The sequence below is a fragment of the Hakea prostrata genome, chromosome 7 (genome assembly GCF_041222555.1).
Source record: "Hakea prostrata isolate BN-2017 chromosome 7, UWA_Hpros_2, whole genome shotgun sequence".
Classification (NCBI taxonomy): Eukaryota; Viridiplantae; Streptophyta; class Magnoliopsida; order Proteales; family Proteaceae; genus Hakea; species Hakea prostrata.
In genome coordinates, this window is record NC_142606.1 from 21,397,562 (window position 1) to 21,540,469 (window position 142,908).

Sequence of the window (142,908 nt, forward strand, 5' to 3'; positions counted from 1 at the left end):
CTGTGGCTATGGAAACAGAGAGAAATAGAGATCAAAGAAGATGAAGGGTCCAAGATGAAGAAGACGTAGGAATTGGGATTTTAAATCGTTAAATTTTTATATTCAAAGATTTAATAATTCATAAATTTATAAGATGCAAATAACTCATTCTTTTTTTTAATTATGAAAACATGACGCAAATTAATATGAGGGTATTTTGGTCATAAAAATCACAATTTGTCATTAATTGACCTTATTGGATACCTCAAGAGAGGCAGATGCAAAGTATCCATTTATTTGGACTAAAAATGACATAGGTCAAACCTCAGGGGGTCTATATGAAAATTACCCTTAAATTAATTCAAATAATTTCGAGACTTTTAATTGACCATTGTAGACATTATTTATTACTAATACAAATGTTTGATTGATTAAATATAAAGGGGTATTGGAGAAAAACGAAATATGCCATCTCTCTTGAGTTCATACTTTTATAATAGTAGTATGATATGATATATCTTTAAAAAAAAAAAAAAAGGTTATATGTTAATGTCAAAAAATGACAAGAATGCCTCTTCTCATTTGCAAAAGAAACGTAAAGTGAACTCAAAACTGTGCCAAAACGTCCATGAGTTTCAAAATAAAGAAAAAAGACACGAAACAAAATGGATTATACACGCATGTTTGAGGTGGCTACTCATGGTTGACTGGTTCGAGTCACTAAAAAATATAATTTTTTTAATTATGATTAATAAATGTTCTTATTCATCTTTTGATTCATCCTTAGTATAATCTAATTAGAATTACCTTCGTTAAAAGGGAAAAATAATAAATAAAAAAAATAAATGTTTAAGCAATTGTGTTTTTTTTTTGGGTGAAAGCAATTGGGTTTACAGAGGAGGAGACTTGAGAGTCTTGGTTAGAGATTTTTTTTTTTTGGTAAAATGGTTTGAGAATTTAAGATCGCAAAATTACGAAGGTTTATAGCTTGAATTAGCGTAAGATCGCAAGATTACGAAGGTTTAATAACCGCGCAGGATAGCAACAACGTCATATTCAGCAGCAGTGTTGAAAATCAAGAAAGCGTGAAGTAAAATAGTATTGTAGTAACGTTGTTGTACTATCAACCTACAGCTCTTATTTTTTTTGTTCCTTCTCAAATCATTGCCACTCCTACGTATCTCTCGAATTTAAACGTTAATAAGCATTAGAGAGAAGCCTGCGGACGATTTCTTCTACTTCTGCTTGGAAATCCAGAACTAGGGAGTCAGTCTCGTTTTTTCTTGGTCTATTCCCTGTTAAACATCAAGGTGAGTTCTGTTTGTCTTAAAATTTTTGTGTTTGTTCAGTGTTTTTCCCCGTTGTTTTGGGGAGAGAGGTCTTACTCTCTTTTTCCTTGTAATGATGACTATAACTGTTAATATATAGAGTTTTGATATTTTTGGTTTCCCTTAGCAAGTTCTAGGGTTTCTGTTTTATGGGTTTTGAGGATTTAAGATTTTAGTTTTATCGGGTGCTGGAGAGAGCCTTTTGTGTATTCTGCCATTTGAATTTTTCTGTAAAACCCACTACACAAGTTCAAGTTTGTTATTTTGGTTAACGAAGGTTATTTGGTGGGAAGACCACTATTGGGGAACTATTCTTGGTTCTGTCTGAATGTGGCGCTTGCAGTCACGAAACTAATCTCCCTTTCAAGTGTCGGGTCAACACCCATTAGATTGTTGGTACGGTATTTTGTATGTCTGTTTAGGTTTGAAACATGCAAGGACTGAACTGTGTGGTTGTCCAAAATCAAATGGCAAAACTGCATTTTGGATCTCCAAATGCTAAGGCATGCTTTTGGTTGGCTCGTTACTGTCACTTAAATAAGTCACGGACTACCAGCTGGGAGGAGAATGATTTGCCGAACATACTATCTAGTAGCAAAAATCTGATTGAATGGCATGGTTGGTTTTGGCATTGGGGTTGTACAATGAGAATGATGACCAAGGCCTGGTGTCGTAAACATAGTAGTCATTATCTTTTATCCTCCCTCCTGTCTCTTAAAGCTTTTCTTTCTAATATGATATTTTATTTCCCCTCTTTCATCTTATGTCAAACTCTTGCTGTACAAAGATTTCAATAGTAGTGTGATATAAGATGAGGCTGCACTTCTGAGTTATTGGTGGGTGGAGCTTTAATGCAAGTTCGTAAAGAGCTGTGCTTTCTATAATGCATAGGTTGTTCCAGACTTGTCACTGGACCATTACCTGTCAATTAGAAGATGCAGAATGGTTTAGGTCTTCTGTTCTTACCCTTGGTATTCCTTAAATTGTTTAAGTAAAGAGTCAACTGTTTCTAATGCACAGATTGTGGTCATATTTAGACGTTTATATGTTATGCTCAAGTCTAATAAAATGAAGATTTCTGTGCTCTACAATTTTGTTTCTTTTAATGGCATTCTAAATTTTTTATCTACATCCTTAGATTCCCAAAGATGAGGCATGTAAAGGATGAGTCAGTATGCATCATTGAACAAGTGAGTATTTCCAAGTGGTTGCCTCTTCGAACCTTCCCTATATTGTCTAGTTGGATGCTGCTAATATTGTAGTACTAGCATTACGGTGTTTCTTAGAGTTCATTATTTGTGAAGATGCATATTGGATCCATGGTAATAACTGAAAAACTTTCTAGTGATATTGTTAGGGGAATTAATAAACATCGACAAGTGCTCAAAATTAAATAAAATTTGAAAAGTGTCAGTGAAATCTCTTTATTTTGTATGATTGAAACCTAAAAAAGGGAGGGATTTCCTCCTATGCTGGTAGGAATTTGATAGTAAAATACCATTGATTTCTCACTGTAAGTTTTCGTTAGAATGTTATCTTGGTTGGTGTTCCCTAATAAATGCATATAAAATTCAATATTATGAAATGATAATACAAAGATGGGGCTAGGTTCTCCTGATTTGTGTAGAGCATTTAGCATGCACAAGTTTATTGCATACTGCTGATGGAAGGAAGCTGAAATTCAGTGGACAGGTATACCTTAGGTCCAATTACCACTTGTCTAAGTGTCAACTCAAAGTCTCAAACACAGTTCAATAAAATGGAAAATAGATTTTTATGACAGTTCTGGACTACCAAATAGCAGAATTACCTGAAGGGGGAGGAATATTTTTAAATTACTTGAAGTTTTTTTAACAATGACTGATGATCATTTGGTTATTGGCATTATAGCAAACAACAGTGGGAAACCAGAGATACCAACAGAATGCTGTTTTGGGACCTGAAGTTGAAGTCAGTGACTGAAAATGAAGATTTAATAGAAAAGGGTAATAGTAGGATTCCAAAGACTTAACAGCAAAATCTGATGTTGAATGCAAATCTAGAATCAGCAATTGCAGTAGATTTCAAACTGAAAACCTGCTTACTGAACAGATTCAGTGAGAATTTTAAGATCCTAGATGTCATAGGATCTCAATAATTGATTGAAAAGATTAAATGTTTGAGGTCAGAGTTGCAATTAGAGCTAAAAACCAGTAGTTAAGATATTAATGGAAGCGTAACAACAGAATAATAAAGCAGAACAGGATAGGAAGAAGTTGAGATGCATAAGATAAATGTAACCTATATGATGGAGTGATGTGGAACCTAGACCAAGATGAACAGGGTTTTAACCTTGTTCTGTGTTGTGATTCTTAGAATAAAGGGTAATCTCTAGGATTCTATTATGTAATAATCCCAAATCTGCAATTTCTTTTCTCTGTGTACTCATTATTAAAAATAAAGCCTAACTGTGTCTTCCTGACATAAGTCAGAATTCTCATACCATTCAACATGGTTTCAGAGCCAAAATTCTGCCTTACCTCAAGAACTTTTTACTATTTAATAGTAGCTCCACCATCACCTTTAGCCTCACCAACATCGCCGCTACATTCCGCCTCATCTCTAGCCCACTGCCTACCTTCCGCTTGGCCAACTAGGCCTCCAATTCCTTCTGCCTAGTCCCACTACGACTCCACCGCTGCTCTCCTGAGTCCTCTGCCACCCTTGCCAGCCTTCTCCACCTTGTTATTGACCTCCTCTAGCGACCCCTATAGGGCCTCATAACTGTCTGCTAGGCTTCCGCAACTCCTCTAAATCCTTGTTCTACCTTCTGCCTACCTCATTTGATCTCCCCAAATCTATGCCTTTCCTCTCCATGTTTGTTCCCTTGGTTGTGAGTATTTTTCCCCCCTCCCACCGAGGGTTCCCTATGCCCAAATGATGGTGTGATTCACTCTATGAAGGATATTTGATCTATTTTTGGAACTTTATTGTTCTGGATCAGCAATATGTCTACCGAATGTACCACTACCACCTCTACTGGTTCGTTTGGTAGAGATGAAGCTCCAGTTATTCATGAGCGTGACTTTCCTTCCTTCTAGACGCACTCTGTTAAACTCAAAGGGACAAATATCTAAGATGATCTTGTACTATTGCTCTTGTAGTGGGTGCTCGTGGTCTTACTTATCATCTTAATGGTGCAACGGTTAAGCCTACAACATCTACTTCTGCTCAGGACAGGTTGTAAACTGATGAATGTCTTGGCATTGGTTTTCTACTCAATTCTATTGAACTTGCTATTGTTGAGAGATACCTTCTTCTTGTTGACACTGCTGCTGTTTGGAAAGTTGCCAAGGATACCTACTCTTAAGTTTGGTAATGATGCATAGTGCTTTGAGATCAAGAGAAAAATTTATCAGTTACAGCAGAAAGATCTCACTCTCTCTCAGTGTCACAACATCTTATGAGGATACCTTTAGCATTAGACCTTATGGGCAATTTACTCCTCCATGTGCGACGGATGTTGCAGCCTATCAAACATGCAAAGATAAGCCCCGTATGATTTTCTGGCAGGTTCCAATGTGGAATATGATCAAACTTGTACTCAGATTCTTTCTTGTGAGCCTTTTCCTTTCTTGGATAGGCATATGTGAGGGTTGAATCTGAAGAAAGCCAAAGGAATGCCATGGTTCACAATATCGTAGTGGAAAGGCTAGTTTTGGTTACTGGTTTTTGAGGTTCTTCTCATGGTATATGTACTCTTATCTCTCAGAATCATGGCATTGACTCTGGTGGCTCTTCTTGTGCTCCTGTCAAGTGTGATTACCTTGGGTGTGAACTTCACACTTGGGAGAAATGCTGGAAACTCCACGAACAACCACCCACTTATCACGGAGGAGGCCATGCCACTAGCTGTGGTGGAAATTCATAGGTAGCACCCAATAAGGCCAATTTGGAGGACTCTAGTGCACCGAGACTTTTCTCTTCAGATGAATTCCAGCATCACGGTCAATTGATGACTAGGCTTGAGTTGGTCTTCTTCTATGCAGATGTCTAGTGCTATTGTTGCTTCTACCATGGTTACTTCTTTTGAGCCTTCTTCCACCTCAAGTATTTTTTTCAGTTGCCGTAGTATGTACTTGAGTCCATCCTTGTGGATTCTTGACTCTAGTGCAACTGAACACATGACTGGTTCACAATCTTTATTTCATTCCTATTGTATTGGTTCCCTTAATTATAGTGTTTGCATTGCTGATTGTTCCCTTTCTCCACTTTTTGGAGAAGGAACCATTAATTGTTAACCTGATCTGGGAAAGCACGATGTAGATTGACAGTATATGTTAGGACCCTAGGATGAGGCCAGGTGGAATGAAGATTAGTTAGGGTTAGTTGAGATAATGAGGCCAGGTGGAATGAAGGTTAGTTAGGGTTTGAGATAATAAATAGAGGGAGAAGAGTGAGAGAATGAGGGTTAGTTAGGAATAATTGAGAGTTATAAATAGAGGGACAAGTGAGTGGAGAGGTTATTGAATGTTTTATGAGAGTTCTTGGGACACCACTGTGAGGTGTGTGGGTGACTGGCACCATAGAAACCAGAGTCTATCTTGTTAATTCTTGTATTGATTTTGGGAAGTATTAGTAGAGTTTTATCAATTGGCATCAGAGCATTCACGATCACAGGGAGGTAATGGCACTGCCTTCATTTTCTGGCAAAGGAGAAAGTCAGAGATGGATTCTAGAAATTATGTTGTTGTGCTGGGAGAACCAAATCAAGGAAGAACAGTGGCTAGGAGTGGCGATCCAACATTTGGAAGGAGAGGCACTCGACTGGATCTATGGCAAGGACTTCATGGAATTTACCTGGATGAACTTCAAGAAGGCGTTGGTTAATGATTTTGGTAACGGGAAGGTTGCAACGAGTCCTCCTATCGAATCTATATTGATTCTTGGAGAGGAAGAATTGCAAAACCTCTTTGTAAAATCAATAGATAAAGCGGTGGAAGTTGCAGCCGGTTGGGATGTGTCTCGCCAAGCATGGAGAAGAGAGAAGAGAGAGAGAGAAGTTCAGGTATCGATGCCTACCAGCCCAAAGTTGAGAAGGAGAGAGATCATGCCGATGATTCGAAGAAGAATAAGGATCGAAGGACTCCAGCAAAACTCGCTGGAAAGCTGCAAATGGCGGATGAAGTTTCTTTTTGTAGAAATTGGGAAAGACGATGGTGGAGTTGGAGGGTTTTTAGGGTTGGTTTGGTTCACCCCAAACCGGGTTTTGGGTTGTTTTCACCCCTTAAGAGCCTAGGTTCTTCTAAATTGGGCTCAACTCAAGTACACTTATCCTCCCGCATAGGGCCCAAATGAACCAAATATAAAGATTAGGCCGCTTGGTTCCCAAAGAAACCTCCTTGGGCCCAACCTATCTCTGTAACCCCAAGCCCATCACATTTTATTAACCCATAATCTTAATCCATTTCATTTTCAAGACCCAAAGCCCAATCTAGCCCATCAAACCAACGTCCCACCCATTTATCATAAGCCACAGTTTGTATTTGGACCCCACCCATTTAACACATCTATCATGGGTTGGGCCCGTTTCGTTACCCCAAAGTCCACTTCTTCTGATTTTTAATTTGGGCCCAATTAACTCAAACAGACCAAGGCTCAACCCAAGGCTCAGTTCAAACAAAACGATTCATCAAACCAGCGGTCCGATCGAGCCAAGAAGAGGAAAATCCATTGTCTTCAACCTCTGGACTGCAAAATGGAAAGGGAGGTGGCAACGATGGGGCTGCAGCGACTGAAGGGGAGATGCAATGCTCCATTACGGCGAAAAAAAGAAAATAAAAAATTCCAGACCAAACGCTTCGCTCCAAGTCTGATTTTGGGCAGTGGGTGTGTTATTCAGCCTGGGAGGATGATGTTGAATTACTACGGTTATGCGGCACCATCACACGAATAAACTTCAACAATTCCATCACCTTGAGGACAAGGTGATTTTCGAGGGGCCGGTAGTGTTAGGATCCTAGGATGAGGCCAGGTGGAATGAAGATTAGTTAGGGTTAGTTGAGATAATGAGGCCAGGTGGAATGAAGGTTAGTTAGGGTTAGTTGAGATAATAAATAGAGGGAGAAGAGTGAGAGAATGAGGGTTAGTTAGGGATAATTGAGGGTTATAAATAGAGGGACAAGTGAGTGGAGAGGATATCGAATGTTTTATGAGAGTTCTTGGGACGCCACTGTGAGGTGTGGGGGTGACTGGCACCATAGAAACCAGAGTCTATCTTGTTAATTCTTGCAATTCTTGTATTGATTTTGGGAAGTATTAGTAGGGTTTTATCAGTATAGGTGAGAGGAATCAACAAGAACCTGGCCAGGTAGACATTTCCATTATCTTGTGAGGCTCATTCTGGTCTAGGATGGAGATAATTCAGGGTATATTTGCAACCTTGCATTAATGTTAGTACAAAGAAGATTGATAGATTTCATCTTTCTTAGTCATATGTTGCTTGGAGAGATTTTTGGGTGGTTATGTCCTTTCTTGGAGATAATTTTGGAACATCTTGATGGCCTAAGGAGCCAGCTTTCATGGGAAGAAGAACTGAAGTTGTTTAACGTCTTCATTTGCTTGCTATTTTGATTACTTTCCTTTATTTTATAGGGAGTTTGGGTTAGTTTTGGTATGATTTTTGTTTCAATTTCAGATTAATTTCATGAAATATTCATTAAATATATTTTTGTCAAGAAATCAAATTCGTTCTGGTTGCACCAATTTGAAATATTTCAAGAATAAGAAATCCTTTTGGTATTTCAATTCCTTAGAATAAATTTTCTATATTTCATTGGGAGAGAGTGCTGCTAGCAATGGTGGAGGTGTGGTGATGGTAGCGGTGAATGAAGTGGTAGTAGCAATGTTGGTGGATGGTGGTGAGACCATATGGAGAGAAGTGGTGTCTTGTATTTAATGTGAATTAACCATGTGCTCGTTTAAGAGCAAGAGGAAAATGAATTTCAATTTCCATTTCAAAATTGAGACATCTCCTCACCTATTTAAGCATTTCTGATCCATTTGATTGTGGTTAACTCAAATAAGTTGGAAAAATCAAACCAATAAATTTCCTGAAGAATCTATCGTGTGAAATTGAAAAAGAAATCATGCCGAATCCAGCTCTAGTTCCTATTTTAGTTTTCCTTTTTTTTTTTTGGGAAAGTTAATTTCTTATTAATGTACTAGCAATATAAGGAATTTCTTTTATTGTCCGTCCCTCCCATGTATGCATCGATTGCTGATTGGTCGCCTGGGCTATACACAAGTGACGGGGTCAGTGGGGGGGGGGCATGCCTGCTTGTCCACCCAGGGGGCAAGGATGTCATTTCGTGGTACCCTATTAGATGCATGGGGGAGCACAACCAAGCATGGATCTTTTTCCCGAAATGGGTGAGAGATTGCTATTTCACGATCTCTGCTTGAATGGTCGATATGGACAATTAAAAGACAACGCCGGCAGATTTGAAGAATAGAAGAAGGTTTATTGTTGCTGTGAGATTCAATTTGCGGAGAGTCATTGCTCGGAGAGAGAGCTCTGGTGGGAGGCCATGACTCTTCAGTGAGAGTGAGAGACTTTTCTATCTTCCTATTCCCTTTCTTTTTCCCAACCAATACCTATTATCTGGTTACCCATTCTGAGTTTTTTCCCTGCAAGTCTTAATTCAACTGGGGTCGATATTGGAACCGAAGACCCTACAAATCGGTGAGATAATCCTCATTAGCGCTGAGATCGAGGCTGATTGGACAAACCCACCAACTGCGATTCTGGTTTTTGACAGTTCTTTTGTAGATCCTTGAAGACCTGTGTTCTCTTAAGTCACTTACCTGTTGCTGCCCTTCTTTTGGGGGATCAAACCTCCATCCAAGGAGCCTCACTCGACTGGACTTTGGTGGTGTCTGAGATCTGGTTTATGACATACCAGAAATCTTTTGATGAAGCCCTAATTTCATAATCTATGCAAACTCTGGATTCAGCCACTAGTTTGTGCTGATATCTGAGGACTCTTGTCCACACACCAAGACAATTGTTCAATGGTAATTCCCCAACCCCCCCCACCCCTAACGCCTCTCTTCTTTTGTTATTCATCATTGTTTTGCTTCTTCAAACAGTAAATTCTTAAACTTTTGGGAGTCTAGTGCAGTCATGTGATAGGTGTTATTAGCTGCTGTGATTAAGTTTGTTGGCAGGTTTATTCACTTTTATTTTGTTACCGGTGGGAGTTCTAAAGATTGTTGTACCCTGCTGGTATCAACAGCTGGTTTCATATACATTACTGCTATTGTGTCTGATACCAGTGTTTGATTGGGGTTGTGATCTTCTCTGGAGTTAGGTTTTTCTGTAAACTGGCTTTACATTTAGATAAGGGTGTGCTAGCAGGAAAGCTGGAGAGTCCTGGGGTGAGGGCCTTTATACACCCTAAAATGATTTGCTAAATTTTATTAGAGGCGCCTCAAAATGCTAGTAATACATTCCCTAGGAAGGCAGTTTAACCAGACTCCCTAGTGAGAGGTACATCCCATATTTGTGCATTTTCTAGAAACAGAAAAATGTTTCATAATTATGGTCCCTTTCCCCACACCTAATTTATTTTTTATTGTTATAATGCTGTAGACCAGCTTTAATTTTCTTTTAATTAGTTCATTTTCAGTTAACTTTGTTCCTTTGGGAGAATCATATAAATATGTTTTATTGCCTTTTTTATGTAGGCTATTGACTTAAATTCAGCCGTAGAGGAGTTACATCGACTAAGCTCCAAAGAGATCAACAAGCTATTAAAGGAGTCTGAAAATTGTATTATACAACACCACACTGAAAAAGGTTCATTAATTCAGGTAGTGTCTTTCCTGTTTTCTGTTCCATGTTTCTGTTGGTCTTCCCTAAAGTATTCTTAATTTCTTACATAAAATATTTTTTTCCTCCTTAGATTGATGTGGAAAAACTTGCATTATGTCTTCCTTTGCACCTTATTGCGGTGCTTATATCCCCTGACAGAGGTGACTCTCAGTTGATATACTTGCTACATGGTTTTCGGCTTTTGCATTCACTGTGTGAACTTGCACCTCGGCAAGCTAGGATTGAGCAGGTGAGTTCTATAACTTCGGTCACAGGTCATCTCTTCTTGGGAACCATATGTTGTTGAAAACCATTCTTCTCTGGTAATCATTCATTTAGCTTGCGAATATCTGAAAATTACTGCAACTAAAATTAATCACTGAATTCAGCATGCCAGCTCATAAATCAGCAGCTTGTTCAGAAACCATGGAAAACTAGAATCTGGATGGAGAAATTAATGAAAAAGCTTTACATAACCTCTCTAACAAGTTTCGTAGTCATTTGAGTTCCTTGGAACTTGGAAGGCCAAGTTATTTAAAGCTTATAACCATGTAGATAGTCAGATGAGAAGGAAAAGAAAACAGAAACAAAACTCCTAATGTTCTTGGAAAAAAACAACTCTGGGGTTTAACCAAGATACTGAAAAATTATTTAAACATTACATATTCCAAGATTAATCTCAGTTCTACCCCTGTAGGGTTGTCCCCAATCCTCAAGTGGTTCCATGCAAGCAACATTACAAAAACTACAAGCCTTGCTCCAACTAAATGTGTTGGTTACATGGATTCTTGCCTTCCAATCAGCTTTGTTTGCGGCCATACTAGATACAAGGTGACGTGAACCAAAGATCTCACCTTGGCCAAAACCCTAAGTTGGCCGAAAACCCACACCTAGGGAGAAACCTCCCTATGCTGGCCGAACCATAGTTGGGGGGGGGGCAATTTTGTCCTTATTCTCCCCTTAGACTAATTAATACTCTAATTCAGCATGTGTCTTTAGTTGGGTTTTAATTCCAGCATGTGAATCTTTAGTTTTTAATTCCAACATGTGTAAATTGGGGCGCGTTTGATAATGTTCTTATAGAATGTTTTTTTTTGGCATTCTTCGGTTCCTTGGGAACAAAAGAACGGGTTGGAGGCGTTTGTTGAAACGGTTCGTTCTTTTGTTATTTAAGAATGGACTGGTCAGAAAAGTGGTTTGAATAACGCCTTTTACAGAACATAAAAAAGATGTTTTTACCAAAGAACATAAACGGTAATGATAAAATTGGTCCCGATTGAAACCTTGGAATGAGTTTATCAAACACCAACTTCTTCTACTAGTGTTCTGGAAATATTTTCAGAACGGATGTATCAAACGCCCATTTGCAAGTAAAGATCGGTCTTTTTGCACAGCAACATTAAAAAATGGTTTGCATAAAAACTGGTCTCTCAAAACGAAAATGTTACCAAACGCATACTTAGAGTCTTTAGTTAATTTGGAATTCAGTTTCAACATGTGTCAATTAGAGCCCATTAGATCTTTTATTATTTGGTTGATTGTGTTGTGATTAAATGTAATGGGATCCTATTCTATAAAGGAGTCCCACTTAGGTTTAGAGTATTTTAGTATGCTATATATAGCCTATTCTTTCTTTGCAATTCCTCAAGTTTGATTATTTGAATAAGAATATTTAGTTTGAGGACCGTGGTTCCTATTTGAGGAGGCCACGGTGGAGTTTGAGTCGAGTTTTCTTCTTCAAAGATCAGCAACTCTGTCTAGCACTCTTCTTCAGAAAATTCCAGCAAGTGTTCAATAATTCTCCATGTAAGTGGAGCATCCTGGCCCCTTTCCTCTTCTCTCCTACCATCGCAATGCTCCCCCACCCCTTTCCCTTCACTCGCAGCCTCCCCCAGCCCCACCACTGTCCCTGCACAGTCCTAATTCCTCTTCCCCCTTGCTGCCATACTCTGGCAGAAATATTCCCCAAGCCGCACGACACCCCAGCCCCTTCTCCCACCCCCTATGATCTCCCCTAGGCCCTCCCCTGCTTCCCTACGGCACCCGTTCCCCTCTCCAACCCTTTCGGCTCTCTCTTTGTCTCTCCTTTCCCTACGGCGGCAGCAGTAGCAGCACCTGTCTCCTATTAGGTCCCTAATCCTTACCCCCGTACCTCCCCTTTCCCTCCTGGTTGGCTCGCATATCACCCCTAATCCCACCCTTACCCTTAATTCCCTCCAAGGCCTAAAATCCCAACACTTCTGAAAATCCTGCACTTCATCTTCTTCATTAAAATTCTGCAATTCTAGTTCAACACAAACCCTCAACCACTTTCCAAACTCATATAGGATTAGCATCTTCTCATCCTAATCTACTTCCCCTCCCAAATCCTAACCCTACTTGACTTCCCTAAGAGTCCCACTCCAAGTAGAAAACCCTGACTATACCTAAAACCATTAGGATTAAAACCTAAAATTGCAAAATAGCAACAACAGCCCCATTCCTAAGTCCTAACCTAACTGAAACCCTAAGGCCCTAGTTTCTGTACCTGTTAATCCAGATCTGAATCACCATTTACAGCAAGGTTTAGAGTTTCAGATCTTCGGCCCCTTAACCCTAAGCCTGCCTGAATGCTCCTTGGCATTTACCTATCCCTCCTATCCTTTTTGAACCCTAGAACCTTCCTAAGCATCCCATAATATTAGACCTATTTGCTGGAAGATTCTGGGCAACTGTTAATTTTAGGGAAATCATCTTAAGACCCTCACCCTAAAATTGGGTTTCACATCACAAGGCCAAAGCTATGTATATTCTTTCTCACCACTTCTCTTAAGGTTATCTTAGGTCTGCCTTGCTCTTCTAATTCCTTCAAGCTGGATTAAATTACTTTTCTGTACTAGGGCATTCATAGGTCTCTGTTGAAGGTGGCTGTGCCACCTCAAATGACTTTCTTGTAGTTTATCACTTATCGGAGCTACTCCCAGACCAGCTCTTAAATGATCCTTCCTAGTTTTGCCACTCATCCATGCAAACCGCATTCTGTCTTGAAAATGACAGGACGGGATAGAGATCTGATCAATGTGGAATATACTGGGCACATTCGATGGTTCATGGTGAATTTTGCTCAATAGTTTGCACGTATATATGTTTAGCTTGCCCAGTGAAGGGAAAATTTTGTTGTAATTCTGTTTCATGTGGATAAGTGGAAGGATAGATGATGGGTCTATTTGATATGAGTGCCTTGTTACATCACCCTACCTGCTTTGGTCATTGTTACCCAATCCATTCTTCAATGTTCACTTTTCATTTTTCTTTTCACGGTTCTTCATTTTCATTTTGCATTTGGTACTTCTCTTTTCCCTTTTGAGGACCTCAATTTCCCCCCATTTGGTTTCAAAGGATCCATGTAGCAGACCCATTTAGTCGGGATAAGGCTGTATGTTGTTATTATGAGCAGGGCATAGCTCACTGAGTCATTAGCTAAAGAGTTTCCAAAAGATTCATGAAGAACATCATTAGGGAAATTTGGTGAGATCTTCTGTGAAAGAAGTGATAACTGAGGGGACAGCTCCTCATGTATCGTCAGTAAATGCTAAATTTTAATAGAAATAGCTGGGAAACCTAGAATTGGCAGGTATTGGGTGTATGTCTACATATCGTGTCGGCAACATCCTGTCTCAGGTCATGAAGAGCAGATTCTAACTAGGGTGAGAGCATTTATCTGGGTATTTGAATTCTAACTAGGGTGAGAGCAGTTATCTTGGTATTTGAATTCTAACTAGGGTGAGAGCAGTTATCTGGGTATTTGAGATTCTCCTACCATCTGTGGATTTATGTGGTGATCAATGGAGATTCCGTACTAGTGTTCGAAATTCAAATGGTTCTATGGATAAATAGAAAATATGTGGAGGCAGATCTGCCTCGTTAGGAGGGCTAGGGACATCTTATAACCAGAGGAACATGTCATTCTTTTGGAAACAAAGGTATGTCAATTCCTTTGCAGATTCACTAGCCAAGAATGGGGGTGAATAGATAGCATATGTATGTAGGGCCATGTTCAAGTGGATGAAGTGATCACACTTAATAGTTTTTGCTTTGTGTTGTAGTGAGCCCCATCCTAAGCGATTGAATAGGGCAGAGAAAGAGAAGTGGCTTTTCATGTTGAGTTGTAGACAGTACGCCTTTGTATTTTTTTCGGCTAACGCCTAAACGTTTTATATTGCACATGACAGTTTTCTTTTTCATGGACTTTCTTATGATTTTATAAATAGGTGGTACAGGACTGGGTAGAATAATTCTCTTCCCCTTATCCATGATGGATATTTCCTGCTCTGAATTCTGGCCTTCTCTCTCTCTCTCTCTCTTTTTTTTTTTTTTTTTTGGGGGCTGCAGGGAGGTGTTAGAGATGGAGTTGGGAGGACTCTACTTTGATGGATCCACCATCCACCAAGAATATGTGGATATTGAGTATGTCCTTGAATGACATTGTATTAGAAATCTGGTTCATTAGATCTTTTTATTTATTTTTTTCTTCTTTAGGTAGACTATAATTGTCACAATACCCTTTTATTTTCGCAATTGTCACAAGAAATGTATTCTGCCATATGGGCAAATGACTGTTAGAGGTAGAGAGAACATGTTCTGCCACAGGGACAAATGACTTGTGCATTCTGACTGTTAGAGAGGACATTTCTAGATTACTCAGCTGTCAAACTTCAGAGTCTAATACAGTCAATTATACTCCTTATATGTGTCCTTCGTATGATCATTTTGTATGCATATGTATGGGTCTGCCAGTACTCCAGTCTAAACAATATTTTGCACCCTCCCACCTCTTGTATGGAGATACATGTTCATGTTAAAAACATAGACATAAATGGGTTCTATTTATTTGGTGATTTTTGGCTATGTTTCATTCTTTTTAAAAATAAATTATCTGCATGCAGCATGACTTCTCCGGTAACCTAATCTCCATGTAACTGAATTTAGATTTGGAGCTTTTATAACCAGTTTTATTATATTTGATTGATGAGGGAGATAAGAGTGTGTGTGTGTGTGTGTGTAAGAATATGCGCTTTTGAACTGGATTTAGTCTAAACTACTGTACTATTTGGCATTCTCTAGTGATGAACTGAATGCTATTATGCTCTTCTGTCACCATGCTTTTCACTAGGCTTATGACTTGTGAATTGTAATGGCTCCTGAAATTCATTTTTGTATTAGAAATCAATGATCCAGGGGTTGATGGAAGGGACTGGGTCAAATCCTAACTGACCAATTTCATACTGTGAGACAGCCAAAACTTTCTAATCTTTTTGTCAAAATTTACCGTTAACTGGTTTAATTCATGTTGAAAGTGTGGCCAGTCTCAATGTGGATCAGGTGATTGAGAAAAGGATTAGTTGAGCCTCTTGTATATCTTGTAATTTTCATACTTCATAGTAGGCCGTAACTGAATAAATAACTTTACTGATGTCTACTTCAACCATTGCTTTCCTTGAAATGGTTCATTACATGTTACACTCTTATGTTGATGTAAATTCCTTCTCTTTTCTTTATAAGTTGATCAGTGAATGCGTTAATGTCATGGTGTTTGGTATTGTGTGTGTGTGTTCTTTTCTTTTGGGGAGATTCAAGGATTTTCTGAAACCATAGTTGTCATGTCGCCTAGGCAGTCCAAAAACACTGGAGAGGGTCAAAAACCAAGGCTATACCAAATTGAAGGCATTTAAGATGACTGCCTGGGCAATTAAGGAGCCTAAGTTGGCCAAGGCACTTGCATCACCTTGGCAACCATTTTAAAACTCAAAATACCATTTTGAGTTTGGCATTTTTATGATACTACTTCATAGTTCATACACCTGAGAGCAACATGTGGATATTGTTTTTTTGGTGTGTTGGCAGAGTGAATGAACATGGATCCAACCTGATTGATTTTAAATATTTTTTTCTTCAGATTTTGCTTGAAGAGGTGAAAGTGACAGAGCAGATACTGGATCTGGTATTTTATATGCTTGTTGTCCTAGCACGTTATAAACAGGTTATCCTTTTTTCTTCTCCTATATGCTCCTCTTCCTTCTGATTTGTTTTTGAGTTCTTATTTCTTCCTGGGCTTTTGATAGGAACATCTAACAACAGATTCCTTAGCTCTTCTGCATTCAGCACTGGTGGCTTGCAGTCTTCATCTATTAACAGGATGTGTTTCTTCACAGTGGCATGATCTTGTTCAAATTTTAGTTGCACATCCTCAGGTTCCTTTTTGCCCATTGCTTTCCAAAGCTTTAGTTCACTAACTAATAGGTGTTGACCAGACAAATTTGGGAGTCTAAGTTGAAAGCTACTTGTTGCAGGATCTGTGGATTTCTTACACAAAGCTTGTATATCTTTTGTTCTTGTTCCCTAACCCATTCACTTTTATGCTTGTTCCTCACTTCCTTGAATGCTTGTATATTTGCTTGACAAATATGTACATCTGATGATTTTTTTGGGGCACCATTTTATTTATATTTACTAGACAAACAGGTAGTTCTGTTTATGTTTATTACCTTTCTGTCATTTTGTGGAGCAGGTGGATGTATTTATGGATGTAGCTTTCGATGCTGTTCGTATGGATGTTGGGCTCCTTCATATCAAGCTCTCAGTACTGAAGCCTGATATTTTGTCCAAGAAATCCATTCCTACAGATACTGAACAAACATTGAACAATATCTGCCATCAGTGCGAGGCTTCATTACAGTTTCTCCAGTTGTTGTGTCAACAAAAACTATTTCGAGAGCGCCTACTTAGGAATAAGGTTTTCATTTAGGATCTCATACTTTTGGGAAGAAGTTTATAATGAGGAAAGATCTGAATTAGCTTGTTTATGTGATTGTTTCCATATTCTAATTGTGAAGGTGTAGAAAATTCATGTCACTATTAGGATTACTAGTCTGGCTGGTGGATATTTGGGGGCTTGGTAGCCTCCAGTTGTCCAGTATTTCATGGCACTTAGGGTACATAATTTGCTAAAAGTTGATGTTGCTGAATGCTCTGAAATGTAAAGGCACCGTAGTCCTATGAGTTCAGTTAATATTTTGAGATGGTTTGATTGGACAGACCAGTTGTTGTCACTTGTCAGGTACCCAAGGAAAAGTTTTCAGATATCTTGAGCTATCTTATTGGATGGGTTCCTGTCCAGAATAAGTTGAAGAACCACCCTCGTTGAGAAGTCCCACTTGCTAATGCTGAATATGTTGAGTTTAGATGTTTTCTTGTGTAGTTTTCTGTGTTAGATTTCTCCGTTGCTAATGTTTCTGAGCTTTTTGCTGTCTGTTCTGCTCAAATATCCAGCTTTGTTGCTTTTCCAGGAACTATGTAAAAATGGTGGCATTCTATTGCTGGCCCAAACTATCTTGAAGTTAGACATCCCACATTTGGAGTCTTCTCCTGCTGTTGCTTCCATATCCAGGCTCAAGTCTAAGATGCTTTCAATTGTAGGTTGAATATGTTAATATGGGTTTCCCAGCTGCTCTTTTAGTTTAGCCCTAACATCTAGCCACACATTAATCACATACCATTTTGGATATGATGGAACCTCCATTAAAAAACTCTACTGAATTAACCAACTACTGATTCCATTCATGCAGCTATTGCAGCTCTGCGAAACAGAAACCATTTCCTACCTGGACGAGGTTGCTAGTTCTCCAAGTAGCATGCAGTTGGCAAAGACTGTTGCATATGAGGTTAGTTCTGATGTAGTTGGCATACATCAGGTTTAAGAAAATATACCATCTTAATATACAAATACAATATGGAGATTCTACTACGGTATGCTTGTGTCAAGTACTGGACGTGCAAATTTGTGATAGTTCACTAACTTCACTGGGTCTCACATGGAAGATCTGCTGCTGCCGCTTAGGTTGTAAAATTATTGTTACCCAAAGTGATTAGCTTCCGACGAAAGAAAGTGGTCAGCTTTTATATGGGGATATTCTTGGTGGTACTACCAATAGTGGGATCAAATTGTATTTTCACTTCCAGAGCTGAGTGTTGGCCATTTTCTTAATCTACCTAATGGGTTACCCATTTTTTTTTTAATTAAAATTATCCCTTCCAGGACCCAGCATAGACTGGACCAGCACTTGGCAATGGCCCTTCAGTCAAATAAAGTAAAGAGATTACCCATTTTTTTTTAATTAAAATTATCCCTTCCAGGACCCAGCATAGACTGGACCAGCACTTGGCAATGGCCCTTCAGTCAAATAAAAAAAAAATCTCTTTACTTTCAACTACTTACCGTTCATTCAATGTTATGGTGCAGATTCTTGATTTATTGAAGACTGCATTTGATGGAGTACCCAAACAGCTGGATAGCATTTGTGGCAGCTTACCCGGGGGTTTTGTGCTTCTAAATTCTATGCGCCTGATTGATATATTTTCTGATGATTCAAATTTTAGGTCTTTTATCATGGTTAATATTGTAAGTTACTCTATCTTACCACTCCTGCATTTGCTTCTTGTGTGTATTTTTTGATGTTTTGGCCATTATAGATTAAATGAAAATGATATTTGTTGATTCATCCAGAACAAAAAGGAGAATGATATCATTTCAGTATAAACCTTCTATGCAGCCCATCCCCCAGGAAAAACTAAAAATAAGGTTTTGGTGTTACTTGCAACAATGCAACTTGTGATTTTTTTCTGTTTCTCATTTCAGACTCAAGTGCTGGCTGAAATCTTTTCACTGCCTCAAGAAAAGTTCTTATCTAGTTGGTGCTCTGCTGATCTGCCAGTCAAGGAGGAAGATGCTACGCTTGAATATGATCCATCCGTTGCAGCTGGTCTGGTCTCAGTTTTTGTTTCTACCGGTTTTGGGACCCCTCTTCCTACATCAGACCAAAATGTGGCGAAGGGATCTCCTTTCATTCTCAATAACATACGCCAGACTTCTTACGCACAACAGAGAACGTCACTTTTAGTCAAAATAATTGCGAATCTTCATTGTTTTGTTCCTAATATCTGTGAAGGTTACACATCTTGTTGGTGGCCTCAAGATCATTATATTGATCTTTGCTGGATGTTTCATGGTCATTTTAATTGAAGTATTTTTATTTATCCACAGAGCAAGAGAGAAATCTATTTTTTAACAAATTTCTGGAGAGCTTACAAATTGAGCTACGCAAATCATCACCTGAGTTTTCTTTCGCCTTTGATAAAAGAAAAGCTGCCAGAGTTTGCAAAAACCTTGGTAACTATCTTCGTTTTAAGTTTGTGAATAGTAAATTGTTTATTAATTAGTCCTTCAATATACATTTTTGTACGTTTTTCAAATGATTAACTTGCTTGTGTGTTTAAAGTCTGTGAACTTCTATATGCAGGTTCATTGGTAGATCATGCTGGGTCTTTAATTCCCAATTTCTTAAATGAGGAGGATGTTCAACTATTAAGGTGATTGAAACTTCTTAGATTTCACTATGTTCCTTTTCCCTTTTTGGGGATGGGGCAGGGCTGATGAAATTGATATTTTTATGCTGATTTTGTGGCTGTGGCGGGATATTTGATTGTCCTGCCGCCACGTTTCTATTGTTGTTGATAAAATGGGCTTCGGAAGTGATAACTAATATCTTATAGCACTATGTTAAGCTTAAGTTTTGATATTGTTAATGCCTTCTCATTGTGTAATTAAGGATTGAGGTTTTGGTTTTGAGGCTGGTTTCGACCTGGCCAAAAACTGAAATCTTGAGGTTTCAATTGAGGTACTTTTCGAGCAAGATTTCGATCTTAGGTTTCGGGGCTTATATGGCCTTCCATTTCATCTGATTTCTTGCCTCCTACGTATTTAAAGCATGATAAACAAAAGGGAACTGGTAGTTCCCCCCCCCCCCCCAAAAAAAAAAACCAGAAAAGTTATCATTTGAGTATACTAACAAATGACTGGTTTCGAGAAGTACAAACTATATTGCATACATGTATAAAATCATCAACATACATGAATTGTTTCATAGAATGGTTACATATACAACAAGTCAACAAAATACAATGACTAACTAGATCAAATGATGGTTCATATAATGAACAAAACAAAAATAAAAAAAGGGAAGTTTGGAACTGTTGGGTGTGGCTCATGCTTCACATTCTGTGCCTGTAGAGGCCTTATATCACTTTGGGCCTGGGAGTTTCCTTTGTAGTTCGGGTTTGGCCCATGAATAATTGCCGTGGCTTAAGGCGTTTGAAGGCAAAGGAGGAGCAAAAGAGCTGTTTGAAGGCAAAGGAGTTTTTGACATAGGGTGAAAATGGGGTAGAAATCACAAAATACATGAGAAACCAGAAAATATAGGTCGAAACCTAAGCTGCGAAGCCAGGGCAGAAAAGTTGAAACCTGCGTTTCGCAGTTTTCGACGGAGATAGAGGATTTTACGAGGAATATTCGACAGAAACGTAGAAACTTCGGACCGTTTCGCAAGAAATGTGTGACGAAACGAAATCAATTTTGAAAAATGCAGATATTTCGGTTGAAATTTCGACCATTTTGGTGGCAATATGTTCCATGTTTGTAATCTAATCCACTCTGCATTTAATTTTCGTTACTAATTTTCTCCCCTGCATGTACCATGCACGGAAGTCAGTTAGGGACCAATTGGAGCCTGTGCTTGCAAACTACAACAGTATCTAAGCCTAGTGGCAAATGAACTGGGTTAGCTACACAGATCCAACTAAGCTTTCTCTGAGCATGCAAAGCAATATGGAACTAATCAACCAGTTGCTTAGTTGATTGATGCAATGTATGGGAGAAAAAACATTGTTTGTTCATATTTTTGTAAATCCTGCTGTTAGTAAAACCTGTGCCAAGAATCTCAGAAAGTGCAAGTATATTCTAGATCATTGATGTAACTAAGAGTAGAACGACTACATAAGATTACCATGGTGTATGAATTCCTCAAAATGAGGGTACTGGGTCTCCAATGATGCATGTGGGCCTTATAGTGAATTATTCCATGGTCTAGCCTTCTCTGTCCCAGGGATCTACTCAGAAGTGGAAGTTTTAAGGAGTAGAAGTTTTAATTCCCTTGTACCACACCGTAATTATGTTTAAGGTGACTGAAGAAAATCATTGATCTTTACCTGAACTTGTATTCCCTTATCAAATTTCCTTACTTTGTAATATTTTTAGCTCGTATTAGGATTGATACCAGGAAGCACTATTTGGTTTTTTAGATGCTGGGTAAAGAATACAGAAGTTAGTGGGTAAAAGGACATAGCGATTAGGAAGTTTTACTTGATTTCTGGTTGTAGTAGTTAATTGTGACCAGATGAAAAGAAAGAAATCTGACAGTATGGATTTGCATTATTAAGCATAGTTTTGACCCTAGTAACTTGTATATTAGACTCGCCTCTTTCTCTACAAAATCATTGCGAATAAATTCGATATTGTTTATGAGTATATGTTGCTTATGACAGCTCAATCTTGTTCAAACTATAAGGGTTTGGCTATACATTGCTTTGATTACCAGTTTTGTGGAATGGAATATGCAATGTGATATTGATGGAAATGCTTATGCCTAAATTCATGTTGGTTGATAATAGCATGTAGGTCCATGTAATTGCTTCCAGATGATGAGTATCAACTAATGGATTGAAGAGTTGAAGAGTAATGCTGATCTAGGTGAGGGTGTGCACTGAGTCAGGGTGGCCAGAACTTTGTCACTAGCTGCACAATATTCAGCTGGGCCTGAGCTGTTTTATGAAGTTTGAAGTTTGGGCTGGGTTGAGAGGTTGCACACTGAGGCAGGGGGGCCAGAACTTTGGCACTAGCAGCACAATGTTTCAGCGGGCAGGTTGGACCTGAACTATCTAATGAGGCTTGAAGAGTAATGCTTATGTGGATGGTAGAGAGTGTGCGCTTAACTAGGGTGGCCAGAACTTTGGCTCTAGCAGCACAATGTTTCAGCAGGGTGGGTTGGACCTGAACTATATAATGAGGCTTGAAGAGTAATGCTTATGTAGCTGAGAGAGGGTGTGCACTGAGCCAGGGTGGCCAGAACATTGGCACTAGCAGCACAATGCTTCTGCAGGGCAGGCTGGATCTGAGCTATTTAATGAGGCTTGAAGTTTGGGCTGGGTTGAACATGCCCATAGCACAAATAATATTCATACATGAGCAGCCTACATGTTGCACTTTAATGTGTATATTATATATTATTGGGTATTAAGTTCAGATTCCAGTTACGTCCTAGTTTCTCTCTTAAAGCATTGTTAATTTACCATTACTATTTTCTATACAAAACTCTACTTCTGAACTGGGTCTATGCTAATGCTGGGCTGACCTTTGGGCTCAGTTCAGTGGTTGGGATGAACTTGTCTAGGTCTCCGACATTGCCTGGCTTTTCATGTTAAAAGTGCAACATAGCCTCAGATAAAGGATTCAAATTGTGTTAAAGCAGCACTGAGAGACAAACTGACATACTTGGTGTTCTCTTTTGGATGAATTACATACATGGTGTTTGTTTTCCTTAGTAAATGATTGTTTTCTTGTTGAGGGCATACTTTATGATGGTTGCTTTTCCAAACTAATCATGATTAGAGTATCAGTATAGTGAAAGATGAGTTTAGAAAATGGCCATAAATCATGTTATTTAATGTGACAAAATATTGGTTGAGTTTATAGAACACTAGTATTATTTGTCTTTCCTCTTTTTAAGCCCTCGATATGAACTAGAGGAACAAGCTACAGAACAACCAGAAATTAAGAAGTATACCAAAATTGCATGACTTAACCGGTGGTGGTAAGGTGGTAAAAAAAATCCTCCTGCTGTACCAGATGCTAGACTAATCAAGAATTTTGCTTCTTGTGTGTTTGGATAGAGATTTTGATGATAGAGAGACCTTTTGTTTGTTTGCCTCATCAAGTCATCAGATGTGGCAAGTCCAACACACTAGACATTGATGCATGTCAAACGAAAGTCATATTTTCTACGTTGCTTTTAGTTGAAAATTTGAAGCAATATATGTAGTAATTCTAATTTCTATGACTTGATGATTAAAAGTCAATTTTAGTGGCACTTAATATTTGACCATGTTAGAAACCTAGAACTTACAACAGATGATTTGACCGAAGACATTCAAGATGAGGTTCCTTGGTATATGCTCTTTGTTGGTGATATTATATTGGTAGATGAGACACAAGCAGGGATTAATACCAAGTTAGAGTTATGGGGAGCAACTTTGGGATCAAAATGGTTTAAACTGTGTAAAGCAAAGACGGAATATTTAGTGTGTATCTTTGGTCGTGATAGGATAGATAATGAGGTGGTGAATCTTGGATGAGAATGAGATTCCATGAGGTGATTCTTTTAAGTACCTTGGCTTAATCGTAAATAAAGTAGGTGATATAGAGGATAAAACTTCCTAGAGAATTAAAATAGGGTGGATGAAGTGGAGAGGTGCATCTAGGGTTTTGTGTGATTGATGTATTCCTTAAAGTTCAGTGGAAAATAGGCCTGTTGTGTGACCAGCTATGACGTATAGTGAAAAGTGTTGGGCTGTTAAGAAACATCACATAAATAAACTTAGAGTAGCAGAAATGAGGATGCTAAGATGGATGAGTGGCAAAATTAGGAAGGATGAAGTAAGAAATGATTATATTAGAGCGGGAGTAGCTCAGATAAATGATAAGCTATGAGAAGATTGTTTGAGATGGCATAGGGATTTATCGTTAGCTTATGATTTATTGGAGCTTCTCTAATGATCTTCTCATAGCTTATCATTTTCCTATATGAAGAAGCGATTTAATCCCGATTGAAGGAATTAAGAGTAAAGGGTCTAAGAGATGTGATGAAAAAAGGATATGTATGGCTTAGGCCTTGTATCTTGTATGGCCTCAACTGGAAAATAAAGCTGATTGGAAGGCAAGGATCCATGTATCTAACCCCATTTAGTTGGGATAAGGCTTGTTGTTGTTGTACTATGGCTAATTACCCTTCCTGAAATCCTCTGCCCCCAAAAAATATTACATGCTTCACATAAGGAAATAACAAATAATTAGGAGTCTGCTTTTGCCCAGAAAATTTAGTGACATCATTTTACAACTAGAATGTATATCTGATTGGAGGACAAGGATCCATGTAGCCGACCCCATTTAGTTTGCGCAAGGCTTATGTTGTTGTAGTGTTATGTGATTATTTAGTTCTATATAAATGTATGTGGATTTCATTTTCTCTGCTCTTTTATTCTTTCAGATTAAAAATTGTAGGCCAGTACAATCATTAGCTAGTTCAGTTTGGGAGAGAGTTATACATATAATCCAATTCATCAAAATAAGGAATTTTTACAGTTGGGGATCTTTGATTTAGAAAAAAGAATGAAGAAGTAACACTTAACGTGTATTTAGCCTTGGAAAGGACTAAATAGTCTAGTTACGGAAAATTGAGAGTACGTGAATCTCTCTGATCCCCTAAGCAATTATGCTAATCGCCTCGTCAGCTCCTGTATGTGTTTGGATGACACTAGAGCAGGAATGTGCATGTAGGTAGGTATGCATATGTATGTATGATGTCTGGAAGAATGGAAAATTACATATAATGTTATTACAAGGTTCCTCTGAGACTTGTCTGATCTCAGAAAATATTAAGTTGCCACTAGAAAAATCTTGATGCATTTCCCGATTTTCTGGTACAGTGTATTTGCTAAGCAGTTAGAGTCACTGGTTACATCTGTGAAAGCTGAAGTCAATCCATTGCAGGTAGAGTTCCATGCCCTTGACTTACTGAAATGTCAAAAATGATGTTGGTTCTCAATTTTCATTTATTAAAACCTCTGGATTGGAGCCAGTGCTAACCCAATATCTTCATACTACTGGCAGGAGCAAGTTCATGAGAATAAATTTGAGGCTTCTGTGTGCTGGGAAAAGCCTTCTAACCATGGGACCACTGAACAGCAGCAGGTAAGTGCTCGATGTTCATTCCATGGTCTTTACAATCAATCAAGTTATGATGATCAATTTCCTGCCAAAACACTGATTTTATTTGGTTCTAATAGGGGCTATTTAATGTTTAAACCAAGGCTTGGAAACCTGTAGTATGAGATCAGCTTGTTGATTTAAGTCTTAGGCAAGTTGAGTTGGTGACTCAGATAAATCATGTACTTCTCAGAATTTCTTGTATAATTTTTCTGAACAGATATGAAATGTTTAAAAATTTCAAAATTTAATACTTCTTTTAGTAAATGTATTGCTTCAAAATGGTAACTGCTCTTAAAAAGTAAGAAATTTGCTCATTTGGAGGAATATTACTTGCTGAGTCACTGCTTGACCTAGTGTTTACCAGCTTTGGTAGTGGTCCAACTTTTGTGTTTTTAACACGGTATTCTGAAAACGGCTGATTACCATTAGGAAGCTCAAAGTACAGCGAGATGTGCATCACCTTTAGCAACGAAACGAGATCCCAAGGCTCCAGAGGTAGCTTCAGACTTCAATGACACAAAATGCAGCCTCAGAGAGGGATTGTCTGGTAATCTGACTTGCAAAGGGGTGGAGCAGTTCAATACTGCACATAGGGGCTTGGAACTTCCCGATGATGTCATGAACCTAGACGGAAGTAGGAGGACTAATAAAGATGGAACTAGTGGGAGTGCATTGGAACCTTTTAGGGAGATTGACAAAGATGTTCAAAATGTTGAAACAGGTGGTACAGAGTTAAGGTCTACAAGGGGAAGGAACTCATTTGTTAGCCATATGTCGGAGAATGGTGACTGTTCAAAATCAGTTAGGCATGCTAGAGAAAGTAGTTTAGCAGGACTACAAGAAGATTATTCTGAAACCATGCAGTGTGAAGACAGGCAACGGAGGAAACGGAAGCGAAACATCATGAATCAGAGACAGATCACCTTAATTGAGCATGCCCTCTTGGATGAGCCTGAAATGCAGCGAAATGCATCTTTGTTGCAGACTTGGGCTGATAAATTAAGTGCTCATGTATGTGAAACAGTTAAAAAATGTACATATTTTTCAGCCTTTTTTTTTTGAAAGCATTAATTTTAGTTTTATTTTCTTTCCTGATAAGTTCGGCTTTGTTTTTCAGGGGTCGGAGCTTACACCTTCACAACTAAAGAACTGGTAGGTAGCTGGTCCTCTTGTGTTCTTATTTTCTTCCCCTTTTCTGTTTCATTTGGTTACCAATTATTATTTGGAAGAAGAAAATATTTTGTGTGAAGAATGACTTTTGTAGACTTGTAGTTTGTTTTCTTTTTGTTATATCACTGTGTGCGGTGGATAGTTAGGTGAAAGTAGCATATTTGAATTTGAATCTGGAGTACCAAGATAAGTTCACTACTTTGCAGGTATTGACCGGACACCATGTTCATTACAATTTCTCCTTTTTTTTTTCTTCTATAGAGAACATCATCCACCTACGTCATTTCCTGATTTTGGATTCTTATTTCATTTGATGGCTCAATTGGCGCTTCTTGAGTAATACATGTGGAAATGCAGATGGGAGAATGATCTTTTCATTTCTTCTGGTTCTAATCAGACATTTTTGTTGGTGATTTTCATCCCATTTTCCAAGTAGTTACCTTTAAGTTCATTTGGCGTTTTGGTCGATGATCCCTTATTTTCTCCCTGGTTGATCAGACATTTTTGTTGATGATTTATGCTCTTCTTTTGGTAACTAATAAATTCTGACCCAACTTCTATCTGTATTGTTCCCTCTTGAGACCAATCTCAAAGTTAGAAGTTATATCTTGTAAAGTGAACATATGTGGAGCTTGTACACAAATATCGTCACCCTGCACGCTTGGAGTATTGCTACTGTGATTTTTTTTTTGGGGGGGGGGGGGGGGGGGGGGTGACCTTGTCCATTGTATATGCTGGATTGCTCAGGATGGCTCCATTCATTTCCTTTGTGTTTCTATATGTTGGTAGTTCTAGCTACAAGTAATCATTTTAATTTTTCTTCCCACCCTATTGAACTGTAGATGGCACATAGAGGTTCGGATGCATGAAATTAGTTGTTGGTTTTAATGCTTTGGTTTGAATTTTATGCCTTTGAAGCATCACGGGGTTTCAGGAAATGAAAGTATCTGTGTTACCATGATAGCTTATTAGCTCACTCTGGCATTTTCTCACATATATTCAACAGGGTTGCCTTTTGATAAAACATAGATAATCCTGTGAGTTGCATTATCAACAGGCTGAACAACCGAAAGGCAAAGCTGGCTCGGGCTGCAAGGGAAGTTCGCACACCATCAGAAGGGGAAACTGCTTTACCAGACAAATCAGGAGGAATGGGAGTGGTCCACTATTATGATTCATCTGAGAGCCCTAGCGAGGACTTGTATGTCCCATCAACTGGTCGAGGGGGAAGTAGCGCAAGCACACCTGGAGCCGGCACCTTGAGAACATGTGGCAGTGAGACATCTGAGATCGCGTCAACAGATTTTGTTGATTTTGCTGCCCAACAAAACATGTTAACGGATCCATCTTCGAGATATATTAGACTTGAACCGGGGCGGGATGTAACACTGATGGATGAAGGGGAAGAAATTGGTGTGGGGAAGGTATATCAGGTGGAAGGTAAGTGGCATGGAAAGAGTTTGGAGGAAGCAGGAACCTGTGTTGTGGATATCCGTAACCTGAAGGTGGATAGATGGATGAGGCTTCAACACCCATCTGAAGCTGCAGGAATGACATATGCTGATGCTGAAGCCAAGAATGGGGTGATGAGAGTGGCATGGGATTCAGACAAGATCGTCCTGTTGCCCCAGTAAGTTTGCCATTTTTGTTTCTTTTCTTTTGGTTCCTTTTTCTTTGTGCCACGACGGGTAAGCCCCAGTGAGAGTTTTTTAACTTGTGACCTCTTAATTGTGAGGCATTGGTCTTGCCAACTGAGCAGCCCCTTGGGTCTTTTCCCTGTAAAGTGGGTCATTGTCAATGCAAGAATCCCAGATGTAAGTCTTGGACGGAGCATTGATTGGAATCCCTGCTTCTTTCACAATCCATTGTATTCGTGCTCACTTGCATTGTTTTTCAATTCTCCTTAGTAAGCGCAACCTCTCTCTATATCTCACACACATCAAACACCCTCCCCCTTCTCTCTCGTCTCTCTCGCACGCACGCTTTCCCCTCTGTCGCGCGCTTCCTTCCTCAATTTTGTTGGGTAGGTAGATCTGAACCATCTTTAGGGTGTGCATCAACTATTCATATGGATACAGGTGGAGATAGATCTAACCCACATCTGAAGTTTGGGATCCACACTACACCCTAAAGATGGTTCAGATCTATCCCCGGCACTGCATTCATGTTAGTAGCAAATCTGAACTCGTTTGGTCACCTCGAAAATATTCTCTTCTTTATCTGGCATCAAAAATTTATAGTTCAAATCCTTTGTTCAACAGGGTAGAGGTCTGTGCTTCCCTCACATCTCTCCACTGTATTTTATGAGGGAGTCTACGTGGGTCTTCTAAGGATCCCATTTCTTGAGGCAGAGGTAAGTCTCACTCTTAATGTGTGGTAGAGAAATGTGAGGGACATTCAGACTCGAAATCTAAACCCTCTTACTCTTCCCCTGGTCCTTGCCAAATAGAGTTATCCACCAATAGTTTCACGTAAACGATGGTGATAAAAATGGAATCCCTCTCTATTCACTTACTGGGTTGGAGATCACTATTCGTTACTCAAGTGCATTTAGTGGGCATTAGTAATATGTAAATTACTCTTCTCTCAAACTTGATCTCACGAGGGTAGGATCATAGAATGATACTTTGTACATTCACTGCGTCTGAATGTAGGAACCATGCACAAGCAAGGTCAGTTTTTTCCAATCGTTTAATCTAAAGCTTCCCCGGCCCTTGTAAAGAAAAAAAATTAATTCCAAAGAGACTTAATTTCTGAAGAAAGCAATCTTTAGAGCTGAAAAATCCATACAAAGTTCACTCTTTAGAATTGAAAGTTCTCCAAGGAGGTATACCCACATTTGCAATAATCTTCTTCTGGTTATTGAGAATTTTATTACCAAATCTTCCTTCAAATCTAAGGGTACATCTCTCATACTTGACATTGCCTCCACTACAATATAGCTCCCAATTCCCATGACTCTCTAGGAACTGTTGAATCTTTGATGAACCCACACCCAACTTCTAACTTAATGGGTTAAGAACCTCTTGCCCTAACTGATCTCCCTGTTGAATCAGTGATATCTTTCTTTACGTGAGCATATCTGAGTGCAATTGGGGCATCTAGATGGAATTCACTATCCAATGGTTGCCACCTTCAATAAAAAAAACTTTAATTTTTTAAATTATAAATTATTGTCGTATAGGTTGACAAAACGAAGACGAAGCGTGAGGAATCCAAGGAGGAAACGATACAGCACTCTCGGTGTGATTGCAGAGTAGAATGCCATCAATGGGAGGAGGGACTAGGTGGACAAGCCTAATGGCTTCCACAACATAGGTATACCTTGGCATGGGAAATCTCCAAATTGACATAAAAAAGTTTCAGGTTTTCATTAGAGAGGATTTAAACAAAAAAAATTTATGTTTTTCAAAATTTAAAATTTGGTGGTAAACAATGATATTCATCTTTGAGTAACAACTAGTATTGCTGGTTTTTATTTTATTTAGCTTGTTTTCTTGTGAAATATTGGTGATTTGGATTTTGATCCTTTCTGTCCAAGCCTCTCATCCATATTGTCCGTTTGACCATCGGATAGAAAGGTATGAATGTAATCAGTCCGTTTATAGAGGAATCATACTTTTTGAAAACGGATTGATTCTGTTTCAGCCTTTGAATTCAAAGATTGCCATTCTATCCAGAAAAAAAATGATCGAACGTACCAGATGGACGAGAGGATCTCAATTCCTAGTGATCCATGTCATTTGTGGTCTAGGGCTTTCAATGGAGCCAGAATGCATAGCCCATTAATGACCCATTGCACTAAAACTGTTGGATTGGAATATGCTTCTGTTCTATGAATTGCATGATACATACTTTTCAGATTTTTTTTTGGGGTCTAAATACTTTTTCAGAATTTACCCAAAAAAATTTGCTTTTTCAAGTGTTGTTTTGAAACTATAACGTAGCTTGCAAGAATGCAAGAGATGATTTTACTTGAACAGTCCATGCTGTCTTGAAAATGATAATGTTTGCCACTTCTTTTGACTGGAAAGATGAGCATGCTGTTTGGACTCTGGGCTTTTGTTTTCTTTTTTGATAAAGAAAAGTATCATTTTGCAGTGCAGGAATAGCTTATGAAATCAGACTTAGAAAGATTCAATAACCCAGAATATGACTAGTGAATCCTTTTTAAAGCCTTCTGGGTAAAAGAATCAATCACCTGCAAAGAGTTAGAGTTAGGGTTTAGAACAAAATTTTTTATTACTCAAGTACAAAGAACACTGGCTTCATTATGTAAATTTAATGTTTTTTAAGATGGGTTTTTATTAAAAAAAGTATATTTTTTGAGTGTGTTAATTGTAATTTAAGAAACATTATGAACTTCAAAATGTAATTCTTGGATTTTATAACAAACACGTGTCATAATAAGTTGATGCTGCACAAATAGACATTTTTTTTTAATGATTTTTAACACATTGGTGATAGCCTCTTATGTATACACAGCAAGATGTCTTAAATTTAAACTTTTCTTCTCCTGCACTTTTAAAATTCCCTCAAATTTCTTAAGCCTATAGTGTCACCATTCTTGTGGCTCATTTTTTATCAAGAAAAAGGGAAAAAAGAAAAATTTTCTCTCGAATCATCTGGAAATCCCTGATTTCTGATTCTTGAACGCAAGAAATACAAACAGAAAAAATGTAAGGTTCGACAGAGACGAAGTCAAAGAAGTATCTCCTTTTCATGAATCATCTAGAAGTCTACGTTTTTGAATTTGTGGAAAATTTTCAACCAAAAAAACGTGTGAAAGCCTAAACTTAAACTAATTGACCTTTCAAATCACTCTTACCAAAAAGGAAAATGGAATTTTATAAATCAAACGAGTCAAAAAAAGATGGCAAATATTAGTGGTGGATCTTATTCGTTGGTAGTTTATCAACTTTAATGACTGCCTGCCATTTATCTTCTATTTTAATACATATAATAAACGATTTATTGTTAATTACCCATTTTTTTTCAGTTTGTTTTCTGTATATTATGTAGAAATTAATGCATGTAATGATGTAAGGAAGATATAAATCAATACAACATTTTGGTGAAGATCCTCTTCTCAAATAAGATCAACGGTCAGCTAAATAATTGTTGATATTATAGAGCTACAATCCCATTTTATTGACTATAATTTTTTTTTTAAGATTTTTTTTTTAGTATCTGAGGTTTATTCGGGTCAGCTTGTACGCACCTTGATTACATCCTCAAGAGGAGCTTTGTCATCTGCAAGCAGGGGCGGACCCAGGATGGAATATTGGGGGGAGGCGAAGAATGAAAGCTAGATAACCTTCCGGTTGAAGAAGCACTAATATTTTTTCCACATATATTTTGTGGGACTCACATATATTTGAAAAAATGGTAAATTATTGATAATGATATTTTTTTTTGATAAAATATAGATAAAATTAAAACAACAATATAAAAAATATATATACACGTGACTTCAATCCTAAAAAGCTAGATGCAAGCTAAAATTTTCTTTGGTAAGAGATGTAAACTAAATTTTTAATTTTTTTTAGGTAAGAGATGCAAACCAATGATAGTTAGTTAATAAATATTTTATTCACAATACAAAATCAAATAACAAAAACTGCAGAAGAAATAAGAAACATATAATAAATAATCAAATAAAAAAATAACAAAAAAAAAAAAGAAAAGAAAAGAAAAGAAAAGAAGAAACGATAAATAAATTGAGAAATAGAAAGAGTATTTAATTATAGAATATATCTTTTTTCAAATTTTCTTAACCCACGCTTAAAGAAAGGGAAGAGAATAAATAGGAAGAAAAGAGGAGAGATGAGAGAGGAGAGAAGAGAGAGGAGAATAAATAGGGATTGAAGAGTTAGTTTCTAATTAAAAATGACATTTTGATTTTTGAAAACTTAATAAGTTTTTTTTTAAAAAAAATTCCTTTAACCCACGTTTATAGAAACAGAAGAGAATAAATAGGAAGAAAAAATGAGAGAAAAGAGAGGGGAAAATAAATAGGGATTGAGGAATTAGATTTTAATCAAGAATGACATTTATATCCATCATTTTACCTTTAAAAATTGTTCTCGATATTGGGGGGGGCAAACAGCGACATTTCACATGTCGAAAGAGAAAAAACTGGCAAAATTAAGGGAATTAAGGGAATTTATATAAAATTTTAAAAAATCAATCTGGAGGGGGGGCCATGGCCCCCCTCGGCCCCTTCATAGGTCCACCCCTGTCTACAAGGGTCGAATCCATGATATTTCCATTGAGAAATATGGATTTTTAGGACTGGTAAAACTGTGATTGACCACCTGCTAGTCTTGAAGGCATGCTTCGTTGTGAGAAGAACGATTTGGTCAAATTCCATTATTATTATTATTATTATTATTATTATTTTGGTTTGCCAACCCCGGTTTATAACCGGTGGTTTGACCCGCGTCGCACACTTGGCTGTGGTGGGTGAGTCTCCCAGCGGAGATTTTTTACACCCACAAGGATTGGATACCAGAACCTTGCTTAAGCGAACCAAGCTACTTACCACTTGAATCAACCCCGGTTATTTGGTTATTAGACATTTGTGAGTCTGATGTTTTATTTAATAAAATTCTTATTTACCAAAAAAAAAAATCAATACAACACACCTAGTAATTAAACTCAATTTTCTATTAAAAATAAAAGATAAAAATTTAATTGCAAAACATAAGTGAATTTATTTCATTTCGTTTATTGCCATCTGGGTATAGCAAAATTTTCTCTAAACTTATAATCTATGCATTGATCTACCTGAACTACTCCAACAACATTGAATACTCATATCAGTTTGCTGATCTAAATCACCTAATTCAATTTGATTCATGCATCAAGAAAATACATGTAGACCCTCAATTTAATTAAATTTATCTAAAAAGTTTATCAATTGTTGAATATTATTTACATATTAAACAATAACAAAAAGGAAAAAAGGAAAAGAAAAAGGTAAAGATTCATCCAACAAGCATCTCCATGTTTGATCTAACTCCCACACCAATATTTTTTTTCCCCCTTACTCAACATGTGAAAAAGATGTGATGAGAATCTATAGGCTTTAGAAGTCAAAAAGAATGAAAAGATGTCTATTATCCTCACACTGAATCATAAGTGTTAATGACTAAAATAGTCATTATACCCTGACCAGTCCAACCAACGGATTCAATACATTTGTCTCGACCATAGTGTTAATGGACAGTCCAACTATCATGTTAAGGGAGCCCGATCAAGGTAAACTTTTATCACTTGTCAACTACCTAGAAGGATAAGTCAGATAAATAACTCTTCCTAGAGTTGCTTTCCTAACACAACTTTTCTTAGAGTTATGTTTGGAGTCTAACTCATATATCTAAAGCTATATAAGCAACTCAGGCAAGTTTTATGTAGTAAATATTCATATTTTGTGTGATCAATTACTTAAATTCTCTATTGAATAGTTATGATCATATCTCATTGGTACTGACTTGCTCGTCAGAGACGTATCTCGACCCCCTATGGTCAAGCACATGTTTTGCAGGAACTTGACAGGGAATGACGAGCAGGATTCGGTATCAACAATATGATTCCTCTGAAAATATTAATTTATTTTGAAAAAAAAATTAATTGATCAAGTGTGACATACAATTAAATATGAAGATCATGCAGGAAAAGAAAAAGAAAAATCTATTTCAGATCGATGAAAATAACAGTTCATATGATCAGAAAAGTGGATTCGGACATTAAAGTATGAAGATTTGATCGAATTAAATGTACCAAGTACCAACTACCCAGAATCGAAAAATGGGTAGCATATAATTTATTCATGTGCTTGTGATCGAAGAAAGAGAGATCTTGAAAAGAGAGAAAACAGAGTTATGGATATAAAGTGCAGGTGGATATGGTGGGTGAGGAACCTTCTAGCATTGACAGCCTTAAGCCACTTGGAAATTTGTCGAATATATATATATTGTAGTTGCCCACAAGCAAACGGTTTCTCTTTTATCAGAAAAACAGGTTCTTGCTAACATCATTTGCTGATTTTCCCACCAATCGAATCAAACAATTTAGATTTTAGAATCTTGCAAAAAAACAGTAAATTTTTTCCTATCTCACCTCAAAATTTTCAAATAAATGGTACCTTGTGACTCACAATCAACCTGCCAGGATAAGTATGAGGCCTTAATTTTAATCTAATCTAGTTTTAGTTTTAGAATTAAGGTTTGTTTGGATAAACTTATGTGAGAAATTTACGCGCACCTTAACTACATCTGCAAGGAATAATTTTTTACTAATATTAGATAGGGCCTTGAACTTACAGTTACGAGGCACCTAACTCCATTTTTATCCAAAAGTACAATGAAAACCAGATAAGCCTGAGGCTTGATGATATCAAATGATTGACCTGTGACGTCTCTGCACTCTTGACTGCTTTACGACTACAAATATATGGAACCCATAAGTAAAAAATAATAAAATATTATTTAAAAAATCATTCATCACCTTAATCCTGTGCCCCCCCCGTAATTTGTGATCAATAGTCGTTCGTCTGTGCTCTCTGGAGGGATGATCCGGACTCCAAATGATTTTATCCCTATTTTTCAGTATGAAAAAAAAAACAGAGAGGAAAGAATTCCAGCCATTTTACCCATTAGAGCTGACACAGCTGATCCCAAACCTGGTTTTGAAGGCGTGGTGAATATGGCAAAACAGGTCAACCAATCAATCTTCTATTCCCCCAAAACAGAAAATGTTTAACTACCACTCACCCACTGTGGTGCTGACACAGTGATTATCCATCCCCCAAGGGCTTCTTTAGGATTATTGGATATCTAACATCGACGAAGAACACGGGATCAGTTACCCATTAAGGCGTGAAGGATCCTTCTAGATAGATCACGCGAAAATGGTAGATGTGGTTTGCTATACGACACATGGCATCAACGCAACCACTGTTTTCTTCATTTCCAACAAAGCCAAGCGAGTGACAGCGTGCACCAGAAGGGTTGGAGTTAGCACAAGGATTAGATTGGGTTTTCCAATTGGGTGATTCACACTGTGAATTTGATTCGATTGGTTCAGCGCCCAAGGAATGAGAAAAATGTGGAAATTGGGAAAATGACTTTTAACACAAAGATAATTGAAGACCGAAATAGAAACGGTTCCAAATAAGAAACGGTAAGTTGGGAGCTGAGAAGGTGATAGAAAACGAACAAGAAAGAAAACCAGAAACTGCCCCTCTTTCTCCCTTCAAAAATTCCTTTATTGGGGAGAGAAGGGAGAAGAAATGGAGAGATTTTCTTTTCATGTCTGAGGAACAGGGTCTGTGTGTTGTTGTACAAGAAGAGAAAGAGAGATAAGAGAGCTGTTTCTTCGATAATATAACTTCTCCTTCCTGGGTTTATTTACTTCTTTGGGAATTGGATTACAGAAGGAAAAAGAAGAGAGGAAAAACGGAATTGGGACTTGGGTCTTTTCTGGGGTTTAAGATGCTGCGATTGGGGATTGCAGTGCTTCAACTGGCGGAGCTCTTCGTGAGCTTTGTGGTCCATTCGTTATATGGGGTTTACATTTTCAGCACGGCTGTAGCATCGGATCTTTCACAGGCAATGAACGAATGTTTGAAACCCAATGTGAACTTTAATACAGATACGGATGGCTTCAAAGGCTTGGACTCTAGATCATCAACTAACCTTGATGACACGCCGCCTATTGTGTTAATTCACGGCATCTTCGGATTTGGCAAAGGGGTATGTCATGTTCTATGCATTCTCATTTCGTTGAAATGGGTTCTGCTCCTCCATTTCGTCTGCCTTCGATTGGGTTTTCAGTTCTGATTCTCCATTTTCTCCATTTTTGATTGCAGAGGTTAGGGGGTTTGTCTTATTTCGCCGGAGCAGAGAAGAAGGATGAGCGGGTGCTTGTTCCCGATTTGGGTTCCTTGACGAGCGTATATGATAGGTGCGTGATTGAATCTACGAAAGCTCTTTAAATTATAATGAGCCCGCTTGCTTTACCATTTTCCTTCTCCTCCTCCTGTTCCTTGGTCACTTGTTTTCATTCCTTGCAAGCATTCAGGGCTCGCGAATTGTTTTATTATCTGAAAGGGGGGCAAGTGGATTATGGAGAAGAACACAGTAAAGCTTGTGGGCATTCCCAGTTTGGAAGGATTTATGAGCAAGGTTCGGCATTAAACTTCTTTCCCTGATGTTCCCGCAACAACCCACCGGTAACCCTTGGTTCTCTCTCTTCAATGGAATGCAGGTCATTACCCTGAATGGGATGAAGACCATTCTATCCACTTTGTCGGTCATTCTGCAGGAGCCCAGGTGGTTCGATTGTTGCAGCAAATGTTAGCTGACAAGGTCAGCTAAATTCCCAATCTCTGATGGATTTTTTTTTCTTTTTTTTGATTAGAGAACTGAGGAGAAAGTAATGCTACTGATGGGTAGTTTTGTTACTAATTATCCAAAATTTGCTAATTTTAGGCTTTTAAGGGTTATGAGAACACTTCTGAGAACTGGGTATTAAGCGTAACTTCGTTATCTGGGGCGTTGAATGGGACGACTAGAACCTACTTGGATGGGATGAGGTGAGTGGAAAATTTCTCCCCTTTTTTTTTTTTTAATTTAAATTCAAAACATGGACTTCTTGCTTTAAAATCTCTCATTTTTATTTTTGTTTCTAACTTATATATTTTTGGCTTTCTCAGAACAGAGGATGGAAGATCTTTGAAGCCTGTCTGTCTGCTTCAGGCGTGTCGTATGGGTGTCATTATTTATGAATGGCTTGACATTCCCTGGCTGAAGAACTACTACGATTTTGGGTTCGGCCACTATAACATGTCATGGAAGAAAATCGGAATTTCTGGTCTTGTGGATTGCCTCTTGGGAAACACAGGTCCTTTTGCTCATGGAGATTGGATCCTTCCAGACCTTACTATTCAAGGATCCATGCGGCTCAACGCTCATCTCGCCACTTTCCCTAACACATTCTACTTCAGCTATGCAACCAAGAGGACTAGGAAGTTCATGTGGATCACTGTCCCTTCTAGCCTACTGCGGATACACCCACTGCTCTTCATCAGAGTTTTCCAGATGAGCCAATGGAGACATCCTCCAGATGTTTTGCCTCCTTACAAAGGATATCGGTGAGTGATTAGTGGCTGTGTGCTGAAAATTCAAATAACCAAATTGATCTTATTTACTGTGTAGCTAATGAGTTTTGTGCCTGCAGGGACGAGGATTGGCAGGACAATGATGGAGCACTTAATACCATATCCATGACACACCCACGTTTACCAGTTGAGCATCCACACCAATTCATTGTAGATGACTCTGAATGCCAACCTTTGCAACCAGGAATCTGGTTAGTTCTCTTTCCTAGTATGTTTAATGCTCTATGAATTTGCATATATGAAATTTCATGACTCAAAAGTTTAGATGCCAAACTATTAAAATTATCAACGCTGATAATACCTTGATCAATCCACTCCTGCCTACTGAAATGTTTACTGCCCATCCTTATGGTCATTGCTCATCATTGATGTTGTGATTCATCGTTGTGATATTCTTAGTGGTAGTTCAGTGTTTCCCAGTCACTCATATCTGCTACTGCTATCAACACTATTAGTTTCAGATGTAGGTAGTGGATGATAGATTCTGCTTAATGAGTGCTGGATTTTATGTATAGTTTTCTTTCTATGTCAGTAGGGCCAAAAAGCATTTTCTCCATACCTTCATTTGCTTAAGTTGGATTTAATTTTGTTAAACCAAAATTTGCCATATGTATCTACAATATTTTTTAGCAACTTAATTTTCTACCTCCCCTCTTCCATTGTTTTCTTGTTCCAGATTTGCATATGTTAGTCAAGGTCGACCTAGTCCATGGTTAATCGTTTTACATCTAGGGTTCTTAAAGTCTTTGAAACTTACTTCACCTGCATTAATCATTGATTTAACAATCATAGACTTCAATTCCCATTTGTGTTTTTGACCACATCATCCTTGGAGGACATCATATTTGATGTTTTGAGCAAGGCGTAGTGCATGCAATCAGATGGTAGATGATGTTATTCAACAGAAGCATTTGATGATTTCTAGTCTTATGACTCCATTTAACTTTGTAATTTGCCACTGCTACTGCACATCCCATGTTCAAACAACCTGTTAAGAATTTTCCAGCTTGTGGATTCTGTTGCACTTTCTTCCTCTTGGGTCATTAGATACTTCAGTTTAAATAACACTAATGAGGAACATTTGACACAGGTATTACAAGCTTGTGGAAGCTGATCACATAACTTTTGTTGTGAATCGGGAGAGAGCCGGAGTACAATTTGATTTGATATATGACAGTATCTTCGAGCGTTGCAGAAAGCATGTATTTAGGAAGAGGCCGCAGACACTACCGAATCAAACAATCCAGGAGTGAAAAATAGACTCTGAATGACCCCTGGACAAATGAGTATGAAAAAATGCTACCACATCAACCCCAACATTTCTTTTCTCGAAACCTCTCTGATGTAATTAGCTTTCTTTTCTTCATTTTTTGTTCTGGTGCCAAGCCAGTTTGTGGTATTGAGGCAGTTTTGGTGTCTCACCCTCTTCATTGTGAGAAATTCAGATTCAGTTGCAAGCGTCATATACAGGTTTCAATGAAATTTAAAATTCTATCATCCAACATGACTCATGTGCAATGACCTTACTTTTCTTTTCATTGATATCAAAATAGAATCTCATATCCACCAGACGAAGCAGTAAGAAAAAAATGAGAAAACAACGAAGGGCCTCCAGGTTTTTCGTGAGAATAGTACCATAAATTACAACACTTAATAGAGATGGTTACTGGGGTAGACGTGTGCAATGGTTTGACGCATGAATTTGTTCCAAGTAAGTTAATATAATTACATGCACAGGAGTTCATCCACCCTATAGTTCTGTGACTGGAAAGAGACCTGAATTTGATGGGTAACAAGCTATAGTTCCTCTGCTCTACAACTCTATTACAATGAATTGATCAACCTAGCCAAAATTCCGAACCAAAAAATGAACACATTAATCAATATAACATAAAGGCCAACTATAATATACATTCCAGTGCACTCTAAACCTACGTTTGTCAAATTTCTCTATGGTACATCCGCAACGATCCTTCGTTGGTTAGCTGAAATGCTACACCATCTCTGGTACTTGCTTGGTTGTACAAACATTACACGAGCAATGAAGAAATAATTAATCCCATCTTGCCGAATAGCTGGCTTGAATATTCCGAATTCTCTGTGCACTTGACTAAGCCTCCTTGACACACTTAAGCTTCAAGAAAGGAACATGATGGGTCCTGCTTGCTGATATTGCGTCATTATCACAGGGAACTATGATTCTGGCACTAAATTGAAGCACCGTTTAAAGAAATCTTCGAGGGAAATTTCAGATATAGGCCAATGAGCTTCTGTCATGGTCCTGTGGCCGACCCCGAGTTGGAGTTGGGGGTCTCTGAATGTTGAGCTCCTGCAGCAATTCAAAAGGAACAATCTAAGTCCTGACAGGCTGTCTTACAATTCATGAACTGTGTACTCCTATCCAATATTTACCTGCATCCATGTATCATCCAATACACGTTCCGGAGATGTCTCAGGTGACTGAAGGGGAGGTGGCAATGGATGAATCAATTTTGGAACCACGACCAATCCCCTACCAACTACTAGTATTGCCCCAGCATTATTTGCCGTCCCTGATGCAGTTTAAAACTAAGCATGAAAATTGCAGAGAGAAAACATAAGTGAGAATCTATCTTCTGTAGCTTACCACAGTAGTTAGTAGCAGAAAACAGAGTGATGAGATGTCCCTGAGCAAACCGCTCAAATCCATCCATGACACACTCATGTGCTCTTATAATAAGTTGCAATTTGTTTTTCTTGCAAAAATCCATCACCCTGTCAGGCTGCCATCAATTATAAATAATATCAGTATGGAATGTAATCAATTTTAGAACTAATCAGAATTATGAATGTTATATAAGCAAAAAAAAAAAAAAAAAAAAAAAAAAAAAAGAGAGACCCAAACACAAGGAGGCACACGTCAGCAATTTTACTGGGAGTTGAAGCTCCTAATGAAGGGTCTGGAAAAAAGAATAGGAAGCCCAAAAAGGATTTGGAAAATCTCTATTAATAACTCAAGAAATATCCTGAATATGTCAATAAAAGCAATGCCTGAAAAGTGAGGCAACCCAGTTAAATGACTAAATATGTATTAGATAAGCATGAACACTATGTTACTTCAAACCGTTGTTGGTCTAAGTTTGTTAAAACATGTGAATATCTTCATGCAGTTCTAATGTTTAGGGCTTTTAGGCTATTCACTTCTGAATCAATGATAATAAATTCACAAGAACCAATAAGGAAGACTGCAAGTGAACTTAAGAAAGCAACTAGAAGAAATCTGGCAATGCATGTAACATGAATAGATAGAACAGAAAGGAAAAAATTATTGGATAGACGAGCCCCTAATGCTATTAATACCTACCCCAAAAGTAACAAGACCAGGGCCCCTAGCATTTGGTCTCAAACCCTCTATGCTATCATTCTCTGTAGGGTCAGACCTGCAAGTAATACCAAACAGCAGGACTAAGACAATTATAAATCAGACGAACATTATTGTCAATACATAGTGAACTAAATTATTTCACAAGTATACCATAGAAGGTCCATAAGAATAATTGATCCAGCATCCATTGTAATGGGCCTTTCAAGCTTCTCTATTTGTTCCACGGAGTGTATTGATCTCCCAATGCCACCATGCATGCAAATAATTTTCTTCTCAATGAGTGCAGCAAGTGGGAGAAAGTTGAAAAGCTGATTGAACCGAGTCCATGCCCATATTCCATCATTTTCTCCCTACAAGTGCAACTGTTATAAGTAACACCAGATTCTGTCTCAACTAAGAAAGACACGAGTAATAATTAATACCATCCTCTCAATGCATTCAATTCGAAAACCAAAGAGGGCATTGATGTCAGCAGCTTCATGGTTTCCTCGGATCAAATGTACATTGTCAGGATATTCAATCTGGATAATAAAAAAAGAGAGCCAATATAGTCAATGAAAGTACTGATGGAGTATTCACCCCAACCCCCCCCCCCCCAAAAAAAAAAAAAAGAAAAGAATAAAGTACTGATGGAGCAAAGGTAACATTTGCAGTTGGTTAATTTTGAAGCAGAAACGTACCTTGAGAGCTAGAAGCAAGGTTATTGTTTCAAGGCTGTGCTGTCCACGATCAACATAGTCCCCCAGGAATAAATAGTCAATGTAACTGACAAAATCGAAGTTCCAATGGTTAGACAACAATTGGAAGGGCAAAGACGAAAATTGACACAATTAATTGGGAAAGACACCCAAACACATTCTGTTATACTTATACCAGCCTAAAATAATAATTGCTTTTACTACAACTAGTCATGAATGTGCATTATTTACCATAGTAAGAAGTACAAACGACACTAAAAATGACTGCAGGGTTGGACAATATAGGGTAGACCTTAACTTATAAAGGTAGAGTAAGCTGAGTACAATCTTTTTTTTTTTTTTTTTTGGTAAACAGCTGAGTACAATCTGTAGCATGCCAATTCAGGAGACGGAATTCAACTTTTTCAGTAATTTGCAAGCTATCTTAAATGGATGGGGTTGCATGTCGAACAAGAACACGCATATTAGGTGACACACTAGGCAAATCCAGGAAGACAGATGACTATTAAGGGGGCACAATTCTTTATCATTTTAAAGGAAAATATTGTAGACACTGCCAGTCCTAGATCCCTCACAAATGCTCTCTTGTTTGCTCTCTTATCCTCCTATTGTATGAACCATACTCTCCCCTGCTAGTGTGGGCTGCACTTGGGGAATGCAGCCTAAACTAGTAGCAAGCAAACCCCATTCATTAAAATAATTCTTATTTTAACTATTTCAATATGTTTGTCAAAACAAAATGCATATAAGGGTGGAATTTTTTTACCTGATCTGCAAAAAGGCAAGCCCATCCAAACCCTGCGCTGTTGATAATCAGGCTGTAATTCGTTCATCTACATCCCAATTAAGTCCTGGTATAGCCTACCAACCCATCAAGTTATTGCAAGTTTGCAACATTATTCAACAACCCAAAACCAACCTAACAGCGACGGGCTTGGTTATTGACCCTACTTTTGACTGGGTTTGATAACAAACAGATCCGTTCCCACTTTTTATATATATGAGAGCCTTTTTAGTTTTTAGTCTTCTGGATAAGGCCAAGCCAAGCTCAATGTGTGGGGTAATGCAAACCAGCCTGGTCATAAATGATCTGGTTACCGTTAGGTGATTGAATTTTCTACCTGAATCTTATATGTTGTGTTACTGTAACCCACCTGACGCCAGAGGAAAGGGTAAGAATCCTTAGATGTCTTGACTCTGGAGGGTGGAAGGCCATTACCTGACCCAAATGATGCAGTTTACATTTTATTGGATCAGCACAAACCTGTTCGGAAGACCTGAGACAAACCATTTTTGAGTCTGGTTTTGGTTCAGTAGGATATTTAGGCAATAATTGATTTATACTATACATTTTGGTGCGAGTTGCATAAATAGAAGATTCCAGTTCTCTAGTTTCATTGTTTCAGAGAAATTTAATTTTATAAATATGTATGTGAGTGACCCAATGTATTGGACAGATTCAGAACAAATATTCAGGTTTTGCTTGGGTGTGCCTATATGACCTGAAAGCAGCCTATTGGTTGGTTTTATTCCCTCCCTCTCATCCTCATCCCTCTTCTCCTCCTCCTTTCCTCATTAATTGATCCTACTCCTTGCAATACCCTAACACTAGAACAAGGACATACACAAGGAAGAGGAAGAAGAAACAGAGGAGCAAGTCAGCAGGATAAGATATCCAAAAGGAGCCTTCCAACACTCACTCGGCTTGTTGATTTTGTTAGACACCATGCCTACCCCAAGTCTCTCGCTCCAATGTTGTCTAGTCTCCAGGTCATATTCCCCGCAATATCCTGTAGTTTGGAATCTTGTGGTGGAACGAGTATTGAAGACACTGAGTGTTTTCATCACTTGCCCACTTTCACTCACCATTTGGAGAACAGCTTTAAGTTTTGTTTGGCACTGAAGTGGAAGACCTTACCTTCGGTGGGGGTGGCTTCATGTCAGTCAGGCTTTTTCAGGCAGTTCTCTTTATATCATTGTAGGCAATATGTTCAGGGATTTCTCACATTAGGGTAAAGCTGAATCTCCACAAATGGACCTCCAAATATCACACCTCAGCTTTGACTTGGAAAGCTATATTTTGATGTTAGCACCAAACTATATTTATCCCTAAACTGATTGCTGCCACCCCACGGGACATGCACGTTGTTTCCTTAGATTTAGATCTCTGCTCCTTTGCCCACAACACTGGACTATGGGAGTTTATTTATCAACCCTCTTCAGTCTTCACTACCCTTCCTTATTTACTAATATATATATGAAAAAAGGTGAACCTGGTGCTGAAGGCTTCTGCACACCAGTGTCTTTGTTTTTTCTTTTTTTTTTGGGGCCTGGGGGGGGGGTGTTGTTGGCGAGGGGGAGAATTTTCCTACGGAGGTATCAAGGTTTACGTTGAAGGCATCCCATCCAAAAAATCTGCAAGGTCAATCACCTAACAAGAACTGCACATCACCTCACCCAATCAACCAGCTGGAACTTGAAAGTAAAAAAGACTTTAAACTCTAGAATGTTCTGCCAGGTTGTGGAACCTATCTTACCACCTTGCAAAAAAATGATATGATTTCCCTTCAAGAGCTTGGCTTTGAAGAAAGAACACCAAAAAGCCCTAAATATCACCTTCATGAAATGGCCTACATATCTTTTTGCCAGGTCATACAGAGATACCAAAATCCAAAAGAAATCTGAACAAATCAATCTAAACTTTTCCTATAACTGATGTAGGAACTTCCAACAGGCTAAAATATAAATTGACATTGAAGCAAATAACATGCTTGAGCAAGATAAGTAACCCCTCCCCCAATTGATAGCAGCTCCTTCCCCCCTGCTACCTCATATCTAATCTTTACAAGAATATCCTCCCCGCCACCCCCCCACCACCCAATTGATAGCGTTTTTGACAGTTACCATATCTAGTAATAAATCTTGTGGATTATTTCAGGGGAGATTTAAGACCTTGAGAAATTACATGATGTACGTCCCAAGACCTGCCCCAAGTGGAAGACCAAGACCCAGGGAAAACCCTATGTTTGCTGCCCAGCTGCAAAGCACAAGAAAGAGACACTTGCTGCGGAGGCAGGGGTAATATGGTAACTCTGTTCAGATTACCCTACACCACAATGGAATCTTTCAGGAACGTAATGGTCCAGATGATTATTTTATATAATCAGTCCTAGTTGATTCTAAAACCAGTCCTAACTAGTTTCTAATTCTAGTACAAGTTAGTTTGTCATTCAGTAACTTGTTAGAGTCCAATTAGGATTTCTAACCAAGCATAATTTCTAATTCAGTTTCAGACTCACGTCACTCACCAAGGATTCAGCATTTGTAAAGCTATAAAAGGCACCCCACACACGTAATAAGTTACACCATTTTCAGATATTGATAAGTCAGTTTTGGCAGCGAGTTTGTTATGTTATTCTTTGAGAATAATATGCCGCAGCAGAGGTTATGGTATCCCCAGGTGCTTGAGTGGAACAGTCTCCAGTGAGATCAAGCTAAGATTCCTCATGGCTGTGGATTCAGCCAACCTTCAGAACAGTGCATCATCTTCTCAACACAGAACAAGGCCTCTTCATCTTCTAACTAATTGGCAGCCAAGCACACACCTACCCCCTCTTCTTATCTCTTTCATTTTCCATTTTGATTCCTAACCCCATTCAAGCCTTCCTCCATATCCGTAAACCCATCCATTCATAACTGAACCTTCCACCATCAGGATTCCCTTAAGTTGCAGATCCACTACCCTAAGATAAATACCAGCACTCCATCAAAACCCTAATCCCTTGATACCCTAATTACCCAAAACTCAAACCCTAAGTCCAAGGTTTGAAGGGATTTAACCAAGCAGCCATCTATCAATGGTTTCCCAAACCTAGAGGGTCTATTCTAAGTCATTGACCTTAACCTTCCATTTTCTGTTTTAACCCAAACAAAAAAACCTAACAGCATGTAAATCTCCAGTCTAGGATAATTGGCCCTCATTCAAGTGAGGCTACAATTATAATGGTGCCATTCACAAAGACGCTATGGGAAATGACCAGGCACCCCTTAAGAAGTTGGAAATAGGAAGCATGACCACCTACAAACAAAGATTTCAACCCTCTTGCATCCTTCAGGCATTCTCTACAATCTCTTGGGCCCCCGCCAGAGCTCGTATCCCGAAATTCACCTTGCTTTCATCTTTGACAACTATTGAGCGCCCCCACCCCCCTTCCTCTGGGTCTCACTCAAGTCTGGTCCAATCTCCACCTTTGCTCCCCATCCCTCAAGATCACACCATATGGCACCCATCCCCAAGTAGCACCTTCTCCTCCTCCTTTGCTTGGAGCCTTGCCTGAAAACCTAGTCAACCATTTGCTTGGCACTCTCTAGTTTGGTTCAAAGGCCACATTCCCCGCAATGCCTTCATTGTCTCAAGAGCATTCAACCTATGTCTTCCTACTCAAAAATTCCTCATCCATAGACACCACACATCAACCCCAATTGTAACCTTCATTTGGATGACCCTAAAGATGTTAACCATCTCTTATTCTCTGGCCCCTACTTCCACTTTATGGGGGAAAGCCATCACCTCCATGCCCTGCTCCAGACGCTCCTTTGGGTTCTCTAGAGAATTGGATATGGCTGTTGAGATCCTTTTCCGACACATTTATTTGCGATTTGGTTGGCAAGCTGGTGTTTGATGCTATAATCTCTCAATTAGGTGGGCACAAAACCTTAGGAGATCGACCTACAACTCTAGATCTCCTAAGGTTTTGTACCCTCCTAGTCATCTCCTCTGATGTCTCTACTAGGCTTCAGGCACTTCCCCCAAGCCCCAGTTTTGGATACCCCAAGGAACAGGCTGATTTTTGTTACCTGGGTTCTAGGCTCTCCTTACTAATGCCTAATTGGTTGTAGCCCACACCTCCCCCCCTTTTTTCCCCTTTACTCGTACATTCCCCTCGTTTCTCCCCCCCCCCCCTTGCAGCTTTTGGTAATGATATTCTTCATTCATCCAAAAAAAAGTTCCTATGCTAAAATAAAAAGACTAGGGGATAAAGGGTCACCTTGTTGACGATAGAAATCCTACTTTGGGATAACTTCTCAAATCTAAGCCCATTCTGATGGTTGGAAAAAGAAATGTCAAGGGAACTAATAATTAGAAAGTATGAATCAAACTAAAAACTCACAGTAACAGATACATCCAGCCTCTCGATCAGGGCTTATCCAACCCTTGAAGGAAGGCGCATGGGAGTGTACCACAATGTTCAAAGATGGGCTGAAACTGTGGGCTTGATCTGGGCATTCTTGGACTTGAAGTCTGATGTAGAGAAAAGCACAGAATAGTTGAGCCACAGGGTTGAGGTTGACTATTCCAGGTCTGCTTTAATTGGTACAGATATCACTCTTCTAAGTGTCAAACAACAACTCCAACAGTAGCAACGGCATTTTGACCACCTCACAGATGCTTGACAATGGGTGACAAACAAAATAGTAACAAGCACTTGATGGTAAGGATGCATGGGCAAGAGATGACTAAGGCCTCTCACCTACAGCCTCATTCTGTTCTGTTTCTGACCAAAGACTGTCTAACATAGCAAGCATAAGCCATTTTATCTACTACTCCAAATTGTGACAACTGAAAATGACCTCTCCTTTTTTATTTATGAGCAAAACTGAAAATAGTGACTCTCTGAAGACACTGGAATACCAAATAAAGGCACATTACAAATTAGAAGCACTATTAGACCTACCACTTGCCAGCAGTGTAAAATTGAAATAAACTAGAACGAGCAACATTATCAAGGAAACAGAGACTAACATATAAAAGACTAGAAACTAGCAGAAGCATGACATTGTCAGGGTCAAAGTAACTAGGGAAGCAGAAACTAGAAGATAAGAAAGGCTAAAGCATATTGGCAGCATCTCTTATCCATGCTATCTATCCCACTTTGGACCCACAAAAGGTTCTCATGAAGAGTATCACATGAACACTGCTGCATGAATAGTGGGTTGCGACAAGTATTATCCTAAAATTTGTTTTGGTCCTCTCCTTTGTGCTTCAATGTTCAATGTATATCAAGGTAAAGCTGTCCTCAGACTTTGGTCAGCCAGCCCCATCCCTTGGCAGTAATTCCAACCGTGCAGGCTTTGATGGTGATCCAAAAATGACATACTTACTTTCTTCTTCATAAAATTCAGGAAGTATATCAGAGCTAAGTTTTTTTTAATAAGATTTCAGGCCCCCATCAGAAAGATGACAGGTATTTCAACTATCCTCGGTTTGGGTTCTGTTCCTACCCCGTATTAATCACTACAATTCTGTCCCTGTGATTTAGTTCCCAATTTCTCCTAACATATTTGTGAAACACAACACCTACATAATATTGCAAGGATAGCTACAGCCATCATAATTATCTATGTGAATCTCCATTTTGGCTTTGCTTGTATGCATGCAAAATCGTGAAAATAGCATGTACCGAAACCTGCTACTTACGTTATGTCTCCAGCAGTTGAAGGAAACCCATATTCATCAAATAAGCGCATCAAGTCACCAAACTGTCCATGAAGATCCCCAAATACTTTTATTGGAGCCTTCAACTGCAAAACTGTTGGCTCCTGCATGAATATTTGCTCAGCAGCATAACAAAGCTCACCCACTTCATAGGAATCTAGAAAAAAATTTCTGTTAGCAGGAGCTTTCCAGTTTCGTGGCCTGAGCAATGTAGAGATAATCTGCAGAAGAAAAACCATAATGCTTGCCTTCAACAAATATTGTCACATGGCACAATATAAAATTTTTCTATGGAATAAAAGAAACATAAAGGTAGAAATCTGATAACGCTTACCTTCTTATGCAAACCTTGGGGTGACTTCTGTCTAGTGAAGAACTTTTTCGTAGGATATGATGAGTCACTATTGATGGGTATCATTCGTCTGCTTTCATTTTCAAACATATCCAAGGATAGCTGCCTTACCAATCCCCCCAAACTCCCAACAGCCTCTTTGGCAACTACAACCTGTAACATCAGAATCATTACGGATATGAAATTTCAACTTGAAAGGAATCCACCTACATGCAAGGAAAGCAATGACACATACAGCTCTAGAGTGAAGACGAACATCTCCCTCGCTATCACTACCATCTGAGGAGGTTTCTGGGAGATGGACACTATGCTCTGACATGGATGCTTCTTCTACAGGGGCAGTAGAGGCTGCCTTCATAGCTTCCCAGACAGCACTAACTGCTTCAGCTTCAGCTGCTGAAGCCTCCACCAGCTTCTCCATAGATTTCTTGTCCGTGCTGGCAAAGACAAGAACTTTCACTCAGCTTTTGCAAGATTGAACTTTGGACTGAGTAATGCAACACCTAACCAGCATAGAGTTACAGATTATTAACCTTGAACCACCAGGTGAAGGGATCTCTAGCCTTCCATCTGAAGTTGGTAGCACATAAGAGGTTCCACTTGACTGATGTGTTTTAGGACTAGTCATAGTTGGCACTCTCTCAGAATTTAACGTAGGAGATCTAAGGTCAGATTGAAATGGTGAATTTTCAGCAACAACAAGGTCATCGAGCAGCACATCTGCAGAACAAAACCCAAATAGTTGAGGCCAAAAAATGAGAAGTAGGAGTAGAAAAGTATGAAAAAAACTGTGAAAACACCATGTACTCTTGAATGAATTACCAAAGAACGTACTCAAAATGTCCAATCTTGATGTCAACATGAATCCTTTTTTCCAGATAAGGGTATGGGAGTTTGTCTACAGATATTGTTTAAACATTCCCAGGCATTACCTTCCGAATGTAACCAAAAAAAATCCTAGAATTTGTAGCATTGTCATGTCCACGAGGACCACGACCACGGATCAGTGTTGATGGACTCAGTTTTCTATCAGTTAAAGAAAGGGTGTACACAGTGCATGAGGCTCCCTCCATTGATGGGAGTGATGTGGCCTCAATTGAAAGAGGACCAGTCTTCCAAGATCTTTAATTAAGTCAGCCCAAAACCAGATTTTTTTTAACTAGGCTGTTGAGAGGTATGTGGTATTTCCTAGTGTTGGATTTAAATAAACTTTAAGGGATCAGTATGCAGGTCCCAAGGAGGATATGCTGTGAAAATTAGCTAAATCCGAGATCAGTATGCAGGTCCTAAGGAGGATATGGTGTGAAAAATAGCTAAATCTGATGGAAAAAGTGTCCTAAATTTGGTAGGAGTTTGAATCGCAGCTTGGTAGGACTCCGATAGTTAATGGGTCTAGAGGACTTGGATGGAACTATGACATGTGGGAAATGTATACTTAATAAAGTCAATTCCAATGATCAGATTGGCGCATATCTGACTTGGAATTGGTGTCTAAGGGAATAAAGAAAAGGTGAAATGAGTAGGGAATGGCGTGTAGGCCGCCATATATCTAGATGGGGGCCTTGTAGATCCTAGGATCAAAGGGAGACAGAGTCGTAAACATGATGGGAGATCTCGCGAGATATCTCATTTTTTCAAGTAGGCGAGACGAGATGGAGGTCGAGAGCAGAGAGTTGGGAGATCTTGCTATATCTCGCCATATCTCGCCATGAATCTCGCTGGAACTCTCAATTTTTGCCTTTTTTGTGTGGATTTCAGCTGGATTTTCACTTGCAACTACTCTTAGCACATCTACAACATCAAAGGAAGATCAATCATTCTCTACTTGTCTTATGAACTTATGATTTAATGACTTATATAGAACTTCTAATGGTTGTATAATTTTATTATTCTATTCTTGAAAATTGAGATTGTGATATTCTTATGTATGGAATTATGATAACATTTAGGTTATTTGATGCATTTAATACATTTGCTTATCATTTATATGCCTTAAAGGTTCTATATTACATGTTGTATAACTTTGCATTCCCTAATCCTACAACATTTCGGTTTCACACTGTGGGTAGACTTATAAATCATACTTAGGGTTGTTTTCTGACAAATCCAAGGCTACCAATGTATTCAAAAGGCCTTACATATGCTATATACCAAGTTTCAACACAATTGGAATCCTAAAACCCACCGAGATGGGCCACTGAGTTGATGCAAAAAAATTGTATATCTCGACCGGGATCTCACCGAGATGGTCGAGATCTCGGTTTTTCAAGGTGGCAAGATTTCACTCTACCATGGTTGTAAAACACCATCCCCTTTAAGCCACAGTAAGGAACCAGCCTTGACTTCAACTTGGGTCTGTGTTTATTCAGTCTTGGATCTACCAAATTGAAAACAAATCATTGGGCAGCAGCACTCACTCACAAAGAGAACTCAATTTTGAAACTTTATATATAATCTGAGAAGGGTAGCCTTCCATCGGATGGGAGAGGCTATTTATAACAGAACTCTTACAGTTCTAATGGGAATAGAACTCCTAACTAATTTAGACTAGGGCACTTGAAACTAAAAATAATAAAAAGTAACAAAAGACTTATTCTGTTCTTATTACTTAAGTTGAGCAGATGCCTACTTAAACCAAGTAAACCTATTTTCGTACTTGACCTAGTCACTTAATTTTTAGGTCCACAAAATAGACCCATGACCACATAAACCAATGGAACAAAGCCCTAACACCCAGGCTGATTTCAAAGGAAAATAGTCCAATTCAGTGCTGGATTACAGAGGGTCATAATGAATACTTCCTAACATTAGTGTTGCCAACAGGCTGTTTCCTGACTCAGACTTGGAGCAACCTTACCACTGCACTCCATATATACCCTATGTATAGAATCTTGCACTACAGGGTCTGGTAAGGGTCATAATTATAAATCAAGAACTTGAGAGATATCTCCCTTTTTCAGAATGAAAAGACAAGATTACTGTCAAATCAAGCAAGTCAAATAACTCGGTTGAAATATTCCAAACTACAGTACGAAAAGACGCCATCTCAATTTAGTCAAGATATCTTGACTTGATCTAGCCAAGATCTGCACAATTTGCCTAGCTTTCTGCTAGAAGCTCCACTCTTCAGCTTTATTCAATTTTTTGAGAGATTCTTAGTTCAAGACTCCATTGTACTACTTTGTTGTAATTTGAACATTTGTATTGTTTCCATAAAGTTGTTTGAATATGAAATGTATAAGTTGATTACTTTGTAGTTTGTACAAGTATCTTATTGTATAGAATAGGGCATTTCAGCCTTTTACTTCATGCAGCGGTTACAACTTGTGGCCTGAAATGGAAATCTCATTTAAACTTGTTTTTTCATAAATCTAAGGGAACCATCATGTTCAAACTGCCTAATTTTGGCTATATAACAGGTTTCAGCCCCAACAACCATATATACCCCTTGACAAGGACGTTCAAGTTGGAAAAGTCTTCCAATAACTAACCAAGATCTCGAGCCAACTCGGTTTTTTGAGGGATTGAGTCGGCCCTCAAATTCAAGTTGTTGATCTATGGTTGTGTATGTGTATAAACAGAGACAGAGAGATACAAATTTACTGCTTTTTGATAAAGAGCAAAAGAGCCACAAGTGTGCCTGCAAGCCCCCGCGGGTGGGGGGGGGGGTAATTAGTCAAACTCAACTCTACATGTGTGAAGAGTGTTTATTTTCATTTTATTGAGGGCTGAGTTTTCATTCTCCACCTCCCACTTCTTTTATCCAATTTCAAATTTTTTGCTCTTTATTGTGTGTGTGGATCTCAGCTTTCTCTAATGTCTTATGTCTAAAACAAATATATCAAATATTGAGTTTCTATTGGGCATATGCATATGTAGTCTGATCATATGACCCACAGTTTGACTGGGATTTGGCTATCCCAGATTCACTAAGATTGTCCATACAGCAGCTCTGGCTGGCATTTTCAGCTTGGCTTCTACCCTCTAAAACAGAGACCTGGCCAGACTTACAGTTTGATCTGTTATGAGGATTTGATTTTGCACAAGTTCTTTCAAATCCAGAAAATTTGTACTGATTTTAGCTTCTAAATCCAGAAGAAAATTAGGAGAGTTATCATCAGTATAAGGTTTGTTAAATTTCAATTTCTGAGTGTAACTACTAAGACCTAAGAAGTGAATGATCAGAAACAGAGAGAGTGATAGCCTTGGTTATTCTGCTTACTATCTTTTTATTTCCCTGTTTGCTCTCTATTAGTTCAATGGCAGTATTTGGGTGTCGTCATTCTTAGCAATGAAGCTAAGATACCTATCAGCTGGGTAGCAAAGAGTATTATTGGCAGGTTTACAGGGTTGAAATTCTCTCTCATTTTTTATTGAAATCTTGCTCTGTTCTTTAAAGATTGGTTGGAGGAATATTATGATGTATAAAATTTTCTTTTTGGTCAAGACTACCCCTTGCTCAAAATAGCAGGGGAAAACATCAGAGAAGAGAGAAGAACGACCATCACCACTCCAACAAATTATCAGAGGCTTACGAGAGATGGGAATTAATAGTAGTGTGTTCATGGTTATGGGCTCAAGTGTTTGATTACACTCTGTCAAACTCGAAGAACTATCTCTTAGGAGGAAGCTAAGTTTGCAAGTCTTTGTGGGTTCCATGATATCATATATGTTTTCTATGCTACCATTTATGTTCTTGTCAATATTTAGGAAAGACTAGAGTAAACTGGGTTGTCAGGGCCTATTGCAAATGGGGATTGAACTCCTAGCCTCGCTGAGGTGTAAACTGAAGTTGGGTAAGGGATATCTTGGACGAGAGGCGACATATGGTATTAACTATTAAGAAGAGTATTGAGCATATACAAAACCAAGGAGTATACTCCCTGGAGTAGCCTTCACATACAGGAAGTGAACAATGTATACTGTGTCAATGTTTGATTTCTTTAGTGATGTCTATGCAAAGTGGATCTTAAATCTTGGTAGACCAGGCCACATTCTACTGGCAAGAGGTGAGATTGCAAACAAATTTGTAGTACGTTTTCTTCTTCTTCTTTTTTTTACCTGGTAAAGAGTGAGGAACTAATTCAAACCCCACCACCAAAAAAAAAAAAAAAAAAAATGAAAAAGTTAAATCCAACATCAACACTCGTTATTAATCTTTGTTATTGTCAAAGTATTTTCTACTTTCCTGGTACATTTTTGATTCTCCACTGTTCTTGTGCAAAATGATGAGATCTTAATTTCTTGTAAACCCTAGTTTTGAATATCTCAAATTTAATCCAATGTACTTGCTTCAACTCCAAAACAGAACCTTGAAGTCATTTTACAAGCATTCATGCACATGCTGCATGAACAAGCACACACCCATCTGGAGACAAGGATTTGCTGTTAAAGGAACAGTCCAGAAGAAATGATTATATATTCCTCACTGTTCAACCAGATAGTCAGACAACTGTATCTTAAAGAATAAAGTTTGGTCCCCAATTAGAAAATGGATAAACATGCTCAACAATGCGATATGATTTTTTTTTCTATTCAGGACTTAACAGATAGCTATTAATACCCCAGGCACTCAGCTCTCATTATGTACATAACTAATCAAAAGTCATTTCTTAATACTGAACCCCAACTGAGCTGGCATAATGTACACAAGTCATTCCTTCAAATTAATAAATAGAAAACCTCAACTTCAATTGGCTCACCATGAGGACCATGGGAACAAGATAGTTGGATTGCCATAAGGCCAGAATGGTCCAAAATCTGGTCAGGTATATCATAAGATATATTTGATTCATACAAATAAGTAATTTCCACATTCACTTGTAATTTTAGATATTCAGCTCATCGGGTTATTCAAACACGACGGGAAGTGCTAAAATATGTGGCTACAGAATCATCACCTCCTTTAAGACCACCATAAACATATATTTGAACTCCTACAGATGCAGCTGCATGGCGGCAACGACGCATAAGCTCAAGCGAAGCATCAGACTCAATTGGGCCCTTGCTATTACGAGAATTAGTTACAATCCCATTCCTATCCAACCATGCTCCAGCAGCAGTATCCAAGACTTTAAAAGGGCCAAAGGGAGATGGAAGATGATTAGATATATGTCTCAAACAACCATATCAGCATTTAAAACCAAAACATACATAATGTACCTGCAATGGCTGCTTCACTTTCTACTGATCGTCCACCCCTAAGAGTACCTCCAATAACATGCAATCGAGCACCAACAAAGACCTATTGACAAGATATTTAAAAATCGTTGGTACAGAAACTAGAAGGAAATAAACTAACAACTAAAATGCAGAGATTTTTCTGAAGGTAAAAATAAAGATAAAAATAAATAAAAAGTACAATCTTATACACTGAATATTCCTACATGCACAAATTTTCTGACGGAGTATGGAATTCCCAAATGTTTAGGAGAATTCTCCCCACAAATTACATCACTAATACTGCGTAAGGAACAGATTTCCTTTTTTTTTTTTTTTTTTTTTGGGGGGGGGGGATGAGTAAGGAACAGATCTACTCAAAAAAGTTTTGGTATACAGCTCACTTACCGCAGCATGTTGGTACCTTGGCGAAGGAGACACACCAGGTGCAAGAGTCCATTCCCACTGACCATTCCTATGCATGAGGAGGCCATAAGCATCTGCGAGAGGCTGCACATGCAGGTAATTTTTAACATGAACAAACTTCACTCAGGCAACCATTACTATGAAAATCAAATCTTTTACTCAATGTACATAAAAAATGTGAACATTAATTGTAGCACCCAGAGAAGCTAAATACTGATAAGATGAACAAAGTACAGGGGTGCAAGTTTGGCCCTGGTGGCCCTAACCCGCCCTAAGCCTGAATGGGGCCCGGGATCAAGATTTGGCCCTGAGGACGAGCCGAGGCCAGAATATTCTAGCCTTGAATCAGAGCAAGGGAGGGCCTTAGATTACTGTTTGTCCTACCCAACCCATTCCTGATTTTTTTCCCTAATCCTGACCATAGTTTTGGCCTTAATTCTGACCCTATTTTTGTTCCTAATCATAACCCTAATTTTGGCCATGATCCTAACCCTGATTTTGACCCTTACTTTAATCAAGGATTTAATCCTAATATTGACCCTCATATTGACCTTGATCCAAGCCCCGACTTTGACCCTGAGTCATTTTTATCCCATGAGTTCACTTTGTTTTACATTGTTTTTTTATTTTTTAGTTGTTGTCATTTAGTAAATGAATTTTTTTTATATATATTACCATAAAAACTAAGCCGTTTGTTACATCTTACATTTTTTTTTAATTAGAACCATCTATGTAAATAATTGTTGACTTACCTAGAATTAAAATTCTTATCCGATCTAATTAAGGTGTTTTAGAATCAAAATTCTAACTAAGCAGGGGTGCATTTGAAAGGCCATAAGTTTAAGGGTACAAATCTTTACTCTTAATCTAGGGCATTCTACAATCAAAATTCCAATTAAAGCATCATAGGTGCTTTTTAATGATCAAAGCACAAAACAAGTTTAACTTAGAACTTATTAGGAGTTTAAATATGTGTACTAGCCTCATACCATAAACAATAATTGAAAATCAATTTACATCATTCTTGCACTTAAGCGTAATTTTTATAGATCGAGAACCCAAATTTGGAACATCTACGTAAAATTTTAGAATAGAAGATTTTCAAGAGAAATTTGAATCACATGGTGTGTAGATTACTTTTTCTTACATGATATAATATATTAAAAAATATTTTAAACCATATTAATTGTCGATAAAAGATGATGCATCAACCCCCAATGATACATTCATAGTTATTTTTTATAAGAATCTTATTTCAATTCGAAATCGGCCCAAATTATTAGTATGATTCGGAAAGTTTTGACTCAGAAGAATAAAATCATACTAACCCCTATTTTAGGATAAATGCTATTCACATTTGTACTTTCTTCTAGATACAAACAATTGGTTTTAATTAAAAGGGTATAATAAATTCTCTACGTAATTGAATAGGTTTTTGTCTTTTGAAAAATAATCAGTTAGTCAGAGCTACGCAGAGTGAAATTGATATTTTGATTTGCTCTGTGGTGACATTAATATTAGAAAATAAATCACAAAGTGCCCTTGAAAATTTTTCTATATAGTATATATAAATTAGGTGAAAAACTCCTTTTGAACCCCTGAAGAAAAGTCTCTTTATAGTCTTATATGTTGATTAGGCATATATTAAAATTAGAATAATGAAAAAGATAATAAAATTCTAAACATTAACATCAAATCTTGTTCGTTAGTCACTTAGCAATATAATATGGTTATAGTAGACCAGTGTTTTTTTGGGGTACAAGGGCACTTTTAATATATAGGGGATGGGGATATTACACATACCATCAGCGAGAGTCGAACCTACGACCTCTTTACTAAGAGGTGTTGGTCTTACCAATAAAGCAACCTTACGATGGTAGACCAACGTATTTATATATTAGATGGTTCAAATTGAACAAAATGTTAATTCAAAATCGTTTGAGGTGGAACGGCCACATTCAACGGAGACCTATAAATGCCCCTGTACAGAGAAGTGATATAATCCATATTGAAGGAACTAGAAGAGCTAGGGGTAGACCTAAGATAACCCTAGGAGAAGTGGTGAGAAAGGATATGTATAGCTTAGGCCTTGTATCTAGCATGGCCTCGAACATAACTGATTTTGGAGGGCAAGAATCCATGTAGCCGACCCCATTTAGTTGGGACAAGGCTTATTATTGTTGTTGTTGTTAATTCAAAATTAACGGTAAGTTAGATTATGCATTTTATCGATTATGTGTATGATTATAAATGATTAGAATTTGATCAAGGCCAGGGGCAATAAGGGATAGGGACAAGGCTAGAGCCAATCAAGGACAGGGACAGGACCATCAAGTATAGGAACAGGGCCAACCCCTCCCAATGCTGCCCATCAAGGACAATCAGGGTAGGAATGGGCTTGAGCCCATCAAGGCTCAGGGTCAAGGACAAGAACCCTAGGCCTGAATCAAGCTCAAGGCAGGAATGGGCTTAGCTAACAACGTTCAGGCCTAGGGACCTAGAACTGGAATTGGACAAGCCTGGCCCAGCTCATCCCTATTGCAGCCCTTCTACAATACTAAAGAACCTTGATAACAAGAACCTATTATATTGTATCCAGGAAGCTCCATCAATAGTCAGTTCCTGTTGTGTTGATTTTCTATTCTAATATTAGTACTGATTACCGAACAACAAAAGAAGAAAGCATGCCCAAAGGAGACTCAATAATAGGATAGATTTATTGAACTTGACCTGGCAACCCCTTAATGAGCCTAATGTAGCAACAACATTTCCATATACTAACTGCTCTACAGCACATTGAGTTGCATTCGCTAAAACAAGGCCACATACAAAACAAACAATTGTGACCAAAATTCGAGTCATAGTAAGCAAACTAGCTGGGGAAAAAAAAAGTTATGATCAAACAGTCGAATAGGAAGCAACAAATCCACTATGCACAGGAAAACATTAAGAAAATAAATTGCAAATAATAGCTCATATAAGCAGCAAAGCGCACAACTCTACCAAAACACAGTAATACCTCTTCAACCAACATGGTGTATGCATGAAATCTAGTACCAAGAATTGACTATTCAAGTCCTAAACAATGTAAGATCATACCGTTCCTGCAGAGTCTCTTCCACCACAAAGCAAGAACATGCCATCTGAACGGGCACTAGCTGTTGCATACCTGCAGAATAGTGCAGAATTTTACTAGACAAATTGAACAATTAGGCAGGCAGCCATTAATCTTCAACATAGAAACAGAATAGTTGATGAACCTCTTATAAGTAACTTAAATGCAATTTCAAAGAGAAGTACACAGGGAGAATTCATCAAGTCTCTTCCATCCAACAGAAATGAGATAGTAGTAATGCAATTGCAAACTTCCAGTAGACCTTGATCCCGTATGGAGCCCCATAATAAGGTTGGGAGGCCCTCAGGATGCTGGCGGCAGTCTAATAGTCTAAAATTAAGTTTTGTGAAGTTACATTATAGGTTTGGCCATTAAACCATTTATCATCAAGGGTTTCATTGTAATAGACCTACTTCATAAGCCCATAAAGCAAGAATAAAGTTAGGACAGGAGACTAATAGCAAGTGTTTGGATTAGACTAGGCGTCCCTTATTACTCAGTATAGAGAGCCTGTTGTGCAAGACAGGGACTAAGGCTGCGAACGCTTGCCCCTCCAACTGTTTTCAACATTCAGATCTGCCAAGAAGTCATACACTGATTTTATCCACATGCTGGCGGAAGGAAACAATGTCAGTTGCACTGCGAGGCTAGCAAACCTGAGTGATGTCCAATTTTTGCCGTAAGGTTATGAAGAACAGTATAGTATTAGAAGATGGACATCTCATTCCCTGTGGTGTCACAAATTTCTTTTGGATTTCCTGCACATCTTTCTGAACCTGATCATAGATTTCCTCTGCAGTAGTCCACATTTGAGTACCAATATCCCACAATAAATGTCCAAAATGTCCATCTGCAAGATTTGGGTGCATAGATATAAGTAAATAGGACATTACCTTAGAGTCACTGAAGATCCAATGATCTTGAAGAGGATCTTCAGTAGATGGTTGCTCAAAAGTCCAAATGATCTTGATTGATTGAACATCTCAATAGTGCTGCCCTTTGTGAAGGATGAAAACCAAAGAGAGGAGGAGGAGGAGAAGAGAGAGAGAGACGATGGAAAAGAGGGGGCTATTCATTAACCCAGACAGTTTCAGCTCTAATGCATGTTAAAAAAAACTAAGGTTGTAATGACTGAGTAGTCAACATGATCAGTCAAGCCCTTCATTTATAGTTAAAATCAAGTAAATAGACTGGGTGTGACAGTAAAATCCCCAATATGCCACCTACATAGGTAATCATACAATCAAACAAGAAAAAAGGAGGGCAGCTTTAGCCACAGCGCAAGGCTCCTGCCTTTAATAGGGTTTGGTGAGGGTCAAATGTACACAGCCCCCTGTCATCAGAGAAGCTGTTTCCAGGACTTCAACCATCGACCAACATTCGGCAAGTGAACACTTGACAAATGCACCAAGTGCTAACCCAACCAAACAGATAACATAAACTTACTACAAAACTAACATAATGAAAGAAACCAACTCAAAAACATTAGTCTACGTAAACTAATGAGTAACAAATTAAATCTCATTTCCCTACTTTCTACGTATATTTAGGCCTATCAGAGTGACCATTACCAAGAAAACCCATAGGATCAAAGGCCCAATATCTACATAACCCAACCCAAGGCTTATTTATAATAAAATAAGCCCTTTCATGAGTTATCTGCATCATGTGGTTACTGAGGACACCCTAGATAAGTAGAGTACTGGGATCCATTAAAGTTTGAGAAGCAGCCTTCACATGCCATTTTGGAGAAGTGGATAATAAAGTAATATCTGTCCCCTTTAGGTATTAACCCCTTATCAGTTCAATGATTCATTCAACTACTATTTATCAGGAGTTTAATGATAGAGGCTTTAAGTACAGTTGAGGAGCTGGGTACAAACCACAAAGGACCAGTGAAAATGCTTATGAGTTGTAATATATTTCACTGCATTCAAGGAGCTAATTATTGCATGACAGGAACAAGTGCACACAAGCAAATTCAAACATTAGAAAATGAGATTTTCAATTCTGAAGCATATATACTTACATTCTAGCAGAAGGTCTATCGCCTTCAGCATTGAGTTGTTGCCATCTATATGGTTTCTGTGCAGTGTCCAAAAACCACGCATCTGATAAAACTCTCTTCCCTACCATAAGAATAAAATTCGAAACCTTAAACAGAGTATAGCATATAACAAAGATTAAAGAAGAATAATTCCAAAGGGAATTATTTGAGCTCGAAAGAAAAACTATGATCCTAAAGGAAGATAACAACAAAATAATGGGTCCCTGTGTAGATCGAAACATAAAGAAGTAAAGGACCAAAACAGAATGAGAAGAATACTGTTCATGTATCACTGCTTACATGACATTGTTCCCAGAATCTTTAGTGTACCCATGCGGATCGCTAGTATGGATGACAGATGCAACCTACATTCTTTACTCTTTCATATCTTTAGTTTCTATTTTTTTTGTTACTAACCTGTGTAACTTAGCCAATGAAAATGTTAAATTTATTCAGCTTCTATTTCTTATTTCCACTTCCACCAACTAGCTGCTTTTGCAGTGCAACTTTATGTAGTTGACGCGCTACTAACAATAGAGAGTTTCTAGTTTGTGGCTTTACCCACATAAAAAAAGGAGAGGCCAATATAGTGACGACAATATTGAGTTTGAAAACAGATTGTCTTATAAAGGGTGAAAACCAGGTGCCAAAGGCTTCCGCACAAGCAGAGTCCGGGGGGCAGTTTTTCTACGCAGTCTTACCCCAACAATTTTTGCTGGGAGGCAGTCTTATACAAGCCGTTAAAACACTCTTTTAATGAGAAACCTAGGGTGCTGAGAGATGAACCAAATCCATAAGTAAGAAGCCTCAGTCATATCCCCCTCTCTCCTTCCAGTTCTCCTTACCTATAGAGTGCTCAACACTATTTTGTCTGTCAGCAAATATCAATAATCCGTGAGACATCCAAAGCACTATTGAAACTGCTAGAGCTACTGTTTGACACTATGAAGACTGCTTATCAAATACCAACTAAAACACACCTGGGAGAGTCAACATCAACCCAGCAGCTCAATTATTCTGGTGCTTTACTTTGCAGCAGACTTCAAATCCAAGAATCCACATAAACCCACAGTTTCAGCCCATCATTGAACACCGTAATACCCTCCCCTGGGGCTTCCTTCAATGGTGGAATAAGCCTGATCCATGGGCTGGATCTGGCTGTAACAGTGAGTTGCTATTTTGATTATTTTCTTATTCTGAGTCCCTTTAATATCTCTTAACCTGGCTGTTAGAATAAGCTGAGATTTTGAGGAGTAATCCCAACTTAGGAGTTCTATCCTTGACTAGGTGCTCACTTACTAATTCTGGGACTTGTGTTTTGCTTTGCTCTGTGGCCACATTGTTGACGGTTTACAGGGTCAAACACCTTGCTGTTCAGTTACTTTAGCTTTTCTGTTATCCTCTCTTGACAGTTTTATATGCTGTCAACCACTGAATATAGGTTTCAATATAGAACGTGAGATTGGTCATAATTGATTTGTTGGGAGTTGGTTCCACATTGACCCCCCAACATCAAAGTGTTGAAAAAGGCGACTGACAAAAGTTAAAGCAAACCCAGAAAAAGAATGCCACTAAGATCAAATGTTGACAACCCTTTGGTGCATCTTTAAAATTCTTCCAGATGGATACCAAGAAAATGAAAAGTCAAGTTATATGTCCTCTTGCAACCCTAAGGAGCAGGTGATGTTAATCTTCAGTCTTTTCCTCTCTTATAGACTGCTGCTGGAAGATTCCAACCTTCATGAACTCTAGACCTAGCATGATTCAGCAGACACTGAATTTTGAGAAAGAACAATATCTCAGACCTCCAGAGGCAAAAGAGCTCTTGTGGTACAGAGTCAGCATAATTTGAAGTTACCCATGGACCTGAAGCATACGTTGGTAACTTAGTGCCCCCTTGATAGGGCGAACCCATTGCCAAAGCTTCAACACAAGCAGTGTCTGAGGGGGCAATTTTCCACCACACTGTTAACCCAGCAATTTTTGCTGAGAGGCTGTTTCGATGCCTTTACCTTATGCTACAATTGTGGTCTACCGACCAGTACACCAAGGCAGGCTGATGTGAACAGGGTTGACCCCCACTTGGCCGAAACCTAAATTGGGCCCCAAACCCACATATAGGGGGAAGCCTCCCTAGGCTGGCCGAACCATAGGGGGACAATTTTGTGCTTATTCCCCCCTTAGATTAAGTAATCCTCTAATTTCAGCATGTGTCTTTAGCTAATTAGGCTTTAATTTCAGCATGTGAGTCTTTAATTTTTTTTTTTAATTGCAGCATGTGTCAATTAAAGCCGTTAGTTGAATAGGATTCAGCATGTGTCAATTATGTCTTTAGTTAATTAGGATTTTAGCTTCACCATGTGTCAATTAGAGTCCTTATTTAACAGCTGAGATTCATCTTGTAAGGAGATCCTAATCTAATAAGGAGCATCAAGATTAGAAGACTTTTTGTAAAGGCTATATATAGGCCCTCTACGTCATTGTAAAGCTCAAGTTTGCATTAATAGATCTGTTCGAATTGCAGCCAAGAAATGTGCGACAGGGTCCTATTTGGGTATGACCTTGCAGCTGTTTAGATTTCTGAAATCTCTCTCTTCTTCCTGTGATCCAGCAAGCCTTCATCAAGCAAATTCTACAAACCACTGAGTAATCCCCTTCCCCAACCCCAGCCCCACTTCTTCTTCTTCTACTACTACTTCTTCCCTTCTTCCCTTATCCTGCGACATCCAATTCTCTGCTGTTTCAGATTCAAGAAACACCCCGAAATTTCCAAGAAACCCTCCCCACCCTTCCTCCTTCCTGTGCAAGCCTCCCCACCCTACGGCATCCTCCCTCCCCCTATCTAACCCTTTTCGGCTCCCTCTCCCTTCCCCACTGACTTGCAGCAGAAAAAAGAAAGAAACAAAACACAGGAAAAAGGAAGAAGAAACAAAAAGAAAGAAAGATTACCTAAGATCTTCAAACCCTTATGTCATCCCATCTAAAGTCTGAAACCCTAACACTTCTAATGTTCCTGCACTCCATCTTCTTCATTAAAATTCTACATTCATCTTTAACCTCTAGACCTAAACCCTAGTTCAACACAAACCCTCAACTACACTCTAAAACCCGTTAGGCTTAGCATCTCCCACACCTACTCTACTTCCCCCTCCAAGTCCTAACCCTATTTGACTTCCCTAACAGTCCCACTTTAAGTAGGAATCCTCCAACTAAACCTCATCCCATTAGGATTAAATCTGAGATTACAAAATAACAACAGCCCCATTCTTAAACTAACTGAAACCCTAAGACCCTAGTTTCTAAAACCCTAACTTCTAAATCCAGATCTGAAACCATCATTGGAGCAAGGTTTTCAAGTTCAAAACCCTCAGCACCTTAACCCTAAGCCTGGCCAAATTCTTCTAAGCCTTTACCCAACCCTTGCAAACCCTAAAACCATCCAAACATCCCATAATATTAGACTTATGTGCTGAAAAATTCTAGGCAGCCCTTAATTTTTGGGGAAATCATCAAAAAATCCTAACCCTAAAATTGGGTTTCACATCACCACCCCTAAGAGCCCCCTTGATATATCACAGTATTTCTGTGAGAACACAACTACATGGCATGGCTTATAGGAACTGAATTCATCAATTGCTCCTTTCACTAAGATAGCAAGATTTGAGTAGAAGTGAAATCAGAGGGCTAATCATTGTAAAGCGCCTCTATTAAGAATTGATAGGGATTATAACCGAATGATCCAGACAGAGCTGATTGGAAGGCAAGAATCCATGTGGCCGACCGCATTTAGTTGGGACAAGGCTTGTTGTTGTTGTATAACTGAATGATCCAAACTATATTATTAAGTCTTGTCAGCCACTATCACTTGCAATACTTTCCCAATGGTCAATGAACACATTTTCACCAAAAGGGAGCTCCCTCATCATCCTCAGCTCTAGGCTCTTCTAACATTAGAAGTCCAAATATAGATGGCTTATCAATCCATAAATCCTCTGCCACCCAGGCTACAGTATCAGGTTGCTGAGCTGTGATAGGTCTAGGAATAGGTCTTAAAGAGAATTGTCCAAGGGCTACTTGACACTCTGAAAGTAGGGAAGAGTATGTGCACTTCATGACTTATCTCCAGAAACAGTGAAACACCTCACTGGGATCAGACTGGTAGTAGAGATAAGATGCCAGATAGCAGAAACAGACCATGAGGAACAAATTTGCTAATCTGTTCCCAACAACAGACATTGCAGCAACTGTTGCTTCTGCTAAAAGCCCATAAATATATCCTGAACACACAACTTATTAGAAAATAAGTTAAACTAGAAAGCGTTAAGTATCATTATCTCATATGCTAACGTACAACGGCATCTCCCAGCTCACAAATCAAATGATGCCAAAACAAAATACAAGCATTCTCAATTTGTAAACTGAAATAATGGAGATGACTGGATTAATTTCCACACTCAGCCTACAAGATCTAAAAGGCATTAGTTATCTGGACACCTTTCTCGTGCTACACTTGAGCAGCCCAAATTTTTTATCCAGCAACTATAACAATGTACGTCTCTTACCTGTTGACCTCACAGCTCCCAATAGGATGTGGAATTAATAAAAATAATAATTATCATTAAAAAGGCCACAAATGGATATCCTCATCATAATTGTTAAAAAAGTGTCCACACTCTCAGATTCGTTACTGTTCATATACAGCATATAATGGTAATGCAAGGATGATATACACACTATGCATCGATAGTGAGATACTCCTACATGAACTATCAATCACAACATAAATTTAAATATCCTTTTCTCACAAAATATTTGTGTTATTTTGCAGATGAACAAACATCTAACAGGCTAGAGGATGGGTACCTATTATATCTTTGGGATTATGAGAGCTTCAATAGAGAAAGGACAATTCAATTAAATGCATACAGGACTACCAACGCAATAAGGAAAACTCACAAAGCTATAGCATGAGCAGAATCTTTTCTTTGTCTTTTTCCATTGGACAAAGACATATATACTAATATTCCAACCTGGTAACAATGGTAAAACATGCCATGACAGGTGCATTAATCATTTTAATGTTACAAGTATTACTTTCTAGAACACTTTGAGGTTGCAGAAAGGGCAGCTCTGATAATGCTAAGATCCATTTCGAGGACAATCCTATTAAACCAGGACTACTAGCACCTCAATTTCCCATGAATTCATTTCTACAATTTCTAAGTCTCCCACAAACAGAACATAAGCAGTTGCCTCCACTCTATAATAGGAAGGAAGGAGAGGAGAAAATAGAAGCAAAGAAGAGGAGCATATTAACCTTACCATCATTACCGCAGACACTAACAAGAAATCGTTGGGCAACCAAATCCATAGAGTGACCATATCGAGGCCCAGGACCTGGGCCTTGAACCACAACCCTACAATGAAGTGAAAGAAAATAAAACATTACCAAGTATCATAGAAGTAGGAGGCCACAATCTAGGAAAGTGAGAACAACTTAAAGAAAGAAAGGAAGAAGCTTATAAAACCTGTGCCACTTCAATTTATTGTTGGTCAAGTCAAGCACGTAAAGATCATCAGTGGAATGCCCAGCAGGACCTATGCCACCCTAACAAGACAGTATCACCCAGTAAAACAAAAGCAACCAACTAAAACAAGAGTAATTAAGCAGAGATTAATGCAGATATCTTATTTCACCTGAAAAACAACCATTGTGCCAACAGCAGCAGCAGCATGAGCAGCCCTCGGAGAAGGCGGCTCTCCGGCAGGTTGGAGCCTGAAATTTTTTTTATTTTATTCTTATTTTTTGACTTAGGAAGAAAATAGGAAAACCACGTTTATGAAATTCATACATAGAATTATAGCTGCCAGTGGGACTTGTTCAAAGCTTAATACCTGGTCCATTTCCTGGTGATAACATCATAAGAATGTATGGCATTGGTTACGCCCGCCAATCCTGCCAAAAAAGAAAAGAAAAGAAAAAAAAATGCTTGTTTGATCAATAAATTATAAGACAAATTTCAGGAAACTAACAGAAATAGCAAGCGATCGAGAAATTGACAGAGAAATCAGTAACTGATTCCGGCAGCAGAAGAAGGGCCGCCGCTCTCGATGGCAGTGGCACCCCCGAAAAGAATGAGACGAGCGCCGTGAGATTTGGTGGCGGCGACGGCAGTGAGAGTGTGGCCACAGCGTGGGCCGGGATTGTCCTCCTCGGTGTCCCAGCTCGTCTCTAGGCCATGGTACGTCGGAGCCGGTTGCAACCACGGCTTTGAACCCATCAGAGAAGGAGAGAAGAGAGTCAGCAGAGGTTACAAGAACAGCCACGGGGAAACCCAGTGTGGTGGATCAGAGAAGTGAAGCTCGGAACTCGTCTCAGGGGAGGAGAGGTACCCAACTCCTCCGTCCACTTCTTCCGTAGGCTGAACGATTGGTTTGATCGATCTGAGTTCCAAAAGAGTTTGTACTGTTCTATTTAATTATTAAATACCATTTCCCTTCTCTGGTATCGGTCGTGCTCAACCAAAGAGAAACAGAACAAGAAAGAGAGAGAGAGAATAAAAAAATCAAAATGATAGATTTAAAGAGTGAGAAGAAGTGGTGTGGTCAGTCATCAGTGGTGGGGTTGTCTGACGTTTTGCTCATGAACTCTGGAAGAAGCTCCAAAGTCAAACAGTAAGAAGAAGCAGCCCTGCGTGTAGAAACACCATACGTGCCAGACATGCACCCTGGATCTTGGCACTCCTGAACTCTTCTGGATTTCCCGGCTTCATTCTCTCCAATGCTCCTCCGAGACTTCACTGTCCTCATAATTCTACTATTTTCATCCCTTTTGGGCCTTTTGGCTCCATCAAAATCAAAAATTTTCAAGCAAAATCCGAAAATCCAACAAAGGGTTTAGCCTTTTTCCTTGTCAAAGTCAAAAGCTTAGCTCTCCCTCCTAAAAATTAAACAAATAGGAACCCAAAATTTTCTTTTTAAAGAAAAAACGTTTCTTAACAGAAAAATGTGAAGAGGGCCCTAGCCGGTCCCCTCCATGTAGCTCAATTATAACTCCTTTCTCTATCTGGGTGAAAAGACTGTTTCGTGCATTGATTAATTATCAGGGAATGGATCCCCACCGTCTCTGAGTTCACTACACCTAGACATTTATAATCATTTGGATGCTCAAAAGAAAACTTTTTGCTCAGAGATATTAAAAAAATTAATAATTTTTTATAAAGTAAATTACATTAGCACCTTAAAATACTAGCACTTCACTTTATTTTTTTAAATATGACACCCTAAAATTAAATTTTTATTAAATACATTAGTCTAATTTGTTAATGAAAATCATTAAATCACTATTTTTTTTCTTTCATATTTTGATTGGAATATTTGTTGAAATTGAAAGAAAATAAACAGTAATTTAATAATTTTAACCGATAAATTGGACTAATATATCTAATGAAAATCTAATTTTAAGTGTGTGTATTTCAAATGTAAAGTGAGGTGTGTGCTTTAAGACTTTCATTTAGAGTGCCAATGCAATTTTGCTCAAGCACTTATGTATCTAGACATGTAGGTACGTTTAACAGACTAAATGATATTCTTTATTTGGATCATTAATTCAAAATTTAAGAAGTTCCAATTTAAATGGAGTAAAGTCTTCACCATTAAAATGATAAATTTCATATTCTTTCATAATTAAGAAAGAAGGTCAACTCTACCTTTTTCTTTTCTTTTCTCTTTTTTTCATAGTAAAGTAATTTATTGAAATTTAAATACTCAAGGAAAAGTACAAGCAAGATCATAGGGTAACAAATGCAAGACAGAAGGGTCTGGAGAGAGAAGAAAGACACTTCATCCTTCGCTGCCTGAGAAGCCAAATGGTCTGCAACGTTATTGCCTTCTGCCCGATGTGATCTTCCAAGGTGCTTCATCATGAGGAGCAGTAGAGTAGATGAATAGTTCTTGCATTATCCCCCTCAATGGTTATCTTCATTAGATCTAACAGTTTAACCCAAAGAAGTGCCCTGGTGAACATTGAGGTTGTACCATGCTCTGTCATTGTAATATTTCCAAATCGACCTCATTTTGCTTGGTCGCTCTCACTTTTAAAGTTGTTTTTCCTTGAAAATCTACTTCTAGCAATACTTTTATTGATCCCCCATTAAAGTAATTGCCCAAGCTGCTCAAAACGAGTTTAGATCTTTTATTTATATGATATTAAGATGGATGCTTAACTCTGAATTTTGACACGATGAATCATAGAATGTTTAAACCTCTACCATATCCTAATATGTAGTGAAAAAATGTGAGAAGAATACAAACATCCACCCTGATGAATAGAGAATACCTCACTCAAGATCCTTTAAAATTAACAAACACGCCTTGGTTTTATAATTCAAAACGCTGAAAAGGATGGCACATGGTGGCTCCCTCTTATCCCAACTTTATCATCCTTGGTGGCTTGAAGTAGAAATGGTGCACTTCTCTAATATATTCGTTATGATGAGAAATCAATTATGTTATGAAAATTGCAATAATTTATTTACAACAATAGAAGGGATACAAGCAGTGGTAAAGTACATCACACTTCATGACATAGGTCCAGTTTGGTTATCTAAATCCAGGGATTTTAAATCCCTCGATTCATGAATCGGAGACTTGTACCTATTTGGTTGTAAAACATCAAATCCAGGCATTTCATTTTTTTACCTAAAAACGTGAATTAAGTCATTCTTAGGTATTGGATGAAATCCATGGATTCCACTTCAAGTATAAAATGGATCAAAAAATTTGAGGATTCACGCCGAGTAACCCGACAGAACTCGATGAACTTCGATAGATTTAAGGCTAATCAAACAGTTAATTTTTTAAATCATGAATCCATAGATTTGAAATCTCATTTCATTTCAAATCTCTGGAATCATGTAACCAAACAAGCCCACCTAACCCCCAATAGTAGGATGAATATTCTCTTTTCTGTCTGATACTAGCTTTGCCTCTTGTCGAACAATCAGTAAGGAAGTAGATTTACCCCACCCCTTCCATTCATCATGTCAGTGCAAAACATTTGAAGCAACAAGGGAGCCAAAAATAAAAGATAAAAGGGAGGTAAGAAAGCTAGTACAGAATAACTTCTAATCAGGGGCAGGGATTTGGGTACCTTCTGTGAACCTCATCAATCTCTAGAATAATTTCTGGTGTGAGGGTGACGTCACATGCTCTGAGGACCTCTTTTAGCTGCCACTCTTTTGTTGCCCCAAAAACAGCACTGCCAACAAGCGGGTGTTTCAAAACAAAGGCTGCAGTAAAGAAGCAACGAATATTTTGGCTTAAATTGTATATTGCAAAAAATGATTATAAAATCTAAGAATTAAATAACCTACTAGGAATACAAGCTGAAAGTACACATTATCTCCATCATTATACAGTGTCGAGTGCAGCAAGAGTCCATTACATTTATTTAAAAACTGCACCCTTCAATGTAAACATTCAACTTGAGGCTGAGAATGCAACTTAAGTAATGTTCATTCAAAAATCAAATATGGAAGGACTGGGAAATCTCAATTTCAGAAGTAAAATTATTTGCATACCACCCACCTACCTAAGTAACCTCATTCCATTTCATACAGACTCACAGACAGGTTAAAAAAGAATTACCATTATGACTCGGGATGTGATTCTGGTGAATGAAAAAGAACCATAGAGCATTCATTCAGTAGTAGCACACAGAATTAAGCATAAAATGCTTATCATTGATACACCTTTTCCACGGCACATAAGAACTGCATATCAGGAACTTCAAAATTCATGGATACAATCTAGTACTTTAACAAATAAAGAAGCACAAATAAATATTACACCTTAGCAGTTCAACCTCCTGATTTAGGGATTTATTCAATAGATGTCACTGGGCATTTACATCCCTCCAGGCTCTACCCCAAAATGAAAATGTTCCATATGAAATACTATGAATAATTGTTTCAGAAACCCCAATACGCAAGACTTGAGCTACTGCAGGATCTGGGAGGGGCAACCGTAATGTCTTTGACCTGCTTTGAAGATAGGTTGATCCCACATTTAATACCTGCAACCTGAAGGTTGCAGTAGTGCTAAGGCTCATCCACTGACTAGTTTCATCATATTAAAATCTTGATAAGGAAACAATTAAAAAAATTCCATGAAAAGTGGACAACAAAACTAAATGAGGTACAGTACAGGAATATTTAGCAAGGTGAGTTATTCTTCTTTTCTATGTTAAGTCTAGGCATTGATTTATCTACTATGTACAGGAAGAGGTCAACTCTGATACCTATTGCAAGAGATACAGGAGAAAGCGCATATTTTTTCGCAATATCAAGATACGCCTGCAAATGGACAATGAGACAGATTAGTGCAGCAAAAAAACAGTACAAAAACAACTCAGTCTTATCCCAACTAAACAGGGCAGGGTATCAGCAAGCAAAGTGTGGTACCTGATATTGGTACCATTGAGTTTTGTCCTTACATTAGGAGATATAAAATAGTGTGAATTAACAGGAATTTCTAAGCTTGCAGCCATTTGCCAAGATAAAACATTTACATTGAATAATCCAATTTCTATTCATTGCCAGTTTTAAGTATCCAGGCACAAAAGAATCGGAGACTTCCGTGAAAGAATACTTGGATCTAACAGGAGAGCTTTGAAAAAAATATATATATATAATGGAATGCAACTTAGGTGAACTGAGAGCGAAAGACAAAAAATTTAGTGAAACATTACCAAGTCCAGAGCATTTCTTTCTTTTATTCAACATGTAAGAGCATGACTAACTGTTGGCTTATTTTTATAATACCCAGAGATAAGCCACCCCACCCCATCCCAAAAAAAAAAGAGGGGGGAGAGAGAGGGGGGGGGGGGGGGGGGGAGCTCCAAACACCTGTAGTTAGCTCACTCTTAGTAAATGACATTAGTACAGTACCGTCACTACCATGAACGTGCAAGCCCACCAGTCTCGTATGTCTACAAGTTATAGTTCCTTCTTTTGTACGCTAACCTAATCAAGGGATGATGTAAAACCAAGTTATAGTTCCTTCTTTTGTACCCTAACCTCAATCAAGAGATGATGTAAAACCATGACACTAATTAATTAATTAGCAAATGGGAAAAAAGTTAGTATACAAAGCACAGTTACTTTATTTACAAAGAAACTATACGATCGATCCACTTGGATTAGTAAAATCAATCAGACTACTATTATATAAGCTTGAAATTTAGAAAACTAGCAGTTGAATGTTAGGATCATCCATTTAGATATGTAAAATTCTTTTAAACCAAAATCTTCAAAATGTGAAGCATTTTTCCACTCTCAGCAACATCTTATTAAATGAAGGAAAGATTTGAAACAAATTGCTTACTTTGCATCTATCAATAAAAACTTTAAACAAATCTCTCTACAACAACAACAACAAGAGTTGTCCCAACTAAATGGGGTCGGCTTAAATAAATCTCTCTCTAACCAAAGACTTATCTGATGGGCTCAGACAAGCCTGAGTTACTTACCATGGTCGCAGCTTTAATTCGGAAATTAGACAGGTTATACCTGGATTCTCCTTCTGCATACTTCCCTGTGAATGGAAGAAAATAATAAGCTCGTAGTCTACAGAGAAATCCTCCAGAAACCAAACACAAGATACAACCTCTGAAAAGATTCATTCGAGCATCAAATGGGCCTCCACCAGGGGATAAATACTTGCCGGAAAGAATACCCATTGCCAAAGGGCTATAGGCCAATAAGCTAACTCTGGGAGTTTCAAAACAAAATACAAAAAATTCAGTTAGAAATCAGAATGATAAAACAATTTAAAGTGATTCCATAAAAGTACTCTTTTAAGTAATAAAATCACGAACATACTGAGTTTGTAACACGTCTGCATGCCAAATTTACAAAATACCTGCTAAAATGCCTATTCCACACTTGGATATTTCATCTTAGTTCACATCCTAATGTTCAAACTTCTTCAGAGATCCAGTACCCAAAAAAAAAAATTTAAAGGGAAAATTACAATATAAGACATAATTGAATTTTCTTTAAAAAATTCACTCATAAAAGATTTATTTACTAAACTAACCATTTACTTTTTCAGCTAATGAAATTACACATCATTGGGTTTAAGTTTACAACACTAACCAAAACAGTGGTTCTACTCCATTTTTCTGCATGTGAACATTTGACCCTAATTTCCTTTAACCATCCAGTACCCTGAACCTCAGCATCTTCCACTACTCCCATCTCCATTTCCATCGCCACCCTTACCTCATGGTCACTGGTATGAAGGAACCACTAAAAGAGACAGAAGGCATTACAGCAAGATCTTGTTGGGAAGAGACAACAGGTCTTTGGAGTCCATGCCCTCTAGCTTTAGCTTTAGCTCTGGAGAGAATACCACAGAACCATGCTAGCTTCACAACAAAGTGACGAGGAAGACGAGATCCCTGTTGGCTCTGATGCTTCAGCCATCTCCAAGAGCTAGCAAAGACCTTCTCAACGGCTTTGGTGAGAGCTACTCTGCTACCCTCAAGGAGAATGTAGTGTAAAAGTGGACCTCAAAGTGGGAAACCACTTGCAGTCTGGATCAGTATAATAATGATGACCAAATTAAATAACTAGAACCTTTAAAAAAATATGAAAGAATAACATAAAATGATACGATAGATAAAAGAAAGAAGAAGGGGATAGGGGGATGGGCTAGCTACACCTTGGGCCGAAAAATGAAAACCAAGCCATAAGTTCTTCCATTACGACTACTCCGAAATATTTCACTACAACAAAACCCTTCCATTACGGGAGTCTCTCACCCACAGCTATCTCAGCTGTTGAAAACAGATACTCCATAAGCAATGGCAACATAGCCTGCAAATTTGATTTCTCCAGTACAATTTTGTGATGCAATGAAAAGAGTCTATTTATGGATTAGCCAAAGCTTTACAGAATAGAAAGACTCAGAAATAGAAACCAAACCAAAATAGTAACAAAAAGGAAACTAAGGGCCAAAACTAAAATTAGAAACTAAACCAATAGCAGCTTATATAATAGAATATTCCATCAATGTCCAGAAGCTAATCCTCACACCATCCGTTCATTCAGCCCCAGATCAATGTTCACTAAAACAATAACTTGGAGCTGTTCGTGTGAACAGTAACCTCTTTGTTTCTTTCTTCACAAGAAAAAAGGAGAAACAAAGTTTCTTAATCCTTGAGAGATGTTCAAATAAAACTCAACCCATCACCAGATTTAGGCTGCCTCTCACATCAGTAGCATCTGACAACCTTGCTGAGCTGGAGGCTTGTCCCAACAGGTACATTTTGACCTGTGACCTACATCATCGTGGAACCTCCAAATTTGTTAATGATTAACCCTTTCATCTTCTTCTTCATTCTTCCTGCAATCCCTTCTCATTCTTCTTCCAGCAACCCATCCTCCACCACCCTCTGATGCAACCAGAAACACCTGAACTTAATGTACCACTGCTGCCCTCCTACCAACCCTGTCATCCCAGCCACACCTACACTGCACTCCAAGCAACCACTGCCAAACCCCCCCCCCCCCCCCCCCCCAAAAAGAAAATGCCTGTGCACGACCTGCCTTTCAACTGCAATCCCTTCCCCTGAAATTCCCCCCACAAAACACCCCTACCCTACATCAACGTCACATGTCATCTCCCATGCCACAACCACCACTATCATGCTACCTAGACCCCAACCATTCCATCACAACATCACCTAACCGCAGCCTTCCTACCCTTTGCCATCGACACCCCCACCTAGTCCCTCCTACAACAGAAGAGAGAGGTCTACTGCACAAGATGATGAGGATGAGAGGTACGGGCTGACCGGGAATTTAATCAAGAGAATAAAAGATTCCTCAGGGATTGTGATTGTGTTTAGGCTAGACCCCGATGTCAAGAATGCCAATTATTTTATCACAGTCATAGTCGATCTCGACCAATAACCTTGTTGGTTTCAAAGTGTTGAGAAGATGGCAACAATGACCATCTTCAAACATGATGAATGGTGAGAAGAGAGGGGGTAATCAAGGAAGCTACCTGATTGAGGACAAAAAATGTCAAAAGATTTATCTTTCTTTATTCTATTTTTTCCCCTTCTTTCTTTCTATCCCCTTTTTCTTTATTTATTTAATTGTTACTATTATTGTTTTTTTTTTTCTTTCTTATTTGTACCCCTTTCACCGATTCCTATAAATACCCCTCTTCTCTTAGACTTAGATTACACCTTTTCTTTTCCTCTTTAGTTTTTTCTATGCCTTCTCTAGTTCTTTGCATGCTTGTAGGGTTCCACATTTCAAATTCATTGTTTAGGTTTCAATTTTTTATGTAACGCAATAGTTCTTTAAGTGTTTAGTATCCTTTATTATGCAAAGTGTACTTTTTATATTTCAATCAATGCAATTTTGAGTTCAAGTTTCAAATTCCAAAGGATTCGTTTTTCTCTGGGTCTAGCAACTACAGATTTGGATTACTCTAGATCTAGGTGCTAGGGTCATTTGAATTTCGAATCAATAAAGGTTTTTCTTTTGTTATTTAAGATTCAAGAGTTTAAGTAGCCTTCATCAGTAGTCTTCTCTCCTCCCCCCCACTCCCTCCCTTCCTACTTCTGTCTACCTAGCTCTATTATTAATTTAGGATTTATTTTTCAGCACTCTGTAATTGTTTCCCCATTCCCCTTGGGTCGTTGATCAAAGATGCCTACAGTTATGCCTCTCTTTGGTTAAGGTTCCATTTTTATTTATTGTTTTGCTATTTATTTTTCTGTTATTTCCTTTCTGCATTTTGTTCCTTTAATATTCGGTCCCCTAATCAGTGGACTATAAGCTATGGCAAAGGGACTACGACCAAAGTCATCTTAGTTGCCCTCCCCTTCCCTCGATCCTAAGCTGACACTCGGATTACTTCTCTTTTATTTATTTATTTATTTATTATTTATTATTCTTATCTTTACTTATTTATGCATTTTCTTTTACTAGATGATGAATGATTAGGTTATGTCTGTTTTTATTCTTCTCAATTTGATCACGTTAGATGCATGTGTTAGGACCGTTAATTTAATTTAAGTAATTAATTAAAAAGTTCAAATTTTCTCACTCTCACGTACCATTAAGAGGATTAAAATTAAGTGGTATATTTCCCTAAGATTTACCTGTTAGCTACACGATACCGTGCGCTTGTGGTTGTTTTTAAATTTCACAAACATACACTACAATTCACTAAATTCAAACAAATATGTAACAGAGCAAGAAGGTGCTCATTTTCCCCTCTTGTGAAAAGTGAAGCAATCAATTACAATTTATGACTCTTTCTCTACCTTGCTCCCATAGTACACATTAAGGCTAATTGTTCAAAAGTTCAAACTTAAAATAACAGCTATTATCAAGAGAACTCTCCCCAATCAAGTTTCAATCTTTCATAAAAGGTACAATGGACAAAACAGATAACCTCTCATGATGACAGCATTCCGCCAGTCCACAATCAAAACTTCGGCAAAGCAGGCTGTACGAGTTCTGTCAAAAAAAAAAAAAGACCCTCAAGTTACAGATTGTAAGAGACGCAACCACAAGGGATCCACAAAAACAGAAAAGAACATTGTAAAAGATTATAACAATATTATTATCTTAACATGAGTGAGTCAACTACCTGCAGAGACACTATCCTAGGATAGCTGGGAACATCTTTTGCAAGCTGAAGGAACTTCATGACACCATATGGTGTTTCATTACTCAGCCCAATATATCTAACCTACATACAGGATTTCTGTACCATTTAAGGAAATCCAATTTGGGAAAACATTCAGCAAGTATAAGCAAAGCCACAAAACTTACTTTACCAGCATCAACAGCCTTTCCTAGAGCGTCCAGCTGTTCTTCTATCGGTACTGAAGAGAACTGCCTAGTCGGATGATAATCAGTTTCTCCAAACATGGGAACATAGCTACAAGCACAACCATGTAAAAGTTTTGAGAAGGATTGAGGTAAGCCCAAATTAAACAAATATTATTTATATGATATGTTAAAAAGTAAATTTGTTTCACAACATCCAATATTTTAAAAGAAATCTTGTCAAAGACAAAAAGGAAAAAGGAAAGGAGCAGCATACATACCGATCAGGCCAATGGATCTGGTATAAATCGATATAATCTGTCTGCATCCTCAACAAACTGGGCAAATTCATTTAAAAGATAACTAAGATTAGAGAACTCAAATTGCCATTACGAACTAGGAAGCTGGATTCCCATATACAGACAACGGTGACCTTTAGAAACCAGAATCACACTTTCAAAATTCCACAAGTCCAGATATTAGAGATATAAAAATATGCATGAATTGGATAGAAGCAGAAGCTCAGATGCAGACAATATATAGTAGTTACATCCCATTAATAATCCTATCAAGACGAACAGATTAGAATGGATCTTCATCTTTTAAAATAGAAAACCTATAAACTATCTATTTAAGAGAAAATATATTTACCTTGGCATGTCAATCTTTTGATCAAAATCTCAATAGTGAACTGTCTCCACTTGGACCAGAAAATAGTTAATTTTATGATCTTGACCATTTAAGACATAAATACTACTTTTGGAAGAATATCAACCAATAAAATTTGGATTGTCAAAAAAAGTACAATGGGTTCAGAGGCCAGATGATCTAAACCGGATGCTCTTTCGGCTAGTAGATTTTTGATGGACCTGGATTGGACTAGTTTTAGTCATTAGAATGGGCATACTCTGTATGGCATGAGCAGGAACAAAGTCCAGCAATGTTAAGACTTTATGTTCTGTACTCCAAACTGACATAACCTTTTATAAAAGACCACACTCCAGATATAAGTAGGATGCATATACACAAGACAAATGACTAAGGTTTCCTAGAGCCATGGTGAAGGAGAAATCCTCCTCCACCAATATCTATCATTGTGCTTGAATGCATGTCAGAGACCAGTAAAGGGTTTTATGGACCTTCAACATATAGGAATATGTAGGTGTAACAGTAACATATCAAACTTAAAACCTACCTATTGTCAATGGCCTCCAAAATATTGCTAGCATCCAAACATCTGGGCCCACCACGGATCCAGGTCATTTGTCCAGACGGTCCAGTAACCTGTGCAGAATGCGTACTACAATTACCCTAAGAAGTATGTTTTCTTGAACAAAATTAACCAATGACAAACCTTCATAGGATAAACACAATAAACCCAAAGGAAACAAATTGTGCTCAATATTTGAATTTACAGTCAAGGAATTTCATTTGACACAAGTGCAAGCCAGAAACAGAGCAAATGATCACATACAACAAAAGGAATTCAATGTGATTCCTCACGCATGACTACATCAACCTAAGAGAATCAGAAAATCAAACACAGAAAAAGCTGACACCTCACTCTACCTCACAAAGTGGTCGTCCACACTTATGTTCAGGGTTTCCCCACAGAGATAATATGTAGGAATCTGCAATTCCCTATAATCACAATTGCTTGATCATCAGAAGAGGAACTCACCAACTGAAACAAGAATCAACAAAGGAAGGAATGCTGCTTGCCTAAATCAGTGGTAATAAGTGATGCAGAACCTGGGCAGAACTAACCCTTCAATTGGACCAATTGGACCAGGTGAAATCAGCCCAGTTGCTCTTCTAGAATGACCAAAGCATTGTTCCCATGGACAGTAGCATGAACAGGGTCACACTACATTTTCTTACCTTGGTGGAATATTTGGGAAGACATGTGGGTCCCTAGATCAGATTATATGGAGATTTTATTCTTGGAAGATTTAGAAGCTTAGTTTGGTTTCCATTTTAGCAAGTATCAGTTAAATTTTAGTATTTTGCATGTGGGTGAATCATAAAGCCCAATAGCTTCTATTCATAGAATTTAAAGGTTTCTAGTTTACCACTGCTGAGAATATTAGCTAAATAACTCAGCAGAGCCTCCATTCTATTTTAGCATTCAAGTGTTTCTACTTTTGTTAAGCAAGCTTTTGCTCTATAAATATGTAATTGGCTGTTCTCAACCCATTAAGCTTGGTTTCAGTATGTTATTCCCTTGACCAGCTTGAATGATGAGAAGGTCTAGGGCCTTGCTGTGGAGCTAGAAACCTAGGGTCTAGGGAACTTTGCCGTCGACTGCTAAATCCAAAGGCTGAAGGAACCTTACTAAGAGGGGTAAATCGACCATCCTTGCCTCTTCCTCTTATCTGCAATTTGTTATTGCTGTTCCTTGTTGTGATACTACCATCAAGGCCATCAAATTGAAGAGCTCACTCCCACGGTACCAATATACTCCTGCTGCTGCTCCTCCAATTGAAGCAGGTTTGTGACAATTTAATTGGTTCAAATTTCCATCTTCCATTCCATCCATCACTTGAATTCCTCCATAAACCTTTCTACATTTAATAGAGAAAACCCTAATTCCCCAATCCTCTGAGAAATGCAATTTTATTCTTATGCACATAATGGAATCGAAGAACCAAAAATATGTGTAATTATATAATATGGACACATAACTAAATACAAGACATGTTACCCAACGTTTTGGATTTTTTTATCTGTATTGGAAGAAAAGGATTGTTGGGGAGGGGGGGGGGGGGGGGGGTTGTGAAGAGGAAGTCGAACAAACTCACTCTAATTGCTAGATTCAAAACAAAAAGCAATTCAAAAATAGTAAAAAGAGAGAGAAAATTAAATTTGGGTCTTTATCCATCAAATAATGGAAGACAATGTTTCCATTAATCACAAATGAAATTGAGCCACCACTTATTATGGCTTACTAGTCTGAACAGTCTATTCCCACCAAAAGTTGGAAGCATGCACAACAATAGCAAGAGTACTTGCAAACATGCATCTCTGATGTCGTAGTATAACAGACCATTGTGACGATAATAAAATTATAGAATTCTCCAAAATATGAAAAGTTGGAACAGATAAGATACTGGAATATCGTAGTATAGCTTCACCTTGGTAGCCAAGACGACACGATCCCGTGGAATTTTCCGGTCTTTAATCCAGAGGCCCACGTATTTTTCGCTCCTTCCTTGAGTCTCTGCACGCTGAGGCACTGGATACCTAAAAGTTATCAAATAGATGGGATGAAAAGGTGAGAGTAAGATGGACTCGAAGAAAAGAATCATCACAGGGAAGATAACTGATTATTACATTTCTGCAGAATCAATGAAGTTGATTCCTGCATCAAACGCCCCATCAAGCAGGCGAAAAGACTCTTGCAACGAGTTCTGCTCTCCAAACGTCATGGTTCCTGTTTGGGGGAAGAAAGTGAATTCGAACTTAATTTTCATAGAAAACGAGAGAAATGTAAAAGATTACAAAGGATTCAGACCTAAGCACAGCCTTGAAACTTCAAGGCCAGCAGCAAGGTTGGCGAGAGGCACCGCCATTGTGTTCAACTCATCTGGAAAAAACGAAAACTAGAAACACCTCACCATGGAAGGGCGGGAGAACCCTCTCAAGTCTCAACATAGAAAGGCGGGAAGCTGACAAGATTTTGCTATCGGGATACAAACCATACGATTCAGGAGATGATGATGCAACGCCATAGAGCAAAAGTGGAAAAGGAAGCTGGAGATGCAGGGGATCGAACCCTGTACCTCTCGCATGCAAAGCGAGCGCTCTACCATTTGAGCTACATCCCCGAATTTGTTAATGAGATAGGTTGGATTTTACTTAATTAAAGTTTGTAGGTAGATTATAAATCTAAGAGACTGACCTAGAACAACATTGTGGGGTTTTATTCATCTCAGATTTAGCTTCTGGTCTCGATGTTATTTTACCTAGTCAATTGGCACCCCAATAATGCGGTTGATTGCAAAGAGGGGTGGAAAAAAAGGGATGAAAAAAAATATATATGTTGGTCTCATGTGTAGTGGTGTAAGAGAAAAGAGAAGGAAATGAAAGTGTATAAAAGTATTAATTGTGGGTCATACAGTTTACTTTTCTATACTCTTCCACAAAATTTCACATTTTTTGTGAAGTTTTGAAAAGATTTGGGGTGAGAAAGTTGAGTTGTCACATCAATAAACAAGTTTCCTTGAATCAATGAAACTTGTCTCTTATTTTCCACCCAAGCAACTAAACAATTTACACATTTAGAATTTAAAGAAAAAATTTTAAAAAAATTGTTTTTTTCAATAATTTTCCCATTTTTTTTTCCACCCCACATTTATTATAATAAACAAACGCAACTTAATAGACCCAGAACGGATGTGGGACTCATGCCAGCATATTGGGTGTTCTTTTATAGGCTACAAAAGTTGGATGAAGAATCTTTCATAAATTATATGTTTTTTTTGTCAGGTTTGAGATATGTGAGTTTCTGTTTTTATATTAGCTCTTTTTGGTATTGTCATTCTCAAATATAATTTTTTTTTATTATTTTAAATTGTTTGAAGTCTGTTATTAGTTTTATTTTTATTTAAAATAATAAAAAATCCTCCAAAATCTATAATAGGCCTTTTATATATTATGGATCATGGTGAGAATTCATTCCCTTCATTTGCAAAAGGTTCAGTTAAAATGAGGGTAAAATAGTCAATACATATTATTTTAAACAAATTTTTTTTTCTCTTTTCTCGCTTGTTATTATTTTTTAATAAAAAAATCGACATACCAAACTTATTTTTCATTCCGTAATTTATTTTTGACAAAATTCACCAAACTATTTTTCATTATTGACCAATAATGAATTCTTGTACTTATTTCTTTTAAACATGCATAATAGAAAATGAAAATTCATAAAAATAAAAAAACCTTAATTCAAATTTAAAAATTATTGCCACACCCTTCAAGGCAGAAATCCCCCAAGCAAAAAGTACTTGTTATTTTGCTCGTCCTGTGTCTTGAGATACAGGCAGCACGCCACAGGAGCTCAAAGCAGCCTTCTCTTTCCCGATACTCTTGAGCTAGTAGCCTTTGTGATCATTAAACTGGACAGTAAAATGCCACAGCAAAACTGAATTGTTTCCTTGAATTTGTCAGGAAAAAAAAACCCTAATCAGAAAAGCTTCACTAGCAGGGATACAATAATGCACTTATCCTTTGTAATCAAGAAAAATCAGAGTTATCTTACAATAACATTAATCTTACAGCATAGCACCTTTCAAAATAATCCGACACTGAGAGGGGCCATATTCCAAGAACTACAACAATGGTGCAACTGCACAATAGATTTCTGATCTTACTCATACTCCATTTGAAACCCCATCATCAAGCTAAGTGCAAAAATTTGTTAGTGCAAGTCATCAACCATGTTCCACTGGTAACATAACAGAAAATGGCAGTTCACCAATAAAGCATTCTTAGTCCAACTTCGATTCACTGCATGAAAATGATTTCCTTGCTGATAAAGGAAATATTATCTCATTAATATTGTGAAATGCACCTTTGTCATAAATATTGTTTTTTACAACCTCTACTTCTTCTAGAGGGGACCTCCGGAAAAAGGCATTCCATTTGCTTTCTCGAGGCTTCTTTTCTTTGCTCATCTCACTGATACTGGCCTTCAGTGCTTCAGCACTTACCTTTGCTTCATTTATTTTCCTTTTCCAACTCATGTAGTCTTGCCACTTGAAGGTCTGCACTTGAAAGAAAACTAATGAGAGATTACATGGGGCAATTTACAGCAGTGCTTTACAATTCCTGTCAGCATTAGTCAATTTAAATAGAGTACACAATGTGCAACCGATGGTGACAGAGGGATGCAATAATAGAGGACATAGTTGTCAAGGATCTAGGTGAACCAAGCCAGCTCAGGGAAGTAAGAATCCAAGGTGGCAACGGCAAGGCTACATCTGCAAACCAGGTGAGAGAAATGCACCTGGAAGCCTAGTAGATACCTTGACAACCTTGATAAACAAGCTTCATTTGAAAAACCAACAGAAAATAACACCTACCTCATTTGTCGTGGAATTTGTAAGGCATAAATGAGCATGGTACCCAAAGAATCCCGCCAGTAACAAAGAAACTATGGCTAGAAAGACCATGAGAAGTATTTGTGTGTTATAGGAACTCAACAACCACTGCACAAATCAAGATTACACTTAGCAAAAGTAGAAAGATCGCAAAAAATTGTGACAGATAAGAAGGCCCACTTAAGCGTTGCAAGTAATAGGTGCATTCATTGACTGCAATTTACCAAGATTCATGTCTGCATCGATTACTTAACAAGCAAAACAATATCCCAATCCATATAGATGGGATTTCTACTGTCTCACACCAGGAATGGGTGGGGTTAGAAGTGGTACTAAAGATAATACTGACTCTCATTGGAACCGCTTACTTAATTATGCTGATTAAGAAATGAAGAAACAAAATAGATTTGTATGCAAAAATTTAAATAATCTGAATACATACTGGAAGAACTACACTACCCATTGGAGGAAAATTCACTCCATTTTTAGAAAATACCATGTATTGAAGAAACATCAAGAATAAGCCAAAGCAGTACTTCAGAACAATCCATGTCCTCTCAACATCAAGATTCCAAAATAACTTATACCTTTCTAGTAAAATACACAATTGACTTCCAAGTCACTTGTACTTGAAAATTATGTACAAACACTTTTTTGATGAAATATAGGATTAATATATTACTTTAATGAGATTCAAACTCAAGGCACAAAAATAAGTAAGGGGAGACCCTTTAAAATCATAAGTCCAATTTCAAGAAACCAGATTTCATGAAAAACAACTGTGCTAAAACCATTGCAAATTTTAATGAAAATGTTAAGGAGAATATAAGTGCAAGATATATTTGATTACGTGTTGAATTTTTACTAAATTCACAATCAATTTGGCTAGATATAAGTATTTCAAGTGTCCCCAACAAAAGCCCATGGGAGACAAAGTTTATTATATAAGTGCTTATGCAGTGAGCCAGCTAAAGATTGATTAGAGCATTGTAACCATAAGCCACCCAGAGCTTCCCACATTTTCACTGTCAGGAAAAGTGCAAAACAATTTTCTCACCTGTACAATATGAGGAAATAAACCTTTAAATGAATTTTCAACACCATAGTAAGCTGCAGAAGAAAAGTCAAAACACCATCAGGATTATCAACTAAACTATCAATAAGTTGTTTGACAATTGGATCAGCTATACCTGTAAGAACGTAGATGACCTTCAGTTCTTTCAGTCGACCAGCAAGAATCAATCCAAGGGCAACTGTCCCATATAAACAAAGAAGAAAATGCCTGGAAAGTAAAACTTCTACATGAATCGATGAATAAAAGTTGGCAGATAAAAGCTGCAATAAGATGATAGAAGAAAACCAGTGATATAAAAAGTGACTTGGTTACAAGTGAAAACACGATGGACATAGACCCATGACTAAATGAGAAAGGACCTTTGTCCAATTGGCCACCTTCCATCTGCACAGCCATGGGTTAATCCCATTTTACTTGTCACAAACAGCCAACTGGTGTGTCCATTAGATGCCGAGAATTAATGCTACATAAGCAAAGTACAAAGTGGGAGATGCACTTCACCTAATTTCGAAACATAAACTTGTTAGAACAAAACAATGTGAATTTTGTGGGGCCTCACCAGAGAAGAAAAGCCATGAAGTACCGGGCATTCCTCTCTCCAATGCAGTTATTCTGCATGTGAACCGCTGGTTAACGATATATTTTAAAGGAAATTTCCTAATTTGTCATCGTACTGCAGTAACTAATGAAACAAAGAAAGACAACTAACCATCCATCCACAGTGGTGGTCAAACCGTGCAACACAACGATTACATATGCCGCAGTGCTTGGACCTAGCAGGCCTGAATCAAAGTTCCAACTCCAGTGAGGAAATACCAAAGAAATGACTTCTAAAGAATATTGTCTCTAAAAGATAATATCACAAACTTTGGAATTTTGCAAGTGGAACATCTTTTCTCGGAGTATATAATATTGTCATACGGATAAGCAGCAATGTACTGAGAAGCATTCTCAGCTTTCACTGTTCCTGGATCAGAAAAGCTAGTCAATGCAAAGAGTACAATCCCTACACCTGCTGCCAAGAAGCTTGTGTACCTGTAAAATACACCATATTCATAGAAATTAGAATGGTATGGTCCAGTTCATCACCATTATCAGTTGATACTGCATGATCGCCTTCATATTATACCTGTGTATTTCACTAAGATAATAACCAGGAATATATTTAAAGGATGACTTAGCAATAAGATAATATATTGCCCCAAGTATTGACAGATATAGTACCTGCAAGACAAGGTATGGGAGAAAAAAGATTAAAAAAGAAACACGCAAAAAGAATTAAAACAGAATGTTATTGCTATCAGTAGAGGGAACTATAAAAAACTTAAAAAATATAGTTTGCAGCTGTATGTAACAATATCAAGTGGCATGATAAACCACAAAGAAGAGAACAGCACAATAGAATCACCTACAGCAACCGTGACAGATAATCATTGAGCAAAACATTCCCCACACGCTCAGCTGTATAGACCAATCAGTTGAGGTAACACACATCGATACAAAAGATTACAGCAAACCAGTGAGTTCATAACTGTATATTATTATCAATAGTTGCAGTCCTCAATCTTACGAACTCAAGCTGTTAACTTCTGGCCCTGTATTTGTAGCTTTTCCATACATCCAGAGTTTCCAATTAATACATCCCACCCAGGAATTGCCCTTCGGTTGTAACTTGTAAGACCAAACTGATGCAATATGAAAGATACTCCCATGAGTCTGGAGACACAGTGTTAAGTACCCAAATAGAGTGACTCAACAATGGAAGAACAACACAAAGAAGTAATAATAATAACGAACTTGGATTAAATGCTGAAACAGAACATAGCCTACAACCAGCAGTAGGAATACCTACGGCTACCAAGAGCAATCGCCCTCTCCCTTATTTCCCTAATAACTCAAAAGCATAACAACTTACTCTACCTTCCCCCTATTAATAGTAATTACTTGCCTACAATATCCCTCCATAGAATCTCCCCAAATCTAATAGAATCATCCCAAATCTCAACCTATAAGGCAATCTGAATGCAATCTGAATCGCAAGATCTCACAACCATTTCCTTCCCAGTCTGAATGCAATCTGAATCTGGAGAATCTGAATCTGGAGATCTTTTCTTGATTGCGTGGATCCCCTTGCCACGCTTACGAGTGTAGACTCGTGACACAAGGGGCTTATCAATACTCCCCTCCAACAGTTTCACCTTATCCTCAAGGTGAAAATCTGGAAATTGGTACTACATCTCATCAAAAGTTTCCCAAGTATTTTCACAAGGAGGCAGACCTTTCCACCGAATCAGAACTTCCAGCACCCCGTGACTAGAGAAACAAATGCTGATCAAGGTTCCGGGTGTGAGCTGCAACTCTGAACAGGCCCCTCCTAACTCATCCAACAACTCGTCGATTGCCGGAATAGGGAATTTGTCAGGAATGGTAAGTGTATTTAAGGCCCGATAATCCACGCAAAATCTCCATCCTCCATCTTTTTTCCGTACGAGCAAAATCGGACTAGAGTAGGGACTCACACTAGGCCGTATTATTCCTGCAATCAACATTTCCTGTACTAACCTCTCGATTTCGTTCTTCTGTGAGTGTGGGTAGCGATAAGGCCGAATGTTAGGCGGTGTACTCCCGTTGGCTAATCGTGTCCTGTGATCTCCGAGGTGGCAACCCCGTGGGTTCTACAAATAGTTGTATGAACTCTTCTAACAGAAGCGAGACAGCCGCATTCGCTTGACTTTCCTTATCGTTGGTTTGAGGTTGTAGCTAGTATCCATCGCCACCTGCCCGTACAGACTGCAACACATTCTTCATTGTTGTCTCCAATCTCAATAAGGTTGGATCTCCACACAATTTTACCGGTTGTCCTTGCCATTCAAAATTCATGGTTCGTGAACGCCAATAGCGACTGGAGGGTAATGGTAAAAAGCAGAATGGAACAGAGGGTAGAAGACTTAGAAACCATTGTTAAAGAGCTTCAAGGTCAGGTAGGAGCCTTAGCATATCAGATTGAAAAAGGGGAAAGGGCCAATGACGAATTCAGAGATGAATTGAGACTCATGTTCTCAAAAGGAAAATCGGCTGATGTCCTAACAGATGAGTTGACTGAAGAAATACCAGACCACGGTGAGAGAATGGGTGACACCAACAAATCAAAGGAATTTTTTCCTAGGCATCTTGACATGCCAATTTTTCTGGGAGACGACCCTATGGGATGGATCGCGCGGGCAGAAAGGTATTTCGACCTGCACAACTTAAGCGATGGAGCGAAACCTCGTACCACAACCTTGTGCTTTGAAGGAGTTGCGTTAGGGTGGATACGTTTTCGCGAGTTGCACCAACCATTAATATCATGGAGGAGTTTGAAAGAAGCGATGATCCAGCGTTTTAGCTCGGCGCAGATGAAGACCCCTCAAGAAGCGTTGATCACCCACAAACAAGATGGGTCGTTCGCAGCTTACAGAGACGGATTCGAGGCGCTTACAGCGGCTGCCGGCGCTGTAGAAGAAGAATGGCTGAAAGGCGTGTTTTTGGCAGGGTTAAATGACGATGTGAGAGCTGAGGTGAGGATATTTGGACCCACTACGTTGGGCCAAATTATTGGATCTGGCCCAAGCAATAGAGGCCAAGAACTTGGCTGGAAAACTTAATAAGAGATCCACTTGGGCCCAGCCCACTTCAACAGCCCATAACTCAGCCCAGCGATACATTAACTTGGGTCCAACCAACTCAAATTTCAAAGCAACCAGCTTGAACCAAGGAACCGGAACAACCCAAGGAGGCACCACCCCGGTTCGAGCAACCCAAAAGCTCGACCATCATCTTCTTCCTCTCGATCTACAACAGCGTCAACGACAGGAACAGTGGGACGATCACGGTGGCTCTCTCAGGACGAAATCAAGGACAAAATGGACAAGGGTGTTTGCTTCCGATGTGATGCGCCTTATACCAGAGGTCATCGGTGTCCTCTGAAGCAACTACGGCTGTTGCTACTTCACAATAATGATGAACAGGATGTCGCAGCTCTGGTAGAAACGATCGATGGGTGCATCGGCGTTGATGAAATCGACCCTGTAATCGAAACGGAGCTTTCCCACACCTCTCTGGTAGGAATCTATTCACCACACACGTTGAAGTTGAAGGGGCAGATCCACGGCTACGACATCGTCGTGTTGATTGACTGTGGTGCGACGCATAATTTCATTGCGCAGGAGCTTGTGGAGCCGTTAGGGCTGGAAGTACTCAAGAAGGACTTTCAAGTGGCTTTGGGAGATGGCACGATTCATAGAGGGACGGGAGTGTGTCGAAATCTTCCGATCAACATGGGAGGTGAGATTTTCGTACAAAACTTTTACCCATTCCATTTGGGCAGTATTGATGCTATCCTCGGTGTTGAATGGCTACAGACACTGGGGGAGGTGAGAAGCAATTAGCGTTCACGAACCATGAATTTTGAATGGCAAGGACGACCGGTAAAATTGTGTGGAGATCCAACCTTATTGAGATTGGAGACAACAATGAAGAATGTGTTGCAGTCTTTACGGGCAGGTGGCGATGGATACTAGCTACAACCTCAAACCAACGATAAGAAAAGTCAAGCGAATGCGGCTGTCTCGCTTCTGTTAGAAGAGTTCATACAACTATTTGTAGAACCCACGGGGTTGCCACCTCGGAGATCACAGGACCACAGGATACGATTAGCCAACGGGAGTACACCGCCTAACATTCGGCCTTATCGCTACCCACACTCACAGAAGAATGAGATCGAGAGGTTAGTACAGGAAATGTTGATTGCAGGAATAATACGGCCTAGTGTGAGTCCCTACTCTAGTCCGATTTTGCTCGTACGGAAAAAAGATGGAGGATGGAGATTTTGCGTGGATTATCGGGCCTTAAATACACTTACCATTCCTGACAAATTCCCTATTCCAGCAATCGACGAGTTGTTGGATGAGTTAGGAGGGGCCACCATATTCACCAAGCTTGATCTAAAATCCGGATATCATCAAATCAAAATGGCAGAGGAAGATGAAGAAAAGACAGCTTTTCGAACCCATAATGGGCATTATGAGTTCCTCGTAATGCCATTCGGGCTTTCGAATGCTCCAGCCTCGTTCCAATCACTTATGAATGAGGTATTTCGTGAACATTTACGGAAATTTATTCTAGTGTTTTTTGACGATATTCTGGTGTATAGCATGACAATGAGGGAGCATGAGGGTCATTTACGCACTACTTTTGAGTTGCTCACACAACACAACCTTGTAGTGAACAAAAAAAAATGCATGTTCGGAGTTGCTACATTGGAGTATTTAGGGCACATTATCTCTAAAGACGGAGTCGCAGCAGACCCCAAAAAAATCAAGAGTATGGAGGAGTGGCCCCAGCCAAAGAACCTTAAGACCCTACGGGGATTTCTGGGGTTAACAGGATACTACCGCAGATTTGTCAAGGACTATGGAAAGATTGCTGCCCCGCTCACTAACCTGTTGAAGAAAGACGCCTTCCAATGGAGCGAAGCAGCTGCAAAGGCGTTTACCGCCTTGAAGACAGCCATGACTACAGTTCCGGTGTTGGTTATGCCTGATTTCACAAAGGAATTTGTTGTAGAAACTAATGCTTCCGGATTTGGGTTAGGCGCGGTTCTAATGCAAGAAGGCCACCCAATTGCTTACTGGAGTCAGGTGTTATCTTCGCGCTTACAGACCAAGTCCGTGTATGAAAAAGAAATTAATGGCAATAGTGCTGGCTATCCAGAAATGGTGACACTACTTGATGGGGAGACATTTCAAAGTCCGGACTGATCAAAGAAGTCTAAAGTATTTGTTGGAACAGCGTATTGTGGCGACGGATCAACAAAAATGGGTTATGAAGCTGTTGGGATTTGATTTCGAAATTTTTTATCGACCTGGGAGTGAGAACAGAGCAGCTGACGCCCTCTCGCGCCAAACGGATGGCGACCTACAGCTCTTCTCTATATCTGCAGCAATATGGCCAGAGTGCGATGGGCTAGATGAGGAAGTCCAAGCTTCGAACCGTTACCGGAAGATTGTTCAGGCTTTGTTGAAGGGATCTCAGGACCACCCTTCCTACCGGCTTACGCATGGGACTCTTCTTTACAAGAATAGGTTGGTCATTCCAGAGGGATCACCATTGATTCCCAAGCTGCTGTCCGAATATCATTCCACACCAATTGGGGGGCATTCAGGGTTTTTGAGAACCTACAAACGCTTGGCGGCGGTAGTATATTGGGTTGGAATGAAAACAGCTGTCCGGGATTTTGTGGCTAGTTGTGATGATTGTCAGCGCAATAAATATCAAGCCATGAAACCCAAGGGTCTCCTTCAACCTCTCCCAATTCCGGACCGCATTTGGGAAGATATCAGCATGGATTTTGTTGGGGGGGTTACCCCGAACCAGGGGCGGAGATACAGTGCTTGTCGTAGTTGACCATCTTTCCAAGTACGCTCATTTCCTTGCTCTTTCACACCCGTACTCCGCCAAGGACGTGGCTACCTTGTTCAGTAAGGAGGTTATCCGTTTGCATGGGTTCCCTCGATCCATTGTCTTTGACCGGGATCGCATTTTCCTTAGTAATTTTTGGATGGAGCTTTTCAAGTTGGCTGGCACCAATTTGAAGTTCAGTAGTGCCTACCATCCTCAAACAGATGGTCAAACGGAGGTGGTAAATCGCAGCCTTGAGGTTTATCTACGATGCTTCTGCGCTCGCCAACCAAAGGATTGGATTAATTGGCTACCCTAGGCAGAGTATTGGTACAACACGACATTTCATTCAGCCACTAAAATGACTCCTTTCCAGGTTGTGTACGGCCATGCCCCACCTTCACTTTTACGTTGGGAGGATGGTCGTTCTAAAGTTGATGAGGTTGATGTGTTCCTTCAAGAGCGGAATCGAGTGTTGGATGACCTCAAATCAAACCTACGGGTGGCCCAAGATCGGATGCGCGCTTCAGCAGATTCCAAGCGCAAGGAGGTGCATTATCAAGTGGGGGATGAGGTTTTCCTTAAGCTCCAGTATTATCACTTCCAAAAACTTGCCAAACGGCCAAATGAAAAACTTAGCCATCGCTTCTACAGGCCGTACCAGATCATTGAGCAAGTGGGACCAGCCGCCTATCGACTACGTTTACCTGCTAATTCAAGGATCCATCCAGTATTTCACGTTTCACAATTGAAGCAAGCACTTGGGCAGCATATTACTCCACAGCCACTTCCATCGTGTTTGCAAGGGAACGGCGAGTTGCAACTCACACCCGAAACCTTGATCAGCATTCGTTTCTCTAGTCACGGGGTGCTGGAAGTTCTGATTCGGTGGAAAGGTCTGCCTCCTTATGAAAATACTTGGGAAACTTTTAATGAGATGCAGTACCAATTTCCAGATTTTCACCTTGAGGACAAGGTGAAACTGTTGGAGGGGAGTATTAATAAGCCCCTTGTGTCACGAGTCTACACTCGTAAGCGTGGCAAGGGGATCCACACAATCAAGAAAAGATCTCCAGATTCAGATTGCATTCAGACTGGGAAGGAAATGGTTGTGAGATCTTGCGATTCAAATTGAGATTAGATTGCATTCAGATTGCCTTATAGGTTGAGATTTGGGATGATTCTATTAGATTTGGGGAGATTCTATGGAGGGATATTGTAGGCAAGTAATTACTATTAATAGGGGGAAGGTAGAGTAAGTTGTTATGCTTTTGAGTTATTAGGGAAATAAGGGAGAGGGCGATTGCTCTTGGTAGCCGTAGGTATTCCTACTGCTGGTTGTAGGCTATGTTCTGTTTCAGCATTTAATCCAAGTTCGTTATTATTATTACTTCTTTGTGTTGTTCTTCCATTGTTGAGTCACTCTATTTGGGTACTTAACAAATGACTTAACAATGGAAGAACAACACAAAGAAGTAATAATAATAACGAACTTGGATTAAATGCTGAAACAGAAAATAGCCTACAACCAGCAGTAGGAATACCTACGGCTACCAAGAGCAATCGCCCTCTCCCTTATTTCCCTAATAACTCAAAAGCATAACAACTTACTCTACCTTCCCCCTATTAATAGTAATTACTTGCCTACAATATCCCTCCATAGAATCTCCCCAAATCTAATAGAATCATCCCAAATCTCAACCTATAAGGCAATCTGAATGCAATATGAATCGCAAGATCTCACAACCATTTCCTTCCCAGTCTGAATGCAATCTGAATCTGGAGAATCTGAATCTGGAGATCTTTTCTTGATTGCGTGGATCCCCTTGCCACGCTTACTAGTGTAGACTCGTGACACAAGGGGCTTATCACACAGCAACAAAAAAATTCCAGACCACGAGTGCATGATACTTTCAACTATTTCCTATTTCATCAAAACCATCACACGACCCATAAGAGATAACCCCGTTGTACTGGAAACTTCCAACTTTTAGATTAACAACAAAGTACATAAGTAGATTTAAAAACATTTTCATGTTAACCATGACAACATGATGAAGTTGCACGTATGACACAATGCAAAAGAACACGAGGGACAACAGCAAACCAGGCCACCGGAATGGGCCAAGAATGAATCAATATGTTTAATTGGAGTGTCCATTAGGTAATGTAGGTCATCAGGTTAACATTAGAGATTTAGATATTCTATGGGATTTGAGTAATTTTTTTCCTTTTTATAATGCTGTAAAATAGCTTCTATTTTGAAGAGGGACTCAAGTTGTAAGGGATTCCTCACACCATACATAGCATAATTGTCAAGGCAAGGCAATAGAGAGCAACGAAAACCAAGGCGATACCAAGCAAGGTGACAAGGGCCAGGGCACCTAAGCGTCGCCTAGACAACTACAATGCCTAGTAGCTCTTATACAGGATTAAGTAGTTAGTTTCAAATTTATAATGGTGTACAATAGCTTCTATTTTGAAGAGGGACTCAAGTTGTAAGGGATTTGTCCCACCATACATAGGGGTTTCCTACTTCAGGGGTTATTATGGAAGTTAAAAATAATGGAGAGGGGGCCATAAACGTCCTCTATGAGTTGGCATTCCCCCTCTTTGGGTCAGAAGTGAGAGCGACTTGGGACTGCTGATGCAACTCCAACCTAATGTGATGAAGAAATAGGTTAGGATTAGCAGTGAAGCCAAACCTGCAGGAGATCATATCCTCTATCCTTTCACTTCTTCAATCTTTCAAGTTTTCAGATAAGATTACCAGTACCAGAGCAGCAGTATATTCATTGCATTGATCTCAAGTTCCACTGAGAGTTCACTGTCTCCTTTTCAGTGCTCTGTAACAGTATCACTGGTTCCCCCTATTCCTGTTCTTTTTAAGTAACTAATTACTGGTATACTTGCTAATTTTTTTCATCTAAACTTCCTAACCTGACTCTGTTCTTATTATGAATTTCCCTATAAGCTATTTCTGTTGGGTACTGAATTTGATTTACTATCCCCTGTTAGTTTAAAATTACAGTCGAATCCTGTATCTCAATATCCAGCACTTAGTTTAGACTGAGACCATGGCTACTGATTTAGAGTGTTAAGACTGCATTTGACCAGCATATTTTGCAGAACTTACCTCAGATCTGAAGATACATGATATCCTCCAAGTTTAGGATCCTCGATTGTATTTCTGCTGTGAGTCAGAGGTCAGAATCAGACACTGGAATCCTTAGAGAAGTTGAGACTTTCTTCTGCTGCTTGAATATGACCAGATATTCACTGAAATCAGGATATGGAACAGGCCGTTTTAAGATCTTCCCCAAATCTGGTTTCCCAAAACCAACTCATTGGAAGTTGGTTTGCAGCAGAACCAACTTCACATAGACTAGATAGCATCACTTGGTATCAGAGCTATACCAGCAGTGTTAAGTCCCCCCTAGATGGACTAATCCCAAAATGTTTTCAATCAACTTCTTAGTTGAGACAGCTAATGGCTTGAGTTCAGAAAAGTTGGGACATACCAGGATTGGCTTGAATTCAGCAAAGTTGGGGTGTACCAGGAGTCCTATATGCTTCATATACTGATCTCAACTTGATAATATCACATCAACAAGAAGAGAGTACCAATCAAAGTACACAATCCCAAAGTCAAGGTTAAAATTGAAGAGATTCAAGGAACTAGTGATGACAAGGTTGACATGATGGATGGTGAGGTCGTGATTTAGGAACTCAACAACACATTTGAAGTGAAGATTGACAAAGCAGATCCAGAGACTCCTCTTGAGTGCATCCTTCACATCTGAGATTGATCTGGAGATGAAGCATGTTCTGAAGATCCTTGCAAGGATCTAGTACTTGGTGCCTACATGGATTTCAACCAGCTAGAATCAAGGTTGTCTCAGTTTCAACCAATAACTTGTTACTTTCTCCAGGCTGACTCAAACCTTGGTTTCAAGGCCCAGCAGTTGTCCTTTTTTATTCTTCTTTTTCTTTTTTCTTTGATTATTGATGTAATTCTTATTTTTTATATTTTGAACCAATCCATGCATTGGTCTCACACTATGAACACTCAAAATAGTACTTGTGGTCTGACACACAAGTTTGACAAAGTATATTCTTCTTGGAATGGTACCGAATAAGGTTCAATTGAAATACAATTCCATCAATATAAATTACATTGGATTCGTTTGAAAGCTTTATTAGAAAAGCTAAAAAAAATTCAAGATTGCTTAAATCTGATTTATACTGAAACAATTATGTTCCACTCAGACTTTCTCTAAGATATCCAAGGAAATGAATATTTAACCACTCTTTTGGTTTTTAGCAGTGTTGAATCATCTATTAAGATTTATGAAAATTTTAGTTTGAGAGGATGGGGGGAAAGCAACTAAAAATCGGTGATTGCAACTACCACCCAAAGTCTGAATTTATTTTTCAACTGAGGAGTTTACTTTTTATCCTCTGACAATTTAAATTTTATAACTATTTTTATTGCATTCAAATAGGGGGTATTTGCTTATTTATGAATAATATTTTAAGTAAAAACTAATAACATTTACATGAATGATATTTTGGCATAAATTAGTGCATGTTGTGGTTCTTCCTCAAGTTTTGATGATCATAAAGGTGCTCAAGTCAAAGCTTGTGAAGTTAACAAAATTATGCTAAAAAAGGGGTCAAAATCTTCGTTTTTTCTTCTTAAAACTACCTTAAGATACAAAGATTTAGTTCAATCTTTTTTATTATGATTATTATTATTATTATTATTTTTTTTTTTGTCATTAAAAAACCACATCCTGTGGACTAAGGCCCTAACTACCATGGACAATAGGAATACTTCTATAGGCAGAAGTTGGACATGCATTACATGCATGGATTCCTCAACATAACCAAACTCAAGGTCAGGAGAGTATCAGCAGGCCGAAGGTGCTGGTGGCAGTCTAGTGAGCCATAATTAACTTTGCCACTTTGGGTAGATATGTTGTAAGTTGTGCTTTATAATCATTTTTTCATTATAACAGGGATAATTTACAAGGCCAACACAGTGGAATAAAATCCGTACATGGGTTTCGAAGTTATGTATTTGAGTTAGATTAGGATTTTTATTAACTTTTAAGAGTTCTTTTTTTCTCATACGTTACTTTATTAAGTGTAAAGAGTCACTAAAAGTCCTTCTAAAATTTTGATACTTCTAAAGGTTCATTAGCATGTAATACACCCCAACAAATTAAAGATTTTTCTAGCAAAAAAGAGAATTAAGCTCTGTCAAGAGTTCTGTTGTTCTTAAGCAATGCATCCAGTATTGGTATCCCATAACCGATTCCCTTCTTCTTCTTCTTTTGATCTGCTTTGACAGGTATGATCTTTCCTCCCTCATCTTCTCTAATGGTTTTTATTCCTACTTGTAGATCCCATCACAAGCTAATCTGTGACTGGTTTCAGGATTAGTTTTGCAGTTGGGGATTGACCAACTTGGTATTTTTCTTACCATAAAGAAAATTTGTTGGAATTGACAAAAGCTTTTTGACCAAAAATGCATTAGGTGTAATCATCTTTCACATGATTCTTAATAGAAAGATCAACAACAATAGCTGCACGGAGTATGGTAGAATTCCCTGGTATGGTCATTCGGGAAGTCCCTCCGAGGACGACAACCACAAAAGTTACATTGCCACCTTTAAAATGACTACGAATTGCTGCCAAACAGGGTTCATTGCTAACAAGATTGTTCAGAGCCTGAAGATTGATTGAATGGGATAAGCAAGACAGTTCGGAGTGTACCAGTGATGGGATGCGAGACACACTGCAGGGTCCATTACTGACAGGATTGTTTCGGAGTCTTCAGGCTGACAGAATGGGATGACACTACAATTTTATATCAGATTGACAGTGCCTTAGCAAAATCAAATGACAAAAAGTCCATTGGTATTGATTTCCTTTTCCTCAAAAAGAAAAAGGGAATGCTTGAAACAGGGTAAAGATAATAAGATTAAAAATAATTCCAACAGCTAAAACCAGAATCTAGAGATGGTGTCTCTTTTCTACACAATGTAGATTAAAGAAATAGTCTAGACAAGTTAAACGTAAACATCGATCATGAAACATGGAATTAATCAGTGCATCTAGGGAGTTCAAACAGAAAGCCACAGACATCCGATTCTGCTTGATATAAGGCCTTGGAAGAATGTCTAATCTAAGGTACCACCTAAGGTAATGATGTTAACCTAAATTGGTAGTAAAATATACATGTCAATGTGTGATCAGATTCATCAGAAACATTGTCCCTCACAACCCAAACCCTTAAAGCCAAATAATATGCAGTTTATCCATGCCAATAGGTGTTTATCTTGATGAGGAATTAGTTTTGTATTTTTGTCAATTTTCAGTAAACAATGAAAAACTTATCAAAGTGAATGCGAGTTAAGAGTTATTTGAAGAGTGATTATCTATGAGTTCCAACTTCCAACCAACTAATGTCGTTCTGGACTCCACAGTGAGGAATAAAAATTCAAACCTCAACAGATTTTCTTAGAAGCCTTTTAGCCAATCGAATTCGAATTATGAAAAAAAAGGGTACTCTTTGATAAACAAAATCACAGAAGCCGGCGCAAAACTAATTTGTGACAGCCCTCGACAGTAAGCCCCAAACAAGCAGCTAACTGTACTTGAAAGGAAAAATGTATGATGGGTCAATTAGCACAGGGAATCGAAGAGCTTCAGTTCAAACAAGAGAGCAGAAAATATTGAGCTACATGAAGGGAAAAAATTGCCAACCAAGAAAGGAGTGTAAGGATGCAATTAACAGATTACGAGGAGAAGAGAGAAAAATAGAACAGCGTCGAGAAACCTGTAAAATTGGATTGGGTCGATCACAGCAGTAACCTTCCACATAGAGCAACGCATCGGTAGCTCTTGAACCACATGCGAACCCTACAAATCGCCTGAAAGAAACAGAATTAGGGTGAATTGCAGCAGCAAAACAGAGATTGCAAAGACGAAGTGAGAATTTAAAGAGATAGACATACAATAAATAATCATAAGCACCAAAAGTCAAGAAGTGATTGATGCGCTGGATGAAAGTTCCCTGAAAAATAGGCCACTGCCCGCAGAGGAGAGAGACGACCAACAACAGTGTGATGAACCCATGGCATACTAGAATCCACTGTACCTCCATTACTGAGGAAGGAAACTGACAATCTTTTTTCTTGGCGCGATATATCTGTGGAGAGAATTCTCAGAACAACCAGAGTTAACCAATTGTTCAAACCGAATTTGATTGGAAATTTCACCAACAAAAAAGAATTTTGATTCGATTCTTTATTGCATTTTCTTTTTCAAAGCTGCTACCTTTGACTTTTTTTTTTCTTTTTCCTGTGTATTTTATTTGAATCCTTTGATTGTGTTCAACATCCATATATCTCAGAGGCTTAAAAATAAATAAAATATTATTATTATTTTGAGGGAGGGGAGGAGGGGATAGAGAGGTAACTAGTAATAAAGGAGTCCGGATCTGCAATGCATTAGGGGAGCACTCTCTGCATTCCTTGACGGCTTTTTCATCACAAAAAACTGGTGGGGTCCACAGAGAAAAATAATAAAACATAAAAAAGTAAATATCACTTATCTCCCCTCTTAGCTTGATAAATAGCACTTACACCCCTTCTTATTGGATAATGTCACTCACCTCCCCAGGGGCGGGCCTACTCTGGGGCTGGGGGGCCATGGCCCCCTGCGGAATTTTCAAAATTTTAATTAATTGCTTTAAGTTTTGGATTTTTTATATTAATTTTCTTCATTTTTCCACTTTTTTTTCTTGTCACATGTGAAATGTCACTATTTGGCCCCCCAAATATTGAGAACAATTTTTAAATGTAAAATAATGGGTATAAAAGTCATCTCTAGTTAAAAACTAACTCCTCAATTCCTATTTATTCTCCCCACTTCTCTCTCACATCTTTTCTTCCTATTTATTCTCATCTCTTTCTATAAACGTGGATTAAAGGAAATTTTTGAAAAAAAAATCTTATTAGATATTCAAAATGTCATTTATAGTTAGAAACTAACCCCTCAATTCCTATATTCTCTCATATCTCTTCTCTCCTCTCTTTTTTCGTATTTATTCTCTTATGTTTCTTTATTCCTATTTATTCTTCCCTTTTTATAAGCGTGGGTTAAAGAAAATTTGGAGAAAAAATCTTCTCCACAACTAGGTACTCTTTTTACTTATCAATTTATTTATTTTTTATGTATTTTTATTTGATTTTGTATTATTTGTTTCTTTATTTTGTCTACAATTTTTGCTATTTGATTTTATATTATAAATAAAATGTCTATAGTTAGTAAGGTAACTAAGTACCATTGATTGCATTTCTTACCTTAAAAATAATTTGGTTTGCATCTGACTTTAGGGTTGAAGCCATGTATTTTTTTTTTGTACTGATGCTTTAATTTATCTATATCTTGTTGAAAAAAACTATCATTATCAATAATTTACCTATTTTTATCAAATATGTGTGGGCCCCATAAAATATATGTGAGTTTATTCATTAATATAATAAAATAATTCATACGTGGGACCATCAATGGGTCTTAAGGACCCATACAATATGTGTAGCGAAAACCATTGGTGCTTTCCCAATCTGGACTTCCATTATTCGACCCCCAATATTGAATCCTGGTTTCGCCCCTGCACCTTCCCTCTTACCTAGCAAATATATCCAGGCAATGCATATTTTTGAAGCGAATCATATGATCTTTCCCTTCCATGGACTTCACTTCACTTTGCTTGACAAAGTGTGTAGACCTTGTCTATGGTTTTGTCTGGATCAGATATACAAATAAAAATCTGATTATAATGATTACAATGCCAATCTCAAAAAATCATACAAAACCAAACAAATTGTCGTTGAATGCAATTTCATCCTTTCACGCATGTTGATTCTTAATTGCATGATTAAAAGGAAACCAACCGATTCTCGATGATTTTCATATCAATGGCAATAACTCAATGCAGAGGAAATAATAATTATTCGTAGCAATGAAAGGGAAAGATATGAATGAAAATCATACCATTCGGATTACCCATAAGAAGGGATTAAACGCAACCCTTGAATGGCGGGAACCCTTCAATAAAAAACATATTTCCCACATATGGTGCCAATTGTTGATACGAAATCATGTTCGCCCTTTCCTGTCACAACTACTCACAAAATATGAATACTTACTACATAGAGTCTGCCTGAGATGCTTATATAGCTTTAGATTAGATACCGAGTTATACTGAATATAACTCTAAGAAAAAGTGTGTTAGGGAAGTAACCCTAGGAAGAGTTGTTTACCTGACTTATCCTTCTAGATAATTGATAGGTGATAAAAGTCTCTCTTGATCGGGCAGCCTTAACACAATGGTTGGACCGTCCATTAACAATATGGTCAAGACAACTGTATTGAACCCGCTAGTCGGACCAGTCAGCGTAGAATGACTATTTTAGTTATTAACATCCACTATGACAAATTACACTTAACTTACTTCAAAATGAACAAATTTTAAATTTCACTTGTGTGCCATACTCCTGATCCTACCTTTACCTCCAATTCTAGTTACCTTATAACACTGACCTAAACCACCACAACTTACTCACCGCCTACAAAACGCACAGTTCCTGCAAGCTTAAGGCTCTTTTTGGTATCAAATATCATTCTCAATTATAAGGTTTTTCATTATTTTAAGTTGTTTGGCATTTATTATTAGTTTTTTTTTTTTAAATAATAGAAAAACTTCCAAAATCCATAATGAACTTTTTGTCTATTATGAATTATGGTGAGAATTTAATTCTTTTCATTTATGCACAAGTTTACTAAAAAAATTATAGTTAAGATGAGGGTAAAATAGTCAATACATATTTTTTTCATAAAAACCATACTTTTTCAGTCTTTTATCATTTGCTCACTATTATTTACTGACAATTTTTTATTTTGACACCGGACTCATTTTTCATTCTATAACTTATTTTTGACAAAATTCACCAAGCCATTTTTTCATTATTGACCAATAATGAATTATTATACTAATTTCTTTTAAATAGGCATAATAGAGAATGATAATTGATACCAAAAAGAGCCTAAAGCCATGTGGCCTCTCATTGACATTATACTTAATTAGTTCGTGAACACTAAAGAGACGAATTACAAGGACACACAAGATTAGGGTGATGAAATTTATTTATTTTTAAATAATTTTATTATTTTTCACTTGTAATTCCCACATAATTTGTAGTAGTTATAAGATGATCCACACTCCTATCTAAGGGCCATGACAAGTGAAAAATGCCCCGTTCCACGGCAAAGAATGCTAGAAACTGAGAAGCCGCGCTCTTATCACTTGCAGCGAAGGCACTACAATTAGGAGGCAGTCCACAATCTAAAGGACATGGTCAGTGCCAAAATACTGGTGATGGGCTATGCACCAATCCAACGCCTCCTAGGGCAGGAATTGAATATGTTTAATCTATAATAAAAACTAACAAAGAGATTCAACTAGGAGCACTTGATCAAAAACATTAAGAGCAGCTGAAACTCGGAGAAAAATGAGAAGCTGCAGCAAGAAAATCGAATAAGCGAACACAGAATGCCACATCATCTAATTCTGGAAGCAAAGAAATTAGACAGCTTATACTTTCTTTCATAGCCTTCGGACAAAGAAAACTGAAGAACTAAAGAACTAAAGACAAGAGTTTTTATAAAAGCAGAGAGAGAGAGAGAGAGAGAGAGAGAGAGAGGTGGGGATTGATAAAGAGAAGCAAAAACCAAGTGGAAAAATAGTTCTACAGCAGCTGTTGCCAGGAATTTCCAAAAGGATCTCATAGGAACAAAAATGTCGAAGTCAATTAACAAAGATGAGTCAGTATTATCGAATTCTCTACATAATTACAAATGTAAGCCATGTATCCCACTCTTGACGCCTCCTTAACCTACATCATACCTAACCTAGAGTCCTTGGCCACTTCACCACCACCACCAGAGAGACCCTTGAAAGTAACACCAAGCAACTGGAGCTTTAATCAGCGCGGGCTGCATGAACAAAGAATAAAGGATCAATCAGTTCATCAATTCTTCAATTGCGACACTTCACAAAATATAAATTAAGATAAATAAAGACAAACTCGTATGTATACATCTCGATCCACAATGACTAGAAACCCCATCCCCACCCAATTACAAAACACCATTCGATCTCAGATGTCCACTAAAACAATGTGAGAAACTCAGATCTCAACAGTGAAGTAACTTCCAACTTTGATCAATTCATACATACTCTTACGTTTCTTGATCCACATTCCACACCAATAGACCTCAAGCGTGTACCAGGACCCAAATTTAAACACAGATAATTGAATCAATTTCTCTCAATTGAACAGAATTGTGAAAGTGCAACCCACAAAAAGTTGAGACAACACTTACGGGTTGGGAAAGGAAGGGAGAGGGGATTTGGTAGGGGAAGCGAATTGTATACAACTTGAAGGCAAAATTAACTGAAATATACCTGTAAGAACGGGACCTTGATGGACTCCGACCATTCCCATTTGGACTCACTGGCCTGTGATCTGAATCATAGCCTCTCTCCTTTGGGGGACTCCGACCATTTTCTTCTGGGCTTAAGGACCTTCTATAGTCTCTTCCATTGCGAGGCAAGGGGGAGCCTGTGATGGATCTTGATCTTGACCTGGACCTGGATCTTGACCTCGATGGCGAGTAATAATCATCCCTAGCACTACGGCCTCTGTCTCTGCTTTTACCAGCACAAACAAAACTTAACACAAAATTTGAAGTGTATATACTGCAACAGTAATTACCAATCACAAAAGGCATATACAAGTAAATTATAGAAAAGATAAAAACCAGTCCACGAGCATAAAGGATTTATCCACGCAGGATATACAATAATCAACACCTTCATCTTCACTTCTTCATGAATGAGCCTAAACTATTCCATGACCCCCTAAAATTGCACCACAAAACAATGACATAATCAAGCAAGTTTTGAATAATGCAATAAGTAAATATAACCGATTTCAGTTCATTTGTTGCCAAGTGAGAAAAGCCTTTACTTAAATCTCCATTCAGAATCCAAGTACTGGAAACATGACCTTTACCTGCACCATTTTTCAGATTTCTGACAAAAATAACAAACTTTTGGTCCACAAACTCTTGAGTTATGCTCTACCACAGAGGGAGGTGGCTGTCAGCAACTGATAACTTCACAGCTCTTTGCCCCATCTCTTTAAAACCAAAATTATCTTCTTGATGGAAAATATGGCACCCAATCCAAAAGAGATACCCTCTACCTCTAGCAAAATTGACTTCAATGGGCTCCCATTCTCTGGAGATCAAGATTTCTCTCTTTTCGCTTTTAAAAGCTCTAGATTCTTTCTTAACTGGATAGTATGCAAAACCAAGATATTAAATTTTAAAAAATTGCATAATGTAAGGAAAAATAAAGCTTTCTTGTGATTGCAATCTATCTCACAGACCATGGGTTTGACAGTTCAATTTAGTGGTGCTGAGCCTTACAAGCCAAAATCCAAAATTTTGGAAAGCCCAAGCCATTCGTTGGTTACAGTTGATGAAGATGAGTTCAGTAATGAATACTTCTCGAGTGGCTTTGATAGATATGTATGCAAGTAGTCACTTTATCTCTTTTCACTTTAGTCTTTACTAATCGATGAATACTTTAAGTCTCTCATTCACTTTATAATCTGCACGAACAAGACCAGCCAGCAGATATCATTCAAATCCAAAGGAATATAACATATGTTTCATTCCTTCGAGAGAACAAGCAGCATACATCAAAGAATCATACAAATGGGCCATCAAGGTGATGGTTATATTTTGTTAAAGCACTACTAAGTAGGACAAGATGCCAGAGGATGGCTTACTCATGAGACCAATTTTATAGAGGGGAAAGGAAAACCGATTGCCCCCTCCTTTTCTTGGGAATAGCATGAGAAGAAAACCTAAAAGTATTTCACTACCCTTATAAATTAATGTAGAACCATCCAGGGGGGGCGGGAATTAGCAATCAACTTCAACACACCCACAAAAACACTAGCACTCCCTTCCTGGCCTCCAACCAGAAGAGAGAGAGAGAAAAGGGGGGGGGGGGGTTGACCCCACCAAAACCTCATAAAATGGGTTTAACCAAAGTATAATAAATGCAATCATATTAGGTTACCTGAGCAGGCAAGGATGCATGACGTTCAAAGTTGGACGTAAAGAAACAGTATGTAAACAAAACTGGTGCAGCTGAACTACAAATATTCACACAGATGAGACTCGAAAAGTAACAGTAGAAAAGTACAAGTAGTTCTGACAAATCAAAAGTCAGGAGAGTAATTTGAAGTCATACGGACATGCAGCAAAGAACCTTCAAAATGTTCCAGTGACAATGATAGTTGGATTAGAAGAACTGGCAAGCCAGGGGGGACTAAAATGAGCCCATGAGAAGCAAAGACGAAAGAAGCACAGGTTAACTAGAAAGCTGAATGGCATCATGGAAAGTTGATTGGCCAAAAAGGATCCATATAGCCCATTTCGTTTGTATAATGTCGGGTTATGTTGGGTTAAGTTGAGTGGAGGAACCCGAAGTCAGTCCACCAACGCCATCAGTTTAACAGCACAAGGACAAAGACATCACAACAGATTAAAGGATTCAATCAATTATTCCTGAAGTGGCCTATGAATATGAAAAAAATTGTGCTTTGTGGAAGATCACATATTCTCCGACCAAATATGTGAAATTAAATATCCAGTTCATATATAAGCAACCATAGGAGAATGGAAACTTGCCCAGGCCAGTATTATCCCAAAACCACTATAAAGAAATAATAATAACAACATCTGGCCCAAAGCATATGGAGATTCAATCAGGTTAATTTGATGGTAACTCAAATATGCATTATTTTAACTGCAATCCAGAAAATAACAGTTCAAGTACACATATCAGCAGTACTAATCCTTCAATTGTGTAACTCATTTATACAACATATGGCTCAAAGCATATGGAGATTCAATCAGTTTAATTTGATGGTAACTCAAATATGCATTCTTTTAACTGCAATCCAGAAAATACCAGTTCAAGTACACATATCAGCAAGTACTAGTCCTTCAATTGTGTAACTCATTTATACAACTCAAAATATCCAAAATAAATGGGGTTGGATACATACAAATATCCGAAAGAGAGATGGTTCAAAAAAATTACTCCAGTATGAACTGCAATGGTTTTGCAAGTACATTCACCCTATTCAGACTCACCGTTCCACGTTTAACCACAATGTAAATGCAATGCTTTTGCAAGGAGAACATTCCAAGGTCTCTAAGAATCCATTTAAAGATTAACTACTGCTATGGAACTTCTGTAGAGAATTGCAAGATATGTGGTGCAACACCCAAGATCCAAAAACCAGAAACCCCCAACCCATCCCCCCCCCCCCCCGGCCAAAGAAAAATTATGGATTTTTTTGGGAAGGCTATCTATTAGTTTTGAAATGGTTTCTTTGTCACACCTTGCCCGCAGTATTATCTCTTTCCTCTTCTCATCCACTTGTTTTCTAAATCCATTCACCAATCAGTGAGATCACTAGCATTCCTTTTTTCCTTCCCATTCGTAATTAAATGGACAACAATGAAAATCCCACCCTCCTCTACCAACAGTCCAATATCCCAGAATTTATTTTTTATATTCTCTCTCCTACTATTAAACTCTCAATCTTCTCCTAATCTTTCTCACCACAACTTGTTGACTACCTTCCTCTCTAAATCTACCTTGTTGATCTCTATTAACAGAATGTATTAGATTATGGCTTAAATTCTGGAAATTAATTAGTGAAACTTGATAATTACTCTCATAGAAACTGATCATTAGATTTGAGATCAGATTTAATCATCTCACCGCAATCAACATGCATCAAATGATGCTTCATGATAGTTCTATTAAGATCCAATGCATGAATGCATGTTTTTCATTTCTAAATGATAGTGAACCCAAAGTGCATAAACCATCAAGGAGAGATCATAAATTAATAAGCAATGAATGGTTGCAGACCTTGAGCCATGCCTGGGTGGTGAAGGTGACCGTGAATAAGCTGTCACATGGAAAATATCATTAGTCTCCCACTGATAAAAAAAAGATTAACCCAATCCAGACCTCAGGAAGCACAAACATGAACTAGCAAATTACACTGAATATTAAGAATTATGGAACTGACATCGGTATCGACGTCTCGGAGACCTCAGTGGAGATCGCCTTCTAGAGCCTCCCTCATATCGTGTACTACAAAATGAAAGCAAAATATTGTTAGCCTAGTGGTAAATGGAAATTCCTACAGATCCACACACACACACACACACACACAAAAAAAAAACAAAAATTTGCAAGATGAGAACATGTACCTTACACGTGCAGTCTGTCGCATTTCTTGAGGAGTTTTCCTGTTCTCTTCAGCAAACACAATGGTGATCTCACGTCCACCTATAACTTGATGATTCATATGTTTCTTGGCTTCAGCAGCATCATCACCATTGCGGAACTTAACAAACCCAAAGCCCCGAGGCTCCCTAGGGTTACAAATTCATAAACATTAGCTGATGTGAAATCCTGAAAATTACCTTAGGGCCTGTTTGGTTACTTGATTCTGTAGATTTCAAAAATCTAGAGATTTCAAATTTATAGACTTCAAATCTCTGGAGTCATGGTTCATAAAATTAATTGTTTGGTTAGCTTGAATTTTTGGAATGAAATTTGTAGATTTATCCTAAAAAAATATTTCTTGAATTATGGTTCAAATGTTTAACGCTTTGATAGTAGGGATGAAATCTCTGGATTTCACCTCATACCCATAAATCTACAAATTCACGTTTTTAGTGTAAAAAGGTGAATCTCTAGATTTAATGAATCTAGGGATTCACACAACCAAACGGGTAAAAATCTCCCATTTGTGAATCTAGAGATTTCAAATCTTTGGATTCACATAACCAAACAGGCCCTCAAGTACATAATGTGGTTGTACCCGAAAACAAAGCAGCATCCAGAAAAGAAACAAAGACTAGAAATAGGTACTTATAAATAAAAGAAATTATATTTCCCATTTGTATAAAAAAATATCTGGTTTAATAAAATTTTTAACATCAAATGAATTTATTAGATCATATAATTGAGCAATATTAAAGTCCTGAAGTACAGCAGTCAATGCCTGCTAATAATATGGTTAATCTTGAAGGCTATAAACCTTTGACTTTAAGAACTTATTATTAATCAATATATTTGAGTCTTTTTTATTTTCCATTTGTTTATTGGGTTAAAAATTGATAGTTTTTCTTTACTTTTCTTCTTTTAATATAATTGATAGATTCAAATATATATATATATATATATATATATATATATATATATATATATATATATATATATATATATTTTATTTATTTATTTATTTTTAAATTTTTTTATTTGAACAGGCGAGATTCTATACGTTCAGGATGGAAGTATTGGATAGTATAACTTGGGGCTTCGCCCCTGATCTAAAAGGGATTTAAACTCTAACTTCCTACTTAGAAGTGTTGGTCATTTACCTATTGTTCTACCCCTCCGGAATTATAATTGATAGATTAATTTTTTTTCAATTTTTCAGAAACAAATTTCAGAAAACAACTTTGCAGTCAATAACTAATCTATAATTGCAAAGGTTCAGGCTAAAAACCACACGTCACCTGGTGGGTTCAAAACCATGATTTTCTAAACTCTCTAACATGGCATTGCTTCAACTCTTAACATACAGAGTTAACAAGTTAAATCAATTCTGGCTAATGTTTAATCAAACAAAACATAAACAGTTTGAACACAAATCCATGGAGAGACTGAACTAGAGGCTAAGTAGCTGTGCATATCAAGTGAGGTGACAGAGTGTCAAACAAAGGTCTGCACAACAATAGGCTACATATCAGCCAAAGGAACCTAACGGCACCTAAGTACATAAATGGTGCATAGTGTAATCACAAGAAAGCACCCCCAAAAAAAAGACAACCATACTCAAGTCAGCCTATCCCAACTAAAATTTGGATACGGTAAATGAGTCCATTTTTTATGATCAACTCTCTTGAAATTCAAACTTGTTGCATGTCATCACCACTAAAGCCAGAATCATTTTAGTGCTGCCTCTAGCTTTCTTAGCCCTTCAACCTGAATCAAACCACTTGTGTCGAAAGGCCTCCATTGCACATAACCATCCCACTAAAAAAAATTCCTTGCAATATATCCAGCTTACAGAGAGCAAGGAAAAGCAACAAGTGCTGAAGCAAAACTCACCCAGTGTAATAATTCTTTGGGAGATAAACATCCTTCACAGGACCAAAGCGTTCAAATGGGATCCTAAGATCTTCCGGCCTGCACAACAAACAGTTACAATAATCAAATTTTCAGATGTTATTAAAAACTGCTAAACCGATTTAGCTAAATCATAAGGAGAAGAAAGAAGGATTCAAACAATGTTGAGAATTCAAGAACGACGTAAACGGATATTAGTCAATGTTCATCCAAAATTAAGGGCATGAAGCTCTCAAGTTCTGTAAGAAAGCAGAAATAGTATGCAGTACACCCCCAACCAAGAACACTGAAGAACATTCCAAACCTGGCGGGGAAAAACTTAACCTAACTTCCTCAGCAGTCACAGACGCCAGCATTTTGATTAAACATTTTAGCTGGCTAGAATTGACATGGCTCCAAAATGGAATTACATCCAATCACACATTTACAACCTGCCTTCCCAAATAAAAAAACACTCAAAAGGGAGGGGTGTGTGGAAATCAACACTACACTCGCCCAAGGAGGGCCAGGATACTACAAAGCGTCTTCTACTTAGCATGTACATGCCTCAACCACTCTAAAAACTAAAAATTGCTACCATAACATGATGAACACGAGCAAAGAAACTTAGAAGTACAGAAAAGACATGCGCAAATAAGAAACTTCAATAAGGAAATATATAAACTTTTACACTAAATATTCAGCGAGCAAGAAACGGAAAATTAAAAACCTAACTTCACCGTTTATACCTTGCGTCCAGGGCAATGTTGCGAACAAGCAATCCAGAAGGACCAGATCGTCTATCCCTGTAAGACCTACTACCGCTATGGTACCTATCCCTAGGGTCGTCGTATCTCTTGCGATAAGGAGGGCTTCTGCTACGACGGGGACTGAAACTCCTGCTGCGACTTCGATACCTTCCCATCTTCTACGTTCCTAGTGTTCGTAACCTCACAGAAACCCTAAGTACAAATCAAGAATACCCAAAAGGAATTTGAGATCCCTTAATCCTCAAAAGGCGAAGAACAAAAGAGTATAAAGAGTTTATATGAACCCTAACGAATGGCGCTTTTGGGAATTGGTACGAGTGTCCGACATGAACACCGAGGGCAAGCAGCGCTTACTGGATGAATTGAGATAGGGTGAGAATGGTGTGATTGGATTAAACCGTCTCAGAGTCTAATTAGTGGAATAATGGGTTTTGCTTCACCTCGGTCCGTTCGCTAAACCACGCTCGGCCGAAATCAAACCGAACCGGACGACTACTGATAAAATTCCAAAGTTTTTTCCTTTGACACTCTTAACTAATTATGAAATATTTTTAAGGGAAAAAAAAAAACTCAGCAGGATCAAAGGCAAGACATTATTGCCAAGGTACGTGCTTCATAACATGGTTTTTAAGTACTAACATCCTACCTGATATGCCAATGCAGGGTTGGTAGAGTGGTAAGAGTCATAGTTCTCGGTGGAGAGGTTTTGGATTTGTGATATCTCCTTGCAATGTATAAAGCTCATGTCCCAAAAAAAAAAAAATCCTACGTGATATTGATCCTAATCAATGTTGATCTAATATAGGTTATAAACATTCAATACCACTTTCTAAGATAATGCACGCACCTATGCAGGGCCAATGAGTATAGGGGTATTGACAGAAAAAAATTTCCCCCTTACCGACGTTTTTAATATTGATATTTACAAAGCCACTGACTCCTTTCAATTGGAGTTCATTTGTGATGTCTTATCCTTGATGGGTTTCTCGGCCCCTTCATCATTTGGATCTACTCTCGTATATCTACCCCCTCCTACCATGTCATTGTATATGACTCCCCCATAGGATTTTTCTCCTCTAGTGTAAGCATTCGCTAAGGATCTCTTCCCCCCATTCCTCTTTACTCTCGCCCTTGAGATCTTCTCCTTGACATTCAAACCAAGAGAATTCAAATCTAATGTCCCTCATTCCCAAATTCAACGTAAAAAACACCTACCACCTTGTCTTTTCTTACAATATGATGATCTTTTGCAAAGTTTTCTTCCACCACAGCCACCATGTCTTCAATTCCCTTCTTTGAATCTCTCTTCAGTTTGAATACCAACCTCCTTAGATCCAAAAATTTCCTATTGAGTGTTCCTAACATCTTTCTCCCCCCCCCACCAAGCCACGGGGTTTTTCCTTGGCACCCCCTAGTCAAATACCTTGGCCTTCCCCTCATCCCTGCTAGGCTCACTACCCACCATTGCATTCCCATGTTAGATCTTATTCGTAAGAAGCTCCAACTTTGGGTAGGCAAACTTTTATTCTACACTGATTGGTCCTCCAATCATCATAAATTTATTGGTGTGGCATCTTAAGTCTCTCCATGAGCAGCATCCATGCTATTGGAAGTCTCTTCTCTAGTTTTCTCTTGACGGGCGAAGAAACAAACAAATTCCTTCACCCCACTAGTTGGTCCTCAATCTATCACCCCATAGATGAAGGTGGTGTTGGTATCAATAAGATAAAATACTAAAATAGTGTGAGTCTCCTCAAACTTATTTAGAAAGTAGCCTCCAAACACAACTACCTTTGGGTTGATTGGGTGTACTCTTCCCATTGAAAAGCAACTCTCTTTGGACAACCTCCCAGACTTCTAACTCTCCTAAGTTTTACGAAAGCTTCTCCAGCTCTACCCTTCAACCCTCCAATTTATCTCTTACCATATTGCTAATGGTAAAAACTAGGGTGTCAGCCACTAGTCCATGCCGAGTTTGGGCTTTTTGGTTTCGGGTTAAAAGCACCAAACTCAAACATTAGAAAATTTTTGGTTCTGATTTGGTATCTAGTTGGGTTTGATCTAGACTAACGGTTCATGTTTAGGTTAAATTGGCGTTGAGACCTATCTGTTACCAAACCATTTTGCCTTGTTTCCCAGATTACCTCAATCCAGCCTCCCCGCTCTTCCTCCACCTCTACTGTCTCTGACTCTTATCGACTTCATCTTTTGGCTCTGAGTCTGCCTCCAATCTTGAAGGTCCCATAATCCAATCTTGTTTAGTTTAAAGTCTATCCTAGGCACTCATTTATTTCTTAATAAGCACTTTCTCACTACCTACCCACCCAAGCTTTTCTTGCCACCCTCCATATTCCCCTCCACCACTCCATTATGTGCAACCCGTAAGACATCCCACGCCTTGTCTTCTCCTTCCTCTTTAACCCTATGGAACCAAGCCCCCTCCTCCATCCGATTTCATAATAGATATGCATCCTCATTCAACTAAGGGTGTTGCTGACTCTACACCCCTTATAGGCGTCCTCTCTTGTTGGCACTATCCTTCTTTTTTTTTGTCTTTTTTTTTTTTTTCTTTTTCTGAAGGGGGAGGGTTGGTAGAATGTTGACACTATTGAGAAGTTAGTTTTCGGCAGTACCATATATCCCATGACACTTGCGTATATGGTTTGACTCCTCTCTTTGAAAAAGGATTTCTCACAAAGAATGCCCAACAAGTGATGAGAGGTTGCCACATGTAAAATGCTAATCTAAAGGCTAAGATAAAACACCAAATCTTACCCTAGTAGGAATGCAATCCCATGGAAATACCCAAATACCTATGTTCAAGCCTGATTTGGGTTCTATCTATCCCCTCTCCAAGGCACTTCCAAGTATAAAAATATCAAAAAATGTGAGCAGACACAAAAGGAGAAAAGACTGAGAGAGGCTAATTTGTAGTGGGAAGGAGTGTTGCAAGGAATTTAGGTCACTGTTTATTTTATTTTAATTTTAAAAATATTCCTACCAAAACATAGAGAAGAAAATAATAATAATAATAATAATAATTTAACAGTGACAAATTGAACTACTCAATCCAATAAAAATGGCTCTAAAAGATGGCGGATCCCTTGACAAATGTTCGAGTCTTTCAACTTCTCCTTTCTATAAATGGTTGAAAAATAAAAATGTCCATTGTGAATGAGGAATAAGGGATTTCACTCTCGCAAAATGTGGAAGACAAGTGATTTCATGGGGGAAGATGGGAACCAAATCGGATTTGAAGATGTCACCTAAGCCTTTGAATCAGAACTTTCCACATTAGCAACCTCTCACCACATTCATTGGGCACTCCTTGGAAGATATCTTCGAAAGAAAGAAGCGGAACCCTTGCATATCGGAAGAACATCAACGATATCCTGTTATATGCAATAATTATTTTTTTATAAAAATTCATTCGAAAAATCCATCCGCAGCTGCTACAATTTTGATAGACTTTACTGCAATTTTTCGCTCAGCGTAAAAAACATCGGCAATAACAGCAGAGTTAGAAGAGCTTGAGACAAGTTAGAACCGAAAACATTTTCACTAACATTGCGGAACGCTTAGTATTATACACAACAAAACGTACACAAAAGTTATAACCCTTGAAACAGGAAGTTCATCAAGCAGTACAGAAGACTGGAAGAGATCGTATCTCTAGGTATAAGCAAAAAACAAAAACTCTCCTTAGCGGCGAGACGAAACACAAAAACTAAAACTCCTGTGATGCAGATCCAGCCTCGCCTTTGCCCTTCCCGATCTTCTTCGGCAACAAAGTTTGATGGATATTGGGTAAAACACCCCCGTTGGCGATGGTAACGGTGCCAAGAAGCTTGCTCAATTCCTCATCATTTCTCACCGCGAGTTGTATATGCCTTGGAACAATACGATTCTTCTTGTTATCTCTTGCTGCATTTCCAGCAAGCTCAAGAACCTGTTAAAATATGCATAAATCCATCAACCACTTCGGAAATTAAACAAAGAAGGAAACCATATTCACATACCTCAGCTGCTAGGTATTCGAGAACGGCTGACAGATACACCGGAGCACCGGCACCAACACGCTCGGCATACTTTCCAGTTTTGAGAAATCTAGCGATCCTTCCAACGGGGAACTGAAGACCAGCCTTATGAGATCTAGAGACCGATTTCGAGGATTTGGGCTTCCCTCTCCCTCCCTTCGTTGAGGCTGGGGAGCTCATTGTTTCTGTTCTTCAAATCTCCACGAACTGCTACGAGAGACTTCCAGCAGAATCTCGGGTTCATAAAGGTCGCGCAAGAAACGATGCTTTACTTTCTATTTAGTCCCTCAAGAAACACACGGATTGCCAGAGTGGAAAATACTTTTTTCTATTTTTACGGAGAAAGAAATGAACAAGCTAACACTGAAAACCGTCTCAATATAATATTGAAACCCAAACGATTTACAAAAGTGAGCAGGAAATAAAAACAAACTGAAAAATAAAATGTATTTTTTTTTCTCTTCTGTTTACAAGGATGTCTTAGAACTCCTGGGATGCAGATCCGATTACATCCTTCCCTTTCGCAGCTTTCTTCGGCAACAAAATCTGATGGATGTTCGGCAAAACGCCTCCATTAGCAATGGTCACAGTTCCCAGAAGCTTACTAAATTCTTCATCATTTCTCACTGCGAGCTGAATGTGCCTTGGAATTATACGGCTCTTCTTGTTATCCCTTGCAGCATTTCCAGCTAATTCCAAAACCTGTGAAATCAAGAAAACCAACAGTTCCTCAGATTTCCAAACCGTAAGAAAACTTAAAAAGAAAACCCATGAAAAAGGAAATTCTGATCACTGACCTCAGCTGCAAGATATTCAAGAACAGCAGAGAGATAAACCGGAGCTCCGGCGCCGACACGCTGTGCGTATCTTCCAGCTTTAAGAAACCTAGCGATCCTTCCGACGGGGAACTGCAAGCCCGCTTTGTGTGATCTCGACACCGATTTGGACGATTTAGGCTTACCTCGGCCACCCTTGGTTGAAGCCGCCTGAGTCATCGCTGCGTCTCTGTTCGAACGGGAATCTGAAGAACTTGTACAGTTTAGCTCAACCTTAACCCTAGAATTCACACCAGAAGCTCTCAGAATCTGTGACAGAAGTGTTTGAAACTCGTAAGCTACAGAGGGTCCGTTTATGTAGTATCAGCTTTGTGGACTGTGTAATTTGACTCTGTACGCTGATTGGGTCCGTTGATTTCACAGGGATCGCCAACGTGGCCGGTCTCAGCTGCGTTTGGCGGGAAAAAACGAAACAAACATTCGATTTTCGTGTTTGTTCAAATCGCAACTCATACCAAGCTTTCGCGGTAGCTTTTGGGATTATCATACACGTGCGGTGACATTCAAGCGTGTGAATAAAGAAAGCATTCAAACAGGAATCTTGCTCGCACCGTCGCACGTTTAGTTTTTTTTTTTTTTAATTTGAATCCTGTTACAGGAAGATGGAATCATGGAATCAGTACGTCTTTATCTTGTATTATCTCTCATGTTTGTCTTCTCTGTTATTTAGTTCAGTAACAAATTTGAACTTCTAATTTCTAAATGTGTTTTGTTGAATTGGGCAGTCATCGATCAGATGATGCCACAACCCTTTTCGTATAACCTTCTTAGTGCACCTGAGAGTTTGTTATCAGGAAGAGGCAATGTTTTTGTTCAGTAAACAAGTTGGTTTTTCAGGTTTTTCATAATGTGATTCAAAGCCTTACTTAAAATTGAGTAACCCTAAGCTATAAAGAAAGAAAGGGAAACACCTGAATCCTCCCACCTTGGTGTGTGCACTGGATCAATACTGGTGTGACACAGAATATTGAAAAACACTATACTTTTCACAAGGTCAAGGAGAATGTCGATTCAACTAAGCTGAGCCTTAGCCCACCTATTTTGGGTTTGCTACAAGAAACTTACTTTGTTACACAAATCTATCTAGAACTATAGCAACTATTACTTCACAATTTATGTCCTTTATAAACATAAAAACCAAGGTCATCTTTTGCTTTCCAGTTGTGCTTTTTACCATTTCCATTCTGCATTATAATGCTCTTCCTCTGCTGCATCGTTGGTGCCTCATTTAGATATGGCCAACCCATCTGAATTGAACTTCATTTTGTCACCAATAGGTGTATCTCCTAACTTATGAGTTATGATAATGTTTCATTTATGATTTTATTCTCCCTTGTCTTACCAACCTTCCAAGTCAACATCCCTGTTTAGCAGATAAGATGTTTGGAAAGAATAACACAATTATATGGTGTGGAATTGTGATGACAGGTTAGTAGTCCATTCTTCTGGCAGAGAAATAAACTTCCCCTAATCAATCCCTTTCCAACTCCACCCCTCCAAACCCCCAAAATAAAGGGGAATTTCAATTGACCCAACTATTCATCTCCTTACACTGGCTCCTTTAGTAAAATGTACTCATCTTTAATGGAAAAATGCTGACAACCTCATGACACTAGAGATATCCCTTCTATTTCTCTCAAATTATGAGCCTTTCCTGACCCTGCAGTGGTGGGAGCCTCATGCACTAGTTACACCCCTTCTGATTGTCAGATGTTTGAGTAGCAGTACTCTATTGCTGGCTACTAAGGTCTTATGTAATGGCAGCATGCCGGATAGCACCAACAGTCCACAAACAATATAAAAATAGTGACAACGTGAAACAGCAATGACAGTAAAGAGAATGGAGAAGAATGATGTGGCCAGGATTTCTCACCGGGGGCTCCCACTTGTCACAGTCCGGGGAATACTTCTCATCTGACAACCTGAACAAGAAGGTAACAAACTTGATGTGAGATCAACAGCAGAAGAAAGAAGAGGTGCTATACTGCTCAAATCTGGATAAGCCTTAAAGCAAAAAGATGGTGGATCTGGTTTATTCAAATTCATTACCATCCTCTTTGGAAACACAAAGGGTTGAGCTCAAGATTTCTGTATGAACAATGAACAATCTATGATTTAATGGGATATAGGTTTTGGTGATTGCATTCTGTTTATTTGTGAAAAAAGCTGCCTGCTCTTGTCGGTGCTTTATTGAGTAATCATGTCTCAGCATGAGGGAGAGTGTCTTCGAACCCAAGTATCAAACTGGTGATATCAAGTTACTCAAGAGACTTTGAGAGGCAGAATATAATTTTTGATAATCATCCATACAATCCACAACGATTCAAGCAACTTGAGTGAGGACAACAGGACTTTATTAGTTTGGTTGAACATGTTCGTAGGATTTGTTTCCATCTTGTATTTATCTTGGCGATCATAGGATGTAATAATCCCATACACTCAATCTCAGCTAATCAGTTAAAGGACTTAAGGTTAGAATACCAAAGATTGGTGATTCATGGTGTAGTCCAAGTCATTCAAAATGGATCAAATGATTGATATTCATACTGAACTTTGATTAGTGCCATTGTGACATGATTGGACCTTATTTTGGTTTTATCCGCATATGTATTAAGGAAGATATGTCCAAATGAATGGTGCTAATATTGGCTAAAAGCCCAAAATGACATTGGTGGTTGATTAAGTGCAGGGCTGAGTGGTTGACTGGAACAGCCAGAGCTAGCAGCCGAAAACACCTTTAGCAGATGGTTGACATGGTGACCAACTGGTACAATTGACCAACCTAATCTCAAGAGGGGATCAATCTCCGTCTACCTGATAGTGACCTACTGGTTTTGCTCCGCAGTTGACTTCATTAAGGAATATAATGGCTAGAAATATGACTGTTGGAAAACTCTTCTTTCAATAGAAGCCACCAGGATATTATGTAGGAGATTATAGAAAAATCATGTGAAAACCTTACTGGGCTAAAACTTGAGACATTGAGTCCTAGTGAGGATCAACTTGTGAACCACTAGGTTATTGAGATCCAATGGGATACTCAAGAGTATATGAACTTGAGCTTTTAAGCAACTGGGATCAGATTGATTGAGCTACTACTGCTTATCTGCCTGTAAAAGCGATAGCTTGTGTTATGACTTTTTAGATATTGTCTATCACCTTTTAGTGACTCTGCAATTACGGTAATTGAGTCCCTTTACTGTATCTCATAGATCAAAGGGTGATCACTGTGGAGGGTTGATAGATCTTGGAAAACTATTTAGAAGATTGGTCATGGGGTGATCGTTGTATGAGGGTGTTTCTTGTACTGTGTAAGGAGAATGTACTAATGGATTCTAAGCTGAGCGTTTGAAGAGTGGATGTAAGTAAGATGGTATGAAGGCTGTGCGAACCACTATAAAGTTGGGGCAAGTGTTCTTTCTCTTTGTTCATCTCCATTTAATTTTTTTTTATTTTGCTTGTCAACGTTTGTTGGAGAGCAAAATTGAATTGATTGAGCTACAGAAAAACATGTTGTGGGATGTGGATGATGAAACAGAATTACAGAGGTTTAAAGAATCCCTCTGTTCAAAGAGACATCAGCTTCTGGTTTTTTCTGAGTCTTGTACGGTTTTGCTCTTGAAGCAGACAGCCATGTAGGAACTTCTTATATATATACTGGTAGGTTTCTCGAGCAGCCTTAAGTTGGAAAATGTTCACCTGGTTACAGAGATGCAAATGTTGAAATGATTATTGGATTTTTCTGATGCATATGAAGTTTGCACCATTTTGGAGAAGGCGTTCCACTCTCAATAGGTTGTGATCAAGGAGATATACAACCACAGTGATGGAATTAATGCTGATGCTGATATGAAGATATTTCAATGGTTATATAGTCATGCTAGAGAAATTGTCCATAAGAAACATCAACATGCTGGAGATTCAGTACCAAATCAAGGAAATTCAAAAAAAGAATGTATTTGATCAAAGCTCAAACGAAAATTACATGCTCCCTGTTTTGCCAACTAGTAATCAGGTAACAATTCTTTACCTTTTCCTTTTTTTTTTTATTATTATGTTTTCTGGATGAAAAATCCTGGTGGAATGTATGCAATGACTGATGGAGGAATTTTATCATGAACTCAAACCAGAAACTACTTCAAGGGGACTGATTTTATCATTTCTCTTTTTGGTGGGAGACCAATAAATTAGGCCCTGGTGATGTAATGGGCCTGATTTGTATTTTCATAAAATGAGGATAATATATAATTTCAGGCCCATCATTACATCAATAAACCTATGTCAATGAGACCAACTCTGCCCTAAAATAAAATCTTTTGAAGCCTGATTGCCCTCATCGACCTAAATATGTTGGTATCCCCTGACTCTTTTTTGGCCAAATTTAACTTCTTCTTTTTTTACATTTTTTTTATGAGGTTCATCCGGGCCAGCTTGTGCGCACCACGATTACATCCTCAAATTAATGCCGCCGAATGGGTGCGAACCCAAGACCTGGCATCCCCTGACTCTCTCATAATTGCATTTGATCAACCTAATGTTAGCCAAAATTGATAATATAATAAGGGGAACAAAGAATTAAGAGAAGATCCGGAAAGACAAAATTTAAACTGAAAAAGAAGAGTAAAGGAAAACCGTCGAGGCACGTCAGACACTTTCCTTAAAACAGATTCGTCCCCTCCACAATGTGCTTGAGGATTCAACGGACGTCTGTCTCCCAGGATACAACGACGAACAACGATGTACTTAGCACAAAGTATATCGCAACGACGAACTTGACATGTGCCTTCCTTCTATCACCACACGATTCAAACACGAAACCAAACTCGAAACCAAACTCAAATCATTTACAACACTCACAAATCGTTTTTAAGAAGACCCTTAAAACACACTTAGCATTCTTCTTAAATCATAAAAGAAAACACAACACAACCACCATCTTCACCAAGGGGGGATCCCTATTTATAGATGAGATCAATGTCTCTTTAACTAGCTTGAAAGATGAAAAGCCATAGTCACTTATTACCAAACTTAATGAATAAGTTATGGGAAATGAAAAGCTTTAGACTTTAATAACAAGCTAGGAAGTGAGAGGTTTTCTTGGGAAATCAAGAGTCCCATAAATCCTCCATTAATCACCCTAGGGAAATGAGAAGTTTGTTGTTAGGAAATAAAGGTCTCATAACCTCCATTCATGAATTCTCCTTGGGAGATGAAACACTCAATAGTCCATAGGTATTCCCATAACCCTTCATTCATGACCTCTCCTTATGCAATGAATCACCAAAATAGTCCATTTGTATTCCATGCACTTATTTCCACAAATTCATTTATTTCCACAAACTCTCCATATGAATGATTTTTCATTCACATTCACTCATGCTCAAAGAGCATATTCCAACACCTAAATATGTTGGTATCCTCTCTCTCTTGGCTTATGTGCATTTTGACTACATCCTTGGGGGTAGTTGTTGGTATCTTCCTATATTTATCCGTTTGATACATTATGATCCCATATTGATCATATGAGAGATTGATCCAACAACAAGATTTGGTGTTGGATGATACAGTCTTGGTGGGTTCCTTCACTTTGTAGCTTTTTGCCCTTTTTTCCAAAACTTTGTGGGTTAATGCTTATCTTATTAATATGGAAGGAGGACCTGAATTTTCTTGGGAAAAAAAAAGTGGTACCCTTTAAAAAGGACAACTTGATGTGAAATGGGATTTTTTTTTGGATAAACCGGAATCTTTTAAAAGAATGTGCAATGGGATGTTGAAGTCCTTTTTTTGTTGGCGGGGGTTTCGGGGGAGGGTGAGGATAAGAAGGATGTTGGTGTTGTTAAATGAGGTATTTTTTAGAGATTTGAACTGGTATCATGATGCCTTGATCAATCCAATTATCTTGAACTGGTATGTGTGTCTCTTCATAAGTTTTCATCACACAATAACATGGATGTGGTCTATTTTTTAGTGTTAACAAAATGAATTAGAAGTGAAATTTTTAGTGAGTTCTATTCTTATTGTATGGTGGAGAGCTATGAGGAAAGCACAAATCTTTATCCTAATGAATAGAAGACCCACACTAATAGACTTTTTTGGAACAAAATGAGAAGTTGCTCCTAAGATGGATTGTTGTCAAATTTCTTGGAAAGGATGGAGCCCCTTAGAAAGGGTTACTTAAGAAAAAATTATGATGCTTAAATTGGAACTAGAACTGCTGGGATTGATTGATTTGACTTGGAATTGGGTTTGATTCTATGTGTTATGGCAAACTGCATTTAGGACTCTTGAACTTGTGCGAATCAACCAAATTAGAGTCAGTCGTCCCCTGCCACTCCTTAGTATTTCTCAAAATTTAATTCCTGGATTATCTACTTGGCAATAGTCACTTCTCAAGATTGTCTCTCAATAGACTTCCCAACCTTTAGTTGTCAACAAGATTATAGTCAGACACGAACTTCTCCTTATAAAGCTGTATGCATGCTAAAACATTAAATTCAGCATTTAATGCACCGTATATATGCATTTAATAATCTGTGCTTATCAAGAAATATGTCAGCATGCCAAACTCCCATTGGGTATTGCTTCCTGCCGGTTTGTCGAGAGTTTAAAGCAAGACATGTCACATCTGGTGTTAGCTTTTATAGAGACCTCTACAAATCTTGTCAAGCATGCTAAAAGTAAGCTTTTATATTGGTCCCTTCGATGAGGATCATTGCGAATCGTATCTGGTCATCTAACAGCTAACATCAGTTGTTTGAATGGTTGGATCTAAAAGACTTTCGTTTGGTAAGTCAAAATTAATTCTTGACCTACTCAAGAGCTTCATCTCTTTGGGCATTTATTTATCCTTGAGAGGAATTGTATCGTTCAAAATCTAACTTCATCATTGGAGGCCGCTTTCTGTCCACTGAATTGGCCTACTTTCACATGCCTTTTTTTTTTACTCATAAATCCTTGGTTCAACACCTTTCTCGGCTGAATTGGAGCTGGAAGATTTTGGATCACCACTATGTTAACATAGGTAGAGAGATGTTTTGTGTTGGAATAATGAAATGTTACATTGGATTCGTATCCATTCTGCCTTCCACCTATACAGAAAGATGGGAGTGAAATTCCTCCATTGATTGCTGCTGAAAGCTTGAAATTGAGGGAAAATCAGTGGAACCACTTAGAAAGGTCAAAACCCTAGCAACTGGTTGGTTTGATTATCCAAAATCCTGTGCAAGATAAGACCCTGGTGGGTCTCCTCCATCTTCTCTTCTCAACCTAAGTGAAGTTCAACATGTAACACAAACCATTGATTTCAGAATCCCATTAAAGAAAGCCTGATTTAGGCATCAATTCTCATTTTTTATTTTATCCATTTAAAATAAATCAACTCTTAAATTATTCTTGATAAAAAAATATATAAATACACTCGTTATTTTAAATAAAAAATAAAGCTTCAAAATACACACTAAGCACAAATAAAAATGAAAAATTTTCAGAAAATGAGAATAATAATTTATACCAGAAAAAAAAATCAAATTCAAGAAACTTTAAATTAAGATGAGATTTGAATATCTTGCAATTAAAGACGGCAAAAGACTCAAAACTACATCAAAGTTGAACTCGAATCATTTTAATAGAGAGTTTTTTACATGTGAGTCTTTTAGTGGACCACAAACTAATATTGGGTTTTCTTAGTACAATATATTGCATGTGAGTCACAATTAAATTAAAACTGTTAACCATTGTTAAATATATTCAAATTCAAACGCGAGGGGATCAAAGTGTCCGTATAATAACACAATGTATCTAATAACTTAAGGGGTATATTGGTCCCTCCAAGTTTAAAATTTGAATACACTTAACATCGGTTAATGATGTTAGTCTGGTTAGGACCACACGCAATATATTGTACTAAGAGAATGCAACATTAATTTATGGTCCACTAAAGAGATCACACATAAAAAAACTCTTTAATAAATGATTTGATTTTAAATCAAAATATAAGATTGTTTAGATGAATAATCAAAATATTTAATAATCGAAATACTTGGGGTTGGTCCAAGTGATAAACAGCTTGGTCCGCTTAAGCAAGGTTTTGGTATCGAATCCTTGTGGATGCAGAAAATTTCCGCTGGGAGACTCACCCACCACAGCCAGGTGTGCGACGCGGGTCGAACACCGGTTTATAAACCGGGATTGGCAAACCAAAATAAAATAAAATAATCGAAATATTTTGATTCAGAGTTGAAAACGGCAACAAATATTTATCTGGGACAATGACCCCACTCTAATGCGGGACCAAGTGACCATGGAAAGGTATTTGAATGGTCACCATAAGCTTTGCTGAGCCATTGTTGTCAAAGGTATCTGAATGGACACTACAAGCTTTTGTGAGCCATTGTTGTCTCTTATCAAATATATAGCAACCTCTCAAATCTTCAACATCACCATGAATTTATTTTCACATCGATGAAATAAGCAGTTTCAGAACCCTAGAAGTGTTTTTGTCCATTTCCATCAATTTGTCCACCCCCAACCAATCACTCCAACCTAAATCCTTGTTTCATTAGACCCTAGAGCAAATGCATTGAAGAGAGCAAATTAAAACCACTGTCTTGATATGGGTTCCTTCTTCTTCCATCAGCAATTGCATCAATAACTGGGCTATCCTTATTAAACTTTATGTGAATGTTCATCTTTTTCTCAAAACAGCCAAGGATCCACCGTGGAGAAAACGATGTCCTTTTTCTCAATTCTGCAACTTGGTTGTCAACTTGCCTCTGCAGGTTTCCTCATGGATAAGAACCAAATTAAAAAAAAAATTAAAAAAAAATCAATAATAAATAAGAATGGACCATTTTTCTTATGATTGAGAGTAAGATATTTTCATTTTCTCCAATTAGAGACGATTCAATTGAAAATTAGCACACAATAATAGGATTTGTTTCACATTCAGAACTCATTAAACTACTGTTGTGACCCAGGGTAGCACTGTGAAATGGATGACCACTCCCTGTTCATCTGTGGGGGACCAAATATTTTAAACTCACAAGTGGGTAATTTTTATTTTTTATTTTTTGGGCCCAGAAACAGGTGGGGAATTGAATTGGTCTCAACTACTTCAGAAGTGAAAAATGTTGCAATTTCATAGTTTTTCTTTTGTCTTTTTATGCTTGTATGTATTGTTCTAGGGGTGTAAGCTTCAGATTCAGATCCAGATCAATTGTGTATTTGTATAAGTACCTACAACAAACTCTAGTAATTAATTACATTAAACATGTCATGAGATCTACAGTATAGATGAGTTTCACCAATGGCACGACGGGGTTTTAATATAATTGGTTTCCAGAGTGTCATGGAGGTCCTCGTACGAGAATACGACTTGATTGTTATGTCGTGTGAAAAATATTCAAAAACTAGCGCGTAGTTTGAAACACTCCAACAGGAAAATATCTCATGTTGCGATGCTTTTGCATGCTCTGTATCGTTTTAATCATGCGGGTTTATTTGTACTCATTGTCTCTTTTCTATTCACATGAAATCTTACTTGTAAAATTGTTCATCACTTAATGATCAGTGAGGTAAGAAAAATTCCTTCCACGTAAGAGGTGAGAATTTATTTGAAGCATGATTTTTTTCTTTTTTTTTTTGGGTATAACAACAAACAAAGATTATGTAAAAAAACATTATAAATCTGAAAATATGAGAAATTATAAAAAGGGCTTAACTCATGCCATCAATCATGCTTCCTTGAAATCATAGATTTCAAATGGAATAATTGAGCATATGCAAATCTGATTCCCTAATCCCACAAGTTCTTTCAATGTAAGTTAATTTGTAGAACTCTTCAAGGTGAGCAAATTGTTTTCAATCATTTGGAAAAAATAATAATAATAATAAATAAAGATCAGAAAAAACTGATGTTGGATAATTGCCTAAGAAATAGGTTGACCTTTGAGAAGATGAAGAAACACCACTATATCATGGACATATCTTTTAGCCATTACAATTAGTATTTTGAAATATAAAAAATAAATAAATTCAGCAATAATAGAAGAAAAATCAATATTTTTAATTTTACAATTTGTAAATTATTAAAAGTTCAACAGGTTCTATTTCTCTAATTGTAAAAAATTGCTATTAATCTATTAAAATGGATATAATCCATCAACATTTAAGTCTAGTTTGAAAAAAACAACTATGTTGAATTATAATTATATAAAATTAAAAAATACTTTTCATCTATACTATGAGCATGGCCGGCAGTAATGTTTGAAGGAGGTATTAGTTGCATATTTTAGTGCTTAAACACTATCATCATAATAGAATTAGTCTTTCCTTAGGGATACAATCCCAAAAACTCTGGCATCAACGTTCAAATTCGATAAGTTTTGATTAAAGCAACTATTTAAAAAAAAATTAAAGACCAATTGCATTAAGAATGGAAAAAAGAGGGGAAAAAAATTATATATGCAGAGTATTGATCCATGCACTTTGCCTCATTCCCCTGATATTCCAAAAGAATATATTGATCAAAAATTTTAAGGAAGAATTAGTGTTTTTTTTTGTAATAACAATCTTGGTGACCAAGGTTTCTTATGATGTCATGGTGGAAAATAGCATCCATCATCTCAAAGTTTGGATTGAAACAATTCCAAAAACTCTGGCATTATCCCTCATATCTGATAAGTTTTGATTAAATCAATTAAAATTTTCTTTAAATTATAAGATAGAAAAACCCCTTTCCTATCAAAAGAGCTAATGATCTAAGTTTTATTGTTCATTTTACTATATTCTTTTTCCACCAAGAGTCGATTGACTTTTGCAAATGCTTCAAAAACAATCTCCCTTCGTCTACTGTTTTAAATCTCCATTTCTTCATTTAGACCTGCAAACACTAATTGGGATTAATTCCTTTTCCTTTTTTTTTTTTTTTTTTGGTTTGCCAACCCCGGTTTTTAAACGGTGTCTGGCTATGGTGGGTGAGTCTCCTAGCAGGGATTTTTTGCATTCACAAGGATTTGATACCGGAACCTTGCTTAAGCGGACCAAGCTGCTTACCACTTGGACCAACCCCCGTTGGTACTAATTCCTTTTCCTTTACCCACCAAGTTGCACCCTCCCCTTCAATTAAATTACTAAACCAATTCATAAATTTTCTAATATGAGGAAACTAGCAAATCTATCTCGATTTCTACAAGCATGGAACAAGAAGGTCTTTGGTAATGTGTCTACCCTATTCACCCAACTTTCCTTGCAAATTGATGTCCTTGAAGGGTAGGTGGATCCTAACGAGGAGGAAATTGATGAAAAGAAGAAGCTATTGTCCTGGATTTTGGATGTTGAGGAATATTTCTGGTTTCAAAAATCGCAAAGTAATTTCTTTCTTTTGGGTGAAAGGAGTATTAGATTCTACCACCTAGCTTCTAAGATTCAGGCACACTTGAGTAGGATTATTTCATTGGAGACAAATGGAGTCATTCTTATTGACCCGAAAAACATAGTGGGGGAGTTCTCCTTCTTCATGAAATCAAAATTTCAAACCTCAAATCCATTGGATCCAACCTTCATTGAAGGCCTTTTCCAAACTTTTCTAACACCTTCCCTGCTGGAAGACATGTCAGCCCCCCCTACTTGGAGAAAATTAAGAAAGTTGTTTTTTCTTTGGTCCTTATAAGTCCGTAGGTATGGATGGTTTTAGTGCATTCTTTTTCCAAAAATAGTGGCAGTTGGTCTGCAATGATCTGATCAACAACGGCTTTTTCATTGACATTTACAAAAATAAATCCCAAGGTATGGATGGTTTTAATGCCTTCTTTTTCCAAAAAATAGTGGCAGTTGATCTGCAATGACCTGGTCAACTTGATAACAACTTTCTATATTGATATTTCCGTACCCTGGGGAACCAATCACACTCTCCTTTGTAGTAGTCTTGGATTTCAGGCCAATAAACCTCTATAATGTGGCTTATAAAATCCTGGCTAAAACTCCGCCTTAAGGCATAAACCGTTGTTGTCCCTTTTTCATCTCTTCGCTGCAAGGATTCTTTATGCCTAATCAATAGATTACTGAAAGAAATTTTCTTGCTCAAGAAATTTTCTATTTCATGGAGAAAACCAAAGGTAAAGTTGGCTATGTAGCTCTCAAACTAAATATGTTGAAGGCCTACGACCAAGTTGAATGGAAGTTAATCACTTCTATTTTTTGCTTTCTGGATTTTAACCGACATTGGTGCAATATGGTGGAAAAACTTCTCAGCACCTCTTCTTTTTTGGTCAAATTTAACGGGAGCCCATATGGGTGGTTTTCTAGGTCTAGAGGGCTTCGTCGGGGATGTCCCCTGAGCCCCTACCTCTTTCTCTTTGTGGTGGAAGTGCTACCTAGACTTCTAAAAGAATATGGAAAATCTTAATCTATTCAAAGAAATCAAAATTGTCAGGACTGCACCTGAGGTTCACACCTCTTCTTTGTTGATGATACCTTTCTGTTTTGTCAAGTTGAGGTGAAAGATATACGCTAACCATCAAGGCTGCTTTGGATCTATTTTCCGTTCTATCTAGACAGGACATAAATTTTGACAAAAGTGGGGTTTTTTAGTTGAAATGTTGATCTTAGTAAGAAATCCCAACTCCTAAATCTTCTCAAAATTCTGGGAATGAAAAAAGATGCATTATCCTTGGGGACCTCACATCTCTACGGTAGGTCCAGATCCAAGAATATGCAATTCATTTTGCAAACGATTAGAAATAGGTTTGCCACCTGGAAAGATACCTCTCTCTCATTTGCCGGTTGGGAGGTTTTGATCAAGTCTGTCCTTCAACCAATCTCTCATTACCAGATGCAATATTTTCGGTTCCCAAAAACCACTTGTAGATAGATTGACTCCATATGTCAAAAATTCTAGTTGGGTAAACAAAACAAAGCTAAGCAGTTAGCTATCATTTACTGGGACAAATGTTGTCTTCCTAAAGCCTCGGGTGGGTTGGGCTTCAAGAGAATGGAAGACGTCAACTCTGCTTCTTAAGCAGGGTTGGCAATTGCTAACTGAGCCGAACTCTCTCTGGACTGCTTTCATAATGGCAAAATACTTTCCCCATTCTAGTATTTTTAATCCAAAACTTAGGAAAAAGAACAAGTCTTGGTCGTGGAAGAGTTGATGCACCATCATTTCAGATCTTGAAACTATGGTGCACAGAAAGCTTGGCAACGGGAAAACGCTTCTTTTTTGTATGATCTTTGATTACGAAATGCAAATACAATTGCAAAAAGTTTCAAGATGGAAGATGCATGGGCACCGGACTCAACAATAGCACAGATGGCACAATACAACCACATGAATAGGGAGTATCTCTCACATCTCAATCTTCTTAATCATATTTTACTCAATCTAAATTTTTATTCATGATACTTGAGTATCAACCCTATCCTCCAATGGCAAGTTCTCTGCCAAGTTAACGGAACGAGCATTGAGGAGAAAAAAGAGACAAACTTTTTTGCAATTTTAAATCCCCTACCCTGCATAACTCTTTTACTTATCTAGCTACCCATGTTACTTCTAATCCCGTAGGTAGTTTAATTGTATGGAATGATAACTATGCCAGAAAAATAGCAAAGATCTATGAGGATTAATTGATCCAAAGATCTCCACGTTTCTCACACACATTCAGATTATATTATTCATATTGATAAGGTGATACAAATCATACAATAATGTGAACTTTGACAATACATGGTCATTCACAGGTCATCCATGGAAATTGGAGATTCGAGTGTTCTTATTTGCATTCCCTTTTCCCACAAAGAGGACCCAAAAAAAAAAAAAAAGTTAGAGAAATATCTGGGTAGTTGTTCATTGAAGACAACTGACAACATGCAGAGAGATGAATTGGATCCGAGTCATCCTGTATCATTTAAAATAGCAAATTGACCTGTTCATTCACTCTTTCTTCTTGCCGTGTGGTCGATTACAACCACTCCAATCATTCTAGAGTTTCTTAATTGAAAAGTTTGTTTTACTTTGACAAGTGGGGAGTTGCATTCCTGTATTGGTCTTTGACTATTTTGTTCGACAGAACACAGAGTTATCCATGGCTGCAGCTTTAATTGAGGACCTGTTTGGATGTTTTTTCTATTTTGCATGAGATTAAGAATAAAACTAAAGATACTGTGTATATCTCTTTCTCTCTCTCTGGCGGTTAACTCAAGTTCTTGATTTTATTGGTGTAGGGGAGAGAGGATTGTGAGCCCATGTCAGTGACAGCTCCGATCCACATGGATCGTAATCTATTCCTACAATCTTACCTTTTAAAGATTTTTAAATCCAAGTGGGATTTAATTAGCTTCCCAAAGTATCCATCTCTACCTGCTAATGGCCTGATACTCATATAAATACCCTTCATTCAATTCACTCAAAACCCAGGAATTCTTTCTTCCTTCTTCCTTCTTCCTTCTTCCTTGTGTGTTAACACACACTTCTGAGTTCTTGCTGTTTCTTCTTCTTCTTCTTCTTTATCTTCTTGCTTTGAGATCATCCAGATAGATAGCCAAACATGGCCATCAATGAAGTCCACCAAAATGGAGAAAATAATAGCACTCATGGGCTTACAGAACCATTCATCGCAAAGGAGAAGGTTGCTTCCTATGAAGAAGTTGAGTTTCATAAGAGCAGCAACAGAGGAACTATAAAGATCGTTCTCCTCAGCACAGCAGTTGCTGTTTGTGGTGCCTTTGAGTTTGGATCTTGTGTAAGTACTCATTGCACCCTTTCCTCCCACATTTTAGTGTTCTGTTTCAGGGAACAGTACCTTACTTGTCTCCTCTGTTCTGGTCTGAAACTAACCAATGTTACTTCAATTTGATCATGAACATAGACTCACCAAAGACAAAGTTCATCTCTGGCAAGTTGGTTGCTCTACATTGGAGCTCTTGATGGACTTGAAAGCCATCTTTGGTCTCAAATCCTTGTATATTTTTCTCGGAGGAGAAACTGAAACTAATCCTGTCAGGCCAAGCTCAAATTAGAATTAATATTGAACCCAACTTAACAATTCCTTCTCTCTTTTACATTTTTTCTGCCCACCTGGGTGTCAAAATATCTTTGACATTCCAATTTGTGTCCATCCAGGTAACTAGCCAACCACGGAATGAAGCTTAAGAACCATACATTCATTGCATAGCTGTCACTTCTAGACTTGCAGCATCAAATGTGATCCTCTTGATCTGATAAGCCTAATTATTCGGTTGTGCAGGTGGGTTATTCAGCTCCTACTCAATCTGCTATCAGGGAAGATCTTCAGTTATCTCTATCAGAGGTTCGTCCAAACTCCTGGATCTCTCTCTCTCTCTGTGTCTGTTGAAATTGATACTCTTCAATGAATACCATAGAAGATTGGTCAAAATGACAGAAAAAGGGGGGAAAAGAAGTTCTGTACAGTAAGATTTTCCATTGTTTGCTCAACGTAAAAGATAAACAAACATATAAAAAAAGAAGAAAATTTTCTATCATTTACACAGAAAATTTTACAACCCAAAAACGGGGCCTTTTTCTGTAAAAAATCCAGTGCAGTAACTTTACTTTGAGGGCTAACCAAAGAAGGAAGTTTCAGTATTTAAGCTTGTAATTTAATAAGCCTTTCTGGCATCTTACTGTACACACAACTGGCCACCCCTAGGTTTCACTTAGATATCCAAGATTGCAGCCTTAATTTTCTTTGGGGTCAAACTTGCAGTACTCTATGTTCGGATCCATATTGACAATTGGAGCAATGGTTGGAGCTGGAACAAGTGGTCACATCGCCGATTTTATCGGTCGGAAAGGGGTATGTAAAAATCTGTAAATTTGCTATGTGATAATGAACCAAGGACTAGTGTTCTTTCGTCTTACTAAAGTTGTTTGGTTGCTTATGGAAACAGGCAATGTTAGTTTCAGCCCTATTCTGCATTGCTGGGTGGCTTGCTGTTTACTTTGCCAAGGTTCATCTTGTTTCTTTAGTTGTTATTCAGATTGTTCCTTAATTTATTGTTAATTTGACACCATGCGATGTGGTTTTTTCTTCTGAAGGGAGCACTTTCCCTTGACATTGGAAGGGTATTCACAGGATATGGGTGTGGAGTTCTATCCTATGTGGTATGAATGATAACAGAATAAATTCCTTGGGTTATGACACACTTCATTCAAGATCTCTAATAACAAAATAAATGGACAGGTACCGATATTCATAGCTGAAATAACTCCCAAGAATCTTCGTGGAGGACTCACAACTGCAAATCAGGTTTGTTGAACCTTGGGTTAACACAAAATACAAATTGGATTCAGTTTTTAAAGGATGAAGTTTGCAAGTACTTATTCTCTACTTGTTCTGCAGCTTATGATTGTTGTGGGATCATCAGTTGCTTTCCTAATAGGATCAATTGTATCATGGAGAACACTTGCTCTAACTGGTAACTACTAGAGAACCATCAAAAGTTTATCATTGTTAAACCAAGCTTCTTAAACAAAAGCTACCTTTTGTTGGTATTGTACTGTGAAAAGGAGCTGATTGAATGGTTTTGGTCGTAGGGCTTGTTCCTTGCATTATTCTGCTTGTGGGTCTCTTCTTTGTTCCAGAGTCTCCCAGATGGCTGGTAAGTACCAAATTATGACTAAAATGCTGCTCACATAGAAGGAAAACAAGGAAAAGAATGACAAGGTTTCCAAATATATACGTATGTGCTTTCAGGCAAAGATGGGGAATCAGAAAGAATTTGAAATTGCAATGCGGAGGCTTCGTGGCAAGGATGCTGATATCAGTGAGGAAGTAGATGAAATTCAGGTATGTAGATTCCAACTCTGGAAATCCAAACTAGCCTGCTCTCCAAAAGAAGGTACATAAAACTAAATGCAGTGGTATTCACCAGGAATATATTGCAACTCTGAATTCCATGCCGAAAGCTGGATTGCTGGATTTGTTTCAAAGAAAATACATCCGTTCGCTCATTGTGAGAAACTTTCCATAACTGTACTTTCAACTTCTCACTTTAAAAATATATTCATCCTTCATATCTTACTCTAACCTATGGTGATGGCCAGATTGGAGTTGGACTAATGGTCTGTCAACAATTTGGAGGCATAAATGGAGTAGGATTTTATGTCAGTCAGACTTTCGAATCAGCTGGTGAGGGCACACTCAAATTACCTACTTTTTGCTGCTTTAATTCAAAACTTCTTGATTACAGTTCTAAAGTCTACTTGAAACATGATGCAGGTTGTTCAGGGAAAATGGGAACAATAGCCTATGCTTTGGTTCAGGTTTTCATCTCTCTCTCTCCCCCTCTCTCTCTCATCCTTAGAATGTTTCAAGATTTACTATTGAAACTTAAAATTCATTGAACATACTTACAGGTCCCAATAACTTTACTGGGTGCACTACTGATGGATGTATCTGGAAGAAGACCTCTTGTTATGGTAAGTGATACTGAAGTTGTTCCCATGTTGGAAAGTAAATGCTATACATGGTAATGATGAATGACATAATTCTGTGTTTCAGGTATCTGCAACAGGAACATTTCTTGGATGTTTTTTCACAGGAATGTCTTTCTACCTCAAGGTAGGGATTCTGATTTTCATTTCAAGACTTTTGACACACAAAGTTTCTTCATCTCCTAATAGTGATCTGGTTTTGTGAATCAGGGGCATGATTGGTTACCTGACTGGTCTCCAATACTAGCTGTAGCTGGAGTACTGGTAAATAGACTTGTCACAAGCTGAGCTAGTCACACTATTTTTATGTTTCTTACTCTAGTATTAACTTTCTTTTTGCTTGTTAATGGATCAGATATACATAGGATCATTTTCAATTGGACTGGGATCAGTTCCTTGGCTTATAATGTCTGAGGTAACTTGAGATTTACGAAGCACATTGACAACCACACTTTGTTTTATAAGTAAACCCTATAGTTAAGAATCCAATATGCCTGGATGGATTAATGGGAGACAATAACATAGCCTGAACATTGACATTGTCACAGATATTCCCAATAAATGTGAAAGGAGTTGCTGGAAGCTTTGTCACTCTTGTGTGCTGGTTTGGTGCTTGGACAGTTTCTTACACTTTCAATTATTTAATGGACTGGAGCTCTGCAGGTGAATGAAAACTTATCAAATATCTGTGGTAATTTATGTATCCAAAAAGCTTTCAAATTTTTAACAAACGTGCCATACTTGTGTTGATTTTCAGGTACATTTTTCGCCTTCGCCGCAGTTTCTGCAATAACAGTTCTATTTGTGGCAAAGTTTGTACCAGAAACCAAGGATAAAACTCTTGAAGAAATTCAAGCAGCAATTAACAAGTAACTGGGTACCTTTGATATGTAACCCAGACTACCCAGTCACTATTTATTCAGTATGGAGGCCGAAAAAGGTATCTGTATAATCAATCATGTTTGATGGACTGCATTTATAAGGAATACAAAGATGACGTGAATGGAATATGTAGATTCTGGAGAAGCGAAATTGGGAAGTGGAGAGAACTTCAATTTTTATTCAAATTCTTTAACAGGACAAGGACTTCATCAAGACAAGATTCTCCAGATTCACCATCTACAAGATCAAACGCTGCTTTAATCCATAACTGGAATAAAATGGCAAATCCTGATTCTGATCATCCATTGGCTTGTCTCCATGTTTCAGTGTGCAGTCCATGCCAGCTCTCTACTCTTGTTGTATTAGGCTTTTTTCCAATTACCAGAAAATATAGTGAGAGATGAAGCTGTTTGTTCACTTATTTTGTGAAATTCACCAACTTTTCCTTTTCATTCTTGAGCTTCAAGTTTCCCTTTTTTTTCGTATCGGTGTCATTCCAGTTAACTGATCATAAATTTTAGAAGAACATTCTGTATTTTTTTTTGGTTGCCAACCTCGGTTTCACATTCTATTTTACTATCAATAGTCAATAGATATAAATGCCACATAAAAATAGATCGCCAGAAATCGCTAGGAACTTGGGCATAAAAAACAATCACTCTAAAACCCTAATTCAAAACCAGAATTGTTGTTCTTCATTCCCTTTCACCTGCTGCTTCTTAGAAGCACTCGAAAAAACCCTATCATCCATGAGTACAGATTTATTTAAATTCCATTCCATTAAGAGGTAGATCTCATAGGACTTGGGAGAGAGAAATATTTGATCCTAATTTTATATTAATTTATTTTGTATCGTTAATGAAATGCGAAGAAATTAAGATAAATAAGGATGTTGGGATAATTGTATTACAAATTCTTCAAACACACAAAAATGAAAATGCAATACAATTGAGAGATGAAGATCTTTAGACAATCCGGAGAGCTTGAAGTTGCAACTGAACGAACCACCGATCAATGAGGTTGAGTCACACCTTGAGTGCTGTCTTTAAGGTAATTGATGCACCCTACTACCAAGGGTTCTTCGCACTAGATAAATCAACATTCAACTAGAAGATAAGATAGTTCTTCTAGTCCCTTCAAGGAGCCAAAAGCTAGAGCACAACACTTAGACAAATTCAAAGAAAGAAATTAATTTTGTAACACAAGTTATACAAGTGTGAGGAGTGTCTCAATTGCACACCACATGCAAGGAAGGGTTGAGTTTATATAGGCCCAAACCTCACCTTACACCCCTTAAGATTCTTAAGGCAATGAATTGGAGAATCAATTCTCCACTAATGGAGAATCAATGGTTTGTCCCTTCTCCACTAATGAGAATAAACCACATTGACTTAACTCCCCACTACTTGGAAAAGTAACTCTCATATTCATTTCTTTGGAATGAATTGGATTTAATCCATTCAAAGACCTCAACCCCACTCATGGTAATGACCATGGTCATGAAGTTGAAATGAGAATTGATGGTCAAGAGTTATAATTGAAGTAAATTACATCCTTCAAGTAACCCCACCTCACCACTATGATCAAGACCATTAAGACCCATGACCAATATCATGAAGAGCCTCATAACCAAGGTCATGAAAGGTCTCCTTTACTCATGATGTCTCATTATCACCCTTATCTCATGGGTCCCACACACTAACAAAATAATTAAATAAAAAAAATGCAAAAAACTAATTTTGAAACTTAATATAGATTTTTAATAAAAAAAAAAAAGCTAACAAAGGATGACGTTCTACACCGAATTCTTTCAGAAGGGCTAGACTGAAATGTCCTTTCTTTTGGTGCTGACCTTGGAATAAAGATTTGTTGAGCAGCAGCTAGCAATGAGATTTGACAGAATAAAGGTTTCCGAAGGAGCAGAAACAAGGAAGAATATGGAGGGATAGAATTGAAGAACATGCTCTCACCCTTTCCACCTTCTGAAGATGATGAAGATGGAGGCGCTGTAAGAGGAGGAAAGAGGGTATAACTGTCCAAATAAATCGTTAGATGGGTGATGGAACTTTTTTGGCTGGTTTTGTAAACCAAAACTTAAGATGAGCTATTTTTGTTGATTCAAATCATCATTGGTTAGTTTTGTAAACATCAACCTAATTGTTTTTTTTTTTTTGTTGGGTAAACAACATCAACTTAATTGATGCTGATCATGTAATTTTTCCCAAAAAATTTAGGTTACTTTTCCTAATATTGAAAAGAAATTTAAAAGTAAAAGGCATAAACTTCCTTGTCAATAATTATCTAACGGTTACGATTGAATTTTCATTTTCAAGATGATACAATTAAAAATTAATTCATAATTCCTAAAATCTCTTCATATTTATTTTCTCTTTTTATTCTTATTTATTATTTCTTCTCACTTCTCAAACATTTCTCCCTTGATTTGGTCATTTTTTTAATAAAAAGAAATTAAAAGATATTTATAAGATTTTTTTTGTTAGTCATCTTCATGATTTAATTTATTTTTTAAAATAATTTACTTATATTTTTTTAAGGGTAAAAATATCATTATAAAAAATTTACCCATATTTTTAATGTGTTGGCCCATGTCTGAACATGATAAAATAATTCAAAGGATCACGATATATGTGGTGAAAAAGCGTCAATACTCCTAACCAAGAGTTGATCTGAACTCATCATTTGTCTCTTCCCGCTCCTCAAATGTTAAATATTGACTCTACCCTGTGTTCGTGAGACTTCAAATAGAGTTTCTTTGGATTCTTCGGACTTGAAATAGTACGTACAGGAACTAACATTGTCATTTCCCATGGGCTACTGCTGAGGAACTCCAAGACCTATATGCTTGGCTTCCCATAATGTAAATCCCATTAGGCTAAAATATGAGAAACCCTTTTGGAAGATTTTGAACACACTAGATAACTATAAAACGGTGAGATCTACACCTCTTTAGACTGCAACTATCAAATGCAATCCAAAATAATCCTAGGTGCTTGAAGAAGGAAACCATCAAGTCACTTTCCTCTCAATTCCTTCTGTGAAAATACCTCCATGAACTTGTTGAACCCACAAGAAACAACTTTTATACAGAATTGTAAAGTGGATTCTTGATTCACAACACTCCAACAGGCAGCCCAGGCGTTACACCAGTGGCCCATGCACCAGAGCTCTAGAGGTACGGTTTGGGCTGACAGAATTTGAAAACCTTTTCACAGGCAACCCCTTCGAAGCTCATGCAGACGACAAGGGTGTAAATGGATAATCGAAACCGCTTCCGAATTTGCATTCACATCCGTTTAGGGGTATCTGAATTTGTCCGATTACTAATAGGATACATATATGGTATTACTTACCCCTTTCTTACCGATTATTATCCGTCTGATAAAATTATCCGATTAAGTTACTTAATTTAATTAGCTTTTTTTTTTCTTTTATAAATTTTTTACTTGTGATGTGACTATTTTTTTAGATTTTCTACTAAAATAGCTACCAAAGTTGCTAAATTCTTAAATTTCAAACCTAACTCTCACAAATAAAATAGTAAAGATGTAAACAGGTCGTCGAAAACTTATATTCAATTTGTATTATATTCATGCCCATTTAGAAGAATCTACTTAAGAAAATAACTATCCGATTATCATCCGAATTTGACTGAATTAGTCCGAAAACCAATAAGATATTATCCAAATCCGTCCGAATATAATAGGATGTGGATACGGTATTACCACTATCTGATTTGAATCATGTCCATTTACACCCCTATGCAGAGTACCAATCCCAGTTCGAGACATTGGCGAATCGGATCAACACCTCGCCCCCGTCGTTCCTCGTCAGCTATTTCGTATCGGGATTGAATACCGAAATCCCCAATGAAGTAGTTGCGTTCCTGCCCAAATCCATGATGGAGGCAATGGGCCTGGCCTGTCTCCAAGAGGCTAACTTTAATCAGGCCCAGAAAATGTTTTGGCCCAACCCAAGAAAAGGAAAAGTTCCTTGTTGATGAAGAGAAAATTAAAAGAAGGGTTTGAGCAGTAGTTGCAGTAGTAAGGGAGGATCTTCAAGTCTTGTTCTATTCTGTACTTTCGTCGATTTCTGTTCTTTTGCATTGCCTGTTTTAGGTGTTCTTTCAGTGTTTGAACTTGGCTCAACTTTGGAGAAATTTTTGTTTGGTAAACAGGAATTTGAGAAACATGCATCGATCCAGAAAAATGCTTTACCCTAACCACTACTGTATTTACCTGAACCAAAATTGTCTGGAACAAAAAAGGGAGAGCAAATAAACCCAAAATTAGTATTAGTATTAAATGGTTTGATTCATATGAAACCAGTCAAAGTCAAACCTGATCAATCACCACTAATACTAATGTATATTATCTCTAATACGTTATCTTATCCTATCAATATCAGTCACGACCAATATCGATTTAGGTTCTAGATATGTAATTTAATCTTAGTATCAAATTTCAAAAGAAATAAAAAAATCATAGATGAGGAATATGAGTAGAGATGTTTGGGTTACGCATGCATCATGGTTGCAAGTGGAGATTAATTTTATATAGAAAGGGAAACGTTTTTCCAAATAATGCCACATGAATGAATACAAAGAAGATATGTAAAATGTCATATCCTAATTTAATGGACATCTGTCTCGTCTCTTGGTAACAAGAAAGAATCTCTTCTAGTCTTGGTCTCTCTCACAGCAAACACCAATTACTCACCAATCTTTCTTTACAGCATCAGTGGAGTATCCATTCCCAGCTTCAATCTCTCTCAAAACATATAATATGTAATCTCAGTCATATGGACTAATGGAAGCTAGGTATTGCACTTATAAAATAAGATTAAATGCTTCAGTAACACATGATCTGATCATTAAAAGTTGTTGACATCAAAGAGGCATTGGAGACTCTAAAGTAGATCGAGAAACAGGCAGGACAGAATGGAATATAGCTGGATTAATCCATTAGGGTTTGCCTTGGTGGTGCTCTGTGACATTTGACTCAGATTATTAAAAATTTGCCTGGATCAGGAATTGGGTTCGGGGTGAGATCGATCCATATCCAAATCCAAATCCAAATCCAAAACCATAACCATGCAACAGTGATGAGTGATGAGTGATGAGTAAGGACTCCAATAATATAAAGCTGATGGATTGAATTAAGTAAAACGTACATTGGGCCCAACTCATAATACTGGAGATGATGGTTAACAGCTGGGCATTTGTAGGGCATGGGGTCTAGCTATACCCAGTTAGTTCAGTAAGTTTTGAATTAAGGAGCTTCTTATGGGAGTAGTTCAGTTGATGAACTTCAAATGCAGGAGGAGGAAATTAAGAATGAAGTTGATAGCTAGGTAGGTTGTGATGGTCGTCGTCGGTGGAGTGAAATTGTGAATGGAAGACAGTAATCGATGCATGGTAGCCAGATTGATGAGTTATGAGTTATGAGTACGTACGTATGTTGAAACCAAGCTAGCGAGCTAGGCGTGTTTGTACGTCAAAACCCAGTACGAACTACTGTAGATCGAACAACGCATGCATGCATGCAGCAGTGGAAGGTGCAAACCCTTGTCCTCATGCATGCATTAGCTGGTGGTGATGAGGTGGTGATAATAAGGCAAAGGCACGGTGGACCCAGCACTTGCAGTCTTTGAATTCGAAAAAGATGAAAAGCAAAGGTTGAGGAAGGAGGGCCGCACAGAGACACAGACAGAGAGAGAGAGAGAAGATTAATAATGGAGTTCTGAGTCTTGAATCAGAAGTGATGTTGATTTTACTCATCATGCAAATGCATATCCAATTTGGATACTCAGATTTTTCAACTTCAAGTTGTGGGGAGGAGCTTCTCCGTATCTTAGCTTTCTGCCAAAGCCTGCATTCCTTCCCCTCGTCCTCCATGTAAGGTTTACTCAGAGATAAAGATCCAACGCCGTGCTCTCGACAAATTTGGTATATCGTATATGGATGTTAGATTATAGATTCCGCTTTTTTGGTGCATGCACTGGTCAACTACTTAAGATGCATGTATATATACGAATTTCAAATCCAAGATAATACCCTTATGGAATTTTTGGTTGGTTGGTTGGTCGGTCATACGTGAGCTTGACTCATCCGTTTCTGACTAGATCCAATGAAGAACCAATCCCTTGGAGAAAAAGAAACCAAATGATCCGCAGCAACTTGGTGGGCCCCCACCCACACCAGCGAAGAAAGGCCCACTTTTGACTGAAAGCCCAAATTTTCCCAGCCTCAGGAGTCAGGACTCCACTAAATCCTCCTCTTCTATTCCGTTTTAATACCCAATAGAGACACGCACACACCCAGCGTATTTGTCGGGTCGGTAATCGGTATCGGATACTGTTCAATACCATACGTATCGTTATCATACTTGATTCGACATCGTGTACTGAAACCACGTCAGCAAATCGCTAATTCGTTTTGATGATGATGACGGTGACGATGATGATAAGGAGGAATAATAATCAATTAATAATCAAATGTAATTATTAATTAGAAAAAGTGTTTAATAGCCGAACGGATGAAAACAAAGAAAGGAGAAAAAAAAAAGATAAAAATGGGAAATGCGTGGTGAGCTCGAATCCCGACTAAAGTGTCGCATTCCGAGTCATCGGTCCGGTCCAAGAACTTTTGTCCTTATTATACGGTTTTAAAGAAAAAGCCACGAAAAAAGTAGAAATAGTAGCCCTAAGCACTTATGGCTAATGTCCACTTCTCTAAGCTTCCAAAGCCTGCTTCTCTCTCTCTATTGGGTCCTACCCTATGCCACCAACAGCTACTGCTACCTACTAAAAGAGTTGTAGAATGAGGAAAGCGAAAGGTCACTAAAGGACATGCAGAGACAACTAACATATCCAAGGCCAATGTGTGGAAAAAGGATAGAATCATGGAATGTAAAACTAAATAAACAACAACTCAAGAACGGATCTGTGGATTCCTCCTTTCTTTTCCCATTTCAGGTTTCTTTCTTTTCCTTTATTCCTCATTTGCCCACATACAGCCAAAAAACTCTTCCTAGTTGTTGACCTAACACCTTCACTCCCCCACTCTCACCCCCCCTAAAAAATATTCATTTCTCAAACTCTTCCCATGGGCCGCATCCAGTTTCTAGGCCCACCTTTCCCATGGAATAAAAATATGAGAAGGGACAGTCCGAAGCAATTGCTTAAGAGAAAATACAAATATCTACAAAGATACCCTAATGATAAGGGTATCTCCTTGAATTTTGTAGAGCTGATACATGTTCATATTTGATAGAATATACTATGCAAGATGATACGTCTCTTAAAATTATTTACTTATACCCTCCCGGTGGGCCAGGTGGATTAAAAAAATGACAGTGACCCCACTAGAAGAATAACAGCAATATGACATCTGTGAAATGTGTGGCCAAATCAAGGAGTGGTTTGGCAGTGAGAAGGTAGAAGACCGGAGCACCAGGAATCTTAGTACTGCTAAATCTGTCTAGGCATTCTTTTGGGGCCGACGCAGAAGGTAGGTCCCCAGTAATTGATGGTCTGGATTTGCCTACTAGAGTTGTTGTGTCTGTGAGCAATAATGGCTTCCAAGTTCCAAGTACGTAGCAGCACTGTATCACCACCATACTTCATATGAGAACAAACATGGAATGATCTAGATTCATTTATTTCCATTTGTAAAAAAGTGAAAGTTCGGAAATAGCCCTGCCTGGCTTTGTCGCATTAAATCGCACGTGGTGGGCTGGTTTTTTGGGTCAGTCAGTCCCAACCACAAGATCGTTAGGCTTTGAAATTGAAGAGTCTGATAAGAGAGACAATGATTGGGTGTAGCGTGTACACGGTTGGAGATCTCGGCTGTGAATTCGGTGGGGTTTCATTTCATACCTCCGATGATCGATCACACTTGTCGAAATAAGAGGATGCGCCGTACACGTAGTGGGGTCCACTGGAAGAAAAGAAGCGACAGCAGAAACAAGACAGATAAGAATGGATCGAGAGAGAACGACAAAGTGGGAAAGCTTCCACGTTTCAGGTAGTTACAGGGCCGTTCCGTCACGCCATTTCCGTTATTAGGACAAAAAGGTGTTTTCCACTCCGTGGCACGCGCGTGCAATTTAAGTATGACTCAGGGGTAGTTTCGGACTATGATTCCATGAGATGAGACGTTTAAACTTAAAAAGACTCATTTAACCCTCCTCACGATTCGGGCCCTCTGGAGGAAAATAAGTGCATGAGATGAGAGAGAGAGAGAGAGAGAGTCCGGATAGCGCATTTTGTCGTCACACGCCTTGGCGTCTGCCACACGCGGTTAACTTTTGTCTTCTTCCTTTTCCATTGCCACTTGCCACTTGCCACCAACAAAATTTAATATCGTGAAAAAAGTTCCTTTTTTTTTTTTTTGTTTTTGTAGAATTGAAAATACCGAAGTTCGGCGCGTGAAAAAATAATTCCCTATAAATACATCTAAATTTAATATTTTTTTTTACAGAAGAATATTGGGATATTTATATTTTCAACTTTGGAATATTTATTTATATTCTTAACGTGGGGGGAGTGAAATGGTAATTTTGATGGGTTTCCTTTTGTGGTAATGTGCTTATATATTTTAAAAATTTTTCAATACATAAATTTGAAATATTAATTTTTAGAAATAATTAAAAATATTAATCCAACTAAAATAGGTAAAATAGTCAATACATTCTCATTAGGATGGATGTTTGGCTCAGCTTGTCTTAATTCATTCTTGACTCAAGATTTTGGCCATGAATCAAAGTGGATGAGAAGCAATAGATGAGTTTAGGGTTAGTTTTTGTCTCATCCGACTTTTACCTAATTTTATAATTATAAATAAATTTAGACTAAGATGAATAAATTCACAATTCTGAGTTTTATTTACACCTGGAATCTGTTGATCCATATCGATAGAAAGCAAGGGGCTAAGGGTATAAATGTTCAGCTCAGAAGGGTTCAAGACAAGCGCAATATACATGCCTTTGACGTGAGAAATCAGCTTGCTCGGGTTTCAAACATTTATTATGCTGCCATTACTACTTGTCAATTTGAATTGCATCAATTAAGGATTTCAGGAAGGAGCGAAAGCCATAGAGCATCATAGGCAGTCGAAACCCTAAACCCTAAACCCTAAAAATATAAAAATGTTGTGTGTGAGCCTTCTCTATTTGGATTGAAAATTGGGATCACAAACCTTAAAAAAGACCTCTTCCACACTTAATACAGTCGTTGACTTGTTAACTTAAAATGTGACCTTATACTTTTACTGTCATCTAATAAATTTATTTTAAAACATAATATAAATTTACTATTTTGCCCAAAACATTGTCTCTTTTTTTTAATTTTACTTTCAAGGAGATTGGAGAAAGAAAAAAAAATTAAAAAAAAAAATACTCCCTTCACCCATCTTCAAATCCCAAAACAAGCACTCCCGCCGGAAGATGTAAGGGAAGAAAAATAAAGAAAAGTTTCTTACTTTTTAAAGACTGAATAAAGTTTTAGGAGTTTATTAACTTGGAAGAATGAAAATATGGTTCTATCGATAATTTGGACTCTGAGCAAGGTTTTTTAAATCGTACCAACATTTGTATCTATGTTGGCCTTGATTGCTACAGAAACATATCAACCACATGAAATCGTATCTGATGGTCCCTTCTGATTATAATTGTTTCTTATGGTCTATCATGTTGAGTACTGAGGAGATCTTGAATTAAGGGATAATGTTAGGTTAAGAAAAGAAAAAGACGAGTGAAGGAGGAAGAATTCCTTCACCCATCACAATGGGTGAGGTTCAACTTTTAAAATAAAACCTAGCTTAGTCAATTTGGATAGGTTAAAAATTATTTTGAATTTAACCAACTAATTATGTGTAGTCACTAACTTGTGAAAAGATCTTTACCCAAAAAAAAAAAAAAAAAAAAAAAAAAGCGTGAAAAGATTCTCATTTTAATGGGGTATGTCACGTAAAAGACTTTACGGGAACGGTAATTTAGATAGTTCAGAGTAAAATATTGATTGAGCAGAAAAAAAATTAACATCAAATAAGGGATTTGGTAATTTTATTATAAAAATAAAATTCATTTGAGTAAAATTTTTCTAATAACATCTTAGTAGGTAATTCCTTTTCAAAATCAGTTGAAAAATTTTCAAATACAAAGATTCCTTTTCAAGCAGGAATGGATGTATGCCAATATCTGTGGGTTTGCTGTCAAATGGAGCAACGATTGGCGAGAGCGATTTGTGTGTACCCTACAATTTCGTTGGGGATGGCGAAATCGAGATATCCATGAGGTAGATTTTTCTAGACTAGGGAATGGTGTGCTCATTATTGAAAAATTTTATCGAGCCAATAAGGAAGCTTGGACAACATACCGAAGCCCTATTCTTGATCCAAGTAAATAATTGGAAGTTTTAGGGTGGACATGCCCTAGAAGAGGATGGTTTAAGTGCAATACGGATGCTGCTGTGAAAGTGAAAGAATGCTACGCTCAATTAGCTGGGGTGATCCGGGATCAAGAAGGCCTGTTCAAAGGAGATTTGCTATCAAGATTCATCTATGCCATGTAGTAGAGGCGGAAATGCGCGCAATCAAAGAAGGGGTAAAGGTAACGTTGGATATGGAAGCATGGCCACTCCAAATAGAATCAGACTCGCTGAAGGCCATAAGGTTACTGGACCCAGAAGTTAACGAGCAAGGAACGATGGAAAGATTAGTTGCTGAAATTCGAAGCCTATATGCTTCTCGAGGCCATGTTAGATTTAGTCATGTGAGGCGTCAAAATAACAAGGCTGCTAATTGGTTGTCTAAGAGGCAGCTAATTGGAAGAGATGATCTGGTCTTTTTCAATGATCCCCCGCAGGAAATGACAGACATCCTTAGAAAGAATTGTCTCAAGAGTTGTGCTCTAGTTTGATTTGTTTGTTTTTTTTTGGGTCTTTTGACCTCGTTTTGTAACAAAAAAAAAAAAAAATCGTTTTAATAAAATAAATGTTTTGGATTTTTTAAAAATAAATTATGAAATAAAAAAATAATTTTAGTATTTCAAATAAATAATTAATAAAAGCTGATAATCAAAATTGATAAGAGACCATTAGGGTTTGGGAATAAGAAAATGGAGAAACAATAAGGTATTTATAAAAAAAAAAAAAAATGTATGTTACTAATATACTCTCAATTTGTACTTGGATTTCAAGTGACTTATGCAAAAATAAATAAAATAAAATTTTGAACTAAATACAAAATAGACAAAAAATATATTAAGGATTTTGGGGGTTTTCTTATTCTTATGAACAAAAATATGATTTACGAGAGATACCAAACACATCAAAAAATGTCATAAAATGAGAATGAGAATTGAAACAAATAACTATTTCTCTTAATCTCTCCCATATTGTGATGTTCTCAAAGTGTTTGGTAGCCATTTATGCTCTTAATGGATTGTTCAATCGGTAGATTACGCTAGTGATAGTATTTTGGAATTAGTAGTAAAGTTAAAATCATATTTTCCCTTTCCTTTTTTTTTTTTTTTTTTTTTTACAACCCACCCTTCTTTTTTCCCTCCCCCCCCCCCCCCCCCAATTTTTCTCTTTTTTCTTTTTTTTTGGCGCCCCCCCCCCCCCCCTTTTTCCTTATTAAACTTTTTTACCCCCCCCCTTGAAGTCCCAAGAGTTTGTTGGATTTTGTTTTAAAAAATATATAATATAATATAATATACTATTTAGATAAGTTTCAAAATCATTAAAACTCTATCTCCCTAGTTTTGTTTTAGGACTCTTGTTTCTATAGGACTCTTCTGGATGTCTATTAGGTGATTTAGATTACCATATGCGTTTAGTCCCACATCGGATGGAGCTAATGATTATATGATTATATAATCGTATATAGCTCCTAAGTGGGGTGTATGCTGGTAGAGAGCTATGTGTGGATCACGCGTATGCAACGAGCTGGACCAAGTCGGGCGTGGTTGCGGTAGTGGTCCGTAGACCCTAGT

At 38.0% G+C, this 142,908-nt stretch overlaps 9 protein-coding genes and 1 non-coding gene across 19 annotated transcripts; 3 read left to right on the forward strand and 7 right to left on the reverse strand.

Moving 5' to 3' along the window:
• The first annotated feature begins 894 nt into the window (after positions 1-894).
• LOC149010502 (sequence-specific DNA binding transcription factor ATNDX) lies at positions 895-29,086 on the forward strand. Of its 2 annotated transcripts, XM_089164482.1 has the most exons (18): positions 895-1,289; positions 2,446-2,497; positions 10,035-10,160; positions 10,253-10,411; positions 16,097-16,180; positions 16,263-16,391; positions 16,709-16,933; positions 17,487-17,612; positions 17,766-17,861; positions 18,440-18,598; positions 18,836-19,145; positions 19,241-19,366; positions 19,497-19,566; positions 24,793-24,856; positions 24,977-25,057; positions 25,505-26,086; positions 26,193-26,227; positions 27,303-29,083. In XM_089164482.1, the coding sequence occupies exons 2-18, from the start codon at positions 2,456-2,458 to the stop codon at positions 27,877-27,879; spliced, it is 2,991 nt and encodes a 996-aa protein (XP_089020608.1). In that variant the 5' UTR covers positions 895-1,289; positions 2,446-2,455; the 3' UTR covers positions 27,880-29,083. The 2 variants fall into 2 exon arrangements, with proteins under 2 accessions (XP_089020608.1, XP_089020609.1); XM_089164483.1 differs by lacking the exon at positions 2,446-2,497 and having other exon boundaries at positions 1,197-1,289; positions 27,303-29,086.
• A 6,184-nt stretch (positions 29,087-35,270) lies between these two features.
• Positions 35,271-38,923, forward strand: LOC149010503 (uncharacterized). Its single transcript, XM_089161474.1, has 8 exons — positions 35,271-36,003; positions 36,120-36,214; positions 36,332-36,435; positions 36,518-36,618; positions 36,742-36,845; positions 36,966-37,403; positions 37,490-37,621; positions 38,521-38,923. Exons 1-8 carry the CDS (start codon positions 35,743-35,745, stop codon positions 38,681-38,683), a joined length of 1,398 nt encoding a protein of 465 aa, XP_089017600.1. The 5' UTR covers positions 35,271-35,742; the 3' UTR covers positions 38,684-38,923.
• Positions 38,924-38,994: 71 nt separating this feature from the next.
• Positions 38,995-67,224, reverse strand: LOC149010504 (serine/threonine-protein phosphatase BSL1-like). 2 transcript variants are annotated; one of them, XM_089161473.1, is made up of 21 exons: positions 66,164-66,191; positions 65,983-66,043; positions 65,785-65,863; positions 65,616-65,685; positions 65,410-65,504; positions 60,070-60,169; positions 58,025-58,094; positions 54,908-55,009; positions 54,503-54,584; positions 54,241-54,411; positions 48,874-49,060; positions 48,576-48,777; positions 48,323-48,493; positions 47,971-48,209; positions 41,475-41,559; positions 41,217-41,315; positions 40,945-41,144; positions 40,774-40,849; positions 40,057-40,192; positions 39,843-39,982; positions 38,995-39,759 (listed from the first exon to the last, which is right to left on the reverse strand). In XM_089161473.1, the coding sequence occupies exons 2-21, from the start codon at positions 65,989-65,991 to the stop codon at positions 39,679-39,681; spliced, it is 2,394 nt and encodes a 797-aa protein (XP_089017599.1). In that variant the 5' UTR covers positions 65,992-66,043; positions 66,164-66,191; the 3' UTR covers positions 38,995-39,678. The 2 variants fall into 2 exon arrangements, with proteins under 2 accessions (XP_089017599.1, XP_089017598.1); XM_089161472.1 differs by having other exon boundaries at positions 38,997-39,759; positions 65,616-65,695; positions 66,164-67,224.
• Positions 67,225-67,979: 755 nt separating this feature from the next.
• On the reverse strand, positions 67,980-79,730 carry LOC149010505 (uncharacterized). Of its 5 annotated transcripts, XM_089161475.1 has the most exons (13): positions 79,462-79,730; positions 79,281-79,380; positions 79,082-79,190; positions 77,143-77,231; positions 76,229-76,285; positions 75,951-76,059; positions 75,766-75,867; positions 75,568-75,632; positions 71,755-71,858; positions 71,618-71,682; positions 70,388-70,442; positions 69,239-69,377; positions 67,980-68,563 (listed from the first exon to the last, which is right to left on the reverse strand). In XM_089161475.1, the coding sequence occupies exons 1-13, from the start codon at positions 79,517-79,519 to the stop codon at positions 68,512-68,514; spliced, it is 1,104 nt and encodes a 367-aa protein (XP_089017601.1). In that variant the 5' UTR covers positions 79,520-79,730; the 3' UTR covers positions 67,980-68,511. The 5 variants fall into 5 exon arrangements, with proteins under 5 accessions (XP_089017601.1, XP_089017602.1, XP_089017603.1 ...); XM_089161476.1 differs by having other exon boundaries at positions 67,980-69,377; XM_089161477.1 differs by lacking the exons at positions 67,980-68,563; positions 69,239-69,377 and adding an exon at positions 69,384-70,169.
• TRNAA-UGC (transfer RNA alanine (anticodon UGC)) lies at positions 79,702-79,774 on the reverse strand. The gene has a single exon. It is a non-coding gene; the product is annotated as a tRNA-Ala (tRNA).
• A 1,121-nt stretch (positions 79,775-80,895) lies between these two features.
• Positions 80,896-96,927, reverse strand: LOC149010507 (DHHC-type zinc finger family protein). Of its 2 annotated transcripts, none has more exons than XM_089161744.1 (10): positions 96,587-96,927; positions 96,409-96,502; positions 84,253-84,347; positions 84,045-84,158; positions 83,833-83,905; positions 83,683-83,735; positions 83,239-83,330; positions 83,106-83,158; positions 82,031-82,156; positions 80,896-81,712 (listed from the first exon to the last, which is right to left on the reverse strand). In XM_089161744.1, the coding sequence occupies exons 1-10, from the start codon at positions 96,733-96,735 to the stop codon at positions 81,437-81,439; spliced, it is 1,125 nt and encodes a 374-aa protein (XP_089017870.1). In that variant the 5' UTR covers positions 96,736-96,927; the 3' UTR covers positions 80,896-81,436. The 2 variants fall into 2 exon arrangements, with proteins under 2 accessions (XP_089017870.1, XP_089017869.1); XM_089161743.1 differs by having other exon boundaries at positions 80,897-81,712; positions 83,991-84,158.
• A 3,398-nt stretch (positions 96,928-100,325) lies between these two features.
• On the reverse strand, positions 100,326-108,068 carry LOC149010508 (serine/arginine-rich SC35-like splicing factor SCL28). Of its 3 annotated transcripts, none has more exons than XM_089161853.1 (7): positions 107,670-108,068; positions 106,924-107,001; positions 105,012-105,176; positions 104,828-104,892; positions 104,665-104,704; positions 101,104-101,346; positions 100,326-100,631 (listed from the first exon to the last, which is right to left on the reverse strand). In XM_089161853.1, the coding sequence occupies exons 1-7, from the start codon at positions 107,843-107,845 to the stop codon at positions 100,622-100,624; spliced, it is 777 nt and encodes a 258-aa protein (XP_089017979.1). In that variant the 5' UTR covers positions 107,846-108,068; the 3' UTR covers positions 100,326-100,621. The 3 variants fall into 3 exon arrangements, 2 of the variants coding, with proteins under 2 accessions (XP_089017979.1, XP_089017981.1); XR_016174471.1 differs by lacking the exons at positions 100,326-100,631; positions 101,104-101,346 and adding exons at positions 101,439-101,995; positions 102,132-102,316; XM_089161855.1 differs by lacking the exons at positions 100,326-100,631; positions 101,104-101,346 and adding an exon at positions 101,439-102,316.
• A 3,175-nt stretch (positions 108,069-111,243) lies between these two features.
• Positions 111,244-111,913, reverse strand: LOC149010509 (histone H2AX-like). The gene is made up of 2 exons (XM_089162131.1): positions 111,710-111,913; positions 111,244-111,639 (listed from the first exon to the last, which is right to left on the reverse strand). Exons 1-2 carry the CDS (start codon positions 111,905-111,907, stop codon positions 111,418-111,420), a joined length of 420 nt encoding a protein of 139 aa, XP_089018257.1. The 5' UTR covers positions 111,908-111,913; the 3' UTR covers positions 111,244-111,417.
• A 294-nt stretch (positions 111,914-112,207) lies between these two features.
• Positions 112,208-112,813, reverse strand: LOC149010510 (histone H2AX-like). Its single transcript, XM_089162130.1, has 2 exons — positions 112,525-112,813; positions 112,208-112,429 (listed from the first exon to the last, which is right to left on the reverse strand). The coding sequence occupies exons 1-2, from the start codon at positions 112,720-112,722 to the stop codon at positions 112,208-112,210; spliced, it is 420 nt and encodes a 139-aa protein (XP_089018256.1). The 5' UTR covers positions 112,723-112,813.
• Positions 112,814-126,959: 14,146 nt separating this feature from the next.
• LOC149010511 (sugar transporter ERD6-like 16) lies at positions 126,960-131,436 on the forward strand. Its single transcript, XM_089162644.1, has 18 exons — positions 126,960-127,298; positions 127,803-127,865; positions 128,283-128,372; positions 128,467-128,526; positions 128,615-128,680; positions 128,760-128,825; positions 128,919-128,994; positions 129,113-129,177; positions 129,273-129,365; positions 129,451-129,531; positions 129,623-129,707; positions 129,798-129,841; positions 129,935-129,997; positions 130,080-130,139; positions 130,223-130,276; positions 130,368-130,427; positions 130,561-130,675; positions 130,770-131,436. Exons 1-18 carry the CDS (start codon positions 127,104-127,106, stop codon positions 130,883-130,885), a joined length of 1,452 nt encoding a protein of 483 aa, XP_089018770.1. The 5' UTR covers positions 126,960-127,103; the 3' UTR covers positions 130,886-131,436.
• The last annotated feature ends 11,472 nt before the right edge of the window (positions 131,437-142,908 follow it).

Excerpts from the sequence above, each read along its gene's own strand:
- LOC149010502 (XM_089164482.1), top strand. The coding sequence starts at position 2,456 with ATGAGGCATGTAAAGGATGAGTCAGTATGCATCATTGAACAA. Across the intron at positions 19,146-19,240 it reads TGTTCCTAATATCTGTGAAG|AGCAAGAGAGAAATCTATTT; the intron begins GTTACACATCTT and ends ATTTATCCACAG. Across the intron at positions 26,087-26,192 it reads CTGATAAATTAAGTGCTCAT|GGGTCGGAGCTTACACCTTC; the intron begins GTATGTGAAACA and ends TTTGTTTTTCAG.
- LOC149010503 (XM_089161474.1), top strand. The coding sequence starts at position 35,743 with ATGCTGCGATTGGGGATTGCAGTGCTTCAACTGGCGGAGCTCTTCGTG. Across the intron at positions 36,619-36,741 it reads AGCAAATGTTAGCTGACAAG|GCTTTTAAGGGTTATGAGAA; the intron begins GTCAGCTAAATT and ends TGCTAATTTTAG. Across the intron at positions 36,846-36,965 it reads ACCTACTTGGATGGGATGAG|AACAGAGGATGGAAGATCTT; the intron begins GTGAGTGGAAAA and ends TGGCTTTCTCAG.
- LOC149010504 (XM_089161472.1), bottom strand. The coding sequence starts at position 66,368 with ATGGGTTCAAAGCCGTGGTTGCAACCGGCTCCGACGTACCATGGCCTA. Across the intron at positions 48,494-48,575 it reads TTCGTCTTCACTCTAGAGCT|GTTGTAGTTGCCAAAGAGGC; the intron begins GTATGTGTCATT and ends CTGATGTTACAG. Across the intron at positions 41,145-41,216 it reads TTGAATGCATTGAGAGGATG|GGAGAAAATGATGGAATATG; the intron begins GTATTAATTATT and ends TTGCACTTGTAG.
- LOC149010505 (XM_089161475.1), bottom strand. The coding sequence starts at position 79,519 with ATGGCGGTGCCTCTCGCCAACCTTGCTGCTGGCCTTGAAGTTTCAAGG. Across the intron at positions 77,232-79,081 it reads GTGTCGTCTTGGCTACCAAG|GTTACTGGACCGTCTGGACA; the intron begins GTGAAGCTATAC and ends CATTCTGCACAG. Across the intron at positions 75,868-75,950 it reads AGGCTGTTGATGCTGGTAAA|GTTAGATATATTGGGCTGAG; the intron begins GTAAGTTTTGTG and ends TCCTGTATGTAG.
- LOC149010507 (XM_089161743.1), bottom strand. The coding sequence starts at position 96,735 with ATGGAGGTACAGTGGATTCTAGTATGCCATGGGTTCATCACACTGTTG. Across the intron at positions 84,348-96,408 it reads GACCCAATCCAATTTTACAG|GTACTATATCTGTCAATACT; the intron begins GTTTCTCGACGC and ends CTTGTCTTGCAG. Across the intron at positions 83,906-83,990 it reads TCCACTTGCAAAATTCCAAA|GCCTGCTAGGTCCAAGCACT; the intron begins GTTTGTGATATT and ends ACTTTGATTCAG.
- LOC149010508 (XM_089161853.1), bottom strand. The coding sequence starts at position 107,845 with ATGGGAAGGTATCGAAGTCGCAGCAGGAGTTTCAGTCCCCGTCGTAGC. Across the intron at positions 107,002-107,669 it reads AACATTGCCCTGGACGCAAG|GCCGGAAGATCTTAGGATCC; the intron begins GTATAAACGGTG and ends TTTGTTGTGCAG. Across the intron at positions 105,177-106,923 it reads CCAAAGAATTATTACACTGG|GGAGCCTCGGGGCTTTGGGT; the intron begins GTGAGTTTTGCT and ends TTGTAACCCTAG.
- LOC149010509 (XM_089162131.1), bottom strand. The coding sequence starts at position 111,907 with ATGAGCTCCCCAGCCTCAACGAAGGGAGGGAGAGGGAAGCCCAAATCC. Across the intron at positions 111,640-111,709 it reads TCGAATACCTAGCAGCTGAG|GTTCTTGAGCTTGCTGGAAA; the intron begins GTATGTGAATAT and ends ATATTTTAACAG.
- LOC149010510 (XM_089162130.1), bottom strand. The coding sequence starts at position 112,722 with ATGACTCAGGCGGCTTCAACCAAGGGTGGCCGAGGTAAGCCTAAATCG. Across the intron at positions 112,430-112,524 it reads TTGAATATCTTGCAGCTGAG|GTTTTGGAATTAGCTGGAAA; the intron begins GTCAGTGATCAG and ends TTGATTTCACAG.
- LOC149010511 (XM_089162644.1), top strand. The coding sequence starts at position 127,104 with ATGGCCATCAATGAAGTCCACCAAAATGGAGAAAATAATAGCACTCAT. Across the intron at positions 129,532-129,622 it reads AATACATCCGTTCGCTCATT|ATTGGAGTTGGACTAATGGT; the intron begins GTGAGAAACTTT and ends GGTGATGGCCAG. Across the intron at positions 129,708-129,797 it reads TCAGACTTTCGAATCAGCTG|GTTGTTCAGGGAAAATGGGA; the intron begins GTGAGGGCACAC and ends AACATGATGCAG.